The 126,039-nt window shown below is 39.0% G+C and overlaps 4 protein-coding genes, 1 long non-coding RNA gene and 4 other non-coding genes across 14 annotated transcripts; 7 read left to right on the forward strand and 2 right to left on the reverse strand.

The window, feature by feature from the left end:
- Positions 1-726: 726 nt before the first annotated feature.
- trnar-ccu (transfer RNA arginine (anticodon CCU)) lies at positions 727-799 on the forward strand. The gene has a single exon. It is a non-coding gene; the product is annotated as a tRNA-Arg (tRNA).
- Positions 800-2,355: 1,556 nt separating this feature from the next.
- On the forward strand, positions 2,356-2,427 carry trnam-cau (transfer RNA methionine (anticodon CAU)). The gene has a single exon. It is a non-coding gene; the product is annotated as a tRNA-Met (tRNA).
- Positions 2,428-26,011: 23,584 nt separating this feature from the next.
- On the forward strand, positions 26,012-49,101 carry ncf1 (neutrophil cytosolic factor 1). Its single transcript, XM_028030547.1, has 13 exons — positions 26,012-26,034; positions 26,343-26,361; positions 34,194-34,281; positions 34,424-34,504; positions 34,594-34,669; positions 39,398-39,563; positions 39,675-39,733; positions 40,063-40,185; positions 45,830-45,937; positions 46,021-46,138; positions 46,518-46,625; positions 48,048-48,208; positions 48,294-49,101. Exons 3-13 carry the CDS (start codon positions 34,210-34,212, stop codon positions 48,455-48,457), a joined length of 1,236 nt encoding a protein of 411 aa, XP_027886348.1. The 5' UTR covers positions 26,012-26,034; positions 26,343-26,361; positions 34,194-34,209; the 3' UTR covers positions 48,458-49,101.
- On the reverse strand, positions 39,275-48,041 carry LOC114152610 (uncharacterized). Its single transcript, XR_003597177.1, has 3 exons — positions 47,831-48,041; positions 41,606-41,610; positions 39,275-39,288 (listed from the first exon to the last, which is right to left on the reverse strand). It is a non-coding gene; the product is annotated as an uncharacterized LOC114152610 (long non-coding RNA).
- Positions 49,102-49,990: 889 nt separating the features above from the next.
- Positions 49,991-50,062, reverse strand: trnaw-cca (transfer RNA tryptophan (anticodon CCA)). The gene has a single exon. It is a non-coding gene; the product is annotated as a tRNA-Trp (tRNA).
- Positions 50,063-50,616: 554 nt separating this feature from the next.
- Positions 50,617-50,688, forward strand: trnae-cuc (transfer RNA glutamic acid (anticodon CUC)). Its single transcript has one exon. It is a non-coding gene; the product is annotated as a tRNA-Glu (tRNA).
- A 1,465-nt stretch (positions 50,689-52,153) lies between these two features.
- Positions 52,154-95,037, forward strand: st6gal1 (ST6 beta-galactosamide alpha-2,6-sialyltranferase 1). The gene is made up of 9 exons (XM_028030541.1): positions 52,154-52,442; positions 55,735-55,820; positions 81,084-81,290; positions 81,502-81,870; positions 81,953-82,220; positions 83,733-83,830; positions 85,910-86,011; positions 86,250-86,424; positions 87,713-95,037. Exons 2-9 carry the CDS (start codon positions 55,809-55,811, stop codon positions 87,976-87,978), a joined length of 1,497 nt encoding a protein of 498 aa, XP_027886342.1. The 5' UTR covers positions 52,154-52,442; positions 55,735-55,808; the 3' UTR covers positions 87,979-95,037.
- A 2,479-nt stretch (positions 95,038-97,516) lies between these two features.
- Positions 97,517-101,159, forward strand: LOC114152604 (gap junction beta-7 protein-like). 2 transcript variants are annotated; one of them, XM_028030546.1, is made up of 4 exons: positions 97,517-98,404; positions 98,509-98,717; positions 99,341-99,806; positions 100,345-101,159. In XM_028030546.1, the coding sequence occupies exon 4, from the start codon at positions 100,359-100,361 to the stop codon at positions 101,157-101,159; it is 801 nt and encodes a 266-aa protein (XP_027886347.1). In that variant the 5' UTR covers positions 97,517-98,404; positions 98,509-98,717; positions 99,341-99,806; positions 100,345-100,358. The 2 variants fall into 2 exon arrangements, with proteins under 2 accessions (XP_027886347.1, XP_027886346.1); XM_028030545.1 differs by lacking the exon at positions 99,341-99,806 and having other exon boundaries at positions 97,519-98,404.
- Positions 101,160-103,509: 2,350 nt separating this feature from the next.
- uimc1 (ubiquitin interaction motif containing 1) lies at positions 103,510-117,020 on the forward strand. 5 transcript variants are annotated; one of them, XM_028030531.1, is made up of 24 exons: positions 103,510-103,574; positions 103,878-103,964; positions 106,309-106,427; positions 106,553-106,637; positions 106,870-106,988; positions 107,795-107,933; positions 108,021-108,187; positions 108,295-108,425; positions 108,528-108,882; positions 109,577-109,634; positions 109,719-109,819; positions 109,933-110,057; positions 110,892-111,072; positions 111,262-111,366; positions 113,701-113,756; positions 113,972-114,138; positions 114,233-114,315; positions 114,423-114,522; positions 114,632-114,937; positions 115,064-115,145; positions 115,318-115,414; positions 115,509-115,557; positions 115,788-115,821; positions 116,577-117,020. In XM_028030531.1, the coding sequence occupies exons 2-24, from the start codon at positions 103,925-103,927 to the stop codon at positions 116,743-116,745; spliced, it is 2,868 nt and encodes a 955-aa protein (XP_027886332.1). In that variant the 5' UTR covers positions 103,510-103,574; positions 103,878-103,924; the 3' UTR covers positions 116,746-117,020. The 5 variants fall into 5 exon arrangements, with proteins under 5 accessions (XP_027886332.1, XP_027886329.1, XP_027886331.1 ...); XM_028030528.1 differs by having other exon boundaries at positions 108,295-108,882; XM_028030530.1 differs by having other exon boundaries at positions 108,295-108,882; positions 114,233-114,297.
- Positions 117,021-126,039: the final 9,019 nt, after the last annotated feature.

A 126,039-nucleotide genomic window follows, 5' to 3' on the forward strand; every position in this document is an offset into this window, starting at 1 on the left:
CACGTGATCTTCGATAGCAGAGTCGGTAGAGCAGTGGATTGTTGACTACAAAGTTGGAAATCCTTAGGTTGCTGATTCAACTCTGGCTCGAAGGACTCCTTTTCTCTTTTCTCCAAATATCCAGAGTAAAGGTTTGTTAAGAGTGGCTGACGAAAGAGACATTCAGTAAGAAGCAGTGATCGTATAGTGGTTAGTACTCTGTGTTGTGACAGCAGCAACCCACGTTTGAATCCGGGTCACTGTATACAGGAGAAAAGCAGAGTGGCGCAGAGGCAGCATGCTGGGCCCACAACCCAGAGGTCGATGGATCGAAAGCATCCTCTGCTACGCTCCCATTTTTACAATGTGTTTGATTTAGCTGTCCCTTTCATTGTTCCTCTTCTTGTGTAAGGGCTTGTGGCTGCTGATTACAGTTTTGGAGTATGAACTTCGATAGCTCAGTTGGTAGAACGGAGGACTGTAGAGACAAAATTTAGGCATCCTTAGGTTGCTTGTTCAACTCTGTCTCAAAGAACTACTTTTCTTTTCTCTCAAAATCTTCAGCAGAAAGCTTTGTTAGGAGTGGCTGATGAGAGAGCTGCACGAGTAAGAAGCCCTGTTTGTATGAAGGGTAGTACTCTGTATTGTGGTTGAATCAACCCTCGGTTTTTGAAAAGCGTCTTTCGGCAAATGCATTTTCAAGGTCTGCATAACATGTGTGTGACAACTATGTGTTGAAAACGTTCAGCCCCAGTGGCCTAATGGATAAGGCATTGGCCTCCTAAGCCAGGGATTGTGGGTTCGAGTCCCATCTGGGGTGCAAGCAGAGTGCCATAGAGGAAGCGTGCTGGGCCCATAACCCAGAGCTCGATGGATCAGAACTCTTCTATGCTGACATTTTGACAATGTGTTTGACTTAGCTTCAGATTACGAGACACATAAATGATGACTATTACTCCAACCTCTGCTCCTCCATTGTTTACTTGACCCTTGGGGAATAAAGAGGTCGCCTCAAACGGCCCTCCTCTCAAGGGTTTTGACGGAGATGAACCTGAGGGCTGCGTGTGTGGACAACAGAATAAAAGTTACTCGAGCTAGCCAGGAGTCGAGCTACCACTGTGCCACGTGACCTTCGATAGCTCAGTCGGTAGAGCAGTGGATTGTTGACTACAAAGTTGGAATCCTTAGGTTGCTGGTTCAACTCTGGCTCGAAGGTCTCCTTTTCTCTTTTCTCATAATCTTCAGAGAAAAGGTTTGTTAGGAGTGGCTGATGAAAGAGACATTCAAGAAGGAAGCCGTGATCGTATAGTGGTGAGTACTCTGCGTTGTGGCCGCAGCAACCCCAGTTCGAATACAGGTCACTGCATTGGGAATAAATGCAGAGTGGCGCAGCATAAGTGTGCAGGGCCATTACCCAGATGTTGATGGGTTGAAACCATCCACTGTTATGCTAACCTTTTGACAATACACTCAGTGGCTCTGACTGACCTGCCCATCTCATTCCTCCTCTTCTTCTCTCTGTGCTACTTTGTCAAGAAGCAAATGAGTCTTTTCCAAAATATTTGTTCTGAGCTGCTTCAGAACATGTTTTACAAATGAATCCATCTAACAACTTTCTGAGCTGTTCCAAACATCTGAGTCACATAAATGATGACTATTACTGAAACCTCTGCTCCTCCATTGTTTATTTGACCCTTGGGGAATAAAGAGGTCCCCTCAAGCGGCCCTCCTCTCAAGGGTTGAGATGGTCCCGAGGACACTGGATGGGCAAGCGGCGGGTGTGAACAACAGAATAAAAGTTACTCGAGCTAGCCAGGAGTTGAACCTAGACTCTTCTGATCCGTAATCAGACGCGTCATCCATTGCGCCACTAGCCCATCTAACGGCAAAAATCTCCTTTTCATCGTGTCGGACCACGACTGAGTGGTGGGAGCATGTGGAAATGTAATTGGATTGATCACAACACATGCCCCGTGTGGGGGTTGAATTCAACCTTCAGATTATGAGACTGAAGCGCTGCCTACTGCGCCAACAAGGCTCAGCAAACACTAGAACGTAGAGACGCATGTGCTTGCTAAGTTAGCTTTGTAGCGGCATGTGACCGTTTAGTACCACTGTTTTACATGACCTTCGATACCTCAGTTGGTAGAGCGGAGGACTGTAGAGTACAAAGGTGGACATCCTTAGGTCGCTGGTTCCTCTCTGGCTCGAAGGACTCTTTTTCTCTTTTTTCCAAATCTTCAGAGGAAAGGTTTGTTAGGAGTGACTGACGAAAGAGACATCCAAGTAAGAATCTGTGATTGTATAGAGGTTAGTACTTTTCGCTGTGGCCGCAGCAACCACGGTTCTAATCCGGGTCACGGCTTTGGCAATAAAAGCAGAGTGGCTCAGCGGAAGCGTGCTGGGCCCATAACCCAGAGCTCGATGGATCGAAACCATCCTCTGCTATGTTAACCTTTTGACAATACACTCAATGACTCTGACTGACCTGCCCATCTCATTCCTCCTCCTCTTGTCTCTGTGCTATTTTGTCAAGAAGCAAATATTTTCCAAAATATTTGTTCTGAGCTGCTTCAGAAGATGTTTTACAAATGAATCCTTCTAACACCTTTCTGAGCTGTTCCAAAGATCTGAGTCACATAAATGATGACTATTACTGAAACCTCTGCTCCTCCATTGTTTACTTGACCCTTAGGGAATAAAGAGGTCGCCTCAAGCGGCCCTCCTCTCAAGGGTTTGGGATGACCCCGAGGACTCTGCACGGGCCCGTGGCGGGTGTGGAAACAGAAAAAACGTTACTTGAGCAAGCCAGACCTAGACTCTTCTGATCTGTCATCAGACGCGTTATCCATTGGCCACTAACCCATCTCACTGCAAGAATCTCCTTTTCATCGTGTCGGACCACGACTGACTGGGCGAAAAGTGTGGAAAAGTAATTGGATTAATCAAAACCCATACCCCGTGTGAGGGTTGAATTCACGACCTTCAGATTATGAGACTGACGAGCTGCCTACTGCACCAACGAGGCTAAGCAAACCCTAAACTGAAAAGACGCACGCATTCGTATGTGTCTTTCCTCATGCAGACCTTTTTGTGTAAAACAGTGCAAATTAATAAATGCTCACATCCTACATAAAAATCTTATGAAAATATGTATTTACTATGTAAAAGTAAAGCACTTTTACTTTTCCTTGTAAAAGGATACTGCATGATTTTTTTTCTACTATGGATTTACATGTTCAAAAATTGCTAGGAAGTGAATAGTTATAAATCATTGGAAGGAATGTCTATGGCAACAATACCCATAAAACAGTACCAATAGCTAAATTATAAAAATTTAGAAAATAACATAGTTTATAATCTGCTACTTCTAGTCATCTACCATATAATTTTAAACAGTCTATATCTCACTTTAAGCCACTACTTACAGATAACAGAGAGCAGAACATTACAAGAGTGACTAGCCAAGATTAGACTGCAGAAAACAGACTCCAACTGCTTTCTGAGTCTGCAGCAGCCAGCGAAAACTCTATTCTTAATGAACTGACTGCTAGACAAAGTTTTAAGGTATACTTTCTCACATCCAAACATCTTAAAACTACTTTTTGTGACAAATTAATCATTATGAAGGACCAATACATTTCTCTACTCACCTTCTCTATTTACTGATATGGTGGGGCAATGCATTGTGGGATAGCTTGCTGCCTCAAGTTTGCAGAAGGATGCAATGGTGCATCTGTGAGAAATCTGACAGAGAAAGAACACATCTGAAAACTTTGTACTTGCCTTGAATGGAATTACTTGCAATTGATAAGTTCCCTATCAGCTGATGCAGCGGTGGCCTGTGGCGTCATCAGCTCTGACACAGAAAAACTCCCGACTAAACACCCGGACGTTGTTATTGTGTCTTGTCTCTTGTCTTGTCTTGTCTCTATGCTGTAACTGCGAAGTAATTTCCCTGCTGGGATGAATAAAGTACTTCTATTCTATTCTTGAGAATCAATGGCATTTGCTAGGCCTGTCACGATAACAAATTTTGCTGAATGATTAATTGTCTCCAAAATTATTGCAATAAACCATGATATTGTTTGAATACCTTTTTACACTGATTTAATGGAAATGACGTAATAATGCAGGCAATTTCTTGCCAAAGATAGATAGATACACTTTATTTTCAAAAGAAAACTTAACACTGGACCTGATAAACAAAATAAACAAAACAACCAAATACAAAAATAAAATGGATTCTCAGTCTCCACTAACAAAAAATGCACTTGAAAAAAAACCTAAACAACATAAAGCCGAAGTGGAAATAAATACCGCATTCAACCAAGAGTGCAGATTACGAAGTCTGTATACTATATTGCCCTTCAGTAATAATTAGATTTAAATAGAGAAGATGGGCACATCCGACTACCTGATGCAATAGTTCACACTACATGATTTTTTTGCCCCTATTTTTACCTTACGATTTCGTAACCGATCATCCTGTAGTGTTTGGTGTGTTACGGAAGATCAGGGTGCTCAATAGGGTGCGGGAAGGTTTTGAGTTGATCTCGGCAGTAGGTGACAAACTGAATGCCGCCAGGACGATGAGACCAGCACTTCCTCTTCTGACGCGCTTCTCAAAATATTTATTAAGATCCTAAACGTTTGTAGCTTCAATAAAGAATAATATATTTTTTTAAATCAACAAAACCTGTTAAAATTTATATTCTCAGTAATTATTGTTTCAACAAGGTGTTGCGCAATTCAGCGCGTTTCAGTTCTATTAACAAAAAAAAGGCGACTCAAAGACCGACTGACTAGCACAGCAGGAGTTTACATTAGTTACTCAACCAATAATCGAGAAATAAATATCAAGCCTGGAAACTTGACGTCGTAACGGACTGAATAGTAATCACTGCTCCGCTTGCGGGGCGCAGGCGGTTGCCACAGCAACGGGTGTGCTTAACAACAAAGAGAGAGAGAGTAAAACGGTAGGAGAATCTGAGGAAGAAATATACTGCATTAGGTTTTCTATCACTTTATTATTTCTGCTATAACTGATGTATATTTGCATATAAAATAAGTCAATAGAGTTTAATTTACAATTTTTATGACTTTGTGTCATGAGGTAGATCTCAGCCGGCTGGTGAGAGAAAAAGTATCTTGGTCTCAAAACGATTGAGCACCCCTCCGGTAGATCATCGTGGCCGCTCTGATCTAAATCAGGCTTTTTTCCCCCACTGGGAGCGTTAACGCAGCCTGTTGAATGTGATAGGTAGCCAATCAGAAAGCGCGGATTCTCCTCTGTGCTTTCTGAGGGGAAATTACGGAGGGGAATCCCAAACAGCTGATACAGCACCCAAAGTCCAGCAGACATTGGAGATGATATGTGGAAACAACATTAATGTTTATTCAACATTTTGTGCAAAGAATACAGAAATGACAAGGGGAGGAGTTGGAGCAAAATTGCTACCGCAGTTGTTAAACCCAGTAACCTTTCAGTTGTTCTTCATTAAAGCGACATTAGGTTCTAATGATTTTCATTCAGTCAGGACTTTACGCTGACACTAGCCACATGCAAAGCAGGTAGATTGTAGTAAAGCACTGATTAATGCCTGGTTTTAAAATTAGTTCACTGGACTTGTAGCCATTATTTTGTTCCCATTGTTGGACACCACATGGCAGGACCGAACCCGATCGAACCGTTATACCTATAGGATTTCTGCCGGGTAATGTGTGGTCTGTCAGGTTTTGAAAATGGGCCGACAATCGGCCGACAGCTCTAAGATCGTGTAGTGTGCGCTGGGCTTTACACTAAGGAAACGAGGAAGGGAGTGTCAGTGGAGAGCACCGGAGTTGAGCCTTTATTCATTCAGTGTCATTAACAGAAAGAGAAAAAGGCCGGAAGAGACGATAATGCCGATAATTAAAATTACGTCAATAGTTTTAATTTATCATAAGATTAATTGATTTATCGTTTATCGCGACAGGCCTAGTGCTTGCATAAATATGAGCACTAGGGGTTGCATCAACTAGTCAACTTTTAGATTTGTCAATCCTTTCCTCTGCAAAACCCTTTTACAATCAATATCGGCTAAACTGACTTTTGGAAGAACATGGAAGATGAGGAAGTAAGTCTGTTTGTCAGATAGTTTGATCTGTTTTAAAATATTAAGCAATTTACCAAAGGTGTATGAACTCTTGCAAAAGCTACTGGAATAATGTGTGGCAGGTTACATGTTGCTGCAACCCATTCTCACTCCCAACTCATCATATATTGAGGCATCGGACGGTCAGTCCTCGTCACATGTTGATGCGCAGGGTACCCCTTTCGCGTCAATATGTGACGCGAAAGGGTACCCTGTGAGGTGTGGGGCGGTTTTTACCCTATGCCTTACCGTAATTTTTGCCCTAAACCTAACCAAATTGTCGGGTTTTGAAGGTTCGGCAGCCATTGCGAGAGCCCTTCGCGTCAATAATCCACGTAAAACATGTGACCTACCCAAATCGTCAACATGTGACGCTCAAGGACCCTGCCCAAGTCGTCACATATTGACGCGAACGGGTACCCTTCGCGTCAATATGTGACGCATGGTCAGAAATCGTCCCAACTCGTCAATATATGACGAGTCGGGAGTGAGAATGTGTTGGTTGGACTCCTTTTATCATCCATCCAACTGATCAGTGTCACTATGTATGTTCTATTTTCTGAACTGGCAGCCTTATGCTTTTATAGAATGTTTTCTGACATCAGTTTTTTTTGTGCTGGAAAAAAAGCAGGCGTATAAAATTAAATAAAAAAAAAAAAATTAATGTATGGTTTCAAATTTGAAACAAATTCAGTTCAATTGAAAAATACATTAGTCATTAGTTTTTAGAATAGAATAGAATAGAAGTTTTGTTTTGAACAGATGATAGATATAATTTCACAGAATGCTATCTTCAACAAATCAGTCAGACCCACTTTGCACCCCTCCACCCCACAGAGCCAGATAAACAGTCAGCCGACAGTCAGCTTGGATTTACTGATTAGCCTTCAGCTAACCTCTGGAAGACAGGATGCACTGGCTCATGTCTGTGTGGATTAAGGTTGCCTTTTAATTTAGCCTGTTGCTCCTGGCAAAATACCAACTGTAGAAGACGGTCAGAAAAAATGAGACAGCAAATGGTGCATCTGTATGTAAAATGAATTCCAGTAATGCTCATATCTATTTATAGAAAAGTGTTATTTTTGTGTCTCTTTTATTCAACATCATCTTCTCTTTAGGTGTGTTTCAGGGAGGTTAACTCACATGCATACTCAGTCTGTCACAGAGTATTCACATAAAAATTAGTTATTGGTTGGATATTTTTAGTAAAACGTCCACTGCAGCATGAGGTCTAGAGATAGGGGAAGTCTTTTGAATCAACACATAGCTACATACAATGTTATATAAAAATTTTTACGTGCCCCTAGGCCTGTCGCTATAAACGATAAATCAATTAATCTTACGATAAATTAAAACTACCTACAACATTTTCGGCATTATCGTCTCTTCTGACCTTTTTCTCTTTCTGTTAATGACACTGAATGGAAAAAAAGGCTCAACTCCGGTGCTCTCCACTGACCCTCCCTTCCACATTTCCCTAGTGTAAAGCCCAGCGCACACTACACGATCCGTTTTCAAAACCTGACAGATCACACATTAGCCGACAGAAATCCTAGGTATAACGGTTCGATCGGGTTCGGTCCTGTCGTGTGGTGTCCAACAATGGGCACAAAATAATGGCTACAAGTTCAGTTAACTAATTTTAAAACCAGGCATTAATCAGTGCTTTACTACAATCTACCTGCAATGCATGTGGCTAGTGTCAGCGTAAAGTCCTGACTGAATGAAAATCATTATAACCTATTTACGTCACGTTAACGAAGAACAGCTGAAAAGTTACCGGGTTTATCAACTGCGGTAGCAATTTCGCTCCAACTCCTCCTCTTGTCATTTCTATATTCTTTTCATGTTGAATAAACATTAATATTGTTTCTGTAACCCTGCTGTATTTGTACTGTGTTATTTTGCTTTTCTGTATTCATTTACTTTATGGGTAGTGTCCCTTTAAGAGAACGGAACGACATTACTTTACGGCAGCATTCCGACTGCAGTTGCTAGGGGAATTCCCGGGCTTTAGAGTTCAGAGCTGCTGCAGAGCAGAGATATGCTAGTCTCAGCCTGGCTTCTACATATTGCCTAACTTTGATGCCCATATGATGTTTCCCTGCTAGGTGAGCATTATTGGAGATTTGTAATGTCGTATGTGTTCTAATTTTATTTACTAAGTTGTCGCTAATGCGGTAATGTTCTAGAAACCAAACTCCTGTTTTACCCTGGGTAATGTGAGTTAAAATGACTGTCAAGTTTGTTATGTTAAGTGAAATATTTAATTTTCATTGATGTTCATAAGGTGCATATTTTATTATTTTATTTTATTATTTTAAATGCTGTTTTAAATTGAAGCCCACTGCAGTTGCTAAGGGAATTCCCGGGCTTTAGAGTTCAGAGCTGCTGCAGAGCAGAGACATGCTAGTCTCAGCCTGGCTTCTACATATTGCCTAACTTTGATGCCCATATGATGTTTCCCTGCTAGGTGAGCATTACTGGAGATTTGCAATGTCTGTATTGTTGTGAGAGGAACATTGGGCCTTCGTGTGCCTGCAGAAGATGAAGGAGAGGCTGCTTAATATTTCGTGTTTGTGGACACCGGCTGCCATCATCATTTTGGGTCCCTATCCCAGTCAAGACAACCTTTTTCATTTGTATGCACCAGACACACACATACAAATATAGAGCTCTATATGAACTTATTTTTTTTTTGCTGGCCAGCTTCTTTTGTTTTTTTTCCTTTACCAAGGACTCTGTTATAGTGAATGTTGTTCACTCTAAGATTTGAGTTGAGATGAAGTTGGATGTATTTCAGTCCAGAAATTTATAATAAACAAAACTGGTTGATAGTAAACTGCTATCTGAACCCGACTAAATTCTATTCTTTGGTTACATTTCCACATTTTGTTTCAGCTGGACTTCGGATTGCGCCGTGTCAGCTGTTTGGGATTTCCCTCTGTAATTTCCCTCAGAAAGCGAGGAAGAGAATCCACGCTTTCTGATTGGCTACCTATCACATTCAACAGGTGTAGTTAAAGCTCCCAGTCCGGAAAACCCCTGGTTTAGATCGGCGGCAACGATGATCTACCGTAACACACCACACAATCTTAGAAAGATCAACGTTCTAAGATTATCGTAAGGGGGAAAAAAGGAGCAAAAAATCATGTAGTGTGAATTATTGCATCAGGTAGTTGATGTGCCCATTTTCTCTATTTAAATCTAATTATTACTGAAGGGCAACATAATATACAGACTTCATAATCTGCACTGGTTGAATGCGGTATTTATTTCCACTTCAGCTTTATGTTGTTTAGTTTTTTTTTCAAGTGCGTTTTTTGTTAATGGAGACTGAGAATCCATTTTATTTTTGTTTATTTTGTTTATCAGCTCCAGTGTTAAGTTTTCTTTTGAAAATAAAGTGTATCTATCTTTGGCAAGAAATCGCATGCATTATTACGTCATTTCCAATAAATCATTGTAAAAAGGTCTTCAAACAATATTATCGTTTATCGCAATAATTTTTGAGACAATTAATCGTTTGGCAAAATTTGTTATGGTGACAGGCCTACGTGCCCCTTTTCGGCAGTGTAGCACTCATCATTATTGTCTGAATGCCAAGGAGAATCCCAACAGATTTACTTTCACAAGTGGAGCATTATGGCTTTCACTATAATGTGTCACTTGATATAAAGATAAAAATAAATCTTTGTTAGAAATTGCTTTAAACCTGATTTGAACTTTAACACTGTGAAAGATGTAACAAGTGAATGCTGAAAATTTGATGTCAAACATGCAACTAAGGGGGTAAGAGTTTCCAGTACGTTTAACTAAATAGGACCATTTCATAACACAATCAAGTAACGATATTACCTTCAGTTATGAAAATGCTGTATATATAAAAAGTAACTTTAAAGACATCTGATTTAGCATCATAACTGTATCCGACCCTTACAAATTGACCTCTGTCTCCTAAAGAAGCTACTACCCTTTCTGACACTTTGCCTTCAGTGCCTCATCACAACAATGCTGCTTACAGTCATTCAAGCATCGGACTGAGAAGCTCAGAGCAGAGTCTGATGATAGGCTCAGCAGACTTAGTTCCAATTCTACCAGATGTTTGCTAACTGCTGCTACTGCTAGTCTGAAGAAGCCGTACAGCAGAGGCGGTGGGCAAAGGGAGCTCAGCTGGGCTGAAGATCCAAGGTGGAGCTTTGACTTCCCCAAATAGCTGCCATGGGATTCATTCAAAGATGCATGAATGAGTCAAAGCAACACTCTGGGTTTGCTTTGGATGAACACTATAGCATAATATAAAGCTAAAAAAATATTTTTGACATATTATTCTTCCTTTATTCATGGTACTTGTGAAACAGTGAAGATCTAAGAAAATGGCTATATTTGAAACCATCTTTCAACTACTTTCTATCTATTTACAAGGAAAGTTTTAATATTTTATGACTATTTTTTAATCATTAATATCTGCACAGCAGGCAGCTCCATATATTACCCTTAGAAACACAAGTAGCTCTGTTCCAAGTGCTTTCATAATGCAAGAAGAACATGTAGGCATGGAAGATTTGAGCCACAAAGTACAGTTAAAACCGAATACTGAAAATAATTTAGTTTTATATTCCAGCTGCATATGAATGATAAACAATGTCAAGAAAATCCGAGCTCATCCCGCTTCCCCATGCTGGAGATTTAAGTTTAACAGTAATAATAAATAAAGTTATCTTTAAAATGAATCACTCAAGTGACATCAAGGCCCAACAGTAGACTTAAGTGTCAATAAAATAAATCTGGTTGTGTGTGTTGTTTTTGTCTCATGCAAACTTTGCTTTAATTCTACTTTTTTCTATCTAATCATAAGAAATCATAGTCAGTCAGAAAGATTCATGAAACAGGAAAAGCGGGTTTCCTGGAAAAAGAGGAAGTAAGTTTCCAGCCTGCAGATTTATAAAAATAGCTGAGACTATTCCTAGTTTTAAAAAATGAAATCTAAACATTTTGAGTAATTTGATAAGATTCAAAGTAAAATACTTATATTAATATGATTTACTTGTGTTAAGGAAATATGATTATTTTTAATGCTTAATACAGTTAATCTTAAAAGGTATATGGAACACTCTTATTTTGAACAGGGTTGTGTTAAGCATTTAAAACTAAACCAGATGGGTAAGCATTCAGAGACACAGGAACCAAATGCAGATTAAGGGAGATCTCTCAATGGGACCCCCACTGTGAGGCCAGGCCACAGGCGAAGCCATAAAATTAGCATTTTCCTTGGGAGACAGACGTTAGATTTCTCAGGTATCTGTGAGGTCTTATCTCAGGATCGTTCTGTACTCAGAATGACCGTGGGAGCCACAGGGGGGGTCAGAGCGCGGTTTGCTTCTTTGTCTCGGTAGAAGGCAGATGGCCCTTTGATCTTTGCGTAGATCAGGGGGAGTTTCCAAGTCTCTCTGAGTGCTAAGGGAGTTTCCAGTTGGCCAACAAGGGGAACGCCTAGAATGCATAAATTAAATAGAGAAACACCTCTTTACTATAAGATTTCGTGTTAGGAGAGAAAATCCAGAGAGAGCGGCCACCATTTTGCCTTTTTTGCATTGGCTCTCTCTCCAAAGACGTCTTTGCTGTGTGTTTGTCTTTGTTTCGTGTTTGTTTCCCCTTGTGTGTCTTTATTTTTATGAGAAAATGCATATCTCTGTTCCTCTGCAGCTTTGTTGTTCACAGCTTTGTTGTCGATTGCTTTGTATGAGATTAAACTCTGTGATCTGTGACGTCAACACGCTTTGTTGTTGTTTCGTTTTAGCAGCACGCCGTCGCTGCACGTCGCCCACGGAGAACGTCACTCGCCGAGGATCCGGGAAAATTAAAGAGGAAAAGAGCCAAACGTTTTGTCCAAAGCTAGCATTAAAATAGACTCTTTTTTAATACTTGTAATAATACTTACACTTATATTTGTGGGAACACTTACAAGAAAAACAAGTAACTGTAACTTTGGTATCAAATAATTAGAATAATAGATTATTCTTGGTTTCTTTTCAGAAAATATCTGAAATAACTCACATTAAGATTATAATAAGAATAATTAATAAGTTATGGTTATAAAATTATAAATGAATGCTAAATCAGAGAAGCTAAAGAAAATAAATGTGATAAATGTGATTTTGACATTGAACTTGAAATGGTGTAAAAGGTGTAACTGTAATTAAACATCACTGATATGTTGGAGGTAGATGGTAGGTGAAAGGTGACAGGCTAAGGGAAAAAGGGGAACTAACAGGAGAGCAGAGATGATCAGCACCTTATATGGAAACAGGAGGTTGAGCAACCCTGAGACATTGGCACAGACATCATGACATGATGTCTCTTAAGACAGTGACGGATATGAGATCATCTGTCTAAGCAGACAGATAAACCCTATATAAGGTGGGTGCAAAAGAGGAACCTTTCGTTGGATCCTCCGGGCAGCTTCGAGCCAAGATCGAGATGGACAAAGAACTCTGCAGCTGAAGAAGAGCCGGAGCCACGGAGCCGACGACTGTCCTGCACATGGAGACCAATCCGTCAGCCCCACAATCTGTGGCTTCGAATCGCACTTCTCTCATCAGCTGGGTTCAGAGCCCAAAGACAAAGATGAAGACAAAGACAAGGAAGAAGAACTGGTGCCTTTTTTCCTGCCAGCACCACGTCCTGTGTGACCTCACCATCCATGCGGAGAAGAAGCTCATCGGACCTACAGAGATCCCTGCCTTCGTCGATCAACTTCTTCCTCCTGCTGCAGCACCTTCTTCATCATCAGGCCAGGTCTGGGGTTCGAAACGCCAAACTCCGTCCATCTCTCTCTAAGGTTCCTTTTTTAGTTCTCAGTGTCAGCAGTAGGGAAAGATAGACTAGATGATTGATTTTACTTATTTGATTATTTCTGCTACTGAATTAAGCTGTACTGACCCTTGCAAAAATGCCTTATTAATAAAATATTTAGCATAAAGAAAATCTAAAAGATGTTGTGGACATTCAGTTAATGAGTCACCTTAAAGTTCTTTGATGGTTGTAAAATAGCTGTGATGTTTGATTCTGGAGAGGAAAAAGTGGAAAATGTTTTTAGGTTGCTGGTAGCCCATATGTAAAACATCATCCTTGGGACTCGCCCGAGTCACTAAAACCTACCTGGTTCAGTAACAAATGCAAGTTGTAAAATAGAGAACGAGCGACCGTTAACAGGTGAGCTCTGTGAAACTAGTTGGCTGTAGGCTGCTCAGTCTGGCTAATTCACAGGGGGAAGAAGGGTGGGACACCTGGATGTAGGCCGTCAAAAATCAGGTGAATCGTTTCTCGAAACCAGCTTAAACAGAGTTTACTTCAGTTCTGGACAGGGTAAATCCCAGCAGATTTAGGAAACTCAACGGACCCGTTAGACGGAGAGCTGGTAGCACATCTCCCCTCTCAGAAGAGGAAGTACGAGAGTGAGAGAGTAGAGAAAGGAGGGGGGGGCGCAACAACAACAACAAAAGTATAACTATTGCAGAATCAGGTAAAAATAGTTAATAATTTCTCAGCAAATTCTAGTCTATTTAAGTTTGATTTGCTTTGAGTTAAATTGCTGAAAGTTAACCTGTAAAATGGTTGTAACTTGGAACAAAAGGATTGGTTTTTCCTTTATATTTATAACATCTAAGCTATTTTGCTCTTTCACTACTACAAACATCTGTAGTTTCAAAACAATAGGGGAAGTTTATAAACTCCAATTATTCCTGTGTAAAATCTTGGTGTATTTGTCACACATTTTTTCTATGCTCACAGAATTGCATGATACAGGTCCAGATCTTAACTTTACAGTACAGTCTCTAGTCTCAATGTAGCTTTGAAAAGGATGAAAAATCCTTCAACAATTTACCTGACAGTCTGTAAATTACAACCGATAAATTCAGGTAATTGTCATCACTTTATATTGAGCTTGTCACCTTCAACAATGTGGTGGTTAGCACACCGGAAGTGAAACAATTTCAGCAGATGTTCACACTTTAATGATTTTTTTTCTGGAACATAAAAGGAGAATTAACAGAACAAACCTAACTGAATGTAAGATTACCCTTCCATGTAACTACACTAAGACCTTTTTTTCTGTGCATGTTCATGACAAACAAATGCGTGTGTGTTGGCATGTAGCAGCCAGTTATCAAGTCTGTCCAGCTGCTTCATGCACACTAAGCTCTTTACCAGCCAACACAACAGACTTGGAATATCTCGTAAACACACACATCTGTTAGCCTAAAATCCACATAATAGCAGCTTTCTGTTTCAGCTTTTTTCCTCAGTTCAACAGTTGTTTTTTTAACATGAGTTCAATGTGTTAACAAGTACAATCTTATGCTTTAAAAAATAAAAGTCATTAACATTTTATCTTAGTAAGAGTTTGAATTAAAAAACAAGTGGAAAAAAAATAACCAGCTGGATTTTGATCTTAGATTCAAGGAGTCTTGTTTTTCTGTTTGAATTAGGAAGTGGCCAGTAAAAAAAGAGGTTAGGAGAAGATGCCATTTGTTGTCCTCTCCTAACCTCTGGTCATTGATGTCATTGGAAATGTTCCACAGTCACGTGTTTGTACTTCGGGAGGAAACCAGAGGATGTACATTTACACTTACATCCTTGACTGACCTCAGTTGTGAACTAATATCTGTCATCTATATTCACTTATACTTGCAGTGTTACAATTTAAAGAAACCAATTAACCCAATAGTCATGTTTTTGGACTGTGAGAAGAACTCTAAAGAACCCAAGCATGCACAGGCAGAAGAAAGACTGTTGGTTTTGTAATTTGAACCAAGTAAATGTGTAAGAAAACATTTATGAAATATTTTCTTAAATGTTGAAAATATTTAAGATACCAGGGTGGGCACTGGTAGTGGATCTTTTAAAATGAGGGGAAATAGAATGAGTAGAAGAAACCTAAAGATAATTAATGCAAAGCATTGTGGGATTAATAGTTCTTATACCAGCCTTCTGTAGTTCAGTCCCTCATGGCTGGGGGCCGAACATGTGTTATTTGATCATATTTAAATGAAAAAATAACACTTTTGGCCACTTTCTCTTTGGTTTTGTAGTTTATACTTCCTCATTACAAGCAATAATACAACTGTTGGGCAGCAGAAGCACCCATTGAAAAGGCAATCTATAACTGAATCTGATATGGACAACATAATCTCTATGATATGGCTATAAAACATCATCAATATTATTGGCCTTTTTTTCTTTACAAACATGTTTCTACTATTTGCATTGTGCTGAATATAAACAACTTCAGTAGGAGCTGGCAAGAGATGGTTTTGCAACCAAAATATAAAATACATCAAGAAAGGTTTAAAAAGAAGTAAATTGCAAAGTACTAAAGTGTTAGAGAAGTTTCTTCAGCCTCCATGTTGAAACACATCTCATCATTTCACAACTGTTTTATGTGAGCCCTTTTTCCTCAGGCAAAAAAATAAAAAATAAAAATGTATGTTTAGAAAATTCAATCAAGAAAATAAATAATACAATATTTTAATTGATTTTATATTTGAATCAACTATTTAGTTTTTTTTTTACAGTAATACAGTTTATGTGTGTGAGAGGGTTTGGTTGTGTTTTTGTAAGAGTATATGTAGGCATGTAAACTCTATTATAAATTTTGGCTTATGTTGCTTCTCATAGTAAACTGTAGAATAGACAAGGCATGAGTCCATTAGAAGAAAGAAATTATGAAAAAGGCAAAATTGTGAAAATTCAGAAACAAAAAAGCAAGTTACCACCTATCTACGGCATGTTTAACTTGTTCTATTTTATTCATCTTCAGTCAAAAAAAGATGTTTGACAAAAATAATGACTTTTGGGTTCCAATGTTGATGGGTGGGGGATCTAAAAGTTGAAGCTGTGGTGGCAGGAAAATAAGTCAAGGGATAGAAAAGTGTAGAAGGAGAGCAATGTGATAAATCCTCCTCAGATTTGAGTGACTATGAGGTGTGACATAATCCCAAGGGCTAATGGTTGAAATATTCCCATATGAAATAGGACTCTTTTGTGGACTCTTTCCCATAAAATCGAAACTTTATCAGTCATTCTTAACTCCTTATACTTAAGTTTTATGTTTTTGTTACAGAGAAAAAGAATAAATTACATTTACTGTTATATAGATATGACATCTTTTTCAGTGTAGGGTTAGGGTTAGAGTTGCAAACTTTTAAACAAAATGTTTCATTGGAGTTTAATGCCATAGAGTCAAAACAAACAAACAGCTGATATGATGAGGAGAAAATGAGCTCTTTCCTTTTTTTTAACTCAGGGTCATCTTCTGAACTCAAAGTCCATCTCATCTGGGTGTAAGACACAAAATCTCACTGGTTTGAGCATCCCACATCAAAGATCTTGTTTCTTTAGTTTTGTTTTGCCTGCAGTTCAGCTTCAATGATCGCAAAAAGGCCAATGAGCTAAGATCACAGCATGAAAAACATCATCCATCTACCCATAACCATAGTAACTAGTAGCCCAGGGACAGAGAAGAACATTTAATGAGCTGTACCTTCAGATGGAAAACATGTTTTTTTTGCATGTATTTTTTCCTCTGTGAAATCTTCTGATTGTCTGCTGATACTGACCTCCTGACAAGCCACTCACCACACTGTTGATCAATTAACTCCTGTCATATTATTGTAGATATCAGAGCTGCGGCCTCTGAGGCAATCTCATTTCAAAGTGCTTTACGTCATAAAAACACAGAAATACAAAGCCAGGGCCATGCTGTGGTGGCGTAGGGGATAGCTCAACCCATGTTTGGAGGCCTTGAGTCCTCGACGTGGCCGTCTCGGGTTCGATTCCCAGACCCGGCGATATTTGCCGCATGTCTTCCCCCCTCTCCTTTCCTGTCAGCCTACTTTCATATAAGGGACACTAGAGCCCACAAAAGACCCCCTGGAGGGGAAGAAAAAAATATAAAGCCATACAACACACAGTCAACAATGTTACATTTTTAAATCATTACATATCAAATTAATGTTTAATGTTTCATTGATTAAGTTTCAAAAGCAACTCGAAACAGCTGGGTTTTAGTATAGATTTAAAGAAACTCAGTGTTTTGACTATTTTGCAATTTTCTTGAAGTTTATTCCAGATTTGTGGTGCATAGAAGCAGAATGCTTCTTCATACATTACATAGAGCTGTTGTTCTGCTAAACAGAGCACATTAATTGTTTTTTATAATGTTTCCAAATACTGCACTGCAAAAAAATCTTACTAAACATTTTGTCTAGTTCATCCATCCATTGATTTTCAAACACCCTTGTCCCTAGTGGTGCCTATCTCCAGCTAACGTTCCGGGCGAGAGGCGGGGTCACCCTGGACAGGTCGCCAGTCTGTCTCACATTTTGTCTAGTTTCTAGTGCAAATATCTTAGTACTCTTCAAATAAGACAAAAATAACTTACAAGTAGTTTTTAAATGAGATATATTGTGAGAAACACCAAATTTATTAGTTTATTTGTTTATTTTACTGTTCATGTATATTATAGTTCACAGGTACCCCACCCAATTTGTTTTGCTTATTATAATAAGTTAATTCATTCTTAACTGTAGCTTGTTCATTCCTTCAGAACTTGGTTTTGTGTCCGTCTTGTGCCTTGATCTTTGGTACTGATTTTTCCTATATGTCATTGAATGCGACTGTTTTACGTGTGTTATTCGAACGTGCCGTTTACTAGGCAGTGCACAGTTTCTGTTCTGCTGAGGACCATTAGGCACCTGGTGTGACAAGCTGAGTTTTTGTATTAAAGTAAATAAAACCTTTTTTTATTCGGAAAGACAGCTCCGGATGTCATCTGTGCCTGAGCCCAACAACATATACCAGCTTGTTTAAAGTAAATAATTCTTTAATATTGATGGAAAAAGTTCTACAATTTAAATGATAACATGGGAAGATGTCTTGCTATAAGTGAAATTATCTGCTAGTGGAACTATTACTTTATTAATTTTAAGAAATTATTTATTTAAAACAAGCTTCTAGGAAATTTGTGAAAAAGGTTTTAAGATCACCAACAGGTTGGAATGAATTTGACTGGAAATTAAGAATAAGATTCTTCAAAACACATTTCAGTATTTCAAAATATGACAGAAATGCTATAAATTTGTGCTGGAGGAATTGTAATCAGATTGAGGATCACGTTCACATTTTCTGGGACTGCCCGGTACTGATTCCATTCTGGCAGGGGGTTCAGGCAGAAATTTGAAAAAATATTTAAGTTCATGTTACCACTCTACCCACTGCATTATATATTGGGTTTGACCTCAGGAGAAAATATTGGGAAAGGGAAGTCCAGTTACTACAGAATCTGCTACTGGTTGCAAGAAAAATGATAACTCTGTCCTGGCTCAAGCTTTTGTCTCCCACCCTTCAACAATGACGAGAAAGATTGAAGAATGTGTATATAATGGAAAAGATAACAGCAAAACTTCATGTAAAAATTGACGTTTTTCTGAGTGTATGAACCCCAGCTATTTCCCACTTTGGATGGCCACACAGATAAAGATGCTATGGGTTATAAAAAGCTGTGTTAGTCCCCTTTGTATGTGTCTCTCTTTTAATGGAAGACACCATGGACCCGGTGTCTGAACAACAAGAAACTGAGAGACATTATTACACTTAGGGCAGCAAGACTAGTTTATTTTGGTAAATTATTATATTTAGCTAAATATTATTGCTGAGGGGCACAAGCAGGCCTCCTGATCCACAGATTAAAAAAATAAAAATAAAATATTGAAAAAACATTTTTAAAAAACTCAAAAAGGGCACTAGAGACATCAAGGATAAAAGGGGCAGGGGCTCAAGCCCCTCTTGTTCCCCCCACCTGCATGTGCCTGGATGTAAAAGTTTGCTAAGCCCTTTTTTTCCCCTCTCTTTTCTGTTGTACTATGTAAGTGCATGTATAAATATACATATGCATATACTGTATGTTGGATTCATAATATTCTTAAATAAAGAATGTTAAAAAAAAAACCTAGCTTCTATATCTTGCTGAAATGTTACTTGTAAGTTAGTTTTGTCTTATTTCAGGTGTACTAAGATATTTGACCTAGAAACTAGACAAACATACTTGGTAAGATTTTTTATGTTATTGCAGTGTAACAGGTGTTGATGCTCTCATGACGTGAAAAAAATAGTACAAGTAATACTGTAATCCCCATCAAGCGCTTAATTTTTGCGGCTTGCAAACAGAGCATCAAAGTTTGTAATTGATAGGATAAATAAACAAATTTATTATGGTTTACCAAATAATGATTAGCATTATGATAACTGCTCACCCTTACTGACAAAATGTCCTGTACCACAATGTACTTATAGTGCAAATTGGAAAACTGTGCAGTGAGCTTAGCCAGAGGTAATAATGGGAGATTACATTCGTTTCACTAGAGAAAAACTGTTGTTAAAGCAAAAAAACTAAGGCTGACCAGAATAGCATTTCTTGTGCTTTTCTATAGCAGTCATCAAGTGAGAAGTACCCTGACCAGATCAAATCACAGGACAACTCAGAGAAACACAGGACAAAACCACTATGCATATCCTCAAATTAACACAGAAAAACATTTCAGAAAGACCAGTTAAAGTGACAATCATATTTTTGGACTGTGAGAGAAAGCTGGAGTACTCCTGTCGTAACCATGGAATCAGTCTTTCAATCTCAGGATGGCAGCTCAAAGCACTACAAAATCAAAATAGGCTGAAATTCTTCTGGTTAATGTGTCTAAAACTGAAATCTTCCTTTAATTCAATAAGTTGAGAATTTCATTGAATGCTTTCTACTACTTTTCTAACTTTTTTTTGTTTTTATCTTTCTAAATGCAGGGTTTTCTCATTTTTCCAAACAGTTTTTGTCGTGTTCTGTGTTTTCTGTGTGCTAATTTCGAGTTTTCTGTGTCCTTGAGTCTCTTCGTTGTCCTGTCCTCCCCTTGATTGTTCCCAGGTGTGTCTCGTTCTGTGATTACCCGCTGTGTATTTAAATCCACCTGTGTTCCTTGTTCCTCGTCGGGTCGTCGTCAATGTCTAGTCCGTTCGTTATCAGTGTGTCCATGTCCCTGCTGCTCGTTGTTTTAGACTGTGAGTTTCTTCATTAAATCATTATTCATCTTACCTGGGTCCGCTGCGTCTGCCTCACCACCCCTCACCACCGCATTTCATGACAGAAGGACCTGACCAGACCTAATGGTGAGGCTGCTCAAACATGGACCCAGCTGGAGTGAGGTTCCCTCCTAAAAAGCAGAGCGGACCGAGGCGGAGATCCGGCAGGGAGGAGAGGGAGCTAGCTGAAGCCCTCGCCGACTTGCAGCGGGAGCTATTCCGGGGGACAAGCCTGGTGTTGGCACCCCCCGGATACGGCCCCCGTCGATTCCTCCGTCTGGGAAGTCAGCGACGTGAGCCCCCGGTGGACCCGGCCCCTCGTCGCTTTCCGGAGCCGCCACCTCCGCTGTCTGCCCGGAGACAGCGACGTGAGCCGGTGGACCCGGCCCCTCGTCGCTTTCCGGAGCTACCACCTCCGCAGCCGGTCCGAGGCTTCGCTCCGGCTCGCCTCCGCAGCCGGCCCCGAGGCTTCGCTCCGGCTCGCCTCCGCAGCCGGCCCCGAGGCTCCGCCCCGGCTCTCCTCCGCAGCCGGCCCCGAAGCTGCGCTCTGGACTTCCTTCCGAGACTCCCTGTGTTCCTTCTGAGACTCCCTGTGTTCCTCCAGAGACTCCCTGCGTTCCTCCTGAGACCGAGACCCTCTGTGTTCCACCTGAGACCCCAACTCCCGAGACTCCCAGCGTTCCTCCCGAGACTCCCAGCGTTCCTCCCGAGACTCCCAGCGTTCCTCCCGAGACACCCAACGTTCCGACCAGAGACCCCCAACGTTCCTCCAGAGACCCGGACCCCCTGCGTTCCTCCAGAGACCCGGACCCCCTGCGTTCCTCCAGAGACCCGGACCCCCTGCGTTCCTCCAGAGACCCGGACCCCCTGCGTTCCTCCAGAGACTCCTCATCGCCACCTCCAGCGCCGCGGACGACCGCCGGACCGCCTCCGTGGTTCCCGCCTCCAGCGCCGCGGACGGCCGCCGGACCGCCTCCGTGGTTCCCGCCTCCAGCGCCGCGGACGGCCGCCGGACCGCCTCCGTGGTTCCCGCCTCCTTTGCCTCTGCCCACCCTGTGGGTAGTTTTTTGTTTTTGGACTCTTGGCCCTTCCTGTGTTTCCACCCACAATGGTGGGTTGTTTTTTGTTTTTTCTGGACTCTGGCCCCCCGTCCAGCGCCCCTCCGCCCACCCTTGTTGTGTTTTTGTTTTGTGGGCGTCTGGTAGCCACCCTTGAGGGGGGGTACTGTCGTGTTCTGTGTTTTCTGTGTGTTAATTTCGAGTTTTCTGTGTCCTTGAGACTCTTCGTTGTCCTGTCCTCCCCTTGATTGTTCCCAGGTGTGTCTCGTTCTGTGATTACCCGCTGTGTATTTAAATCCACCTGTGTTCCTTGTTCCTCGTCGGGTCGTCGTCAATGTCTAGTCCGTTCGTTATCAGTGTGTCCATGTCCCTGCTGCTCGTTGTTTTAGACTGTGAGTTTCTTCATTAAATCATTATTCATCTTACCTGGGTCCGCTGCGTCTGCCTCACCACCCCTCACCACCGCATTTCATGACAGTTTTATCATTGAGCTGATCTACATTTGAGAGTTGAACACCAGAACAGCCAAATAATTTTCAAGGAAAACACAAAAAAGCCTTAGAAAATCAACAGATCATTCAGTGTTTATGTGAAATTTAGTGCACATTTATCTAATTCTCTATCTAAAAAATATTTTTGTTTTGTTTTGAAAAGTGGTTAAAATGTTTCATGTGAGATTAAAAAAATGGATTAAAACATAGGTGCTTAATAATTAAATCAGTCATTAGTTATTCAAATATGCTGAAATCGCATGCTGTACTCTCACCTGCCTTAATGTCAGCAGATGGTATTTTGACACAATGAGAGTTCCTGTCAGAAAAACTTACCTGGATTTCAGAAACCAGGCCTGAAGCATTAATGACTAAAACAAACAACTTTATTGAAGAGATACATTTCATCTACATTCTTCATTGGAGCTGCACAATATGAAGAAAACATTTAATTGCCAAAGTAATACTGAATAACCCTATGACAATACAGTGAACCTGTCATGTTTTGGTTTACTCGATTAACCCACATGCGCAGAACACACTAGAGAGACCACAGTTAGTTCAATGATTTATTATAAACACGGTGCAAAAATGTGAAAGACATCCAGGATGGGACACTCGGGAGGGCGGAACCGGACCAATGGTCTTCCTGAAGAGGAACACAGAAGTGAGAACAGAGTGACGGGAGGGAAACGGAAGTTCAGCGGTTCGAGGCCTTACTTGCTGGTGGAAAAGGCGGAGCTGAGAGGGATAGGCAGCACGGTGGATCAGGGGTTGGAGCAGAGAGGACGGGCGACTGCGGCGTTGGAGGGCGGACAGGTGAGACAGGCTCTTCGGAAACCAAGGAGGATCAGGTCGTGTGGTCTCGATGATTCCTCCGGCTACTGGGAATCCAGATGGACAGAATGCCAGCAGTTCCGCGGCAACGAAACCTGAGGCAAGACCACAAGAGCAGAATATTAGAACGGAGCTGGTGGTCTGAAGGCCAGCAATAAACTGGATCTACCATTTACGAGCTAACACTCTGGCACTAGAGTGTTGACGATGTCCTCCTGAAATACTCCTCCCAACAAGGTAAGTGGCAGCAGGTGTGCCGGTAGGATCCGCCGACCACGCCCACTACGATGTTCCTGGTGGAGAAGGCCGCAGGAACCTCATCCAGTCCTCCGGAGATCCACAACAGAACCCTCGTTTTTCGCGGGGGTTGCGTTCCGAAAAGAACATGCGATAGGCGAAATCCGTGAAGTAGTTACCTTTTTTTTTTTTTTTTTTTACAATTATTATACAGCATAATTAAATACTCTACATTAAAACCAAAGAACAAAACCTGTTTTCAGGCCCAAGCATTTTCTTTTACAAATATAACGCTTGATAGGTTTATTTTTGTCCTAACCTGCAAAGAATCAGCCAGAGACAGAGGTTACTTTTCTGCAGAACAGGAGAATTGAAAACAGATGCGAAGAATCGCTGTCAAACACTGTCTGGAATCAATTCTGCCAGATCTTTCTTTGCATTACTCTTTATTGTATAGAAAAAGGAGGTTGGGCTTCTTCACACAGTCACACAGAGAATTGAACAACGATCTTTACGTTCTGGAACCTTCTGTGGACATGCCTTTACAAGGGCATGTGGCTGACCACAACTAATCAGTTACACATGGAGCTAACATGAATTAAAACATGAATTAAAACATGAATGTTTTAACGTTTTTAGCTTCCAGGCAAACATCCTAAACACAGTTAATAATGTACTACAAAAGATTAATAAAGTACTACAAAAGAGAGAAGTTAAGTAAACATAAAACAGAATAATAATATGAGAATAATAATATAAAAAGAATAATATGAAAACATAACTTGTAAAATAAACTCATAAGTAAATGAACAGGAGGATAATTTTTCTAACAACGCTTTCTTACAAATAACTACAGTAAAATAATCATTTTAATCAATACGAAGTACAGTAGGACAAATTGTGACTCGCGTATTTCACTGTTCCTCTGACTGTGACACTGCGACCTCACTCTGCTCTCAAGTGTCTTTTTCTTCTGAAGTCTGTGGTGCAGGTATTTTTTCGAGAGAAGAACATAGTTATTGGTAGTTGTCGCTCTTTTTTTCTTCTGGGCAAAAACATTTACCAAAATTTGCTGTATTACGTATATTTAAGTACCGTAACGTTATTGGCACACAGGTTTAGAAGAAGCGCGGAGACTGTTTAGCCAATCAGGACGCAGAATACAATGCACTGTAAAAAAAAAACTGCACAAAAAAATCCGCGAAGCAGCGAGGCCGTGAAAGGTGAGCCGCGTATAGAGAGGGTTCACTGTATTGATAATCTTTAACTTCACAGAGGTAGACAGCTTTTTTTGTTCTTATGCAAACAGATTTGCTGAATTTACTCCTATCTGAAGTAAGTAATTGGATTAGTTACTTCTTCTCCTATTGACAGAACATTTTAATAGAAATTGCAGGAGCAGGTATTGTTTGGCTTTATTGTTATGTGTTGTCAAAATTTAATCTAATAAACCACCCCTAGCAGAACATAACTGCATTTTACTCCGCATAAATTAGTAAAATAAAAAGCTACTGTTGTGTTGTACCTTCCAAGTCTCACATGTTTTTGTGTTTTTTCCAAAGGGACAAACAGGATTCAATGCCACACTGCTGCAACATGATTGTTTGAGCCATTGCAGTGATAAGCAGGTGAGTGTGTTCTCTAGTGGAAAAAACAGAGGTGTGATTGACCCAGATTTAACCTGCAGACATGACATGGCCTTACCTTCGTGACAACACACTGCTACATGTGTGTGAGTTACAGTACAAATTGCCACAGCCAAGAATCAGCTCCCTCGGCGGAGGCACACTTCATATGGACACACACACTCATCACCTCTCCAGCTGCTCTCCCACACACACACAAGCATACATATATACATAATTCCCACTGATTTTCCCCCTGAATCATAATCTGTTCAGAGACTCACAGCGGTGCTGTGACATAATCCGGTGGACCAATGTCTGTCACTGCAGCCCATTCATGTTGTTAAAAAGCCTGCAGGCTCCAAAGCATTGTTCTGCTCTATCTTTACCTGCATTTGAAACTCATGGGAATTCAGATTTCAGCCCTGAGATGTCAAATGAATTTGCAGACAAAATCCTGATGATTACTTCAATACATGAACTACAACCTCTGATCCCACTACTGTTTTAACTTTTTCCTTTACCTTTCCTGTAAAGATGGATGTTAGTGTAGCCGCTCTCATCCGACTCATCTGTTGTACATGTACTCTGCGTTGTGTGTATAGGCAAAGGGAACCAGCAGACGAGGACACCGGGGTGTATTGCAGCAGTAGGGCAGGTTTATTCTGTTTAAAACAAAAATGTATCAGCACTCCAGTTCTTGGGCTCTGGCTTTCCCACACACACCTCTCCCCAGCGCAGCTTGGCACGAACTGAAGGACTGTGGTAAAACCAACCAAAATTCTCTGACATTCACAAATAATAAAGTAAAATGTCAAGACAATTAAAATAAGACCCAAACAAAAATAATCTGCCCACTAGTTACAATATTTTATAATTCAAACTGAAAATTTACAAAATACATTAATCTAACATTCAGATAACATTTTGAAGCAACTCACATACCTGTTTAAAACAAAAATGTATCAGCACTCCAGTTCTTGGGCTCTGGCTTTCCCACACACACCTTAACAAATCAAAAGAACAAAAATGACCACATTGGCACGTTAAACTCAATAAATGTCCTTAACGTGGGAATCAAGTACCCAGTACAGTGCTGCGCTACACATAAAACAGTTGGGGAACAACATATAACAACTTGCGAGTTTGGCAAAAATACTTTTAAGGACATTTTGAATACTTTAACAGACAAACAGAAGACAGCTTTGTACGCTTACCTCTCCCCAGCGCAGCTTGGCGCGAACACACAGGATATGACGAGGAGACAGGAAACAAGAAAATAAAAGCTTCTCCGCCAAAATAAAATACAATTCAAAAACTAAGAAAAACAAATATACACAGGTAATGAGGATGGATTTGAGGTGGAATATAAACAGTTTTACACACTTGCTACATTAGTAATTCTTCAAGTAGTTCAATGTCTCATATCTATGCTTTTATTTTGAAGTGCTTTCTTTTATCTTGAAGGAGGTTTGTTCCGTTTACTTTCTTCTTCTTGACATTCGTCAGCTGATTTGTTTCCGTTTACTGTTGAGACCGGTTTTTTTTTTCTTTCGAAAAAATTTTATTATTACTGTAAACATTTAAAACACATTACATTGTTGCAATTATTCAGAAACTTTTAAAAACTTACAAAATCATCAGTTCAGACTAAAAGAAGCTAAGAACAAGAATATAAAGTACAAAATCTCTGTGTGTTAAAAGTTGAGCAGGACCGGGGTGACTCCCTCCCAAGTCCACAGCCGTCCCGACCTTCCAGACAGCGCTGGTGCTCAGAGGGGAAACCTGCCCTGAAGCTCCTTCCCTTCTGCCTCACCCGGAGAGCCAGGCCGCCGCTGCCTGGACCTCTGCCGCAGTCATTGATTATGTGAGTAGTAGTATTAGTCATGTGACTTGAATAGGTAGATGCTAATTATCACTACTGAGAAGAGTTGTTTAGCTGCTGGTATAGTTATATATTTTGTTAATGTCTGTTTTATTCTCAACGTGTTTGATTTTTATTAAAACTATCTAGCATTTAACCGTTAGTTTTGAGCTTTGACCAGTTAGAGCTAGATTGATTCTGAGTTTTGCATCATTTAAATTTCAACAGCCCTTATCACAGAGGGAATTAATGCTGATGTTTTTTTACTTGACCAGCGTGCTTTCTGACCGAAGCCCTGTAGTGGTCAGTTAAAATCTTCAACAATGGAGCTGTTTGTTTTCTCTTCATATTGAGCATCAGTCATCAAACAGGTGTTCCCTATTAAATATTTGACCAGCTTATCAAGCTCGAATGAAAAACAAAGAGGAGTACTAAGTTAAAAAGTAGCAGTTTCTATGGTACTTTGCTGGTAATGGCTTTGTACTTGTATAGCGCCTTATCAAGTCCAGAGAACCCCACAGGGCTTCACACTACAGTCATTCACCCATTCACTCACACACTCAAGCTACTAGATACGCTGATGGTGGCAAGCTACTAGATAGTAGCCACAGCTGCCCTGGAGCAGTCTGACAGAAGCTATGAATGTTTTCCTTCTGAGTACTTTCTAAGAATAATCATTATTGCTGTTAATCGATTAAAAATTCATCATATCAATCACACTCTAGTGTTGTGATTAATCACGATTAATTGCTATGCTTAACTTGTAAGCTTGGAATGTAAAAATCTATGCTTTCAAAAAATGTTTCAGAAAATGTTTTATTGTCTCAAACCAGACACCTCAGTTTTTCAGGTTTTCATATACAGGAATGTTGAAAAGGAGTCATTTTGTTTTAGATTTAATTTAGAAATGTTAACTATAGGCTGAGTCTGTGTTGATGGATTTGGAATAAGTCTAGCTTGGTTTTTATCCAAATGTAATGGAACCAAGGTTTGCAACAATAGTTGCATGTTATTTAGATGGAGTTGCATTCTAAATCATCAAATCAATATAAAGTTACTGACTTGACTTACAATATCAACAAGTTATTGTCTTTCCATTGGGGAGTATCCCAGACAACAATGGAAAAACAGATTTTCCTGCCTCCAAAGAAGAGCAATAAATGGATGGACTTGGACAACTGCTAAATGATAGAGTTAAAAAAATAGAACAATCCTGTATTATCCTACTGTGAGAAAATTCTGGTGTAACTACAACAAAGTGACATGTGCAGGTGTAAGTAGCATACAACAATCCAAAGGAATGTGCAATTGAGTGGCATCATTTTAAAAAATATAGTATGTTCTTTTTTACTGGCTTTTTTGCGGCTGAAAATCTTTTGTTATCACGAAAATTTCTCAAGTTCTAGTTTTACCAACTCTGCAAATCAAAATGTTTTTTAGGATACATCTTACAAAGAGAACACAAGATTAACCATAGAAAATCTTGCCATATCTAGCAAAATTTTAAGACATTTGGATCGTTGCTTAACGCTGTCTTGTCAATGGTGTAAAAGATGGGAATTTGGCGCCATCTAGTGGACACTCTGCATCTATTGATATTGACTAAAACAAATGTAATGAGGCTGCAACAGAGAACTGCTTTTAAATCATCCTAAAACTAATCCTTCAATCACTTAAACTTCAACCTGGATCATACAGGCTAATTTTGGTATATATAAATCTTAAATTTTGCCACTTATTGTCATTTTGGCAAATATTACAATGACAAGTGTAAATATGACAGTTAACCCTACGGGAACTGTCACTATAACATAAGGAGTTGTCACGAGAAAAAAAACATATCTGGTTGTCTATTTTCTGAAGGAAAAAGTACACACATATATATATATATATATATATATATGCTGTTCCATAGTTACGTATATATAATACTCTACAAATCTCGGATAAGCCATTACAGTTAAATAAAACTAGTATGTTTGAAGGCTTGACTGTAATCAATCAAACCAATTTGCTGAGGAATTAATTAAATACTTTAGTAAACTAAACATTTTACAACTAGATATTACCTGTCTGAATAATATAGGTGTTTAACCTCTACTCATTGGGGAAAGCTAGCAGGAGTTTTTAAAACAATGTGCCAGGAGTCAGGCGTTCTCCTCCGGTATATCGAACGTGAAGTGCCTTTGCAGCTGGCGGGGCCCCTGGCTGTTAACGCAGCAGGAGCAGACATGTCCGAAAATGTCAGAGCAGGTTATGTTGTGGTGAACCGAGCAGATATTTGAGACTTACACACTTACATTCTCGCTTAAAAAACATTGTACAAAATTACATTGTGTCATTTAAAGTATAATATAACAAAATAATTTGCTGCTCTTCACCGCTATTGTGGCTCTGCCTGAACACCCAGTTTGGACCCGCAATGAATTATGGGATATGGAGGGCCATGAAGGATAAACCAGATCCATCCTTCAAATCTGGGTAAAAGGAGAACGTATTTCGAGGCCGCATCTGAAGGAGTCTTCGAATTCGGACAGGCCTTGTTGCCACACTATGACATAATCAGCCTACAAATCTGTCCTTTGAAGGATGCAGACCCTGAATTCAGGCACAGCTTATGTCTGAGCGCAAGAAGTCTTGAGTACAAGTTTTGAGAAGACAAACATGAAGTCCTGCTTTAAAAATAAAAATGTATGCAAAGGCATTGAGAACATTGTTGGCAACCTCTCAGCCAATAGAATAAAAGTGTTGTACTGCATCTGTTTATTTCCTTCCAATGGGGGTGCCTGTGTATGGGTGTCAAGCACACAAATTTCCTTTCAAAATGTCAACCAAATGCCATTGCACTCTAGCATTCAAAGTTTTTCAAAATGTAAATAAAAATGTGGGGAAAAACTTACAGCCAAGAATACACTGGACACCAGAGTATTTGACTGACTGACTTCATCTTCACCAGTGAGTGGCAACCTAGACTCCACCAATAAGTGTAGGTTAATGACAAGTTGTCATGAAGAAGACATTTTGAATAATATCAACTTTGCATTAAAAGTGTCATTATTTACCGGATGACAGTTTATGACAACATTCATTGTTCTGGCAAACTGCCAGTAGCCACTCCCCTCTGCTTCACCTTTCTGCGGCTTCTCTGCTGGAGTGATGAGAACCAGGTGGACTCAATCTCCTAGCAATCAGAGTGCAGGTACGTTTGGTGTGGCTGACCTGTCACTCCTTTTTGAAGAAGTGCCACAGCATGAGAAGCAAACAGTGCTGGTAGCACATGTAAATTCAGTAGTGTGCAAAAGTTTTCTACAAACTGTAACGGACAGCCGGTTTTTCACCTATGTGGTTGGAAGGCTAAAAACTATGATGACCATCATATAAAAATAAAGATGGATCAGCTAAAGTGAAGGCTCTTTGAGTGAAATCCAGTTAAGATTCATAATAGAGACTATCCCTTTCATGTGGGGAATCGCACAGTAAACCAAACTTGACAAAACATGACAGTCATACAGTAAATATTCATGAAGACTTATTCATGTTCATGACAGGTGTTATGTTTATGACAGTGTTATGTCAGTTTCATGCACATCCCATGAAATAAAGTGTTTCCAAGAAAGGTCGATAACTTACATTTGAGTCGTCACCTTTCAGAAATGAAAATAAGGAATGCCCACCTCTATGGTGTGCCCGCAGATGTGGTACATTTTATTTAAAAACAAAATAAAGTCAACAGTGCAATGATTCATACACAGAGGTGGATTAGAGCAGTGGTCCCCAACCACCGGGCCGCGGACCGGTTACGTCTTGCGCGTCAAAATTGAGCCAACTTGCAGCAGAATGAGTAACAAAACAACATCGGAGTACTGCCCCCTCCCCCCCCGAAAAACAGCATCAGACTCGATACTTACGACGCACCCCCACGCCCCCTCTCCGGTCCGCAGCAAAATTGCGAAGGGCTGACCGGTCCACGCGACTAAAAAGGTTGGGGGCCGCTGGGTTAGAGGACCCAAAAATTGTATTCCAGTGTAACTTCAACATGTCAAGTAAAAGTACATTAAGTTTTAATTTAGCAAGTGTAAGAAGTATTTGTTAAAAGGTCTACTTAAGTACTGAGTAGCTTATCATAACATATGATTTAATATTTTAAATGTATGTCATCAGACAGCCAAAAGTAAGTTCTGTGAAAATTGTGTTGTTTTTTTTAAAGATTAATACCATAATACTTATACAAATAGTAGGTTCAGAGACTGGTTCTAGACCAAATTTACCATGGGAGCCAGTGGTGTAGTCAGTATTTTTTTCATGGGGGTAACTTAAAAAGAATGAAACAAAAACAGGCCAATATTTCATCATTTAATGTCTGAGTGAGCCAAAGAGCCACTTGAGTCAGCTCCTGTCTTAGGACAACCCATGGACTGCAAGTCTGTGTCTGGTGCTTAATACATTTTTCTTTTAAAGTCCAATGTTTTCCAATGTGTAAGAAAAAATATCAATGACACAATGTAATGGCCTCGTGACTGTCACAGTTACGACTAATAACAAATTAACCATAGGGTAATATAATAAAACACAAAGATTCATAACTAAGTTTGATAATTAAAGCTTGTAATAACCTATTTACGACAGATGATGATCCTTGGTTAATGACAAGCTATCATAACAAAGATATTTTAAACAATGTCAATTTTACATGAAAAGTGTCATTATTTACCGAATGATAACAGTCTTCTTCATGTTCATGACAGGTCCTATGTCATGTTTATGAGAGTTCCATGTAAGTCTTATGCACACCCCTTCAAATAAAGTATTACCAAACTTGTGGCTGTAACAAGAAAAAAGAATTAATGGATCTGTATAAATTTTAGGAAATCCAGTCCAGATTTTAATGTTTGCAGTCTACTGCATATTGTTCCTAAAAGTACAAATTTGTTGTGCAAATACAACAAGTAAGGAGCTTAATATGAGGTTATTCATACATTGGTAGATTAACATGATCCCAACTGGTTTTAATATATAAAATTCACTTTTTTTACTTGTGATGTTGTTGAACATTTGACCTCGCAACTGAGAAGTAAGAAATGTTAGTCAGAATAGAGTAGCAAAAATACCCCAAACTCTATTTCTAGCATTGTGGGACAAGAAAGAGATTGTTTCTAAAGATTGTCAGGTGACAATTTCCCCAAAACTGGAGTTTGCAGCATTGTAGTACTCATATTTGTGTTGTGTGAAAGAGACAATGAAACATGGACACAAAACATGTTCATTTGAACTAGAGTTTAAGAAAAAAGCTAATAAGGCCAAAATAACTTCATACAAATGATTCATATTTCCCCATTTTCAGTCAGTCTTTGATCAGATCATCAATGTTTGGTTTTCCTGATGTCTTGAGTCATATTTCTACTGTTTACCATCAAATATTTCTCCTGATGGTAATGTGATTACGGATGTGTCACAAACCTTGGAGGGAAACTGCAAGTGACGCTATCTATTTTTGATCTAGTAACGCCACTTAATTTTACAGTACCGGGCCTTTTTCACATACAGCTATCTAGAGTGCAATTCAGGGTGTAGCATTTATTTTCTATACATACAGTATATATATATATATATATATATCATAACTGATATGATATATCAGTTATGATATATACCTCTTTGAGGTCTTGATCTTAATAGAGATCCCAATACAGATCAAGACACCCATATATATATATATATATATACAGTATATGTATATATGTGGGTGTGTATATGATATATAATCTTACATGTGTATTATAGTGCAGAAAAACAAAATTGAAAGCAAGATTGAACGTGTGGGTTTGTTTTTGCTATGTTTTGTTCCTGTTTCTGTTGCAGAAATTGTGGAAAACACAAATGTAGTTCAAAGCCCACACAAGTGGCACACACAACCAGATGATGCTGTGAAAAATGTGTTAAAGGGTTCCTGACAAATGACAACTTTTGTTGGAAAATCCCCCACTTGCAGCATTCTTTGCATTATTGCTAAAAATAATAAAACCAGAAAGAAAAGCTACTCCAACACCAAATGGGTGTCCTTAATGTTTATTGAGGAAAAACATTTATGTTGTGAGGCATTTCTGATTGTTTTTGAGCTTTTTCTTTTTGTTTGAAGATCTTTAATCTGAAAGGAGTGGTGAGAAGTACCAGTTAGTGAAAATTTTACTTAATTTTGAAAAGATTACATTTGGTTCAGGAGTGGATTAATGATACAAATGTGGCAACTGTAGCCCATTTTCTGTAAAGATCCGTGTTTGCTGAACCTTGTAACATTACTTCAAACGCCAGTCGATGCCTTGCAAACCTCCCTTTAATTTTTGATAGGCTGTGGCTGTGGCCTTATTCTGACATATTTAGGTGATTCCTTAAGCACATAAATGGTCACTCATTGGGAAAAAGAAGAAAAAAGACACGAAGTCTAGACAGCAATGATTAGCCAGGCTCATAATCATCCAGGCCCGTAGGAGTTAACTTACTGAATAGACTTAATGTTAGTCATCATGCTAGGTTAAGTCATCATGATAAAGTTAGCATTTTCATCAGCCTTTTTTTTTTTTACTTGAGAAAGCAAAATGAACTTAGTTGGTAACATTGTTGCCTTACAACAAAAAGGTCCTACCTTTAAATCTCAGCCTGGAGTCTTTGTATTGGGTTTGGGTCTTCTGTCTGTGATCTGTATAGATTTTTTAGTTTTATTTTTTGGTACTTTCTCTGGCTGCCTTTTACAGTCCAAAACAACTATTAGTTTGAGATGTTATGCTTAATTTCCCCTAGGAATGTGTCTTGGCCATTTATGCTAAGGTTTTGTAGTTTATAATTTCCACCAATTTTGTTTTGTTCTTTGGGTAGTTGGAATATATTTAAGTTAATTTATAATCAAAATTTGTAATTAATTTTTATATTCGGAATTGTTTAATTTACGTTGTTAATTGTTAGACCCTCCTACCAATTTGAGTAATTAAGAACACACCGGTTGCTGGGTGGATTGTTTGGTAAATGTCTGGTGTGGACGGGAGGTTTTGGTAGAATGATTTTTTGACTTAAATGTCGCAGCCTTTCGTTCCAAAAAAGCGAAAAATAAAACTCCAGGAAACGCTGTGGGTGGTAACAGGTGGCTTGGGAGTTGTACGCACTTTGACTTGATTCATTTATTGCAAAAGTAGAAATAAAGGTCTTGTAACTTAGTTGAAATGAAAAATAATCTCAATTTAATGTTTGAAGGTGTAAACAAAACAAGTGTAAATAAGTGTAAATAAGTGTTCAAGTGTTCAAAAAATCATTCTACCAAAACTGGCTCTCCAAGTCTCTCTTGGTTTGGCAGAGTTTGTTTTGGAGTTCCTCCTTCTCCGTCTCTTGGTTCTTTTTCTCCAAAGCAGCAGCACCGACTTCAGACGACAACTCGGCTTTCTCATTTGTCAGGTTTTCTACCAGAGTCTGGAGCTGCACATTCTTCATCTTAAATTCAATGACTTCACTTTTTCCTGCAGCTCAGCATTTTTAGCGTCAAGAGACTTCCGAGCATTTTTGGTAGAATTACGTTCTAATATCAGATCGTCTCTTTCACTGGTGAATTTTGACTCAGTTTCCTTGAGGTCCTCCTCCATCCAGCTCGCTTTTTTGGAACGACAGGCTGTGACAGAATGAGTGTGTGCATGCATGGTTGCTCTCTAACTAACCAGTAGATGGATTTTTTTTTTTCTGAGGGATATTAAGTTATGCCACGCCCAAACACAGACAAAGAGGAAATGATTTCTTGTGGTGTGTTGACGACACAGATTATTTAAGCAAAGTTCCTGCAACTCTTTTGACTTCAGTTTTCAGCCCTTCAGCATGGAGGAGATCTACGTCAGGCATGTGGAGCTACTCGGCTTCGAGAAACGCTTCTTTCCAAGTCAGCACTACGTGAGTCAATCTAAAACACAAAATGTGCCAAAAAAGACTTTTCTAAATCTTGAAGTCAGGGTTTAAGGAAAAAATGTTTATTGGTCTTTAGCAAACATTTTTCTAAGGCATTCCTTGTTCATGTGATTAAAATGTCATGCAGGTATACAGACTGATGGTGAAATGGAGCGATGAGTCAGAGAAGCTGATCTACAGGACGTATCCTGAGATCCACACTTTTCATGTTAGTTCCCCTGAAGTGTGTTGCTAAAGCTCTGCCAAATTTAAAACATGCACAGCTTCTGAAATGTTCCCTTTGGTTTTCCCTTGCAGAAATCTCTGAAGGAAATGTTTCCCATTGAAGCTGGACAAATAGACAAGAGGGACAGAGTAATTCCATCACTGCCAGGTAAAAAACAAATAAAACATAGTTTAAGCATTTAAAGTTAATTATACCCTTATTATAAATTATATATGTCCTGGTGTAGCCACCATTAGAGAATATCAAAATAAGTTCACTGTATGTAAAACCCCCTTGTATTCTGCAATCCTCCTCCAGGAAGCACCTGTGATTAACAAACATGTGGCTGAATTCACTTCCCTTTTTCTTTCATGTACAACTGAGATGAACCAGATGAGCTGCAACTAATGTTTAAATTCACCCAGAGTTGAGAGAAAATAATGCAGAATTTAGCTCAAGGGAGTTTTAGTTCCTACGTAAGTTGTTCATGTATAAAGCTTAACTTTTCTGAGATCAGGGTGTTACGATACATTGAATTCTTCATATATCTTCAATATGTTCTGGACGGTTTGGTTTCAGTCTTGATTTTGTTTTAGGGGCCAGTAGATGTGGACTTTTTCTTCTGAAGGAATGTGAAATATTTTAGTTTCACCATCTGCAGCTGGCTATATCTAACAACTGAGCAAAGTCACCATACAAATAAAAAATAATATTTAGTATCATTTAAAGGGCCCGTTTATCTTAGAAATAAACAGCAGATAATTTTTATTTGTTTTATTCAGAGAACTGAAATTTTAGAGTTTTTCTTCCCTTTTTTTGCTACAATAACCATGTTTGTTAACCTCCTACAGATCAGTCCTTCATGAGTACCTCTGTCTCTCTAATCAACAGTCGTTCTATTTAAGATGACTTATAGAGACTCAGATAATCTTCTCAGAACAAGGCCATTTGTATTAAAAAATGTCTACTTTGATTAATGACTAATTTAGAATAGAATAGAATAAACCTTTATATCCTCTGAGGGAAAATTCTTACATACCAGCAACAAAGTGATGTAAGTGAGATGAAGCATGTAACTTACACAAAACTTACAATATAAAAATGAAAGCAGAACATAATCCATAAAGATGGCAAAAGGACAGCATATGAAAGAACTCTGTCAATATTTAAAAAATATCCGACAATATTGTTCATTTTGGGGTTCAAACGTGAATTGGAATTTACCATTGCTTGAGATACGACATTTTTCCCGATAATGATAAATGCCCATCCCTCTGTTTTGCTGTAGTTATTCTAATTAATAATCCTCACCTTTGATGGAAATGCTGAACTAAAAGAGTTTCAAATGTGTTGTTCAAAATTTATTCGGCATTAGAACTAAACTAGAATAGTGTCATGTGATGCGTTATGAGGTGGTGAGGCAGACTCAGAGGACCCAGGTTGGTGTGAGGAAAATGATGATTTAATGATGTCTGAAATATTCATCCATCCATTTTCTTACACCCTTGTAACTAGAGAGGTCAGGAAGGGTACAGGTGCCTATCTCCAGCTAACGTTCCAGGTGAGAGGAGGGGTACATTTTGGACAGGTCGCCAGTCTGTCGCAGGGCAATGTCCGAAATACAAAAATCCAAAATCCAGGCAGCATAGATTGAGCAAGAAGACTAAGGCTCAAAAACTGGTAGCAACTGGTCACACTAGACCAGGGGTGTCAAACTCCAGTCCTCAAGGGCCACTGTCCTGCAACTTTTAGATGTGCCTCTGCTGCACCACACCTGAATAGAATAATTAGGTCATTAGCAAGGCTCTGGAGAACTGATCTACACAAGGAGGAGGTAATTAAGCCATTTCACTCCAGTGTTTTGTAACTGTGGCACATCTAAAAACTGCAGGACAGCGGCCCTTGAGGACTGGAGTTTGACACCTGTGCACTAGACATCTGACGGCAGGCAAGACAACAGACTTGACTCAACAACTAGACAGCGAGACAGATTAGACAAGGGCCTGACAGAGAACAAGAAAGAGATAAGAGATAAATCTTTATTGTCATTGTCACAAGGACAACGAAATTTAAAAGGTGCCATCAGTCAGTGCATATGCTTAAAAACAAAAAATAACTGTCTCACAATTCACACACAATGTAAGAATTAACAAATAACTGGTAAAAAAAAACAAAAACAACAACTAATAAATAAGAACAGCCACATTCTTACATACATCATTTATGATGATTAATGGTTGTTTTTGATTGCATTTAGTTTTGTTATGGCTATCGGGTAGAAACTGTCTCTGAGACGGTTGGTTCTGGTTGCTCTGTATCTTCTGCCTGAAGGCAGCAGTGTGAACAGAGAATGTCTGGGGTGAGAAGTGTCCTTTGTGATGTGTTGTGCTTTTCTTAGACAGCGGTCGCTGTGCAGGTCCTCCAGTGAGGGGAGAGGGCAGCCAATGATTTTTTGGGCTGTATTCACAACCCTTTGGAGAGCTTTCCTTTGAGCCGTAGTGCTGCTGTTATACCATACGCAGATACAGTAGGTCAGTATGCTCTCTATGGAGCACTTGTAGAAGGACACCAGCAGCTTCTCCTTGATGTTGTTCCTCCTGAGAACCCTCAGTCAGTCTTTGCTGGGCCTTTTTTATCAGCTCGAAGGTGTTCATGTTCCATGTGAGGCCCTGCTCAATGTGGACCCCCAGGAAACGGAAATCAGCTACCCTCTCCACACATTTTCCCCCAATGGTTAGTGGTGTAATGTCCGTTTTATTCCTCCTGTAATCTATTATGAGTTCTTTTGTCTTTGAGTTGTTGAGGAGCAGATTGTTCTCCCTGGACCACTGCAACAGCCGTTCCACCTCACCCCTGTAGGCGGACTCGTCGCCTCTTGAGATGAGCCCCAACACTGTGGTGTCATCAGCAAACTTGATGATGGTGTTGCTGTGGTGGGCAGAGGTGCAGTCGTATGTGTACAGACAATCTTATGAAACCAGACCTCTTTCTTATGATTTCCAAAAAGGATACAAGTTAAATGAACATGTAGGTGTATTTTTAGTAATATTTATTATATTTGATTCAGACTGAACATTGATGCCTCTGATGTTTGGTGAATTGATCTATATCATACAGGAAGCTCTTTATGGCTGCAGGCAACTATAATGGCATAGCTCAGTACTTCTGCTTTCCATTTGCATCTGAACTGTCCTTAAAAATCATTTGGGACATAGTGAAAACAGATTTATGTAATTATTTACTCAGAAATGCATATCTCTGGTTCCTTTCTTCCTCCATCTTGTTGTGTTTCTTTCCAATAAAGAGAGTAAAGCTGTCATTTTCCTCAAAATATCAAATTTGCTGTTTATGTATTCCATAATTATCAAGAGCTCTGACCATATTTGCAGTTATGAGCAAAAATGCATGATTGCTGCATCTAATCTTCTTAAATGACAAGAAAAGCGAATAGGTTACTCAGTTATATAAGCTATTAAGATTTAGAGTAGGTCAAAATGTCTCGTCAACATGTTTTAATGCATTTTACTGAAGCAGTTTAACGTCATTCTGAGTCTATTGCAAAGGCTCAGAACCAAAGAGTCAGAATTAGATTGATAATGAATATTAAAGGCAACATTTGTATATATTAGAAAGAAAATTAGAATTGAAATGTTACATGTACAAAATATATTGCACTGTTAAAATAGGGTAAAAGCAAAGTATAGTGAGTCTTGACAAACATATGGAGAAAACTGCTCCTGTATTGCTGCTCTCGTTTGAAAACATATTTCTTCTTTGGATACATTTTAATTTAAAGACATAAAAGAAATGAGAAAGAATTAAATGCAGGGATGATGCTGGATTTGATAGAAAAGAGATATCATGCTGTCACAGTTAAATTGTAACCTTCCCCCCATCTCCTATCGTTTTTACTGCAGACAGAACAAAAAATAAATATATAAGAGAAGTGAAATTAACTGCTGCGCATAACCGAAAATATGCAGACTGTGTTATTTCTATAGTATTTGTGGGCATTTCCCATGTTTCAGGTGTTGCAGTTTCAGTGTTTGGCCACTCTAGGAACGTGCAGGTTATCACTGTTGTCTTGGTTTTGAGTTCCTGTTTAGACATTCAGGACGTTTTCTGGTTTAAAAAACAGAACTAAAGCTTTACACATTCCCTTTGTGAAATGTTACCAAACTGGTGGTTGCAGAATGGAAAAGAAGAAGCAGAAAGAAAATTCAGTCCTGGTGCAAACTGCAGCTTGCTGCTAACCTTTCATCACTCAGAGCCTAAAACAGCTGGAGAGCAATGTTTCAAATAACTCTTTGTTTCTTTTGTTGCAACAGCCCATTTTTTTTAGAATTAAATAGGATTTTTTTGCTAATAGAAAATGCTGTTCAGACTTTTGCAAGGTTCTGGTCATGAAAAGCATAGTTTCAGGTCTTATTTTATCTCATTTTTCCAGCAAATGTGTGTTCACTTATAGCAATCTCTGAAGTTTCCTCATTAAAGTGGCCATCACAGAAGTGGAAAGGTGCTATGTCACTGAAAAAGCTCCATACCCTCCTATCCCAACCCAAATCGCTTTGGGACTCTGCTTCAAATTTTTCAAGAAATATCTGCAACATTGATTCATCTGAACACATGCCACATTTTAACTGTGTAACGGTCTAACTCGGATGCCCCTGAACTTCTTGCAAAACTTATAATAAAGAGGCAAATATGACAAATTTTAATGCAGGTCTGTCTTATGAATCTAGCTTGCCCGAAATTCCCCCAGATTCCTTGTTTGGCTTAAAGTGCAACTCCATTCCAGTATTTCTTTGAGGAATATTGTTAATATGTTCAACTACAACATGGACAACTCTGATCATCTTTAAACCTCACCAGAGAGTGGTCTGTTTGTCTCCTCAGCCCCACGGTGGGTGGAAAGCCAGAAGTCCAGAGAAATCAGGAAGATCACCTTAGCCGAGTATTGTGAGTCTCTCATCAACTTGCCGGCTCACATCTCCCGCTGCAAACATTTGTCCTCCTTCTTCAAGGTCCGACCTGAGGACGAAAACCCACCTGCACCAAACACGTTAGTATACATCACTCACAGACACAAATCAGCACCATAGAATGTTTTTTTGTTGTTGTTGTTTTATAATTTTGGAAAAAAACACATAAAAACAGAGTACTCTTCCTACAGAATGAAAAGAAATGACACGTTTGTGGAGTCCAGGGAGCTCACCAGAGCCACTGCTTCAGGTAGGTTTTAATTCAACTGCTTTAACAGAAAATCTTTAGAAAGTTTCTGAACTACAACTTTTATTCACTTTTATTACTGACAGAGGAATCTCAGTTATTTTTAAAGGGTGAATTTGAGCATCTTTGCACGTATGAAGTCAAAACACATAAAAACAAACTGACTGATTTATGACCAATCTCTTGATGACAACAGTCTTTTGGTTTAATGATTATTTAATTTAGTTTGAAAGACAATAAAAAATACATGTGACTAGATGTTTTTTGGTCTCTCAAGTCAGTCAGATTTTGCAAGTGTTAGCTAACAGGAACCACAATCTTTCACCCTGCAGAAATTTCTGGACCCATCATCCTGGACACCTACAGAGTCATTGCAGACTTTGAAAAGACGTCGAAACATGAGCTCAACCTCTACACCGGAGACTTTGTGGAAATCGTGGAGAAAAATCAGAATGGTGAGAGAAGCATCAAAGTGTTGGAGTATGAACATGCCTAAAAGTTACAGAATATTAGCAATTGAGGACTGGAGTATGACATTCCTGACATAGAAAATGTGAAAAGGGGAATGGTCAAATATCCTCCTCTTTGTTTGCTCTAGCTCTATTTTGTGGTCAATGTTATTTCACTATTATTTTATTAATGTGGGTTGTCAGTTTGGATAACCTGACTTCCCATCAAGCTATAAGAATGGAGGAAAACATGCTAACAAAATGCCTCAGACCTGCAGCCCATAGGTGGTTCTAGAGGTTGGTGAAAGTGGCTCTTTGGCTCACTTATATATTAAATGATAAAATTTTGCCCTATTTTTTGTTTCATTCTTTTTTAATTGTTTTATAGGCTGCAATTTATTCACACATCAGGAAGGAATAATAACATTAGGGAGGCAACAAAAACCTAAATACCATGATGATTTTAATTTAATTACTGTATTTTATAAGTGCATGAATAAGGGAGAGTAGTATGGACATATTAAACCTGGAGGGTCGGGGGGTGAAGGTGGGGGGGCACCGATGACATGTTCGCATACACCTCAAAAAGTATGCAGTTGCGCCCCTGGTGCCGCGTAATTGTGGCACAGCTACTTATGTACATGTGATTATATACACACCTTGATCACCTTAAAATAATCAAACCTGTTTGGAGTTAATCTGCTTATCCAACCCTGTTTTCTTTATTTTTTATTGAGAATGAAATTACCCCACAGATACATTTCATGCGCTCCGATGAACAGACCAATGCGTTACATCTTTATGAGACAAAAACTGAAGAAAATAACTATTTATATTCGAGTGAAGTTTTCACGTCTTTTTACTTTTATTTTCTTTATTTTGTCTGCGTGTTATGTTATTGTCTGAGGATACATGCGGTTCAGTTTCATCGTTTATGTTTAAACAGTAAAACATTAAAATCATGAAAAAAACATCGGGTTTGATGCTTCTTGGTCTAATTAACTGAATGTCATCAGATTTCAGTATTTAGGTGAAGTGTATTTATGGGAATTTTGACGCTTTGTAGTTTGATATTGTCCACAGAAAACGTTTGCGTGGCTGTCGCACAATTTTCACGCCAGCGAAAAAGTGTGCGTAATATTTACACAAACTTTGACGCAAAGTTGATTTTTGTACATGCCGACTTGTGCAGTATGTCGCCGCACATTTGTTGTGCGCACACATGCTTTATGCATGAGGCCCCTGGTCTTTTCTTGTGTACTATAACAATACAAATATGTATTGTTATAAATACAATACATATTTTGTATTTATAAAATACAAAATATATTTGTATTTTATAAATACAAAACACTGTATTTATAAAAGATATCAACATTTTTCCTACACAGAAAGCCCTAACAAATTAATGTAGAAAAAAATAAACAGTTTCTCTTCACAATATTTATTTATTTACCAATAAATCAGTATTATTTGTTCTTTAAATTGCCATTTATATTTTTCGGTCTCAAGAGATGATTGAGGGATGAAGAGACGCTGATGCCTGGTTCTTCTAGGTTCTCACGGTCCGCAGTGTTCCTCTCCTGACCCATTCTGTCTGATATCACACAGACAGAATGGGTCTGTCGGTGTGTCGTCACTGAATATCGCCGACACATTTTCTGTTTAAATCGCTCTTATTTAACTTCACTGAAATTGTTCAGCCTGGAATGTGTGTCTTCCTACTTACGTCTGTATTTTTGACAGAGGTTTTGCTTCTAAGGACAGTGGAGAATCAGTGGACATTTTAAAAAGACGCGGGTTGATAGCAGCTCACCGCGGCAGCGTAGTGTCCGTTTCTAGGCAACCGTGACAACAGCGTCAGTTCGTGGAGGTTGGGGGGCGGGGGTCCTATTTAGCTCCCGCTACGACAATTTAGTTGACCTTAATATTTCCTGTGTTATGTTTTGGTAATTATTGTTGAGATCTGTGTGACAGGTGTGTCTATCAGACATGCATAGAAATACGGAACAAATTGCTCCCGGTATCGGTTCAATACGGGACACAACAATTAAGAGTCAAATACCAGACAAACCCGTAGTTTATGGGACGGGTGGCAACCCTAACAAAACAACAGCCACCTGTCATTTTATCCTAGCTTAAGCTAACCTGAATATTTACAGCCCTCCTGTTGATACACTAACATTACTTACCTATTGTCTTTCAACCACTTTGAAAAGCTTTTCTTCATCCCTCCACCATCTTTATCCCCCCTCCCCCCCTTCTTCCTTATTCTGTTTTCTGCCCCGGAGTTTTGTTTTGTTTTTTTCTGCCGCCCCATCTTTAGCTCTATGTTATCGAGTGCACTAGTACCATTCAAATTTAAAAGACAAAAAAAAAAAAAAAAGCGCCTCCGCGCGTTCTCGAAGGGGCGCCTATCCAAGCTACCTGAATGTGTGTATGGGGGCGACGAGAGGGGTAGTGAAAGAACAGGAGATAGGGGTTTCCTCTGATCATTTCATGCATGCTCAAACGGTTGTTAAATACAGAAAATGCCTACGAGAAAAAATTTCCCCACATCGTTATGGCGCCCCCTCTAGTGCAGCGCGTGTTGCGTGCATACCCACTTTTTGCGCCACTGCGAGGCACAACGTAATTGTGGCACAGCGCTTTGGCTCTGATGGAGAACATCGCCAATGCAGGATTCAGAGGGATCGATTGATCAGAGATCATATTGATCTGCTGGGAAATGTTGAAGATGGTTTATTAGCATTTAGATTTCCTGGACTAATCATCCTGGAGCTCCGAGCAGAATTTTTAGAAGGAGCAGTGTGGTACCGGTCCTGCAGTCATCCTTCAGCTGAGCCGCCCGCTTAGTGAATGCGCCTTTATGGACAGAAATCATCTATATTCTGTAAATGTACAATTTCTGCACATTATTCTATTTAGAATACACGTCCACATTCCCACTCAAAGGGCTCTCTGACACGCTGTCATTCTTTAAATCCCTGCTGGAAGCGCTACTGTTCTAACGGGCATTTGCACGATTTCTTTATTTATTTATTTAATTTGGATTTTTTTTCTTTAAAATATATTATTTTTGTTTTCGTGAAGTGACCTTGTGACCTGAAAGCACGTTATACATAACATATAGGATTATTATTATTATTATTATTATAAATACTTATACTTCTACAAACAAGGACGTTGTCAGGTGGCAGATTTCCGGGTATTTATACTAATTTACATATGTATTTAAGGGTGGCGACAGGGCGGACGAGCAGCTGCGCTCTATTTCCCGCTAATTATGATTTATAAAGGAAAGGTGCGCAGCCACGTGCGTACGCTCAGCTTTATGCATCCGGGTTTTTTTTGTGTGTGGCGCACTTTTCTAAATTTTTCCGTATGCCAAGTTTTAGTGTGAAAACTGCGCACTCTTTTATGCATGAGGCCCCGGGTGAGGTAATATTGGCAAGAGATAGTGATGGTGAGATGAAGCCTCATGAGGCATTGAACCACTTGAGCCAATTGGTTCGAGAAAGGGTTCATTTCTTGAGGCTTCATGTGCACACGAAACCACCTACTGGCCAGGTGTATAATCACAGCCAGCTGTATCTTAACACGTGTGATGCATTGAATTTTTGTCTATTATGGCTCTTGGGAAGGACTTCACAAAAGGTGTAGGACGAAATCATTTGTCTACATAAATTATGTATACACATATGTGTATAATAAAATATTGTTTGAATGCATTCTCTGTGTGTAATTAATCCCAAAATAGTAGTGTCATGTGATATGGCATGTTGTGTAATAATGTTTTTCTATAACTCTAGAAAAATGGCCTGGGCTTAATCAGGCAGAGGACAGTGAAAGTGCTTGTGGAACTAGGGAGGGGGTAGTGAATAGGCTAATGCTTGTGTAACTTGGATGATTTCATGCATTTTTATTAAGAAACAACAATTTCTCCACAGTTTTTGGTTTCAAACGATTTCTCTTTTTTGACACTACATGGATGAGGTGTTATTATTGTACCCCAACTCCTTGGAGCACAATAAACACCTCACCTTTACAGAAAATAAGAAACAGTGAAAAATACAGTTCCTCATAAGCAAACCTAATGCATCTGCAAATGTTCAGTTCACCTTACCTTGTTAGGGCTTATCAATTCGAAAGATGAGGGGAAATCCTTCTCTTTCTCGCCGGCTCCATCCTTCTCCTATCCTTCTCCTATCCTGTCCTCGCGCTCCTAAATATCTTTCTCTCTCTCTCTCTCTCTCTCTCTCTCAACACCAAACTAACTGTCTCAAACTAAATAACCACTATCCAAACTCTGCTATCCAAACTACCAAAACTCTATCCACTCTCTCAACTGACCGCAACTCGCCTACAACAACCCACATTTTGAATGGAGCCTGTGGGGTTTCTAAAGCTGTCAAACCCCGCGTCAAACTCTGAGCCACTTTCCGAAGCAGTCACGTGGTACAGCCGGGCAGCGAGGCTTCGGACGTCATCGTTTTCGGCTCCTCCCCTAAATGAAGCAAGCCTCGATACGCGCTTTACGGAAACGCCCCCTCCATTACTCGACACACGCCTCGAAGCCTCGGCACATCACGTAACATCACTAGCAAGAGACGGTTACACAAAGTATTAACAGCAAGTATACTGTATCAACTACTGCTTGCATTTTTGTGTTTACAGGATTTCATGGGGGACTTAAAAGTCGTGAAAAGTCTTAAATCTGAGGATTTTAATGTGGGGTTTTTTGTGATAAACCCGTGTATATTTATGAAGTTTTGCCATGAAAACAAAGTCAATTTGCTTTTTTCAGCCAAAACAAAAACACCAAGTTATTTTGTTAAATAAGTTATTTAACTTACTCAAATATTAAATAAGGTCATTATGGTAACTTAGTTTTTAATAGTTCCTGATCCGTAGATCTTAAATTTAAATTACAGTGGTCTTAAATGTGACTTACCTAATCCCCTTTTAAAATACATATTTCTTATCAGTGGATTCTTCCCCTAATGAAAATGCTCAAAACATTGGCTTAAAACATACATTGGACATACCTAACATACATACATTGGCTTTAAAAAAAAATCAGTATGAGATTATTCTGCTGAATTAATAGATTACTGATTATTAAATAATGCTCTTTCTAAATGTAAAAGGACAAAATATTTTCTTATAGACTGAAAAAGATGAGATTGCACATAAACTTTAAGGTCAGTTTCAAAGAAACAGTTTAAGTTGCTTCTCAGAACTTTATTTCAGTTCCACTTTTCTTGAGTCAGTCATCTGAATGCTGTTCTCCTACCAACTTATTTTATTTCATTTTAAAAGAGTAGTAAATTTTCTTTAGCTCTTCTGCCCTTATTTTCTTCTGTTACAATGTGACATTCACTGACACATTTTCATCTTCTTCAAAGAACAAAATGTTACAAAATATACTTTTTAACTCCTTAACCTCCACCATCATAATCTAATCCAAGGAATTTTTAATAATATTAACAGTAGTAAATGTGTTTAGTTTAACATGATGTTGTTGTTCTTTTACCACATTTACAGGTTGCAAAGAATATATTTGCAACTTTATTTCAATGGGGTGTTACTTGTAAGGTAGTTTCAATGTGTTTTTGGGTTGTTATGAAGTTGCTGCTGTTGGTTTCAGGTTGGTGGTTCTGTCAGTGTGAATCCAAACGAGGCTGGGTCCCTGCTTCCTACCTGGAACCACTCGATGGACCGGAGGAGGCAGAGGAACCTGAACCGGACTATGAAGGTAAGAGATGTGTTACTTACTGCCATGAACAGCATGGTGGACATTCAGAGTACCTGTTTTCTGACAGATGTTCGTCTCTGCAGGAGAACTGCATGTCATCATCCAAGCATACCAGGCAGAGCAGGAGGATGAGATTTCTCTGGAGGTGGGAGACACTGTGGAGGTCATTCACAGACTGCTGGATGGGTGGTGGGTCGTCAGGTAAAATCTGAGCAAACTGTTCTAGTTGTCTCTTTTAGTTTTTCCATTCAGCTTTTATCCAGACCTCACCATTTTCTCTATTGGTGTGCTAAGAAACCTTTTGATATAGTTCTGAAGTTTTCCTTTCAACATTAGGCATGTTTTCTACAATAAACCAGTCAGGATGTCGCTGATTTGTATATCAAACATCTTTTAGCTTCATGTAATCAGCTGCAGATGCAGAAAAACTTTTTTACAACTGATTAAATACCATACTTCTACTCCTTAGGAACAGACAGTTAATGTATACCAGCATTTGTGTGGAGAGAGATTCTTGCATAAAATGTTTTTAGTTTGTTTAACCATTTTAAAATGTTTTTTTTTGTTATTTATTTGCCAGAAAAGGAGAAGAGACTGGTCATTACCCTTCCATGTTCCTGCAGAAGTCTGACAGTAAAAATGAAACTGAGAGGACAAACCTGCGAGGACAGAGACCTCCACCTCGCAGGTATGCAGATGGTCATGTGTTTTTAAGCTGAACTTCATGGTGTAAGATTAGAATAATTTCTTTGAAATCCTTTCTGAGAAATAAATGAATGAAGCTGCAACTCATTAAAACAGGAAGAGGAAGGTTTGTTCATAATTCGTCTGTTGTCATCTGTGGCTTTTCTTGTGCCACTTCTGAATAAAGGGACGTGGCGTTCCTTTTTCACTTCTCCACACACAACTTTTTCATCATTTGATCTTATAAAGATATTAGACTGGGCTCAGATTTGTACCTATTTGAGGGTATTGCGGTGACCTGTACTATTTGCATATTTTACACTGTAGTTTAACCGGTATTTTTGGTGTAGTAACCCAAGTACATCACTACCCCCCTTTTAGACCTCTTTAAAAACTTCCTGGATTCACCCCTGCTCAGTAGGTTAAACCTTACTTAAAGATTAAACACAGCAGGTTTGACAAACCATAATAAATATCGTTATTAATTTAATCTCTCATAGGAGTTCGTTGCTTTCTGATTTTTCTCACTTTTGTTCTGTTTTTGTCCTGCAGTACAAAAATCACTAAATATCTCAAATCCAAGAATCTGCCACTCTGAGTATCACCGTGATGCACAGCATTGATTGTGTTCATGTGATCAGAATTTGCTTTTCCCCTCAACGGCACCAGAACCTGCTGCGCAAACTCGGATATGTTTGCTTCTATCTTATTACTTGTGCAACAGCAGCTTGCTTGCTTCACTCCCACCTTTGCGCCACAATTCTCTGAGCTTGGAAATGACGCACCGACGTGAAATAATGTAGAAGACAGAAATACAGAGACCTGTTGAGGAAAGTTGTTATAATCAAAACAGATTTTATTCCTAAATGATTCAAATCCATCTATCACCTAAAGCACAGGTGTCAAATTCCAGTACCACTGTCCTGCAACTTTTAGATGTGCCTCTACTGCACCACACCTGAATAGAATAATTAGGTCATTGGCAAGGATCTGGAGAACTTATCTACACAAGGAGGAGGTAATTTTAAGCCATTTCATTCCTAGTGTTTTGTAGCTCTGGCACATCTAAAAACTGCAGGACAGTGACCTATCAGGACTGGAGTTTGCCTAAAGTCTCTCCGCCTCTTGCAGGGCTAGCTTAAAATTTGACATCCTGCACAGCACGTTACACTGCTTTTGTCAGCACTTACACTCACTGAAGGCAGCAACATCTCTTTTTCGAGGTTTGAAACGCTGGCCTGTTAGCATAGGCTTCTGTTGCCTTTGATTACTCATTAAAGACACTTGAAATTCCTTTTTGGATCAAAAACAGCCCGTCGAAAAAGTGGTACAACTGGACTGGGTCGAAGAGCTGCTTGTGGCTCGAGAGTCACAAGTTCACCACCCCTGATCTAGACTTACCTTCTATCTTCTGTATCTATCTTAGGTCCACCATCAGAAATGCCAAAAGCATCCACAGCAAATCCAGGCAGAAACTAAGTCAGGACGCCTATCGCAGGAACAGTAGGCGTTACTTGCAGCAGAAAGGTGTCACCCCTCCAAAACAGAACTCTGGGAAGGTGCCACTGAAGGAGAGGAAGAATGAGGGTAATAAAGAACAAGCTTTGATATTTGCAGCTGGTACAATCTGAATGGCGCCACATAATCTCTGTCTTCTGTATTCATTCAACAGACAACATTCCCGAAGTGTCTGAATCCAGTTCAGAAAGTGAACTGAAGAAAGAAGCTCCAGTCATCCCACCGCGGCCCAGCCCGGAGCTCATCCTGGAGCGCTGCACCGACGGCACTCGCAAGAAAATGAGCATTCATAAGTCGCGCTCCAGCTCTTCCAGTTAGCACCAGGATTATCAGGGAGATGTTTCTTTTCAGCGCTTAAAGTCAATATGTGGTGATCTGTTTGCTTCTCATCACAGCATTTCTGATGTATTAGACTTTTAATTTTGTAGCTTCTAGCAAACACATTTTCAGAGGCAAACTTTTAGAGAAACTATAGCTTCACGCTGTCTGCGTTATTTTTTTTTCTCACCCAAAACTTGTATAGTATTTAGTTCTGCATCCCACAGACCTCATTCTAATTTTAAGTGGCCTAAATATATTTTTAGATTGCATGAGTTAATTCGGCCTGCTCTCATTTTGACACAGAAACAAACTCAGCTTTTAACTCCATTTTTCTTTATTTGCCTTTATTCAAGACTAAACAAATACGCTAAGAAAATACATGGGCCATTAAATGTTACTTCATCTTGTGTTTTTGTAAGCTCTGCTTTTATTTATTTGCTCAATAAATTTCTAAAGCAATGAAACAAATTAACACTGTAGAGTGTAAAACAGGGGGGATATTTTGTGTTCAGTTACTTCAGTTTTCTTTATTTTCCAAATGCCAAATGAATTTAGTCATTAAGAATGAGATAATTTATTGCAGAAACTTTATTATAAACAGAACAAAGGCATTTAAACTTTTGCTTAAAAACGTAAAAGAGCTTGTGGTTTTGGTTTCTTTTTTGTGGTTTATAACCTAAATTGGCAACAGGATAGGGAAAATAATTCTAGAATTGCTGCTGCTCAAAAAAACACATGTTGGAGTAGCTCTGTTATGTTAGTTATTTTTTCCTGTGTCTAGACTTTTGTTCATTTGTCAATTTTTTGTCTAGGGAATTTTATGCTTGGACCATTAGTCCCTCAGGTATTGAATGCTATCCAGCAGGAAGAATATTTGCTCTTACTGTTTTACTTTTGGATAGCTATGATAGTTAAACATGGCTGCAAGTGATTGTTTTTGGTACTAGGAGCAGCCGAGTTGCCATTCAAATTCTCAAATAATACCTGAACTACGACCAGAAAACCCAGATGAAGTGAAAATAAGTCATCATGGATGTGAGGCATCTAAACATAGAGCCAGACAAAGATTTAAAGAGGACCAGCAAAAGCAAATGAAGTCGATTGGAAGTGCTTTCCAACAACTCGTGGTGTCAACCAGAACATGTTATTGAAGAATGTTGTCTCTGCAGTTTGGAAAGTGAGCTGTTAGCATGTCTCAAGACTCAAGACTGGACCCTCTGTTAGAGCAGAAACTCAAGATTCATTGCATTTACTAGAGCTCCTACCTGCTCAGAACATTATCATCAAATCTTTAACATACTTGAATGATATAAGTAACGGCAACATTTAATTTCCCTTGGAGATAAGGTATTTTTTAATTTAATGGAATTGCTAAGAAAGTTATAAGGTGTCTTATTCCTAATCTGTTGTGCTTGGTTTTCCAACATTTATCATAAAGTATACTAATGTAATATTTATCATTGTATTATTAATTTCTTAGTGTTTTTCAAAATATTAAAGGGACAAAAAAAAAAAAAAAAAAAAAAACAATGACCCCGACGTGATTTGAACACGCAACCTTCTGATCTGGAGTCAGACGCGCTACCGTTGCGCCACGAGGTCCTGTCCAAATGGTCTTCGTAAATCTATATATGAAGAAAAGGAGATCTTGTGATTCTCTGAGATGTTATTTTGGTTGTAAACATTGCTCTGTGTCTATTTGAAATGCTGGAAGATAACATTCGACTTCACCGTGCGCTGGTTTTTGGCAGCTTAAAACTATCGGCATTGGCAAGTCAAAGAAACTAGTTATTTTAAAAAAAAAAGCTGAATTCTGTCTGACTATTATTGAATAAAGGTTTACAGACAAGTGACAACAAATGTCTACTAGCGTTACTTTATCTTAAACGGAAAAAATACCAGGTACTTTCTGTCGTGAATACATGCACAGCCAATGAATGGTTAGCTTAACACGTAACCGTCCTACAGTGTACATTTTAGGACATCCTCGGATCTCAGAAAAACATCCTTACTCAGCAGAACAGACGGCCTCAGATAGCAGATCAATCGACAGAAACCCTTCAGATCTATACATCCAAAAGAACGTATTCTCAGATAACAGGAAAGGCGACAGACACCCTTCACATCTATACATCCAGACGGTGAACGTCGTGAAGTCCCTGGTGGTCTAGTGGTTAGGATTCGGCGCTCTCACCGCCGCGGCCCGGGTTCGATTCCCGGTCAGGGAATTTCTTTTCACAACTCGATTGACCTGAAAAATGTTGACTAGAATGTAATCTACAGATATAACGTTTCGAACTCCATATCTGTATATTTGCATCAATTACTTTTTTGTATAACCGCATTATATGCTTAATTTCACTGACCGTCAAACAAAAGCTATGTAACTGCTGATGAATGGTCCACAGCTACATCAGAATCTGCTATGTAAATCTCGTTTTACGAATCCCAAAATATTAAAAGTTTTGAGGGAATTTATTCAAGTACCGATAACAGACATGCCGATGTTTCTCCATCCTCACCCCTGTTCTGCAGATTGCTTGTCTTGATTTACAGCAATGGAAGACTGACAAGCCTAGGGATTTAGAATAAGCCGGACGTAAAGCTGGATGCCTTCAAAATAAAATAAAATAAAGTATATTGGTAAAAATGTATTTATGGTATAAATTTGCAAGACTGTCACCTCTAATTTCAGTCCAGTTTTTCCATTCATGTGCAGAAGCATAAATATTTTGTAACTTAACTCGAGTCGAGCAAATCTCAATCTCGTTGTAATCTGTTGATGACAATGACAATAAATCTTATCTTATCTTAAATTTAATTGCCTGAAACTAAGCTAAGCTACAAAAACATAGCCGATACATGACTTGAATTTATCCTTAATTAAACGCATTTCCCCTCACAGTGTGGTGTTCAGAATCAGAATCCTTAGTATTTCAAAGAAAATGTAGATGTGGATAGTGGGAGAGACAAACTTCACAAAGACTCCAGCAGATGTTCAAAACCAGGTGCTTCCTGCTGCAAACATCTGCATCACTCCACTGCCAAGGAAAAGATTAAGTTAGCTGAGTTTGATTTATAGAGTTGCTGGACTCAATCTTAAAAATCCTTTAATCTGGATGTCACCACTTATTGGAAGTCTACTGGGGACTTCTGTCATGTTGTCATGGATCTTCCTGATCCACATACAGAATCAGTGCAGGACACAGAAATAAAGATTTAAAGGAGCTTATTTACAATAAAATAAGAAAACATGCACAGTGAAGGAAGGCTTCACAGTACATTCAGATATTCACCCATTCATGCAAACATTTATACGCTGTTCATGGCAAGCTACTGGAAAGATACTGGACAGCGAGGCACAGCTGCCTTGGGGTGGTCTGACGGAATCAATGCCATGCACCGGCAGCACTTGGCCCTCTGGCCACCACCAGCAAGAGAGGTGAGTGAAGTTTCTTGCCCAAAGACACAACGATGGAGGCAGATGGAGCAGGCGCTCTGTGATAACTGTCCCTGCTGTTACACAAAGATGTTGAATGGTAACTGTTTTTCTGTTCATCCTTAAAATTAATGAATAGTTTAGATTTTCATTTTTTATTAAAATTATTTTCATTAGCCTGACTCTTTAGGGGTGACGACTGAGAGTAATTCCGCAAAAATAATTTTATTCTGAAAATCCTCTGGGAAACACATTTACTCCTTGCTCCTGCTTGCCACTGTGTCCTGCAGTAGCAGCAGGCAGTGCGGTAATACAGAAAGCTTGGAGGATAAGGACCCGAAGTTCCCTCGGCCTCGTTCCTCCAAATGCCAACACCGGACTCCGAGGGAGAACTCGGATAGCACACCAGGACAGCGGGGCGGCAGGTCGGGACACTCAGCGAGAACATGGCGGCGGCGACAACAACAACGACCTGCTCTGTCCCGTGGCGTCAATAAATCAAAGAGACCGCGCGACATAACGGACGAGCATCTCTTAACCCGGGTCAGCGAAAAATAACACAACCTCTAATAGAATGATAGATTTAGTACTCATTATTTGTTTGTCTCCCTGTGCATTAGATTTAATATCTAAAGCTTATTTTACTGTATGGAAAAATGGTCCTAATTATTACCGTCTTACTGTTACTGTCTAGAAATATATAATTTCTTATCCATCCTTCTACCTCAGTAAATCCTTTACTGTGTGTGTCCTCATCCGCAATTTAATTCACATCCTTGTGGATGAAATTGCGCGCAAGAACTCTTCAACCTTGAAGTATGTCGTATTTTGCATAGAAAAAAATAGATGAAAGGAAAGGACCTACTCCGTATTATTATTATGGGATTATGAATCCCAATAATAATCTGTCTTTTCCTTTACCTCCAGGTTTGTGAAACATAAACTGAACAGTGAGCAGTTATCTGATTTGCTCACTTTTCTAATTTAATCTGAATGTTGGTGAACCTTCCTTTTTTATGCATTAGCTGCATCATCAGTATTGTTGACAACTTATAATTATACATTGATGCCCAGTTTTCACTGGAGAAAATGGGCATTAAGACTTCACATGCATTCTTGTAGATACGTCAGCAATCATTCACATATTAAACTGAAATATTTTAGAGTAATCTTTATTACATCATAGACGAGTTCTGGGTGTCAGGAATTTACTGTATGTCTCCTACAGTATTTTGCATAAGTATTTATTATTGTTGTTTTGAACCTTTTCTCCTTTTGTTTCAACCACAGACCTGAATATTTTTCATTCAGGCTTCTTCAGGACGCCACTTAAGAAGTGAGATTCATATCAGTAAACTGCACACAGTAACATTTAAATATGATTTGGGATTTACTGAAATTTATTGACACTCTTGCGGAAAAAAATAGCAGAGAAAAGAATAAATATAACATTTCTGAAAATGCTGTCAGTTTTATTTTGTATTTAACATCAGTAAATGTTGTTGTCTCAAAATTCATCTAGACAACAATAAAGCAAAATTCTCATCATAGTAAGACATTTTTCACAATAAATGATGAACCATACGATAAACTCTACTTTATAAACTTTCAAGTTTAGCTACAGACTCTCAATTAGACTTAGATTTAAACTAAGTCCTGGACTTTCTAAAAATGAATAGTCTTTCATCTAAATCCTTCCATTGCAGTTCTGGCTGGATGTTTAAAAGTAAAGGTAATTTTATTTATATATCACATTTTCAGCAACATGGCAATACAACTTGCTTTACATGAATTAAAAGGAAATACAAACAACAAATAACAAACCAAAGGAAAGAGCAAAAGAAGAAAAATAATATAACGTTGATCTAAACTAGGTGTACCTGTTCAGGGTTGCTAAGTATCCTCTGGTGTAATTCCATTTCTGGGTTGGAAGAACAGTAGTCTAAAAAGTAGTCTAATAATGTTGATCCAAAGTATATTAACTAGATTCTCCTATTCAGGATTGGTAGACAGGTATAAGTAAGTATCCTCTGGTCTAATTCCTTTTTTGGGTTGGAGGAATAAGAGTCTAACAAGTAGTTGCTAAGGTAGTTTTTCTGGGTTCTAAGTTTGTTCTAATCCTTGTTCTGGGTTGCTAAATAAGTGTAAGTAAGTATCCTCTGGACTTGTGAGTTGCTAGATAAAAGTATAAGTAAGTATTCTCTGGACTTTCTAGGTATGCTCTTAATTTGTAAAAGTAAGGAGTACTCTAAGTAATAATAAAAACTAAATGTTTCTGTTCTGGAAGATGTTTTTTGGGGTATAAGTTCTAATTATGTTCTTTGTTCTAATTATTTTTCTGGGTTGCAGTAATAGGAGTCTCTGCATAATAATCTAAAAATTATTCTAAGAAGTATAATATAGGTCTAAATAGTGAGTACTCTACATTTTCTAAAAAAATAAATAAATAAGCTAGAGTGACTAATCAAATTCCTATTCTGGGTTAAAAGTGAATACTCCACAGATTTTAAATATTAAAAGGGGAATGAAATAAAAAGAGGAAAAGACACATTAGGGCACATGGCAACATTCAGACAAAACAAATACATGAGTGAAGGCGGTGACATCACAGGGCCATGAAACCACTTTGCTCAGCCTCCTGGCAGAAGTCCGATAAAGATGTTATCAAGGCATAGCTTTGGGAGTGCTCAGCTCCACAGTTGAATGGATAACAAAAGGGGGTGAGGTGGGAAGGAGCGTTATGTTTAGATATCTTCAAGTTCTTACAAAAACCCCTCTCAAAAAAACATGCAGTCTGTTTTTCCCAATAAATTTATATTTTTTGGTGTCTGGATAATGAGTAGTTTCAAAAGCCGCCCGAATGTAACGTCACAAATCAATAGGCAATGCCCCTCACCTAGCAACCCCAGCAAACTTCAGTTCATCACCTAGCAACTCGGAGCTCCAGCACATTTGGGCTGGTTTAACCACTACATCTGCTATACAATGGCTGCATGAAAAGACGAGAATTTTATTGTTGACTTGCCATCCAGAAACTATTTGCTGCATTTTTGTTGGTTGTGCATGAGGTTCTAATGCTGCTTTTTGAAGATGTATGGTTGTGTAATTGCACATCTGTTTGCAGCCATTTCATGTGCAAGTGTAAACGTTGAGTGGGGGTGAGGGTGTCCAACAGCAGCTTATTTGGATTTAAAGTGACAAGAGCCCTAAAACAGGTCTTTCTGAAAGGAGATCAAAATAGGCAAAACTGAGCAGACTAAAATTACATTATATGAGAACGATTTTGTGAAAAAAAAAATGTAATGTGCATGTTTTGTACAAACCACAGACCCATCCTAACATGTTCAATTGAGCGTAATAGGTCATCTTTAAAAGCTGTAAAATAGACTACAAATTTATCACCATCACAATACCAGAGTGTGCAACATTTGTATCTCAGATGACTGTTTTGTTGTGCAGTAATTGTTGGCTAATATTGTTGGCTAATATGTATTTTATGTGCTAGTGTACTATTTAGCCGGACAGAGTCTCACAACAGCAAATGCTCACACTGGACACAAATGTCTTTGCCCAAAATGATAAAGGTCACAGAGTGACAGACACATGGAAGAGAAGAAAAACGTAAATAGGGATTTATTGCACCTGATATCATCATCACAAGATTTTCTTTAAATATCCTGCAATCTTAAGTAAAACTTTAATTTACCTTTTGGAGGTTTTGAGATAGAGATTCACCAATCCCATTTTCTCTGCATAAATAGCCTTGTTATTTACAAAACTCCCCCAAAACATTCGTATAACAAAACTGATGTTTTGTGCTTTTCTCCATCTGCAGAGAAGATGAGGCGAGACCTGAAGGCTGCAGTGTGTTTCTAAGCAACAACAATACAGCGTTTGCTCAAACACACCATGGGCTACAAGGTAAAAGGTTTGCCGCTTTGAACATTTAAAATAATCACACTAGCGTTTAAGATGAAGACGGTTTTCAGTTTTCATTCATGGATTGTGTGAAAGCTTAGCTGGCTCAATGTGGATGAAGATCTGGCTGATTCACTGCAATAGCAGATGCTACAGATGCCACGCTTGTTTTTTTGTTCTGCATACTTGTGGTTGTATGAATCATTCAAGTTTAAATGGAAGAGTGCAGAACATCCATCCATCCATCCATTTTCTGTCCACCCTTGTCCCTAATGGGGTCGGGAGGGTTGCTGGTGCCCATCTCCAGCTACGTTCCGGGCGAGAGGCGGGGTACACCCTGGACAGGTCGCCAGTCTGTCGCAGGAGTGCAGAACATAGAGGAATTATTTCATTTTGTGTACAGTATATTACAGAAGTCAAGAGGTGCTAAAGAATAGACCCTTTATTTTGTTTGTTTACTTTATTATCATGTCTAGGTCTGGATCAACAAGGCTTTTTATGTTTCTCTCTAAGGGAAAAGGTTTCAGGCTTTTGTTCCTGAGTAAAGTAAAGTTTAAATTTCTTTTGGAAATCTAAGTTCCAGAGTCTGGAGGAAGAGTGGAGAGACACAGAATCTATTTTAGTAGAACTCTATTGGGAACTTTCCTCACACATTGATAATTTTTGCATCTCATTCCTCTGGGTTTTATCAGCTCGGGAACAAGGCAGCATCCAAACACTTGATGCTTCCGCCTGTTGATAAGTTTATGGAAATTAAAGTGATATTTTCCAGCGGGACTTGGTACCTGGCCATACTGTCGTGACAATAGTGTCAATGTGACTGAATGACCAGCAAATAGGTCTGACTTAAATCTAATAAAGACTCTATGGAGTATTGTTAATAGGAACATGAGCAATACTAGAGCCAACAATTCTGCAATGATCCAGCCATTTCATACATTTTATTGGTCTTAAGCAACATTGTCATTTTCTAAGAAACTGATTTCTAACTTTTTCTTGCTGTAAGTCACAATCAACATTTTAAGTGGGGTTACACTGATAAATCAGCCTCAGTTTCCTTGACTTTGAGAACGCGATCTTATCCACCAATCTAATCTACTTCTGCAAAGGTCTGAAAGTCAGCCGCAGTCTCCTTCTGCTCTGTTGTGAGGGAAGACTGACAGACCCACCTACCAGGTCATATCTGCACATATATGGTTAACAGTCACCCCACTGTTGCTAGCTTAACAAATAAATATCATATTGATTTAGTGGAAGACTGATTCTACTAAAATGTACCACAGAAAGCAATTTCTATCTGTGGCAGTTGAGTTGTACAGCTTCTCCCTTACTGTTTGGCAGCACTCATATGTTTTAAAATTTTCTCCATAAGTCACATATTTGAATTATTATGTTTTTACTTGTATGTATATCTTTATAATTTATGTCATGGTTGTCTTCTTATTATTTTTATATTCTATTCTTTTCACGATTTTATTATGGCTGCAGCTGTATTCTGAATGTGATATTTAGTGACTTTTCAGACAAAATAATTGGTATTGTTAAAACTCAGAATTGATTTTTAACAAATTAATCAGGCTTTTAAAAATTGGCCAAAAAACTCTTAGTTATATGAAAAAAGACAATTGAAACATATCATTGTTTGTAGCTAACCTATAGACATGAATATGTGTCTTACTACTTTATTTGCTGAAGCAAAAATCACACTTTCTGAATATTATAGTTTACTGTTGGAGTAATCAGCACATCCAGCAGAATAAGGTTAAATTTGCAGAGCAATTTTGTGTAGATAATAGTTAAACACAGCATTTAACTAGCATTTCAAGTAACAGTTGAAATATTTAACTTCATGAAAAACTGTGTTGGAAATGTTCACATATTATTAACCAGGCTCATTTAAATCATCTTCCTGTATTCTGCTGAACTCCAGTTGCACATCTTATATTAATGTGGTTTGAATCATTGCTTTTAAGTTTCTCCCCTGCAGCTGGATTGAGTTCATCATCAGGATTAGGTAGACATGTCATGTTGCTGGCGACCAATCAGGTTCTGTGTGATTTGATGCTTCGTTGATACCTCCAGACACAACAGTCTGACGCTGTGTCAGTCTGCTTGTCACGATTAAATTGCACGCTGCTGTAACAAACACTCAGACTGTTGCAATTCATAGCTTTTACTGTACTTCATACGATCATACACAGACATCTGCAGGATTTTTTTAGGCCTTATGTTTCAGACGTGTTAAAAAAGGCTACATAAATGTAAGGCTGAAATGATTAATCATATTAATAATATTAATCATAATCAGTCATGATCAATCGATTATTGAAATAATCCTCAAGTAGTTGATTAATTGCTAATTGGAGTATACAGACTCAAAAGAATACAATTTGTGGAAAAACCCTTGACTCGGAGCAGTAATTAAGTTTTGCATTTAAGATAAAGACACCTTTGTCTGTAAATATAGTTGAGCCAAAACTCCTCAAGTGGCATAGTTTTAGCTTCAGATTTACTACTTATTTGGTTAAATGAGAATGTGCTATTTTAAATATCCAATTCATCAATTGTCAGAATAATCAATAAATTAATTGGTTGATAAAGTAATCATTAGTTGCAGCCCTACATAAATGTGTGCTTTAGTGATGTCCTTTGAGGGGACGTTCTGCATTTTCCCTCAGAATAAAAACAGATAATTCTTTCAGTCACTGCAAAGACTCAAAATCCAGAATAACCTCTGGGAGATTAATGTGAATGTCCTCTGCAGAGAGAAAAATACAAATGTTAGTGAAGTCAGGGACTTGAAGTGAGATCTGTTGACAGATACCAGTTAAAATCACCATCTGTCTCTGACATTGTTCCAAATCTTACACGCAGTCTTTTGTTTCACAACAGCTGTGTTTGATGGTGATTTACACCTATAGTGAGTCCAATATGAAAAGTAGACTGAAAGCTGTGACAAAATAAAGTCAGTTTCCTCTCTTCAGTGCTACTTAGGAAGTTACTTAAATTACAATTTAATTTCCTAGTTTAGATGTATTATAACCAAATAAAGAATGTATTACTTACAATTTCCCTGAGAGAAAATCCCAAAAGGATTAATAAAGAGCCTGTTTTGGGTCTCAGTGAGTAAATTGCTATTATTTCAAGAATAAAACAAACATCAGCACAACAACAATAGCATTTTACCTTGGGAGAGGGGATCTAGTATAATTGACCAACCAGTCAAATATAATTTTAGTTTACCAAGATGCATTAATGAACAGCTAAAACTCAAAGATTAAACTGAGAGCATCAGATTGTAGCTATGGTAACAAAACAATCTAACTATGAAGAATGTTCATTGAACTTTTACAAAGTAAACTTACCAGATCCTTAAAATCTTAAATTTAAATGTTAAACAATTTATAATCTTTTAATTAAGCTGTGCTGAAACCATTAAATCAAATTAAACAGCATTGATATTCTCTTAGTTAATTTATGGCTTGGGCCGGTTCTAAATGTGATCAGCATTACATCATGTTTTTAGATCCACTGACTGATGACGATTTGGATTTAGCAGAAATTCAAATAATTGATATTTATTTTGTGGGGTTTTTTTTATTTGTTCTTTTAAAACTATAATTGTGGGTGTAAATATTGTTGGTTATGTCTTCCAGTGACATAATTACTCAGTAGTATTTTACATTTCCTGTCAACTTAACATTGTTTAATACAAAAACATGGTGCTCCAACCACTGGGCTTAGCAAGTTTTCTGGGGGAAACCCTGCATTGTCCAACACTGTGGAGTGCCTTTCTGTCATAGCTGTTGGGCTCAGAGCAAAACTTCATAATTCTTTTCTTTCCTGAGTTGTATGGTAGGGCTGACTGCAGTTCACTGCCCTATTTTGTCTGTTTACATTTTGAACTCAGCCCATGCAACCGACCGCACCATTCCTTGACCCCGTTCAGTTCTATGCAATGGAATGGTATAGTTAGGGAGGAGCTACTGGCATCATACAACACAGTCCATTGATTGGACAATAGAAGAACGTCACTGCTTGCCACAAGCACAAGACATAAACACCAGAGGGCTTTTCTTTCACCTCATCTCCTTAGACGTGAAAGAAAAAAAAGATACAAGCAAGTAGTAGTAAGGTTTGGTAGACTGTAGAACTTCAAACATTCCTCACTATTGTTGACAAAAGCGCTATTCAGAGTGAGCTCAATGGATCTGTGATAAATTAAAAGGTTTTGTGTTAGTGAGTCAATACCGATTTGCCGGGAGCCCAAATGTAACAGTGTTTAGGTTTAAGTTGTAGAATCCCACTTGCTTTATATGTATCAGTGCAATGGGGAAATAGCGCCCCCCCTCTCTGTGTGGTTGGTTATATGTTGCTGGCTCCTGTACTCAGTGCCAGTCTGTGAAAGCTGCACGAGAGGTCAGTTGCATTCTTCAGCACACAGTATAAAAGTGTTAGCAACATAATAAAACATAATTTTTACTAACTTAGACAAATAGTATGTAATGACTATTTACTACATGTGTGCCTGTCACCAATTTTTTGTACTTTTAGCTTTAATATTGTAAAACACTTCATGTGCTACGTTAAAAGCTAACATCTCTGTTGTAGTGTCCTGAGTGAAGCTGAGCCGTTGCACTGATTTGAACCCCGATGTGTTTTCATTCAGGTACATAATTTATTATTGTATTCGTCATTGTACATTGAAAATATGAATGTTTTACTGTAATAACGGCCAGTCTGTGAAAGCTGCACGAGAGTGTGCTGAGTGAAGCTGAGCCATTGCACTGATTCAAACCCCGATATGTTCTCATTCAGGAAATAAACTGCCTGATCACCCAGAAACTCCTTGTCTTCATTAAAAAATCTACACAACGCAGAGTCGAGGGGTTACTTGGGCTGGCCTAGTACAGTGAAGTGAAGCAGAACCCGGTTACACAAGTTCCATGCATCCTGGCATTGACACTCTAGTAAGATTCAACCTGGTTTACATTTTCCCAAAATTTGGTTTTGTGTTTTCCAGTCTCAAATGGTAATCTGAAGACACCAACATGGATCATGGAAAATCACTGTTACGTTGTACAAGCTGCTACACCACTAAAGCTTAGTTACAGACAATGTTTCCAAATAAAGGTGGGGTTTGGGGGGGATGTGGTGGATTCTTGGTTTTGTAATTTTTACCATGTTTTGCATAGTTTTTGTAGAAGAATCCATTTGATTTCATATGTCCTAGCTGATGCCTGATGATCTGAAATCTGTATCCAAACTAATCCACAGCAACACAATAAACAAATTTTCATAAATGTTTGATTAATTGTGAAGGATTTTATATATTTGTTTCTATCCTCATTTTCCTCAGTACCTCTCATGGGATATTAGGGTGTTTTCAGGTGAGATGACTTAGCGTTTCTCAACGGGGGTGGTACCGTTCCCCGGGGGTGTTCAGAGGACGGCAGGGGGCGCTGGCGGAAATTTTTACAAAAGGGCTGAAGACGGTGTAGCATCGTGTAGCACCGAAATCAGCTGGTGATTCACTTGTCTGGTGTCTGATTTTAAAATATTTTATGTTTTATTGAGGGTTTTTGTACCTATGTTTTGGCAGTGCAGCAGTCATGTCAAAGCAGCAGCTTATAGATCTTCTGGATGCTGCACACTTCCATGGAAGGACAACAGAATATCGCTCTTATAAACATGTAATGACTAAAATCACGTTACCCTCATTGTATATCCCTTAGAAAAATGAAGCAATTTAAATAAAGAAATCCCGCCGTAGAGAGCATTCATTTTATATAGTTAACATTGGTGCTGAAAGTGATCCGGTATGAAACAGTAGCACCACAACACTTTTGAATTTTAATCATCAGAATACTGGAATTTCTTTCCGTTTTAAAAGGGGTACGTCAGTCTGCTTTTCTCCATCGATACGCTCTGCACCGAAGGGGGTAAAACAGAAAGAAAGGAAAGAAAGAAACAAAGATTTGATTTTAACAACACATTTATTTTTCAATAAAAATACACTTTAACATTGTTTTCTTTGACATTCACGATAACATTGAATTGAAAACTAACTTTCTATTAACCACAGCGCACACAACATTATTAAAACACCACAAAGATAAAAATTCAGTTAAGTTATTCATCATTGAAAAAAACATAAATTCTGCTTTTACTCTATTTTTTACCATCGGAATAAACATCCTGTCGACTTTTTCCCTCAAGACTCCATTTAATTTATATTTTTCTATAAATATAAATGGAAAATTGTGCCTGTCCAATGAGGAAATTTAACAAATTCCATCTATTTGATTTTTTTTTGTATAACCTGCAAAAATATAAAAACTACTTCAGACCAATAAACACCACATTTTTTAAAAACCTCTTCCAACAAAAAAAAAACAAAGGTGAAAGTCATTTACATTCAAGAAACATGTGAAAAGTAGTTTCTATTTCTTCACAAAAAGGACATAATTCATTTGTATCTTTTCTAAATTTAGACACAAAACTATTAACACTCACAGCACCGTGCAAAATTCTCCACTGAAGATTGCCTGCTCTCTTGCTCAAGGGGGGTTTATAAAACACCCTCCACATAGGTTTCTGATTTTCTCCGACTTTAAACCTGTCTCTCCAAACAGTATCAGTTCTTCCACTTAATTCTTATTCAACCCTTGGACAACCAATTTATACAAACATTTTCCATCCATCCATCCATCCATCCATTTTCTGTTCACCCTTGTCCCTAATGGGGTCGGGAGGGTTGCTGGTGCCCATCTCCAGCTACGTTCCGGGCGAGAGGCGGGGTACACCCTGGACAGGTCGCCAGTCTGTCGCAGACATTTTCCATTCAACATACAAAAATGTAATATTTTTTGAGTGCTCAAAAGAAGACCCGTCAATTCTGAGAAATCAATATTCAGTCCCATTTCTGGAAACGGATCTGTAGAATCAGAGAGTTCTTCTCCATTAAAAAAGTCCACCAGCATCTGCTTTTCATCCAAAGTCAATTTTCCAAGCCACAAGTCTAAAATAGTCCTCATGACTCAATCGATTTTAACCCAAGCAAAGAAGCTGGCCCCTCTGTGTTTTGAAGTCCTGGTCCAGCCGTCTCCGCAATATGTCTTAATTTTAGAACTTTTCTCTGACGCAGTCATCTTGACAATCCAACTCCATCCTGAACAGCCAAATGTGCCTCAAAAATTAAAGGTTCTTCTAGAAGCCAAAACAAAGATACAGTTGGTTCCAGTCTATTCCACTCAAAAATTGTCCATGTTCTAAACAAACTTTTACACTCAACAAAAATATAAATGCAACACTTTTGTTTTTGCTCCCATTTTTCATGAGATGGACTCAAAGATCTAAAATTCATTCCAGATAAACAATATTACCATTTCTTTCAATGTTGTCCACAAATCTGTCTAAATGTTTAATAGTGAGCACTTCTGCTTTGCTGAGATAATCCATCCCACCTTGCAGGTGTGCCACATCAAGATGCGGATCTGACATTATGATTAGTGCACAGGTGTACCTTATACTGCCCACAATAAAAGGCCACTCTGAAATGTGCATTTTCTTTTTTTTTTTGCTTTATTGGGGGTCTGGGGACTCAGAACCAGTCAGTAGCTGGTGTGACCACCATTTGCCTCATGCAGTGCAACACATCTTCTTCGCATAGAGTTTATCAGATTGTCAGTTGATTTCAAACCATGCATAAACTTGCACTGTCCTTGCTTTGTTGCGGCCCAAGGCCTTTCCTCTGGGTCTTTAACATCCCTATTCTAGAGTTTCTAATTGGTGCTGATTGGAAGTGAAGGCAGCTGGCCAGTGTCTCCAGAATGACATCACATCCAGCTTAAGATGCACCGTGTTTTCTCACTCACGAGCCCTATTATTTTCTGTCTCTCTGCTACCCTCTCCCTCTTATCCCTCTCTTCTCCAACCAGTTATGATTTTTTGTTAAATAAATCCCATTTTAAGTTATCCCATGCGTTGCTTCCCTTTGATTTGTTATGGTTCCAGAGCCAGACCATAACAAATGGACCTTACCAAGCTCTGCCCATAACTAACCCACGTGACCGCAAGTCTCACAAGCAAAGCCTCGTGGTGTGTTGTTTCTATGTAAACATGACTGATTAGCAGTGTTGTATAAAGTACTGAAATCTCAGAGTCAAGTAAAAGTATAAGTACCTCTCCAAAATATGACTTTGGTAAAAGTCCAAGTCACTGACTGAAATGTTACTTGAGTTAAAGTCTTAAAGTATCTGAAACGTCTTGTACTTAAGTATGGAAATTACTGTAAAAATGGATGTACTCAAGTAATGTAATGAAAAGTACAAGTAAAAAGTAAAACAAAGCAAATGCAGTTTGAATGACATTTTTTATATTTTGGTAAACTTGTCAAATACACTTAAAATAATGTAGCCAACCAAGTGCAGGCAAAATTAAACCTGCTAATAGATATACCTGCAGGCATCATTTAGTTAAGAAAATTAGGTGCTTTACCTATAGCACAAGGTTAACTTAACCTGCTTTACAACTGAACCAGCTTCTTAGTAAACCCTCCAGGACAGAAAATACAAAGTTTTTGTAAGCCTTAAGTTTTCCCTTCAAGTAAGGTCAGTGCTGAAAATGAGAAAAATAAATAGTACAGAAAATGCGGCCAACATGAAGAAAAAGAGCTGTTACGATTACTCTACTTCACAAATCAGTGAATCAGTCAATGCTACAGTCAGTAGGTGGTGCACACAACTGGTCATTATGCAAAAGAAAAAAAGAATTAGGAGGGAAATGCAGCTTATTGGCATCTGTAAACCTGGTTTTGAACTTGCATGCCTTTCCTATATTCGTTAAATTTAGTCTAAATTGCTATCGCTATGGCTTCTGTCCCCCCTTGAACAGAGGAGTCTAGGTAGCCTGCTACAGTCAACATTAAGCCTAAGCTAAATACATCACGTGTGGAACTGAAACAATGCCAAACAAAGTTCATTTATGGTCAACGTTTCACAATACAGTAGTGCCTAGTGACCAAGCTATAGTTACTGAAACAGGAGGATTATAGCCATTTCATAAGACGTTACCTCGATGTGTTTCTTCAAGTTGGACGGGGAGTTTTTGTAAGATAGAATTTCCACATCTTCGGGCAGGAATAACATAAACTGCATGCGGTACGACGAATCTTTAACACCCACGAAAGAGTATATTGTGTTTAAATAAGGCCATGGGCTCTCATCACCAGCTGGTGGTTCCCCTGGAGCCGTGTCCGACGTAGTTGCAGTCGTTGTGGTCTCCGTCTCCTCCTCCATGTGGCTGCTGCTGATTGCGAGACTTGCTTTGTGTTTAATGGGAGAAGCGAAACAGGTGTTTCCTATTGGAGGTGACGAACAAGCCCAGGCAAGTAGGCTACCGACTTTGTTCGGTAGCCTACTTGCTACTTGCTAATCAGTAGGTGGGATCAAAACACTTGCGTTTCTCTCTCTTGCTTTTTTGTAACGAGTAATATTAAGGAAGAATGTATTAAAACTTTGAACAAAACGTTTGGCTCGTCTCTTCCTTAACACAGCCTGGTTCTTCTCGGCGAGCAGCGGCCAGCTGTAAAACGAAACTAACAAGGCGTGTTGACGTCACAGATCACAGAGTTTAATTCATCAACAAAGCAATGAACAACAAAGCTGCAGAGATACAGAGATATGCATTTCTCATAAAAATAAAATAAAGACACACCAGGGGAAGACAAACGAACACAAAGACAGACAAAGGCGCCCAGCGTGGAGAGAAAAAAGATGGAAAAAAACTCTCTCTTTCTTTTTACACTTCGTTTTAAACAAAAGGGGTGTTTCCGTATTTTAATCTATGCAACGAAGGCGTTCCGTTGTTCAACCAATCAGAGACCTGTTTTCGGCCCCAGAGAAACCCCGGAAACTCCCCTATACAGCTCAGAGGTCTGGTTTTTATCTCAGTAAGAGGGCCACTTCGTGCTCATCTCTGTCTGGCACGGGGAGAGGCGCCAAGAAGTCTCTTGCCCCCTATCGGAATGTAAATTTATTACTCTGTCTTCAGCGGGGGAGGAAAAGGCCTGCCCGTTTAAATGTCTGCTATTGTCAGCTCCCCCATGCTCAACAGAAAACTGTTCCAAATAAAAGTGTTGGCTATACCTTTACACATGTTGTAAGTATTTTAGCACTTAAATAATCATTTTCCTTTACAGTAACTAAACCACACATTGAAAATGTATCGGAGTAAAAGTACGCAATTAAGTTCGGAAATATAGTGAAGTAAAAGTGAAAGTCATCAAAAATTTTCATACTCGAGGAAAGTATGAAGTACTCCAAAATATACTTAAGTAAAGTAGTGAAGTATTTTTACTTCGTTACTATACAACACTGCTGATTAGTGCATCTTTTCTAATGGATTTTTCACAATATATCAGCTACTACAATGGACAGAGGAACTAACAAGTTCATGTCATCATCTGGGAGGAGGTTACTGGTTTCTCAGTCACAAGCTGGTTGCAAACCTGAGGCCAACAGGTATCAGTCAGTTATGGTAGATCTGAAATTTGGCTTGATGACCTCAATTTGAGAAGCTACAGGCTGATAGGAGGAACCAAAGAGCTCTGTAAAGGTAAAGGCAAATCTTCTAAAGTTGGGATATAATTCATTTAATTTCACATAATTATTGCGGTAGAAGCCATTTGTTGTGTATGAAATATATTTGTTCTATTTGATGTTTGTTGTGAATGACGTGTACTCACAAATGAAGGAGGTAATTAGTCCAACGTTTAGAAACTACAGCGGCTGTAATGCGCCACAGCAAAGGTAAACAAAGGTAAAATAACCTGAACAGGTGATCAACTCAAAACCACTCGTACCTTTTTACTCTCTCTCTTTGTAGTTTAAGCACACCTGTTACCGTGACAACCGCCTGCGCCCCGCAAGCCTTGCAAAGATTACGATAAAAACATAACATTCAGTCCGTTACGATATCAAGTTTCCAGGCTTGATTTTTTTTTTTTATTTAATCAGGTAAACCCCGTTGAGATCTAGATCTCATTTTCAAGGGGGACCTGAAACAAACTACACTCCCCGTCGGGGAATCGAACCCTGGTCTCCCGTGTGACAGGCAGGGATACGATATATATATATATATATATATATATATATATATATATATATATATATATTTCTCGATTATTAATCAGCGCTTCCCTGAACACAGCGACGGTTGATTGACTAGCTGTACTTGGTGCTAACGTGGCTAACACGAGTAACAGTTTAGTCCAAAGCCTTTTCTGCTAAAATAAAATCTTTAGTGTATGTCAGGTACAGTACACATTGCATATTGATCTGTTTAGCTAACGTAACACTGTGTAGCAGACAGGCTTCAAGGTGTAGAAGTTGTATCAGTTCTGCCATTATGCTGTACTTAGCTAACGGGAAGCGTGTGTTTGTGAGACGGCCGCGCACGTGACCAAATAGAATGGGCATCAGCCAATGAAAAGCGGCCCCTCTGGTAAGGTCCATTGGGGGCTCGTTCAAATTTATGTTATAGTTTTCGGCGAGTTTTTGTTTGTGGGTTAGTAAGTATTGTTAATGTAACTGGGAAGCTAGTTTGGGAATCTTAAGTTTGGTTTTGTTTTTTTTTCTCTTTCTTCTCTTTTTCTCTGGTTTGGGGTAAGTTGTTTGCTTTCATTTCATCTGATGAGTCCTGTGGTAAGTGTTGATTGTTGACTGGTTTGTGCAATTAAGTATGGCTGATCTGAACTCCTTCAGTGTGTTTTGGTTGGTCGTGCTCAAGAAGCTTTCTCCATGTTGAGCTTAAATGATGGCCAGGATTATGCTAAGGTTAAAGCTGCAATATTGAAAGCATATGAATTAGTCCCTGAAGCATACAGACAGAGGTTTAGAAACTGGATGAGAGGTGACAAAACTTATGTAGAGTTTGCAAGGAATTTGGAGATTCATTTTAATCGATGGTGCACCTCTGAGGTTAAAACACTTGGTGACCCCTGTAATTTAATGGTTCTGGAACAATTTAAGAACTCTGTTTCTGAACGCATTGCAGTGTACATTAATGAACAAAAGGTAAAAACTGTATCAGAAGCTGCAGTGTTGGCTGATGATTTTGTTTTGACACATAGAGATACTGGTGGAGAGCAGACAGTTTGGATGAGTGCTCCAAACTGGCGTTCAACATGTTCTGGTTCTTTTTCATACCGCAGTAACCGTGACCTGGACAAAATTTGTAATTATTGTCACAGAAAAGGTCATTGGAAGAAAGACTGTGCTTTGCTGAAATCCAGAAATAAAAATGGAACTCAGGTTAAACCAGCAGCACTTGCTGCATCAGTTTCTTTAAATGTTCCTAACAAAATGATTGAAGTGTCATTTGCTGGAAAACCTGATTTGAGTTCTTATAAACCATTGCTTATGAAAGGACAAGTTTCTTTAGTTGGGAGTGACGTCAGGGTGCCAGTTACCATTTTAAGAGATACTAGTGCATACGATTCATTCATTCTGTCATCAGTTTTGTCTTTTTCAGATGAGTCTGACACTGGATTATCTATACCTGTGTTGGGTATGGGCATGTCTGTGTTTTGCGTTCCAGTACATAAGATCATGCTTTATTCAGAGTTGTTTGACGGAGAAATAAGGATGGGTGTTCGACCTGCGCTGCCTGTGGTTGGTGTCACAGTTATACTGGGGAACAATATAGCTGGAGGGAAAGTCTGGCCTGTTCAACCAGAGTCTCCAGTGGTGGTTTCAGTACCTTTGATCAGCAGTGGTCCTGATGAAAATGAAAAATCACACCCTGAAGTTTTTCAAGCATGTGCTGTGACACGGGCAATGAGAGCATCCAGTGATGTACATCAGGATGAAGACTTTGGAGAAAATAAACAGATGTCCTCTTTTTGTTTGTCTAATATTCCTTTGTCTATTCCACAGAATGAGCTGGGGCAGGAGCAAAGATCTGACCCTACAATACAGCATTTGTTTCAGTCTGCATTACCTGGTGAGGAGATGTAGAGTCGTGCTCATGGATACTTTGTTGAAAACAAGGTATTGTTGAGGAAGTGGATGCCATGTGGTGACAATGCTATTGGGGAGCCAGTTTATCAGGTTGTGGTGCCTTTGAAATGGCGTGACTTGGTTTTGCAGGTATCTCATGATGAGTCCGGACACATGGGAGTTAGGAAAACCTACAATCGCATTTTGAGAATTTTTTTTTTTGGCCACAGCTAAAGAAATATGTTTCTGCTTATATTAAAACCTGTCATACCTGTCAGCTGACTGGTAAACCCTATCAAATTATAAACCGGGCACCACTATATCCTATTCCGACGGTTGGTAAACCGTTTGAGCACTTAATAATTGATTGTGTAGGTCCTCTTCCCCCTTCACGTTCGGGTGCTAAATATCTTTTGACTGTCATGTGCCAAAGTACCAGATATCCAGCAGCATATCCGTTGCACACACTTACTGCAAAGTCTGTGGTGCGAGCTCTTATGCAGCTTATTGGTATTTTTGGAATACCTAAAGTCATTCAGAGTGACCAAGGATCTAATTTCTCCTGTGCAAACCTTGTTTGCACAGGTTTTGAAGCAGCTACACATTAAGCACAATCAATCTACAGCATACCATGCACAGAGCCCAGGAGCACTGGAGCGATTTCATCAAACGTTAAAATCTTTACTCCGTGCTTACTGTGTTCAGATGAATGCTGATTGGGAGGATGGTCTGCCTTGGTTATTACTTGCAGCAAGAGAAGTAACGCAAGAGAGTACGGGCTTTAGCCCTAATGAATTAGTATTTGGTCATACTGTGCGTGGTCCGTTAACAGTTTTACGAGATGAGTGGAAGTATTCCCTCATCGCCCCCTAGTGGCCCGTGTGTCCCTTCGTTGTTCCCCAGTGCTCCTCCCGAGTTCCCTAGTGCTCCCAGTGTTTCCTCGTCGCCCCCTAGTGGTCCCTCTGAGTCTCCTCCCCTTAGTGTTCCTCCCGAGTTCCCCAGAGACTCCTCGTCGCTGCCCCCAGGAGGCACCAGAGCTCCACCGTCGCCTCCCGGAGTCCAGCCCCCCCGTGCCGACGTCGCCCGACGGACTCGCCTCCCACGGCCCGGACCCTGACCGACATCGCCCGCAGGTCCCGCATCCCGCGGCCTGGCCCCTGCGCTGACGTCGCCTGCCGGACCTCCCCCGTGGTTCCCACCTTCAGCGTCACGGACGGCCGCCGGACCTCCCCCGTGGTTCCCACCTTCAGCGCCACGGATGGCCGCCGGACCTCCCCCGTGGTTCCCGCCTTCTGTGCCGCTGGACCTCCTTTGTGGGTTCCGTCATCGGCACCGTGGACGCCCGCCAGACATTCCCTGTGGGTTCTGCCCCCTGCGTTTCTGCCCACCCTGGTTGGGCTGGTTTCTTTTTGTTTTTGGCCTCTTGGCCCTTTTGGACTCTTGGCCCCTTCCTTTGCCTCCGCCCACCTTGTTGGGCTGTTTTTTGTTGATTTCGGACTCTGGCCCCCTGTCCAACACCCCTCCGCCCACCCTTGTTGTGTTTTTTTTGTTTTGTTTTTTTTTGGACATTTTTTGCGTCTGGTAGCTGCCCTTGAGGGGGGTAGGGGAGGTACTGTGAGGATTTGTGTTTTGCTGTGTTTATTTGAGTTCTATGTGTGTTTATTTTGAGTTCCTGTGTCTTCTGAGTCTCCGTGTTGTCCTGTCTTCCCTTTGATTATTCACAGGTGTGTCTTGTTTCAATGATTACCCTCAGTGTATTTAACCCCACCTGTGTTTGTTGTTTCTCATCGGGTCCTTGTCTCTTTTTGGCGTCTGTCGTATGTGCGCTTCAGCCCGTCATCTACGTACCAGTTGCTACCTGTGTTGAGCCCTGGCTTCTGTTCAGCAGTGCTGCCTGGCATTTTGGACTGTTTGGATTTTCATCATTAAATCGTCATCATTTTACTACAACCTGGTTCCATTGTGTCTGCCTCACCATCCATCACCACACTTCATGACATTTTTGGTTTGTGCACTCTCCAGAATGAAATAAATGTCTCCTTAAAATTGTTATCCAATAACAGAGCAGTATTAAAATGCCAATAAGCAGACTTATGTTTAATATTGGCAATAAAAGCACTACAAAAAACCAAAGGATGATCCGAAAAAAATACAGGATGGATATTGCAGTTTTGAAAAATTCCAAAATTCTGTCTAAATCTACTAAATCTGTCTATATATATCCTATCTAACCTAGCTGCACAAAAATAATTATCTGTTTTTCTAGTCCATGTATACTGTATTTTTTGAGCGTGCATTTCTCTCCAAACACCAACCAAAGAAAAAAAGTTAATCAAATGCTTTGAGAACTTTGCTGAAGCTGGATGAGGTTCAAAATGATTCCTATCGATCTGATCATTTTCTGTACAGCTAAAATCTCCGCCCAAAAAAAGAAAATCATCTGTGTCACACTTACATAAAACATCTTTAAGTTTATGTAAAAAAAGAACTCTCTCTCATCTTACATTTGGATCATATACATTTACAAAAACAATATTAAAACACTCATATTTTGCTTTCACTACCATTAATCTACCCTATTCACTTCTTCAAACTGATACACCAGTAGAAAGTTTTTTGAAAACAGAATTGCAATCCCACTGGCCTGATTTAAATGACTCAAAATAATTTCTCCTCCCCATTCTCTCCTCCAGTTCATCTCATTTAAACAATCACTGTGTGTTTCTTGTACCATCAACACATTTATATGTTTTAAAAACATTAAATCAAACACACTAATTCTCTTCTTCGGGTCTCTGGCTCCATTCAGATTTAACTTAGAAACTCTGAACTGGCTCATTACCAAAGATGGGAGAAAAACCATTAAAAAAAAATACAGAAATTTAACAAACTTCAAACTCATCGTCATTGTTGACTTCTTGCTTAAGTTTTCCAATCATCTTTTTAACCGATAAACTTCTTTGTCTTTATATCTTCCTTTTCTTTTATTGTTCAACTGAGATCTCACATGCACAAGGAAAAGTTTCTTGTCTGGAAAAAAACCTTCTACTTTTATATTTTTCATGTTTTTTGTAACTTTCAAAAAGCGTTTAACATTTTGCACACCATAACCTTTCCTGTGTTGACTCTGACCAAGGAATTTGCAAGATGAACTGGCTAGACTATTTTCAGTCCAACCTTTGTCTTCACCTTCCTCATCTTCCTCATCTATATTACTTTCTGACTCTAGAACTTTTAACATTTTGCACATTTCATTTTGCAAATGATGAAAGAGACATTTCCAAGTTTCTTTCATCATTTTCAGTTTCAGAACCAATAATACCTTCAGAAATTTTTTCTTTTTTTAGAAAATGCAAAACCATCTTCCTCTGGTGTTTGACTGCATCCCTCCTCCTCTATTTCTTCAGAATCTGTTTTTCTCTGGTGAGTTTTTAGTAAACTCTGACGCTGTCCTTCCACACTGTCATCTTCCTGCCTTTCCTGTGAATCGTTCACTGTTTGATTTTTCAAGATTTGCTCTCCGTCCTCTAGCACACATATTTCAAGCACTTCTTTATCACTGTGAGCATTTTTCTCAGACGTTTGCCATTCTGTTTCTTTTAACACTGCGCTCCCTGAGACTGGGGCCTCAGCTTGATTCGGCAATTTTTCGCTTTCCTTATCTGGAATTTGCGCCGAAATATCAGGAACAAGATTTTTTCCAGGACACGCTCGAACCAAGTGACCAACTTCCCCGCAACCAAAACACACCAAAGTGCCCGAGTTTACATAAATAGCATAATCAAACTCGTCCACTTTCACATTGAGCACCAAGTTAAGGTCTTCATTCTTTTTATTCAGAATCACAAGGACCTGTCTTCTGTGTGAAACAACGTGCCTTAATTGCGGTGACTTGCAACCCGAAGGCATTTTCCTTATTGTGAAAATAATTTTCCCATGCCACGACAGCTCTCTCACCAACAATTCATCACTGATGAACGGAGGTATATTCGCAATCGTGACTTTTTTAGATGGAGTACTCAAAGGGGAAACGGACAAAAAAACATCATTCACAACAATGCCTTTTTCAATCAATTTGTTTGCCTTCTCCACTCTGTCAACAAAAATGACCACAGCGCTGTTCATCCGAGCAGCAGATTTAATGCTGCTACAACCTACAACTTCTCCCACCGCCAAACTACATTCCTACACCGTCATACTGGGATTATTGGGTATGATTTTCAAACCATGTTGTCTCGTAAGTTTGGTCAAATCCATTTCCGGTATTTTGCGCCAAAAGGCAAAATGTCGGTATTGCACACAAATATGTAACCAATAACACTTAATCCAACTTCACAACCACAATATTTAAAGAACAATACCCAGAAAAAAATCCAATAAAGATAGAGAAAACAAAGTTAGAAATTCTCAATCCCTCAGTCCACTCACCACATGCTCCTCCACCAAGCCCCAGCATGCAGTGCCAAAGAAAGAAAGGAAGAAAGAAACAGAGCAACGAACTAGATGTGACTCAGGATCAGAGAATCCGGCATTGAATAGTAAAAAATCAATATGAGCGGCAAATCAGGTGAAACACATGATGATTAAGCGGCGCAGCAGGTGATTGACGTGATGAGTGAAGATTACTGGTGGTGAGCGTCAATACAAACGATCAAATAAAACTAGCAACTAGCAACAACTGAAGAGGACATAACAATAAACCAAGAGAGGATAATACTAATCACAGAAAACTAAATGGAAATTAATGAAGAACAAAATGCAAGAAACTAAATTAAATACAGAGGAATAAACTTGTATGGCAAGACCCATCCATCCATCCATCTTCTTCCGCTTATCCGGGGTCGGATCGCGGGGGTAGCAGCTTCAGACTTCCCTCTCCCTGGCCACTTCTTCTAGCTCTTCTGGGGGAATCCCGAGGCGTTCCCAGGCCAGCCGAGAGACATAGTCCCTCCAGCGTGTCCTGGGTCTTCCCCGGGGCCTCCTCCCGGTGGGACGTGCCCGGAACACCTCACCAGGGAGGCGTACAGGAGGCATCCTGACCAGATGCCCGAGCCACCTCAACTGGCTCCTCTCGATGTGAAGGAGCAGCGGCTCTACTCTGAGTCCCTCCCGGATGACTGAGCTTCTCACCCTATCTCTAAGGGAGAGCGCAGCCACCCTACGGAGAAAACCCATTTCGGCCGCTTGTATCCGCGATCTCGTTCTTTTGGTCATGACCCAAAGCTCATGACCATAGATGAGGGTGGGAACGTAGATCGACCAGTAAATCGAGAGCTTTGCTTTATGGCTCAGCTCTCTCTTCACCACGATGGACCGGTACAGAGCCCTCTTGACGGCAGACGCTGCGCCAATCCGCCTGTCGATCTCCCGCTCCCTTCTTCCCCCATTCGTGAACAAGATCCCGAGATACTTGAACTCCTCCACCTGGGGCAGGACACCCCCCCTGACCCGGAGAAGGCACTCTACCCTTTTCCGGCTCAAGACCATGGCCTCGGATTTGGAGGCACTGATCCCCATCCCGGCCGCTTCACACTCTGCTGCGAACCGCTCCAGCGAGAGCTGCAGATCATGACCTGATAAAGCCAGTAGGACCACATCATCTGCAAAAAGCAGAGATGAGATCCTAAGGCCACCAAATCGGATCCCCTCAACACCTTGGCTGCACCTAGAAATTCTGTCCATGAAAGTGATGAACAGAATCGGTGACAAAGGGCAGCCCTGGCGGAGTCCAACTCTCACCGAAAAAGAGCCCGACTTACTGCCGGCAATGCGGACCAGACTCTGACACCGGTCATACAGGGACCTGACAGCCCGTATCAAAGGGCCCGGTACCCCATACTCCCGGAGAACCCCCCACAGGGCTCCCAGAGGGACACGGTCGAACGCCTTCTCCAAGTCCACAAAACACATGTAGACTGGTTGGGCGAACTCCCATGCACCCTCCAGGACCCTGCCGAGGGTGTAGAGCTGGTCCAGTGTTCCATGACCAGGACGAAAACCACACTGCTCTTCCTGAATCCGAGGTTCGACTATCCGACGGACCCTCCTCTCCAGGACCCCTGAATAGACCTTGCCAGGGAGGCTTAAGAGTGTGACCCCTCTATGATTAGAGCACACCCTCCGGTCCCCCTTTTTGAACAGGGGGACCACCACCCCAGTCTGCCAATCCAGGGGAACTGCCCCCGATGTCCATGCAATATTGCAGAGTCGCGTCAGCCAACACAACCCTACAACATCCAGAGCCTTAAGGAACTCCGGGCGGATCTCATCCACCCCCGGAGCCTTCCCACCGAGGAGCTTCTTAACCACCTCGGCGACCTCGTCCCCAGAGATTGGAGAGCCCAACCCAGAGTCCCCAGGCTCAGCTTCCTCAATGGAAGGCATGTTGGTGGGATTGAGGAGGTCTTCGAAGTACTCTGCCCACCGGCCCACAACGTCCCGAGTAGAGGTCAGCAGCACACCATCTCCACTATAAACAGTGTTGGTGCCGTACTGCTTCCTTTGATATATTTATTTCTTCAATATTATTTTTTATGACAGTGTCAATGGCATGAGGCTCGTCAGTGACTCCATAACACTTTCAATCTGACTCATTAGGATTTGATTAAGAGCCAGCTTTGGTCTTTGTAATTTCTGTTCAGTAAAACTATTAATCTATAAATCAATAGTCAGGTCTATATAAAGATATATTCTATGTTTATGTCCCATATTTGTATGGCATTGAAAGGATCTAGAACTTTTGTTTTTCCAATGAAAGCACTGGTTTGCACAGTAAATGCAGTGTGGGTGAAATTTTATGAATGATACTCTGATGTCCTATTCTCCTGAAGGCAGCACAGAGCTGCACCACCAGAAACTTACAGAAACACTAAAGCGAAGAATAGTTATGATTATATAGTTGCAGTTCTACCCATGTTTTAATGTTGCAGAGCACTGTCTTTTTGCAAATAGTTTAAACTTTAAACTGGCATTGTTGTACATCTTTTATCTGGTCATTTTGTGAAAGATTTAACAACTAAAATGGCACAGATCAAGAATATTTTTTTCCACTTGGCTGCTGTTAGGCCTACCGATTTTAAGTGGAATGTCCATTGAATTTTTCGTAGATGCCTGTAAAAATAATTTCTATTCACATGGCTTTTTTGCTCTCTGGGAAATAATTTTTTATGATAAACACAGAAACAACCATAAAAATCATAACATCAACAATACTGATAGTAATATTTATAATACAATACTATTCAGTCCAAAGTAGCCTACAAATTCTTTAATGGGGGCGATGAGGAACCTGGATAATGGATAGGGGGGCGCTGGCCCAAAAAAGGTTGAGAAACACACCTTCAGCATGTTGCTCCTGTGTCCCATGGTTCCCTCTCTAATGGGCATTACTGGAGAGTCTCTATGGGGAGGTGTTGCTATAATAGTAGCCTGATTGTGTTTTCAGTGAATAGTGTTCTGAATAGAAAACAATTAATCACGAGGCAGCTCACTCAAAGACGAGACTAAGAGTGGCTAACCAAATCTATGTAGTATAGCCAAGAACCAACAGTGTAACCACGGAAATAGAGAATAGAGTTGAACAGCCAAGAGTAACAAGTCGAGTCTTTCTTGTTTTTAAATGCTGTCCACAACCCAGCAAGATTCCCTGTGAGACTTTAGAGACTGCACAGCATATAAACCGTATTTTCCACATTCAAACAGACTGGAACAACATGCAAAAGAAACTTCTGAATAGGTTGGCATGGTGGTCTGTTAAAAAACTCTTTAAATCAGGTAGCTATAAGCAGACCAATAATGAGAGTTTTTACATGTTTATATGTATATAATATATACTATATATTATGAATATATTTATGGAGAATATATCAACATTGACATAATTTTAATCATAATTTTTTAATAGAGATCTACCAATCCGATATTAATATCTGTATTGGTCCTGATATTGAAACATTTTTTACATCAGGTACCAGTGAATAGACATGCCATATTGGCAGAGCACTGTCTTTTTGCAAATAGTTTAAACACATGCCAGTGAAAATTCTGTTTCGTGCTCTGAGTGACGTCATGCTTTATTATTTATTTTACATTTTATTTCGAATTCTTAATTGCACTTTCTGAACTATTTAAAAAAAAATGTTACAGTTTATTTTTTACATATTTGACCAAGATAGTCGTCCAATTGCTTTTGCCAGTTTCAGTTTAATTATTATTTAGATAGCATTTATTGTCATTGAACAGAATTCAACGAAATTTCCATTGCAGCTCCCGTGCAAAAGGTCAAATATATACTGTAAAAATAAGCAAACACACAATAATAATAATAATAACAATATATACAACTAAATTAACTAAAGGCACTCAACCACACCAAAGAAGTAGCAGCAGGTCCAATTATGGCAAAGTACAGATGATGTGACAGTGCAAAGTGCAGAACAATATGACTGTGTGGGGGTGGGGGATTATTTTTGCATTGGCTATTATACTCCTGTTTGCACTGACTGAACAAATTAAAGTTGTTTTTACATGTTTGACCAAGCCTGTGAAGCTATTGGTGCATAAGTGTGCTGTACTGGTGCAGAGTTATCAAATACATTTGTAATTCACTACATTTTTATATGTGTTTAAATAAGAAAACATTTTCAGTCAGTTCAGCACTGTTTTACCTATCAAATTGGTATCAGCCAATACTGAACCTCAGATATCGGCGTTGAAAGTGAGAAAAAGCGGATCGGTGAATCCCTATGTTTTCGGCCTTGAAATGAAACTGGTCCGATATTATTATTCAGGTTTATTTGAATGTTGTGCTGCCTGTGCTGGTGTTTTTTGGGGGAGACAGGGTTGGTTTTGTCGTATTTGTTTGGGCATGTGATAGTTAGGCCTGTCGCAATAAACAATAAATCAATTAATCAATTAATCGCATGATAAATAAAAATTATCGACCTCATTTTAATTTATCATTTCTTCTTGCCTTTTTCTCTTTTTATTGATGACACTGGATGATAAAAGGCTTTTCATGACAGTCTGAACAACATTGGTCAGATTTTTTTCAAATGTTACCCAGGCCCCGTCGATATCTGATACGTATCCGATTCAAATGTGACTTAACGTCCAGGTTGCATTCATCAGACCTGAACATCATTGATAGTCAACAAATTTCTTTATTCTGCACCCTGATACACGCAAGTGGGAAGAAAAACAACAACCATGGCGGACTATATTAAGGATTAAGTTGTTAATATGCTGGCTTCAGTCGGACAACAACTTCAAAATTGTAATATATGCTCCACCGTTAGCATCCAAGTTTACTTCCGCAAACACTGACCACTACTTCTTTTTTATGGCGGTTGGCAAAAGACTAAGCATTTTCTATATGACGTTATTGTGCCCTCTACTGTGCATGCAGGGCACTTTCAGGTCATTTGCAGTTTACACTGGAGAACACATACGCATATATTTGGAAGTGTGAACAGCCATGGCAAAAACATCGGAATTGGGTCACTTCAAGCTGCAGTGTGAATAGAGTCAGAATTCGGTCTGATTAATCATCATTCTGATGACTCACACATGACAGTTTTCAAATGAATTACCTAGCAATGGAACACTGAGGAGGGCAGAAATGTAGAGAATTACAGAGATGGAGGAACACTCGGTTACAGAGGAGGGCTGAGTTGGTAGTTAGGACGGAACACTTTGTGTTGTCGGCTCTAAAATCTCTCTAGTGTGGTACATCACTTCCTGGTTCTACTCCAATTTATCCTTCCACATAAAATAGTTCCATTATGTTTCACCATATGCTGTAATCTGTTTAAAATAATTTGGTGATCCACTTTACCAAAGGTGGCACTCAGACCCAATAGCACAAGGACTGAGAGCTTGTGTGAATCCAGATTACACGTAAAGTCATTTACAATTTTGAAAAGGGCAGTCTCTGTACTGTGGGTCGTCCTAAAACCAGATTGATACTTTTCTAAAATGCCAGTGTCATTTAAAACATCCATCCATCCATGTATCCAACCATTTTCTAACACCCTTCTCCCTAGTGTGGTCGGGAGGGGTGCTGGTGTCTATCTCCAGCTAACGTTCTGGGCGAGAGGCGGGGTCACCCTGGACAGGTCGCCAGTATGTCGCATGGCAACTGAATAAAAACAAGCTTTTCTAAAATTTTACTTAAAAATGCTAAGTTGGATACAGGTTTGTAATTATTAAAAACACTACGATCCAGATTACTCTTCTTCAGAAGGGGCTTTATCACTGACATTTTAAAGGGTGTGGGGAAGAAACCCATCTGAAAAGAGCAATTTATAATACTTAAAAATTTCATACTGAAAACATCTATAAAATGAATGACAAAGTAATGAAGAAATTGGGTCCAAGATGCAGGAAGTTGGTTTGATTTGAGAGAAAACTTTGCTGCGTATCTCTTGCATCAACAACAAAATTGTCCAGTGTTTCCAGAGGTAAAAAACAAGCATTCAGTAGATTTAAAACCAGTATTTTGCTCAGATTAAATGCTAGCTCTAATTGACTCGATCTTTCCTCAGAAGTGATTTGCAAACTGTTCACAAAGTGAGTCAGTTGGAGTCTGAATAGTCAGTAAAGTTAGGATTAATCAGATTACCAATGGTGGAAAACAAAACTTTATTATTTTTGTTACTGTTAATTATTTTGGCAAAATATTCATTTCTTGAATTTCGGACAGCAGAGTTGTATATGTTAAGCTGTTCACGCTGTTTGTCAGTAAGTTGCTGAGTGCATTGTTTCTGTTTGCTTTGTACCTCGGAGCATTGAAATTTCATAATTCATAATAGATGATATCTAAAATGCCATTGCTGTTAATTTGTTTTCACGAGACTGCCAGGTGGGAAGCAGAATTAAGCAGACTGTTGTTGTGGTCAGCCATGTTGAAACTGTTGGTTAGCGTTCTGTCACTACAATACAACAGCAGCTGAAGGTTACTCAAATGTGAATAAACCACAAAGATCACATCAGGCGGGCCACTGAATTGAAACTGAGCAGAAAGAAGGCAGTTTATCAGTGTCTGTATTTACTGTCCGATGATCATTCTACCAGTGATGGCTGTGTCTTGAGAGCAAGGTGGGTAAAATTAGCTTCTAGTGATAGTTAAATGTGCTGTTGGACATTCCTGCAGTGTTAAGGGTTTTCTCATTGAACAATAAATCATCAAGCAAAACAAATTGAAAAATTAATTGGAACTGCCAGGACTCTGTTTTTGTGTTTGGTTTTGCATCTTTTTCAGCACTATGTTTTAGTTCACTTTAGATGAGCCCTTCATGGTCATTTTAGTTTTATTATTTGAGGTTATTTATTGTGGTTAGAATTGTCTTGTCTTGTTATTGCTTTCCTCATTTCCAGTCCTTCATAGTGTTTCGAGTTAGGTTTATTTTTTAGTTACTCTAGGTTCTGTTACTCTTATATGTCTCAGTCTATGTGGACCTTCCTTTAGTGGTTCCAGTTAAGTTATTTCTTAGTCAGACCTTCTAGCTTCCCCCATAGTGGTTCTAGTATTTCTTATCTGGTTACTTTAGGTTTAGTTCTGTTATGTCTGTTTCCATGCCCATCTTCCTTCAGCATCCCAGTTGGGTTATTTCTTAAGTCCTTCTAGCTCCCCAGATAGTGTTTCTAGTTTTCTTATTTTGTCACTTTAGGTTTAGTTAGTCATTTGACTGAATCTATGTCCATCTTTCTTTAGTGATTCTAGTTAGGTTATTTCTTTTGTATAGTCATTCTAGTTACTCTAGCTCTATGTTCCTTAGTTCTTATTGTTAGATCAGCCTTGTTTGGGATTGTTTATTTTTTCCCTCAGGTCTTTTTCTCTTGCAGTTTATCAGGTTTTCTTTAGTCTTAGTGCTTATTTAGTATTAGAAGTATTTTCAGCTCCCAGGTGTTTCCTCCCCCTTGGTTTCCCCAGGATATTTTCTTAGCTTCCCTGTTCCGCCTTCTCCCCGCAGCCTCAGCTAGCTCCTGTGCCACAATTTTACATTTTTAATGGCTATTCAAAACGGCAAGATTCATTTTATTTATGTAATGGTTCAATTTTGGTTTTTTAAGTCAATTGGAATTGGAAAAAAAATACCTGAAACAAGAGATGTTGTCAGTTGGTGATGATGTTATTCAAATGTGATGTAAAAGAGATTTCTTTGTTGTTTTTATGGGCATATCTTTTATGAAAAATTCTCTTACAAAAAAAATGTAGTTTCTCTTTATGCAATTTACTTTCTGTTAAGTGATATTTGTTGTTTAGATTCCCGGAGCAGCAATGGACAGGGTCAGCTTGCTGTGGCGTCTGAGGCGTCGCGCTCGCCGTGGAGCCATCTGCATGACCTTCTTCTGCATCTCCATGGCTCTTCTTTATGCCCTGTGTGCTGAAAATAGTGTGCCTGTCACAGATGCCATCTTTGGTGTGAGAGCACGTACCAGGGCTCAGCCTCGTACACACTCAGTTGTCAAGGTTTGTTGCCATTCTTCATTCTCGCTGATATTAAAGCTCCATGTCTCCATGTCAGTACAGCATGAATGCTGTACTGATTCAGGACAATCTAATAAAAACTCTGAGAAAAAACTTACAAATAATGGGATATTTTTGGATAAACTACCTTTATTTCCTCTGAACAATAAAGAAACATGCTTGAAGTATGTCCTCATCACTGTGACCTGCTCAGGTGCTGCGAGGCGGAGCAAAATCAATCTACGCAGACCCTCAGAAGCACCCGGGTATAATTGCAGGTGACCCTCACCGCCCAATCCCCGTCTTGTCTTCACCCAACCACACCAACGAGGACTGGGCGTCTCCACCAAAACGAGCAGCAAAAATGAAAGAGTCCTCAGGTTTTTTTTCTCACCTGCTGCCAGGCCCTTTCACACGAGCACTGGAGACTCTATTCGTAGGCCGCCGTAAAGGAGAGCTAAGCGGCAAATCGGGCGACTCTGAATTCTTCGGGTCTAAAGGGATTTTAGGAGATGTGTGGAATGATGAGATGTCCAGCAGCATGCTGGGAAACAGGTTGAAGAAGGTGGTGCAGAACTATCAGGTGAGTTAATGCTGCCTCTACACTCATCAGATGAACTTATTTCTTTGCGATTGCTTGCAATAATTCGTGGACGTTCTACCAGGCGATGAATAAATACGGCGTAAAGGTGTCTGGACCTGGTGGCAGCTCCAACCGGCCGAAACTGAGTGGCAGGGAGCTGCTCTGCCAGCTCAAGGAGAAGGTAGCGGTCACCACTTTGACTTCTGATCATGAGCCTTTCTCTGCGTTGGCCTGGGCTCCCCTGTTGCTACCCCCACAACAGCTGACCTCTGACTTAGGGCCATACAAAAGCTGTGCAGTGGTGTCGTCTGCAGGGTCGCTCCGCAACTCCGGACTAGGCAAGGAGATTGGTGAGCTGTCTCATTGTAACAACAAAATAAAAATTCTAACCTGAAATCAGGATTATCAACATGTCTTCCAGGCAGCAGCTGAACCGGGTGCTCCACTGGTGAAAGAAGAAAGAACCCAGTTCATTTAAAACAATTGAATCAAAAAATTACACAGAGTAGAGTTCTGGTCCATTTCCTAAGGCTTGAATATTCAGCCCTATAAGGCCTACTGAGAAAAATGTCTACATTATGTCCAGTATATACTGTACATTGACATGGTCTCCAGTTGGTCTCTGTTTTGGTTTTTGAAGCATGTTTTGAGTTTTTGTCTTGTTTGATGAACCGTTGTGTCAACGGTAAAACCACCCTGCCAAACAGTTCCGCTCGGATGAACAAAGTTTGTGTTGCCAAACAACTCAGAAACCACCAAGGGTCGATTCTGAAATAGAAACTATATGATCACCATTGTTGCAGTTTTCATTAAAGTGAATTTAGAACGGGACTGTTATGCTAAACCTACTTTAAGGTTTATATTATGTTATATTATTCTCTCATCAAAACATACCCAGAGTGTTGCCTTGATTCTTTCATGCATGTTTTAAGAATCCTTGAATTTCATCTGCAATAACTCTGAAGAATCTTTAATGAGTTACAACAACATTTAAATTCTATTAATTAAGTATTATTGAATTGAAAGGGTCTGAAAGGGTAAGAGACAGAGGAAAATTTCAAGGCGCCAGATACACCTTTGATGCAAAGTCAAATGTCTTTTAAGTTGTTTTTGATATATACAGCATTTTCATAACTGCGGGTAACAGTTGATTGTGCTATAAAACATCACTTTGTTTGGAAAATACCGCCCATTAAAATCAACTTCCCCAGAGAAAAAAATCCCTGTTCTAGAGCAGATATGTTCAAGATCGACTGAAATTAGTTGATTCACATGATTCTGAAAACTTTATTAATCCATATGAGCAACTTGCTTAAATATATAAATTGTATAATATACATTTGGCTGCATTTTAAAATTTGGACATTGTTTTAAGATCAAATCCACAATAGGTTATGTTGTGTACCCAACCAAAAGCCGCTATACAGTAATTTCAACGTTGAAAAACAATTCAATTTTATCATTACTACCCCAAATTTAATGACCTTCACTCCAGTAAATATGGATGGGAAAACTTTTTGGTCCAAGCTAAAAGCTGCCTTTATAATTCTGTTAAAATATTAACAGAATTATAAATGTTATCTGCCTCCAAAATTAACAGGCTGCATGTATTTAATTTAAAAATTGCTTGTGTATGAAATCATGAACCTGCAGCTGTGAAATCCAAACCAGCTGCATAAATATGTTTGCTCAGACAAAATGGCTACATGTTGACTCTTTCTGAAGAATCACATGACATTGTGTGACATGAAACCACATTGTGGTTTCTGTTTTTGCTATTTCTGAACACAAAATGAATGTGTTGCATCAGTAACTGCTGAAGTTTGCTTCCTCTGAAACTGTCTGTTTTGATTAAACCCCAGACACTCATGATGCGGTGCTACGGTTCAACTCTGCTCCCACCAGCGGCTTTGAGAAAGATGTTGGCTCCAAAACAACCATCCGTCTCATTAACTCACAGGTAAGCCTCCAAATGGTGGCTGGTACTTGGAAGATGTGCCCATGTTTACCACTTCATTACTTTCAATTAATGAAGTGGTAAACATCTGCGGCTGAACGTATTCACACTCAGTGCAAAAACTGGTCATAGCCAAAATATTTATCCAGACATGTTTCAACCTTGTGATAAATTTCTTAAAAGAATTTAGAGTTGTCGTTGTCATTGTCACGATAAATTCTAATTGATGTTTAAAACACCCCAAAACTGTCTGGATTGTTAATTTTACTATTTTATTGACTTCTTGTTTGATGAGTATCAATACATTTGAAAATATGTGCGCAATTTAGTTACACAGATCACATTTCTTTATATGCCCTAAAGAAGCAGAAATTGTATTACAAATGGTTGTTTTTCCAAGAGCAGTACTTGTTTGTGGAGATATTAATGCTCTGGCATAAAGTCACAGCCATACAATTACCTGAAAAAAGTCGTAATAAAATCCCTATTTTCCTAAAATTTTATCTGCAAAAACAAAAATATTGCCCCTTTGTTCCTCTTTCTGTATGTTGGTCACAGAAGACCTGAAATAATATCACAACTCACAAATCTGACTGCTTCCTAAAGGAGCCTTCAGATATTTTCTATGCATAAAGATTAAACATTTTGTACATAAGAGCACAAAATGTGAACCTAATACAGCAGAAATGAGCTGCTGTTGTTTTTATCAAATGTTTGGACTTTTGGGTTTGAAGAGACTCATGTAGGTGTTTGCGTTGTGGGCGTTAAACTGCAGAGATGATCTCGCCTTGAGTATTTTTAGCTGACACAAGAAAAACCTTTGGCGCATGAATCCTCTCAAACAGTAAAAGTTTATGGATACAGTGAAACAGCTGCAAGTTTTACTTTACATATAATCACATATGGGTTATGGGCTTGTGCATGCATGTAAATATTTGCATCTCCTGTTTTGTTCACTAGAGCACAAAAACATTTTGTTTTCTCCAAGTCTTTAATATTTATTTTTTCATCACAGAAAATAACATTTTTTCATAAAAAGAGATTATAGTAAACCAAAACAGATTTCTTTTGCATCTGATGATTTAAATAAACAGGAACTCGAAATGAAATTCAAATTTATTTTGGTCGCACAGCTTAAACATTTTGTCAAGTTACAACCAAACTTAAATGTGTTTTATGAGGAATTTATATGGCACAATGTTTGACAATCATGACCCACAATTTGTGCTGAGTGTTTGTTTTTTGCCAACTTTTTATTTGTGAAAGGACAGAAATGGTAATTGCACAACAAAAATAACCACAAGAACATTGTGATAATTACGCAAATAACTTTTCTTTAAAAACTGAGTAATCATAAAACAAACTTGCATAAAGCAAAAAAAAAGTTATTTGAGAGAGATTACAAGTTATATAAAAGAAAAGTGCATGTTGTACTCCTTACTGGGTAAAAAAGGAACAAAGAAAAAACATATATAAACAGCACAGACAAGACATTGTCTAATCATCCAGTTCCTTTTTATAAGAATCAGTATTTAGAGGTAAAGAAGAAACTAATTTAGCTCTAAAAGGAGTCGGAAGAAGACTTACTGATTAGTATTTCTTTAAATCTGACATCGTCGCCCTTCAACATCAAAAATATTAATTGCTTTCTGTTGGTCTATGAAATATATCCCAATGAAATAATTTACCAATGCAGTTGCAACAAGAATCAATGTCAGCATTAAAGTTAACAATGTTAGGAAATCTTAAAAAAACAAAATAAGCCAGTTTAATAAAAATATTTAATTCCTGCTTCATCCCTCACTTTTTAATGTCTATTTGATTTCACAATTGTTTTCAGTGTAGCATGTGGACATCTTTATAATTTTATTTCATTTTTTTAACTGGAAAGAGGTGAATGTTTTCTTACTCTATTGGAGGTCTCCGTGTAGTTAGTAGTATCATATTGTAACATGCTGATATTACTCATTTAGATGAAGTTTGTTCTGCAAAGTGCAATCAAGTTGACTTATTTTGTGGTAGAAAAAGCATCTGCCCTCAGCAGGAAGAGAAGAGGATTTTAACAAAGTTTTTGTCTTCCAGGTGATGGCATCTGATGACCATCGCTTCCTGTCCAGTTCTCTGTACAGCTCAGGTGTTCTGGTTGCCTGGGACCCCGCCCCCTTTTCCTCCAACCTCAGTCAGGTGATTTTTCTTTTGTCAGTTTCCTTTTCATTCTCTTTTTCATTTAACCCTTATTGACAACCTGCCTGTGGTTGTTTCCTCTGACAGTTTTTCATTTTTTGTTATTTGTTTATTTCATGATTAACAGTTTAAATTAAACATGTCACATGCTGGCATAAACAAAGGAGTGGTTTGAATAAGAAAATCTGGCATAATCTATCTGAAACCTTTCTCCATGTGCTGTTCCTCCCTCCTGCAGTGGTACAACCACACAGATTATCCCATCTTCAATCAGTATCAGAGATATAGGAGGCTTCACCCGCAGCAGCCGTTCTACATCCTGCATCCTCGCTTCGAGTGGCAGCTGTGGCAGCGGATTCAGGACAACATGGCTGAACCCATACAGAAAAACCCGCCCTCTTCTGGTCTGCTGGGTATAGGAACCACCAGCTGTCTCACCACTTCCTGCTTATATTCTGTCCACTTTGATTCTGACACGTTAGATAAAAATAACTTCCTCACCCCAAATAAATGTGGTATGAAACCTCAACATGGGAACAGAATCTCCAGCTCTAAAAGTGACCATTTTTGATGGTCTAAGTCTGGGCTTATGACCTTTTTGATATTTGTATCACTATTAAATTGGTTACTACAGAGCAAAGAATACTGGAGTCTAATTAGTTTCATTTCTTGCGGTTTGTGTAAGGGCAAAAACAAGGTCAGGAATCATAATAGTAACAATACAACCTTTTCAGTTCTAGTTCAGTTGTGATGGGTCAGTGGTTATGCTCATTGCCTCAGTCTTTTTTTTTTGCTGTAAGTGACTTTTTTGGATCTTTTTTTTTTCTACTTTTTTTCAAAATCATTTTTGGCAAAAAAAATTACTTGGGCCATTGTTTTAGGGAGGTGATGTTATTGTTCTTTGTTAAAACACTGTAATAAGCTATGACCAAATTATTAGCTAAAAGTAATTTTTGCTGGTAGACACCTTAGGCTATTTTCACACAGCATGTCTTGATGCCCAAATCTGTGATATTTTGTGTGTTTGTATGGTTATATTTATAGTTTATTTCCAATGGGAGCCAACAGAATTGATGAGGGAAGCTAATAAATAGAGCACAACTAATGGACTTGGTGTTTTGAGGAGCATTGCGTCCAACTTCTGTAAAGAGGTCTGTTGGGATGTGTAGTCAGAACTAAGAGTGGTGGCATTGTCATGTAATGCACCTCAGTTGAACAGACCTCATTAATAATTTTACAACCACCATTGTTTACATCTGGTCAGGCTACTTCTGGTGCAGAACTATGATCCATGTCTCATGGGGTGAAAAGATCGGAATTGAGTCTGAGTTGCATTTGAGCAAAAATGAAAAATCTGATTTCGGTCACATTTGCTTGCATTATAAACATTTACCAATCAAGCATCACGTTAAGCTGTTATGGACTCCACTGGACCCCTGAAGCTGTGCTGTGTCTGGTACCGACATGATGGCAAGAGATTCTTTATGCCTGGAGATGTGAGGTGCATCTACTATGGATCAAATTTGTTGAAGCTCTATTGGCTTGAGATCTTGGAAAGTTGGAAGTCAAATTAGCATCACAGTGACCAGCATTTCATCCCTCACAAACACCGTGGTCAACTAAGCCCCTGTGACCCTTCCTTAGGCCACTTTTGATGTACATTTTCTCAAGTTCAAGAGAAATCTCCTTTTGTCTGTGCAGGTACCATCCTGATGATGTCAATGTGTGAGATGGTGCACGTCTACGAGTTTCTGCCGTCTCGCCGGAAGACACCACTCTGCCACTACTATCAGCGATTCTATGACGCCGCCTGCACATTTGGGGCTTACCACCCGCTGCTGTACGAGAAGAACCTGGTCAAGCGCATGAACCAGGGTTCCGATCGGGACATCTACAACCACGGGCGCGTCACACTGCCTGGGTTCAGTGCCATGAATTGCACAGCAGAAGCGGTGCAGGAGCACTGAGTGAAACATGCATGACAAGTGAGGATGGACTCATGTAAACCTCATATTTGCTGCTTTTCTTTAAAGAGTACCCTATGTTGATATTTAATGACGATCACACAGAAAACACTGGCGTGAAATGACAAAAACTGGCACTAGCACTTATATGTAGGTAAGCTGTTCCAAACTAAGAATTATATACAATCAAAACCTAAACCTCTGCACATTCCTTACTGATGTTTTAGAAAATTTGAGAATCCTTTACAGTACTAAGAAACATTAGCTAAACATATAGAGATATCAAATGATTTTAAAAAGTAACTGCAAATTCTTTCACTCTAAAAGCAGGATTTTTGTTTGTAAAAAATTTTTTACCCTGTATCCTAAAAACTAAAATGATATACAGTGGGGCAAAAAAGTATTTAGTCAGCCACCAATTGTGCAAGTTCTCCCACTTAAAAAGATGAGAGAGGCCTGTAATTTTCATCATAGATATACCTCAACTATGAGAGACAAAAGGAGAAAAAAAAATCCAGAAAATCAAATTGTCTGATTTTTAAAGAATTTATTTGCAAAATATGGTGGAAAATAAATATTTGGTCAGCTACAAACAAGCAAGATTTCTGGCTCTCACAGACCTGTAACTTCTTCTGTAAGAGGCTCCTCTGTCCTCCACTCGTTACCTGTATTAATGGCACCTGTTTGAACCCGTTATCAGTATAAAAGACACCTGTCCACAACCTCAAACTAAACTCCACCATGGCCAAAACTAGAGAGCTGTCAAAGGACACCCGAAACAAAATTATAGACCTGCACCAGGCTGGGAAGACTGAATCTGCAATAGGTAAACAGCTTGGTGTGAAGAAATCAACTGTGGGATCAATTATTAGAAAATGGAACACATACAAGACCACTTATAATCTCCCTCGATCTGGGGCTCCACGCAAGATCTCACCCCGTGGGGTCAAAATGATCACAAGAACGGTGAGCAAAAATCCCAGAACCACACGGGGGAACCTAGTGAATGACCTGCAGAGAGCTGGGACCAAAGTAACAAAGGCTACCATCAGTAACACACTACGCCGCCAGGGACTCAAATCCTGCAGTGCCGGACGTGTCCCCCTGCTTAAGCCAGTACATGTCAAGGCCCGTCTCAAGTTTGCTAGAGAGCATATGGATGATCCAGAAGATGACTGGGAGAATATCATATGGTCAGATGAAACCAAAATAGAAATTTTTGGTACAAACTCTACTCGTTGTGTTTGGAGGAGAATGCTGAGTTGCATCCAAAGAACACCATACCTACTGTGAAGCATGGGGGTGGAAACATCATGCTTTGGGGCTGTTTTTCTGCTAAGGGACCAGGACGACTGATCCGTGCAAAGGAAAGACTGAATGGGGCCATGTATCGTCAAATTTTGAGTGAAAATCTCCTTCCATCAGCAAGGGCATTGAAGATAAAACATGGCTGGGTCTTTCAGCATGACAATGATCCCAAACACACCGCCCGGGTAACGAAGGAGTGGCTTCGTAAGAAGCATTTCAAGGTCCTGGAGTGGCCTAACCAGTCTCCAGATCTCAACCCCATAGAAAATCTTTGGAGGGAGTTGTGTTGCCCAGCGACAGCCCCAGAACATCACTGCTCTAGAGGAGATCTGCATGGAGGAATGGGCCAAAATACCAGCAACAGTGTGTGAAAACCTTGTGAAGACTTACAGAAAATGTTTGATCTCTGTCATTGCCAACAAAGTGTATATAACAAAGTATTGAGATGAACTTTGGTTATTGACCAAATATTTATTTTCCACCATATTTTGCAAATAAAGTCTTTAAAAATCAGACAATGTGATTTTCTGGATTTTTTTCTCCTTTTGTCTCTCATAGTTGAGGTACGTATATCTATGATGGAAATTACAGGCCTCTCTCATCTTTTTAAGTGGGAGAACTTGCACAATTGGTGGCTGACTAAATACGTTTTTGCCCCACTGTACCATGTAATGAGTCCATTTTTATGGAGAACATTAAACCTAACTCCAAAGCAAAGGGATGTGTATAACAAAAATCAAACTTGATCCTCTAAGCTCAACCTGGTTTAGTTTCTCCTTTTTAAATGAAAACTATATTTGGTCCAGTTTTTGACTAACCTAGGTTAAAACATTCTCAGAAATTAGCAGGATAGTCTTCACTCGACTATTTGTCGTTTTAAGCCAGATGTTCATTTGAAAGCCATCACCATAGCCATCATTGAATCCTCTTTTCTTTGAAGTTGCTTATTTTCCACCAAACATGAACCTTAATGGAAAATAGATCAATTTAGGATAAAATTGAAATATGACTTGTCTCCTAAACAAAATGCTATATATATATATAAACTCCCAGGTTCTGTTCATACTTATAAAATTAATATTAGTTTTATCTGGCCTTTCAGATTGCTTCTGTTTCAGCGGCTTTTGTTTAAAATAAAAGGACTAATTTTTGTTTTCCGGTTAATTTGATCATTTCTGAAGTTAAAAAAGGCAAAGTTCTTCACTGCCAACATCTGACTGGGTGCCATCACTCGGCTCAGTTTACAGCTAATTTTACACATGTACATGTAACTTTCTTGAGCTTTATTATTGTTTCATTGCTCATTTATCTCTTGGGCATTATTGTTTGGGGAGTTTAGCTGCCCCTCTTGCCAAGGCTCAGGGAGCCCCACTGTCGAAGTGACAGAACATGTAGAATGTGGCCTGTTAACTGACTGCAAATACGAGTACATTATCTCTGAAGTTCTGACACTGAAAAATTCTGTTGCCCTCAGAATAGAGGTTAGTGTTGCTTTGATTTATTAATTTTTTTCCATGCATGTTTGAGAAATCCTTGAATCTCCCTTGGCAACTATTCAGTTGTGCAAAATGCTTGGGTGGGCTGAGGAAGAGGTTCCTCTTCGGAGCTGCAGTTTTCCAGTTCCTGCCTCAGAGCAGCCCTCCCCTGCGACACCTACATTATGCTCCTTCAGACCAGCCAGCAGCAACTTTAAAGCACCTGGTGGAACTGCGCATCAGCTGAACTCATTATACAAACTACTACTTAGTGCAATACCTGTAAAAATGCTGTTAAAGGCTTGATAGAGGAGCAGGGTTCCTTCTTCCTGAAGACGGCTTGTCAGAACAGGAGTTTGGAGAGACAGAGGCCTAATTTCAAGGCGTTAAATTACAAAGTCAAATTAATTTTAAATCATATTTGATATATACAACATTGTTATAATGACTGAACTAAAGTCAACAATTACTCAAATGTGCTACAAAATAATCATGTGTGGCTAGGAAACACAATCCTGCCCCTTTAAGAGCATGTAGAAATCTTGCCACATGCCGTTTTGCAGATATATTCAGTAACATAAATCCGAATAGCCAATGTAAAGCAGAATAACCTATGTAAATTATACATTTTTAGGGGATGTGGTGAATCATTGTTCAATTGGAAAAGGTACAAATAACTAAGTATTAAAAATACTTAATTAAAAAAAAATCGGTAAACAATTGAAACTAATTTAACAAAAGCTAAGTTTGAGTCTAGTTGGATTCTTAATGGTTTTGGTCTTAAAGCTGTTTTAACACCTAAGTGATGTTGGCATACAGTCTCCAAAAAATCTATTTGGAAAATACCTGTGGAACTTGGCAAGATGCTTCTGTTCTTCAAATCCCAGACTGTCAATGGTACGATCTGCATTATACCCCCTCCACTGTCGTATGAGTTAATATGATGCCATAGCATTTATATTGGACAGTGAGACAATTATGTTTTGCATTAAAACAAATGCATAAAAACTAACTTCAGACTTTCAATCAGCATAATCGACTTGGTGCACAACTCAGACGTGTGTGTTCCTGCCCAGCTAAGAGGACTAATTCAGGGGGAAGTGCAGAGCATACAGATCTCTGCTTTCTGCAGTAAATGCACAGTATTCACACTGCGCTATCCAGTGCAACCATCTAATGATTGATAAAAGACCAAACTTAAGTTATACTAAAATAGCATCTTTATCTGCATCATGGTAGCATCCAGAACATATAGTAGCTGCACCCAAAAATATCTTAATATTTAAAACCTGTGGCATCCATCTCTTTGTTTCTTGGGATACATTTGTTGTCTAAACATGGAGTATGAGATTGTGACACTGGTCAGGAAGGAAGACTTCAGCACCATGCATGTTTATATACATTTAAAACGTACCAGTTCTACAGTCCTGTAACAAACTGCTTGCCCTTATTCTTTTTAAGTAATCTTGCAGCTTATGGAGTTAGAACACCAGGGAGGAAAGTGTCTAGTTCTTGGCTATGCAAAGAAAAAGGGAGTTTAAGTTTCAGAAAGGGTTGTTTTACAGAAAATTCCTGAATTTCATTTATGCATGATTCTTTTAGGCCTTAGTGTGTACAAAGTGTATTACATTGATGGTATAAAACAATTAAGTTAAAAGCCAAACAATGGTTCTAAATAACACAAGATTTTGTTTAATGCTGAATAGACTTTTGGATGTCTGCAGATGTACAGGCTTCCTGCGTACTTTCTTTAAGCTTACTACAACCATAGTAAGTTTAGCTTTTCATAAAAATTTAATTAGTATCTTATACATTCTTTAAGATCATTTTAGCCAGTAAGCCAGCACTGATTGGTGCAACAAATTGTGTGTTTAAGGTCACAGTTTCCTAATTTGTACGCTTATTAGACTACCTAGAGATGAAGCTGCAGTAAAGATAATGTGTGTAAATGTGAAGGTTTCCACTCCTGTAGTGAAAAGAACAGTGAAGTGTCACATTTACAGCACAGGAACTAAGGTCTAAAAACGTCTGTCCCTTAACTTCAGACCAGTTTAAACTGGTCGGATTATATTCTTACCTTTCTGTCTCTGAGATGCAGTCCTAAGTATTTAGCAAATCTGCTGTTTATATTTTTTTTGTGCACGTGTGAGCATTCACAGCATACCTCTGCTTTTGTTTGTAGAAATCACAATAACTGTTGCAGCTTTTCACTGGGAACTAAAACTTCTGACTATTTTTTACTGTGAAGAGCCACCCAGTTGTACTTTCACCTACTGTGTATGCATGTGGAATATGTAAAACCTTTCTCAAAGGTTGCTTTTTTTACAAGAGAAAGAAAAAAACCCTTTATGTAACAGCATGGCAGCTAATGCAGCTCATTGTTTTCTTGTTGCCATGCAAACTGACAGTAAGAACCTGAGCAGAGCTCCTTAAACTTTAAACAGCATGTCTACTTAACCGCAAAGTGAGGCTCAAGGCAAGCACACAATTGTTCTGAGAAAGTAGCCATTTTCTTGTGTAACTGCCATATTAGCCTAAAAATACATCTTTACATATCTCTGGTACAGATTCGTTTTACACTGAAATACAAAATGACTGAGTTTTTCACTAGAGTCATTGAAACCCACCCCTGAAAACTTTCACCAGTATCTGACTGGTAAATTTTTGAAGCATCTCATAGTGTGCACCACTGACGATTCTTTTGTTACTTAGTAGAAACAAGATGGTGGGTCGACCACCATTTTGTGAATGGAAACCAATAAAAGTACGGCTGGAAATGGTCTTCCTTTAATAAAGAATTCATTATTATTGGACTAAGGAGATTAAAAGTAGTAGTGGTAAAGATCTATTAAGTCTGGCTGATATTTCATTTCTTTCTTTCCTGTATGATATTAAACAGACTAACTTTGTGCTGCTAATTCACAGTATCATAGTAGACCACGCAGCTGGTCCTAACCTCCTTATTTAGAACTTTTCATTCTGTTGTGCAAACATGAACGTAGGACCCCCATTGCTGATGTGCCATCTTTTACAGTATATTCAGACCTTGTAGCATAGTGGTTCCTAAGAGGTTAGGTTAAGAATCTGCATTTCATTTAATGCTACATCTGTTAAAGTGAAAATATAAATTAAATTAGACAGAAATTCTATTTATCATTGATCACATTTGCATTGTGGTTCCTTTGTTTATTCTATCTACTACGTGTTGATTGAATCAACAGTCTGGGTCTCTCCCATAAAATTGGGTATCAGCAGTGTAGCATGTATAAGTTTAATAAATGACATTACTTAAATGTTTGGTCTATAAATAGTTTCCCAAATGCAAAAGAACAGCATGCAAATAGAGAGCATACCGTTAACGTCAGAAGTTTATAATTGGACCTGGGAATTATAACTTACCTTCAGTTACAATGAAAGACCTGGGAAATTTTGCTAACTATTATACAATATATTTTCTTGTATTTTTCCCATTTAACCTATGTAGAAACATGTTTACCTGCAGATCATCAAAAGTGTAAATACTACTATGTTGAATATAAGCTGTCAACTGTGCTGGTGATTAACCTCCAACTGTCCAAGACAGTAGTTGACTTTAGAGAGCACTCCTGTTGATCCTTTTACTGTATTTATAACTTGGAACTTGGAAATACCAACCTTTGAGTCGAACTGGAATGCACTATTAATCGTAGCAAAGGGTGCCTCCCCAGTGAACTCTGCCTAGCCATGTAGCTGCTATTGCAGTTTGATTGACATGCTGCATTGGTGTTGGTTTACAAAACTACTGATTTCTGCAGCAAAATGTTACGTTTAAAAAATCTATGTCGTTTTTTTTTTATGGACCATCAGAGCATGTGTAAGCTAAGAGAATGCTGGCTTATCTTTTTGTTTTATTTTTGTTTTTACCCAATACATCGATCATTTTTGTTGTTTAAAATTAAAAACATTTCCTATGCATTGCACTAATGTCTTTAATTAATGTGAAGATTTTGTTGTCTCAACTAACCGATGTACATTCAACTCTACTCTGACTTCATACTTTGCTTGGTTGGACATATTTAAGTATTTTTTATGTGTTTTTCATCCTCTGTGTCCTCTTGCTACCCAGTTGCAAGGTAAAATGTAAAATATGATTGATTTGTGGTTAGCATTGAAGAAAATTGTCAAACATTTTTTAACCTCATTTTGCTGTTTTTGATGACAGATCTGCAAAAAGTAGTTTCCTGCACCTGATTCTGTTCTTTTTTCTCTGAAGTGTAAATATAGACTGCTTGAAATCAAAGCCTGAGTTCAGTTGTACATTTTTACTAGCTTGTTATTATTACCTCATTTATCATTAAACCAGTCGAGGAAAAAATTCAACTCACCTGCAGACGGATATAGATCAAACATTTCTGTGAGAATCTTGCTGCTTCAAGCTTTGTGTGCAAACAAGAAGCCAAATGCTGACCACTGTTCAATTCTTTAGGCTCTGAGGCATGACAGATGGACATGAATGTGGTCAAATGGATGAGAATCCAGCATCTTTCAACAAAACTGAAGCTGGAAGGGAAAGAGGCAACAAGGTCATCAATGACTATTGATGGTGTTAGCAGTGTCTTCTGCAAAGTCAAGTTTCACTTCTGTGATGGTCCAGCAGACATTTTTGAGCAAGATATGCAGTCTGAATATCTTAATGACAACCTAAAAATAATTTTTTGGATGTTTTTTAATTAGATTTTCATATTTACCATTTTATGCACTCATGCCACAAGAGGGAGTAAGTGATTCCATCACTGGTTCACATTGAGACCAAATGGGGCTGTTTCTTGGAGCTGGGTTTTTTATTATTTTTTTTTAGCATGAAGCTATTTTTTGTATAAACAGTGTTGGTAACAGAACTTACACCTGCCTGAAAAGGTTTGCTTTTAAACTCAAGAACACTCTCAACTGCTTTCAAGTCTAAATATGGGTTTTCCCAGGGGCGCAACTCCATATTTTTGAGGTGGATGCGAACATTTCTTCGGCGCCCCCCCATATATCGAATGATGACTGAGGCCTGCTCTTGCTTTGAAATATCAGGTGTGCAGTCCAGTTCCACTGCAAAGTACTTAGAGGACTTGATCTTGGCAGATATTTTACTCAAAACACACTCTGATATTGAATCTAAAAATTCATTCTGAGTGCACCATGTCAGATATCCAGTGGTTTGTTTGGAGGCAGCCTTTCTAAGAGGCTCTGCCAGTGTTACATCATATTGTGCTATGAGCTCAAGGATTCCCAGAAAATTTCCATTTTTAGGATTTCCTAACTGAGAATTTTTCCCCCTTAGTGGCAAGTTTCTCTCTGCAAGGAACAGTATGCAGTCGATAACTCTAGTCAACACACTTCTCCAGTGTGCTTTTTCAGCTGCCATGGTTTTCTGCAGTTCACTATCAATAGTTTTACCTAGGCGTAAGTGAGATGCCATTTCTTTCCATGTCAGATAAGCATTTATGTGAGAACTACTGGTTTCATGGTGCTTCCGTGTTTTTGAAAGACATCGCCAGTTATTATACCCCTCCACAAGGCATGTGTCAAGAACTTTAGCTTCACCAAAAAGCTTACATGCAAAACAATAGACTCTGTTAGTATTTTTAGAATACAGTAACCAATCTCGTTCAACTTTCTCTCCATTAGACAGTAAACGAAAACAGTATGCTTTGGAAAAACACCTCTTATTCTTCTCTGATCTTGGATATGGACCATCAGAAACTTTCTGTGGGCCATTTACAACCATGCACTGCCTAAATGTGTCCCCCATTTTGTGTGGTAAAGGCCACTCCTTGTTGGATAACAGTTACTGATTGGACATTACATCTGATCTGACTTATCAGATACATCACAACACCACTGTAGTGGTATTGAATAAGACATTTAAAATCAAGTGTCCCCCTGCCAAAAAGGTTGGTAAAATAGGTCACCAACCTTTTTGAGTTTAAGGGCTTTAGTGACTCTGATGACTAATTTGAATCCATAATATATATGAGTGAAAAAATGCACCCAGGAGGGCTAAGTGTTGGACATTAGCTGGGCACTGCCGCCACAGCAGCTTTAGCTTTCCTGTGTTAATATTTCCTGAGTTTTATTTCGGTCATTCTTACTTAGTGCGCGGTTATGTGTCTGTGACAGGTTTATGTATCAGATATTCATAGAAATACAAAACAAATCGCGTCCCTTAATGGTTTAATAGGGGAGGCAACTTTTAACAGCAAATATGGGACGATTCCGTATTAGGCTAGCTGCTAGCTTTAGCTAACTTGATTATTTACAGCCCTCCTGTCCTGCTAATACACTGACGGTACTTACCTACTATCTTTCAACCACATTGAAAGGCTTTTTTTCATCCCGCCAACATCTTTATCCTTCTCCCTTTTACTTTTTCTGTTTTGCGCCCCGGACAGCTTTTTTTTCTGCCGCTCCATTTTGTCAAGTGCACTACGAGTGGTAGTCTAAAATAAAAAAAAAATAAAAAAACGCGCCTGCGTACTCTTAGGGGCGCGTGCACAGCCACCTGTATGGGAAGGGAGAGCGACAGGAAGGGAGGTGAAGGAGCAGAGGGGCGACTAATCAGTGCTGTCCCCTGTTATTGATCATTTCATTCTGTTAATTATAGAAAATGCCAACAAGAAAAAAACATTTTTCGAGACGGGGTTTTGGCGCCCCCTCTAGTGCAGCGCCCCTATGCGTTGCATACCCTGCATACCCACTTTTTGCGCCACTGGGTTTTCCCCCCCAACACCTGGAGGATTTAGTATACTTCTGCCAACAAAAGCCAAACTAAAGGTGCTGCAAAGAGAGGGAAGCAAGCAAAAGATAAATGTAGCTGAAATAGAAAAGTGTGCTAAACATTCATGAAGCACACAACCAGAATTTAGAAAAGAGGGGAGTGAAAATACAGGTGTACAGAGAAAGGGGCTAAATCAGATTTAGTTTTAATGTTGAAAAACTGACCATTTAACAGGAAAAAATATTTCACATTTTCTTTTTTTCAGGACAGGGAGCAATAACTGTTGCCAAATAAAAGACTTGAATAGCAAAATAAAGCAAGGGTAATTCAGTTGCAACAATAGGGTCATTACGTATTTTCTAGGAATGTAGTGCCATTTTAGAGCACAATCAAGTAACTGTTTCCACCAATTGTTATAAAAAATATGTATCAGAAATGACTTTTAAAAAATTTGACTTTGTAAATTAATGCTTTGAAATTGGACTTCTATCTGTTTAAAATCTCCTGCTCTTTCTGGAACTCTCCCCTAATGAGTCATTACAGCATCACTGCTCTATTAACCCTTTAACAAAGTTTTTACCAACATTGCACTGAGAAGCATATATAATGACCACAAAAGTAAGCACAAAAAACAACACCTCACTATACAATTCACAGGACAGAACACAGAACATTTCCGTTAAAAGAAGCAAAAACACAAAAAAAACAGGTGTGCAGGCCCATAGAGGACTCATGGACAGTGCATTATTACCTCAGATATGATGTCCGTATTTTTTTATTGGCTTTCAGCCAAACTTCTACAGATGAGCAACAGGACGACTCTGACCCGAGGAGGTGACATGTATTATTTACTCATCAGCAGAGTAACACAATCCCTGTGTCATCAACCAGCAGCAGGCAGGTGAAGAAAGAATGAAAGCACAACCCACCTGGACTGGTGTGGCCATGAATGAATTTTATTTGCATTACTGATGTTGTCTTTGTTCACACCCACTGAGTTTCCAGCAGGTGAAGTGCTCAGGTGATGTGCTCCGAGGCGACTGCTGGCCACATTTTACAGGAAATGCTGTAAAGAAAACAGAACAGAAAGCAAACTGATGTGAGTCTGTTATAAAGCTGCTGCATGCAGGACTCTGCTTGGATCAGGTGTGACTCACAGAAGAAACCCAAACTATCTGGGTTCAAGGATAAACCTCTCTCTTTGAACATAGCTGGTAAGTTCTAGTCTCTGTCTGCTTTATAACATGGCTTTAGACTTTTAGATTGATGCAGAAGAAGCAACAAGAAATCTAGTTTGAATTATGTTTTTAATTTTGTAGAACATTCTGAAATTCCAACACACCAGAAAATCATGTGACATAAAAAAAATTACTTCCCAAAAATGTTAATTTCTGTAACTTTATAGTTTTGTCTCACTGGGCATCTCTTATCGGAATAAAGCGGGTTTTCTGTCTGTATCTGTGTGACCTCTAGCCTAGAAATCTGGCCTCAGGCTGAATAACCAGATCAGCAAGTCAAACCATTTGATTATTTGCAAATTTGATTCCACAGAGATCAGTTCCCCCAAACTCACATAACTTATGTATGATGTAGTCACTAAGTTGGAGTAAAAAACAAATAATATAAACACATAGATTTTACTCTGTTCAATGAGATGAGGAAGTTTTCAATGGAGTTAAGGGAGGGCCCCAATTTATTTATATTTATGTTCAAAACTAGCACGTTGAGACTGGAAGCAAAGTTCTAAACAGTATACTGTGTTTTGCTCCTTCTAATGTCAGGTTGCTTTCATTTGCCTTTTTTTTTATTTTAAAATTCTTTTACTTGTGTTTTTCAGCCTGATGGGAAGAGCACAAAGTTACCTTTTACCCTTTGAAAAGGCAACAGCAAAATAAAGAGACTGAAAGAGCTGCTTTCATTGGACGGTGTTTGGGAGTTAAAATAAATGGTTGATTGTTCTTTGAAATGCTCTGGTTCCCGGAAGCCTACATAATTTCCTTTAAAACAGTGCTGCACACATGACAAGAACAGCGGATTCTACTGCTCAGCTTACCTATAATTTTGAAAGCCACCAGTTTGGTTGTCAATTCCTGATTATTTTTTTCAAGACTCAGACTTTGGATGTTTCAGGACTCAACGTCTCAGCAGGTGGTCCACACCAAACTGTTAGTTAAAAGATACGTTGATAATTTTCTGTGTGGTACAGAAGACCAAGAGTCCAGCAAGAGGGATGTCTAGGCGTGGAGATTTTAATCACCTGGAGCTTACGGTTGATATGCTTCTTTTTACCTCTTTTTGATGAGGTAAAAACAATGTATACCCTCATCCAGCAAGGTAAAACTAAATTGATCTCTCTAATCTGCTTCAATTTCTAAAGATTTGCATTTATAAAAATCTACATACATTTGCACCCAGAAAGACAAGCTCCTCCTCTTCTTCTGGCCATTTGTGAATCACAATCAGCTGTTTCCAGTTTTAAAAGCACCTTATTGTCATGGTTGTGCATAATAACAACTGTGCAAAAGTAACAAAGTGAGGCAAAAAAATATTTTTGACTGGACAGCATCCAAAACAGATGAAATATCCAAAAAATGTTATTGCAAGCTACCCCAAGTTGCTGCCACTATTCTGGAATATGTAATTAATTGATCATTGAATGTGACCAGCAGTACAGATTTATTTTTAGGTTATTCTTTTTTTAAAAAGTCCTGATTCATGAAACCCCAAAATTGAAAAGGGTGTACTCATTTTATCATAATTGCATTTGTGGTTCAACAATAATAATACTTTATGGCTGCTTTGTGTTATTTAGACTCTAACTGGTTGTTTATGTCCTGACAGGAGACAAGTGAACAATGAACTGGGGATTTTTGGAGAAGATCCTGAGTGGAGTGAACAAGTACTCCACTTCAATTGGCCGGATCTGGCTCTCTGTGGTCTTCCTGTTCAGGATCCTGGTATATGTGGCTGCGGCTGAGCAGGTCTGGAAGGACGAGCAAAATGACTTTGTGTGCAACACACTGCAGCCTGGCTGCAAGAATGCCTGCTTCGACCATTTCTTCCCCATATCTCAGATTCGTCTTTGGGCTCTACAGCTCATCATGGTGTCCACACCATCCCTAATGGTGGCCCTTCATGTGGGCTACAGGGAGCACCGGGAGGCCAAGCACAAGAGAAAGTTCTACAAGGACAAAAGGAGCATTGATGGTGGTCTTTTCTGTACCTATGTCATCAGCTTGCTCTTTAAGATGGGCTTTGAAGTGGGGTTCTTGCTGGCTTTTTACTACTTGTACAGTGGTTTTGGGGTGCCCATCCTGATGCAGTGCACACAGGAACCCTGCCCCAACACTGTGGACTGCTACATAGCCCGAGCCACGGAGAAGAAGATCTTCCTCTACATCATGGGCTGCACCTCCATTTTGTGTATAGCTCTCAACTTCTCAGAGCTCCTTTACATTGTGTGGAAGCAACTGTGGAGACACTTCAGCAGGCGATATGTTCCTGTGGAGCAGCAGATTTTGAAAAACAGCCAGCTTCATGTTTCAGCTGACAAAAGATTCACATCGTCTGAGCAGCTTGAAAACACAAAGGTCTGCACACCAGAACCCGCAGCTGATGCAGTTGAAAAACCTGCCAGTCCAGTTCAGCAGAGCTGAGAGCATCCGATCCCCCTGGTCACAAAGACAAATGCAGCTTCTTTTTGGCCTGAAACATAACTGACAATAAACTTTTTTTAAACATATCATTGGATATATATAAATTTATAAAAATTCTCTTCTGAGAATCATTGAAACTTGTTAAAGTACCTGTTGAATTGTTGACGTGTTGAATGGAAGTATGTTACACAGCAACATAACTGCCTCTTACAGATAACATTTTTTTTTTGTTTCAGCTTGCTTGTATGATAGTACACTGCTCAGTAACTTTGTGCTTTTGTACTTTCAGATTTCTTTCTCTCTATTTCAGTAATATGTTTTGTGTCTAGTGAATTTGTTTTAAAACTCTTGGTTCTTCCAGCACCATTAAACAAACAGCCCAGAAACAGGTAACTTTAGAGCTTAATGTTTTCATTGCTTAAGGCCTCAGGGCAGCTTTTTGTTTATTTCTTTTTCAGTGTTTTAGTATTATTTAGATTTAAAAGTAAGGCCAACTGTGTGTCTATTAACTGTGTGTCTTCATGTCTATGAAGTAGAACCCAAAGAATGTGATTGGAAATGTTATGTAATTTCCAATCACATAAAATCTCTCTCTCTCCTTATATATACTGTATATATATGTATAGTTAACATGTCACTCTCACTCTCTCTCCATATATATATATATATATATATATATATATATACACACCGCCTCCGGCATTCCATCTAACTTACATTTGTTGTTTGATCTGGAAAGTGTTACATAGAGTTGATTTCTAAGATTGCATCATGTATCATAATTTTAGGTGTGATGGAATTAGGATTATAACGTTGAGATTGAGTTATTTAAACAGCTTTACTGTATGCATAAATTGCACTGTTATATTTTGTCATTGTATTACTGTAGAGCTATTCAAACCTCATGTTAAATTGTTGTCTGGCAAAGAGGAAGCAGAACATGAGAGCTGATATGTCTTAGTGCATGAAAAAAAAAATAAATTACAGAAGCTGATTTTTTTTCTCTCTGAGTTTCTGCTACATTTAGAGGCCAAAGGGTCAGCAGCATGTTCCAATAAGAGTGTGTCTCTAACATTGAGACTTAAAGCTGTGAGATTCTATAAACAGAAAAACAATGACTTTAAAGAGGATAATAAATGATTTGAGAAATATTCGTTTAAGTGGAGTCTACGGTGTCACGTCATACACTGCCACCTACTGCCCAACCAATGTATGTACAGAAAAATGTGCTGAAATTGGCATGACCAACAGCCATAAATGCAGAGCCCTTGGAAATAAGGAAATATTGGCAACATCAAATAAAAACTAAGGACTATTATAACTTTGAACCATTGATTTGATGCTTGGAGGATTTCGTAATTAACCATCTGCTTATTAAAGTCGGCATCATGCTTCACTTTTAAGAGACAGTTTCAGCCATACTGATACAATGCTTGAACAGTATGTAGCTTTTTTTGTTTGAAAAGTTGAACACACCAGACATAAGGTAGACAAAGATGGAAGCATAGCTATTATCCAAGCCAAATGGCTATAAAACTAGTGATAAAAAAGAAGGATTGGATTCAAGATGTAGTACGAGTGGCGCAGAAATAGCTGAAGATGGAATAGAATAGAACAGAATAAAATAGAATATGTATAATTAATCTATCAGGGGAAATTATTTATCTGCTGTCAAGCTACTCCAGCTAAAATGCTGAGCAAGCAGAGAATTTGCCATCAGACAAAGTTACCGTCATTGGTGGTTCTTGAGGGCGAGCCTCTTATTTTGAATTGGATCCATTTTTTTGTTCTCAAAATAATTCCCAAACATTTTGAGAATCTGTGTTCAGAATGATAATCTTCAGCCCTGGTCAATCTAAGTGTTAACACGTTACCAAAATAAAACTCAAAAGGGGCACAACGTGCATCCATATTTTTATTTTTTCCAAATTTGTTCCGCCCTTGATAAAATTGTGCTCTGGGCATTGAGCCACATAGTCTGAATCAAAAACCACCACTGGCCTAGGAAGAAAATTAACAAAAAACAACAACTCCCTCCCCTACCCCCCTGGAATATCTGAAGCTTTATTTATAAATCTTATTACTTTACTGCAAAAAGGAATTCCCTTTTAGGGTAAAGTCATAAACGCTCTTTTAGGAAAGGATTTTTAAAATACTCTTTTGGCCAACGATGAGTCAAAAGATGACTAAAAACATAAAAGGAAAAAGTCGTCAGAAAGGTATTCATACATAAAATTCTTTAATGCAATTCTAAAGAAGTGCGTCAAAGAACTGTGCTGTCTTTCGCTACGTATAGTAGTGACTTGACTAAGTGGGACTTTGGATTGGAGCGTGACATACGTCTTACGTAGACATCACGTGGTAGCGTGAACAGAAACAAACATGGCGCCGCGAAAGTGAGAAAAAAACCCTGCGGTGAGTGTTTTAAAACTGAAATTGCCGTACTTTGCTGTTGTCTTTGGCAGATTTTAGATTAAAATAAAAACACAAACATAAACAAATTAAAAGTTAATTCGTGCTGTAACTTGACAGTTATCTGATCAGGAAACTGAACGAACGAACTTTATTTGAGGCTTTTTTGGTGTGTCGTGTGTTCAGTTTGTTTCCATACCAACCGCCGTCCTCGCGCGCTGTCATTTAACATTCAGCTGCCTTATTCTGCTTAACGGGACTGTGCTTTTTAAACATTAGTTTATTAAGTTTGTTTGGTTACTTTAGGCCTTTCCTGCCAGTCAGCGCTCAGGGTTGGATGATCCCACACGCAGATGAGAGGAAGAGGAAGACACTCTTCATCACCGTCGTCAGGTAACAGCTGCTGTAACTTCCTTGACAATATAACATAAAAAATCGAGAGAAAGAAGCGGTTGGTCTGGAGTCACCTACTGTTTCAACATACCTGTGCACTGCAACAAATCTAAACATTAGGGAAAAGGTAAATCCAGTAATTCAGTTGAAAATATGAAAACCAATATGTAGATTCGTTGTACAGAAAGTGATTCAATTTAATTCAAAATACTTTAGAAAGGGAAATAAAATGCAACTAGTATCATCCGAGTACCTTCAAAGATGGTGTGAGAAAGAAAGTTATCCAGTAGCAGTCAGTCTTGTAGGAAATCTAAATAGGCTGCTGACTGAAGACTGCGTGACAATCTTATGACTTTCATGACATGCTAACACAGGGGTGGGCAACTCCAGGCCTCGAGGGCTGGACTCCTGCAACTTTTAGATGCATCTCCACTTCAACACACCTGAGTCAAATAATGAGGTCATTAGCAGGACTCTGGAGAACCTGACTGCACTTGGGAGGTGATTCAGCTGCTGGATTCAAGTGTGTTGGACCAGAGAGACTTGCAAGAGTTGCAGGACACCGGCCCTCGAGGACCAGGATTGCCCACCCCTGTGCTAACAGCTCACTTTCTGGACAATAAGAGATGAAACTTCACAGGAACATGTCCTGGATGATGCAAGCACTGCTAATCCGCCTCATTTGCTTTTGCTTTTCTGAAGTCTGTCATCTTCCTTTTGACCAGTGTTTTCAATCCTGGTCCGAACCAAGCACAACTGATTTAAATGACCATTTCAGCACTGGCTGTATTTCAAGTGTTGCAGATGCTTTTTAAATCAGCCACTCATTTAAATCAGGTGTTTTGGCAGCATGGGGACACCTGAACAAGTTTTTCCCCTTCTTATGAGTCAATAATGAAAATATTTCTGAATTACAATGATTTTTATTTGTCTTATTTAGTACTGAGAAACAAAATTAATTGAAAAAAAAAAACTAATTTAATTGGCTGAAAGCCTTAATTATAAAAATTAATGACAAAACATTTAAAAGATATCACGGTATGTGTGAGTGTGATGAATCTATACAAAATGAGTTGCAGTTGTTGAAGCAAATTGCTTGAGTTAATTAATTTTCAATGATTTTCCAAGTATGAAAATAAAATAAATCTAACATCACCCTGCTTTAGTACAAGCATCTCCTGAACTCATTTGATTGCAGTTTAACTGATCTATCTATCCTTACACATAGTTATGGATTACGACCCAAATACAGAGATACTGGATACATAAAGCTTTTTTGTGATCAAGTAGTTTTTAGTACCTTTGACAAAAAATGAGCAAAGATTCTATATATTAAGTCAGTAGGAAATATTTTTTTAGCATCTCTAAACATTTGCTTAGAAGTTCAACAACAAAGCATCACTGATGGTACATAATAGATGTTTGCTTTTTAGTACTTTGATGTCATTAAACTGCTACAATATGTGATTTGTCACCTTGTCTAAATATAGAAGAACCTCAGTTGGCCTATTTCTACTGAGAGACTTGTACTTTTAAACTTGTAAAGACTTGATGTGTTTTCTTTGTCCTGAATCCTAAGAAATAAAATAAATCTAGTTATTTTCAAAACAATGCAGATGAACAATATACTAAAAACATCTTTAATTTCAGGCAAAAACAAAAGGGCTTTCTGAATTGAAGAGGTTGCTGCTCTAGATTGTGTTTGTCTCTTGCCTGAAAGAAAATTAGGAGCAGTTATCCAGTAGAGATGTTGCTCCTTTAGATTGAGTCAGCCAGCATGCTACATCTGCCTCTTTTTAGAGGTTTTATAGGCACTCTAAAATATTATTCATCAGAATGGAAATTATTGAGTTAATTTTAATTAATCATCTGATTAATAGCTTATTTCAACAGGCTTAAACGAAAGACTTGTTTTCTTAATTTTGACTAGAAAAGGAGTTGCACTTTTTATTTTTTTTTAATGATCACTTGTTTTATGTAATTTATTTTTTAAAGTTTTTATTAGCTCCAGTGGCCTTTATTTGAGAGTGGTTAAACAGGAAAGTGGGTAATGAGAGGGGGGCAGGCAGCAAAGGTCATCAGGCTGGAGATTAAAGCCTCCATTTGTGGGTTGTGCCTTCCCCCTGTGCAGCACCCATGTTAAATATATTTAATAGTCATTATTTAGTTGAAAACAATTTTCATATTTAAGAGTTGTTTTTGTCTATTTTCTTTGTCAAAAGGCCACATTTTTGGTTCTGATTGATTTGTAAAAGCAAGAATAGGGTAAAACTTCCAAGATGGTGAATACTTTTTATATTCAGTTTGTAGAAACTCTCAAGTGTCATTTTTCTTCCTGTCATAGCGACACAGCAGCAGAGCAGGATGGCTCTGAGGAAGAAGCTGGCTCAGAACGTTTCCTCTGATAGCCAACAGGATGAAAACACCCAGGAGGACATAGCTTCTACCGACACAGAAAGCAGGGTAAAGATGTTTAAAATCAAAACTTATAGTTTTAATGTATGTATTAAAAACTGAACCTAAAACATATTCACTGATTAAGCTATAGAAGAGTAAATTCCATCTGTGGTTTGGAATCTGTTTTTCAGGATGAGTTCTCGTCTTTGCTTCGGTCAACATCATTAGCACGAGAGAAACGCCGAAGGGAGAGGAAGAACCACTCCAGACGAAAAGGTGGATAAACGAATAGTCACCGTTTCCTGTCACAGGCTGTTATTCACTGGAGAAAGTTTCAAAACGTTGGAACTTATTCTTTCAAAAACTTGCTCTTTCAGTGCATTCTTGCTTCTGTATTTTCTAGCCCATAGGAAACGTTTTTATGTACTCTTGGTACTCAAACACTCTTGGCCCAGTGCTTTGGATTTGTTTAGGTAAATTCTGTTGGTTTTGTCTGTTTGCTGCTCAGAGATGACTGAGGATGAGGAGATGGACCTGGCGCTACAACTCAGCAAACAGGAAGCCAGCAACACAGCACTGAGACAGCAGCAGGAGGATGAGAATGTGATGAAGGCCATTCAGGAGAGCGTGAGTTCAGATTTGACATTACTTTCTGCAGAAATCCTGTTGAAACAGGGATATGGGTTTTCTGGGCTGTAATTCAGGTAAGATAAGAGAAGAATAAAGTTAGCACATCCAGGGTATCCACACTTTCTTAAAAAGCCTTAAATTAATTTAGCTAAAATAATGTTTTGAAATGTCTTAACTTCATTTAAAAAAAGTAAGTTGGCCTTTAATTTAGTCTTGACAGGACTATTTCATCTTGTATATTCAATGTATTTTTTTTTCTCGCGGGATTTTTCTATCAAAGGAAAGTGAATTGCACTCAGACATCTTCATTGTGGTCTGTGAGGCAGGTGGGTTAGTATACTGTTGCTTGCTAGCTAACGTTTTTGCATATATCATGGGTAAGTGCAAATTTATCATCAGTTAGCTGGGCAAAGTTCATAAATTGCTGTGACCATTCATAGTGGTCTTTAAAAGTCTTAAATTTGAGTTGGTGAAACCAGCAGAAACTCTGATACCTGAACAAATAGTGGAAATAATCCATGATTTTTACTAACCCACATTTTCTCTGTTTAAATCTCAGTGTTTTCATATTTAAATACAGGGAGAAATCTGTTCTCTCTTGTTGAAATAGTTTCATCACATTAGATTTCACATGTTCCAGCTCACATTTAGATATCTTCCTGTTCAGAGGTGAAGCTGGAAAAGTCATGAACTTAGACCAAAACCTGCACAGAAAACCAAAAATGATCCCAATGAGAGGAATCATCGGGAGAGTAGACCTTAACATTTGCAGTTTTAATCAAAGAAGCTTTTCTCCCTCATAGATGGTCAACCAGACACAACCTGGTCTGAAGTCTCCAAATAAACATCTGCTTGATGGCGTCCCCCAGAGCACCGGCTCTCGACGAAAACTCTCATACTCTAACGGGGAGAGGATGCCAGAGGAGGGTGGCATGAACTCAGGTGAGTCTGAGGATTTCTTCCTCCTGTAGTTATTCCTTCTGTATGAAGAAAGCTGCTGATTGGTCGATTGTGTTGTTTTTTTTCCAGGAGCTGTTGGACCAGGAGATGAAATTATTACCAGGAGAAAGAAGCGGAGAAAACAAGCTGGCAGTCCTCTAATGGGAATACCAGAATTGTCACAGACTCAGAAAGTTTCCTCTGAGAATTCTCCCAGTATCACAGAACCGGTCTCCGCTCATCTGGACTCTCCGCAGGTCCATTACAGTTTCACCTTTTTTTTCCTTTCCATTCATACTTTACAATCAGTAAAGAATCCAAAGAAAAGTGATCATTTACATGCTTTCTCCTGTTCGGGAAGCAGAGCTCCGACTCAACGGATATTGAAGACTCCCAGCTCCAGATGTCTCCAGTCTTCCCGCTGACCGGCTGCAGAGCGGATGTTCATGTCAGTCGCCTCAACCTGGATGTAGTGGAAGCCTGCAAGAGCTCTGGGTTTGTCTTGTATTCTCAGGACAGTTTGATTTCCACTCAAAAATCTGCTCAGCCCAGAAGCCCCGTGTTCCCCCAGAGTAACCCCATATTCTGTCCCAAAAGTCCTGTGTTCCCAGGAGATGACATGGGCCGTGAAAGACACCTGGAGCAGAGCCCCACATTTGTTAAGAGTCCAGTTTTTGGCAGGACTGCTGACTGCTCTAATCATCCTGCCTGTGAAAATACAGAGCTCAGCTTCTCCTCTCAGGAGAGTTCAAATCCCACTGTGAGGTCTGGCTCCCCCCAGAGCCCTGTGTTCCATAAAAGCCCCTCAGGACAGTCTTCATTCTGTAAAGATCCCCGCCGAGGGCAGGTGGAGCGGAGAGATGAGCGGTCAACAAGCCCCGCTGAACTGCAAAGGACCGACCAGCAGCTCCGAGCTTCTGACCGTGACCAGAGTCCTTCTGGCTGCAGGAAGGTCAGCTGGTTTTACAATGATTCCAGGTTAAAGAAAAACTGCTAAAAGTTGCATGATGTATGTAGCTTTTACAAAAATGTGTTTTTTACATGTTTATTTAAACTACCATCATGCAGTGACATTGTAACATAAGAGATGTTCATCTTTTCCCTGTTAAGTCTTCAGTCAGAGGCCTCTTCAGAGTCTTTGCTAATTGACTGCTACTGGAAATCCTTCTCTTTGAAGATATTTGAGTTACAGCAACATTTTATTTCCCTTTGGGATCAATAAAGTATTTTTGAATTGAATTTGAATCCTAATCTTCCTGTGTGGGGTGAACCTTTTCTTGAAGGGCCAGAGGTCAGATTCCTGATCGTCTGATTACTCTCTCCCTCTCCTTTTTTAAAGAAATTGTGATTATTACTATGATCTCCATAGAAAATTTAACATGTTTGTCAATGGAACAGCTGCAGGAGTTAAATCAGATGAATTTGATGTGTGGTGTAAAGAGACCAACACAATGCCCCATGTGATAGTTTCTGTAAGTGTAGAGCAGCTGCTTTGGGATGCTTCACAATATTTAGGCAAATATTGTGAAACTCTTTTCAACTAGACTGCAAGAACCAGCTGCTTATTGTTTTTTGTTATTACTCCACATCAGTCACAACCTAACCCACTTAAACTGCTTCTGGTTTCCTTCCATTTTTATCTAAAGGACATAAAGTCTGGCGGCTGTCCAACTGCCGAGTGCAACAGACATTCGCCGAAGTCAGGTATGACGTAAGATTACACATTTCATTTTTTAAATGTGCGATCAGCAATTGACTTTCTGTGTTTCCGTAACTATTAACCATTAGAAGAGGTGAATGAAAACTGCGAAGGCTGGACTTCTGCAGAGACGGAGCTGACAAGCGACATGACGCTGATCTGGTCAGAACAGGAGGAAGATGATATTACGGTGCGGAAACATTCAGATTAAAGCTGTTTTTGATGATTATGTTGTGTTTTCAGTGTTGAACCTTTGTCCTCATCCTTGTGTGTGTGTATGTGGACGTGTGTGTTCTGCTGCAGCCTGTTGGTTCTCTCAGCCCAGTCTTCCCTGAGGAGAAAGCTGCTGTTCCAGCAGACAATCAGTTGGGATCATCCCCGAATCATGTATTGACGGCTTCCCAAGAACCGTCCGGGCCAGACTGCAGGTACATCAACCTTACATATAAATTTAAGTTTTCTTATAACTGTAAGAAACACTTTTATTTTTAATTTTTTTGCTTTCAGGTGATCAGAAAATAAATGAAAATGTTCTCCATATTTTTAATAGTAAACATTAAATAATTTTGCATAAATAATTTATGACTAATAAACTTGAAACATAATCTGTGACAGTAGACTGTATTAAAATATGCAAAGTACAGATTGTGATTCAGTTTTAAACCCACAGTAATCCTGGATTACTCCCCTGCTGTCCAGCAGAGGGCGTCTTGACCTAGTGCTGACTCAGAAACGATTATGCAACTTCACTTTTTTACAAAATCTATTCCAAATTTAAGATTGCCAAGAACCCCCCCCGTCCCCCACAGAATAATTCACATTCAGCGTTCACTGTTGAAAATATTTAAACTAAATTAGTGTCTTTATGGCGTTTCCTCAATCTTCTAAAGTAATGTAGCTTTTTGCTATGTAATTTTTAATCATCTTCTCAAGTTTTTTTTCTGATAATCTAGAGAAAATTGTTTACAATGTAAACAATGTTCTAGAGATGGTTCACAGCATGGAGTTAGTATAGATGAGGGCTTATACTGACATGCTAATGCTTGAGCATTCAAGTCACTTGAAAGAAAATAAACAAGCAGCTTCATTTAAATATCCCTATAAATAAACCAGCAGCTTTTAGGTTTAGGATTAATGCCCATTTTAGATCATATTTTCCTTTGTAACTTCATAACTAATTGATTCTCCCTGTAAACCTCCAAAATCTGGAGCCGTTTGGCTTATAATTGAAACACAAGCATCTTTGGTCTTTCTGTTTCCAGCCTGAAACCCCAGAAATGTTCGTCACAGCCACCCACCTCGGCCTTGCATCCTGTGAGCAGACAGGAGGAGGTCCGCAGGGCGTCGCCCCAGCGTGGGGAGCCTTCAGACAGACAGACCATCCACTACTACTGGGGGGTTCCCTTCTGTCCAAGAGGCCTGGACCCAGACACGTACACCAAGGTGAATCTGATTGTCAGTTGGACAAACACAGTATTTAAATTTTAGACAAACTTGAATTACTTGATTATTCCTTATTTTTTATATCCAGATAATAAGCTCATTAATTATCAAAATGAATAATATTTAAAGTTCTAATATTAGCATAAGTGTTAAATGTCAAAGATGCTGAACGGCTCATGTTTTCCTAAGGTGATCATGGCTCAGATGGAGGTTTATGAGAAGAGTCTGAAAGAGGCTCAAAGGGGTCTGCTGAGGAAGGCTGAGTGGGGGGAGGCCATCCAGTCGGAGCCACAGGTCAGCCAACTTTGATTTAATTATTATTATTTTTGTTTATTTAAACATGTACAAAATCATTACTAAAAGATGTTGCACGGGATTTAGCTTAAGCTCGTTCTCGTCTGTAGTCCCTGAGCAGGTGAGTTAAAATAGCCTAACATCATAAAATATACATTAAACATCCCTGTATGCCCTCTTCCTCCAAACAGTGTCTAAGTTGGTTATTTATTTTCATATACACTGTACAAAATAACTCAATCGTTTTTTTAGAAATTAGAAACACCGCAGCTCTATTCCTTTTTTTTTTTTTTTTAAGATTTTATTGGCTCTAGTGACCTTTATTTGACAGTGAATTGACAGGAAAGAGGGTAATGAGAGCAGGGGGAAGACATGCGGCAAAGGTCGCCAGGCCGGGAATCAAACCCGCGACAGCCACGTCGAGGACCAAGGCCTCCACATGTGGGCTGTGCTCAACCCCTGCGCCACCACAGCACACCCGCAGCTCTATTCCAAATCAAAAGTTGATTAAAGTTGTTTTCACTCCACAGGGATTGAGGAACATTAATTATTCGGCTACATCTGGGAATTGTTGAACCGTTTATTTCCTGTCGACCAACTTCTGATGCCTGTAAACAGCCATTCCAGCTCAAAACTATATTCACACATCCTCTGAGTCTCTTAGTGTTGCCACAGAAACAGCATTTTTTCTCTTTGACCATGTTGTTGCTCTGATGATACCGCTCACTTCGTGGTGTGTTCAGTGTCGTCGTCTCGTTGGAAATAAAACATTTTAAGGGTATTTCATCTTCAGCATATGGCAACTACAACCTTCAAATTATTCCAATCATTCTGAGCCATGATTCCTTGAATATGAAACAAATTCCCGACATCATCATAAGAATTTAACTGAAACTTTTATTTTTCTGAACCTTATCTGTTTTGACATAGTGACAGTAACAAATATATATAAAAAATATTTTTTAGAAAAGTTCCATACTGCAGGTCATCAAATAAATGATGCTGACTAAACTCCTTAGTACTGCTGTTTAGATCATTTCCCTTGACTCAGTTAAACAGAATTGGTCATCTGCACGTTATGACTGTTTTCTGTTACTCTGCTACATCTACAATGAATGATTTGCCATGTAGAAACAAAAGTCAAAACAGTTATTAATGTACCGTATTTTCCGCACTAAAGGCGCACCTAAAAACCTTCAATTTTCTCCAAAGCAGACAGTGCGCCATATAATCCGGTGCGCCTTATACATGGACCAATATTGAGCCACAACTGGTCTCGCAACTACAGTAAGCAGCCGCTGACTTCATTTTCCCCGTAGAAGAAGAAACGGGGAAAGCAGACGCCGACTTCATTTTCCCCGTAGAAGAAGAAACGGCGAAAGCAGACGCCGACTTCATTTTCCCCGTAGAAGAAGAAACGGGGGAAAGCAGACGCCGATGTAGCCAGTGGTGCACGCTGGGTTTTGTGTAAAGACCCCAAAATGACTCCTATTAAGAGACACTATTAAGCTATGGGCTTGTTGTTCCTCAGGTTTCAGAAGCAAAAAGCCTGAACCGTAAAATCCCCGTTACTTGGTCTCTGACACTAACGACAATAAACGCACGTAATATACTTGAACATAAGGTAAAAACATTGTCCGTTAGAATATATGAAAAATGTTTAGATACTTAAATAGCACATTTTTACAAGAAAAATGTCTAGCATAAGCTAAAGCTAATGTTAACCACAAAGTTTAAAGAAAGTAAAACTCACCTTCGTATCTGTGTATAACGAGGCGAACATCTTAAAACCTTTCTCCAGCTCCTTGTCGGGGCTTTGGATCGATGTAGATCATTAATTGTTACCTTGGACAAGCCCTGCAAACACCCAGTGGAAAGAGCCTTTTTCAATAGATCGGAAAAGATTGAGCCACTTTTCCCCGAACGCGGAAGCTGAGGTGCAAAGAGCCCATAGAGCAGCAGCGAGAGAATTTAACATGAACGAATCAATGGTGCGGAAGTGGAGGAAGCATTTGTTCATTTTGGGAATGAATGGAGTTTTCAGAACGCTGGTTTGTAATCTGTTAATAAAGTTTGACTGACCTATCTGACTATTTTGTCGACATTCCCTTTATCGCAGTTCCATCTAATGGATGCATAACGTAACCCCAGCCTCTACTGTAGCGTCTATTCTATGCGCCTTATAATGTGGTGCGCCTTATATATGAAAAAAGTTTTAAAATAGGCCATTCATTGAAGGTGCGCCTTATAATGTGGTGCGCCTTATAGTGCGGAAAATACGGTAGTTGGGGATGTTGGTCTGCTCTTATTTTGATGTTGTTTTTTTCTCTCCAGAATTCCATATCCCCTGAAGCATCAGCTGGATCACCTCAGCCTTGTGTTTCTCGAAGGTAAAACTAAATCTCGAAACTCTTAAAGAAAAAATGTGGTTGGACTCCTAGCGACGAAATATATTCAACCCAAGCCCATGTGAATTTCACACTCCAAAATTCTTACCTGACAAAAAACACAAAACTTCAAAAAATATTTTTTATTTTTTCATTGTTCACTGTCATCTGAGAATATGGATCTTTGTCACTCTGATTTGTTGTTTCCTATTTATCAGGAGAGGTCTAAGACTGAGAGGCAGCAAAAGGAGCGAAGTTGCTGATTTTCTTCCAGAAGAGGAAGAGGAGAGAAAAGATGAAGGAGAAGAGGAGCAGCAAGAGGAAGAGGGGAACAAGGAGAGTGATGAAGTGCAGATGGACACTGATGACTGTGAGGTTTGTCCAGGTGAAGTAGTTTACTGTTATGACTTTAGCTCTCAGGTTTCCACTCATATCTGAGCTGCTGACTTGAACAAATTTCTCCTGTTTGAAACAAACAGAAACTCAACTGAGTGACAACAACAGCACAAAAGACCTGAGCTTGGGTGCTGATGCGGAAACACAGGTCAGCCCCCTGCTAGAAGTAAATAATATTACTCTATTTCAAAATTCTGTTCAGGAATCCTTTTATGGCTTAGTGCATAATGATGAAAAGAAATCCTGCGATGTATTTATTTTATCTCTTCACAGCCTTCACAGAAAGATCCTGAGCTGCCTGAGATCAAGATGATCCTCAGAGATGATTCTCCGATCAGAGACGAGTCTCAGGAGCCAGAACCAAATATGAAAAGTAAAAAAGAACAGAAAAGCAAACATACTAAACCTTCTGAGTTTCATTGTCATTCGGTAAATTAACTGCCATAGGTGAGTTTATGTGTGATGCGTTTTATCCACAACAGACTCAAAAATAGAGGGAAACGTCTCAGGTCCCGGCGAAGATGCCGGAGGACAGACTGCACGAAGGGTAAAGAAAGTCAAGAGCAGAAAGAATCCAGAGGTGGAGAAGATGGAGGACCGAAGTCTTCAGAGATCAGAATGTCTTGAACTGGAAGCATCCATCATCCCTCACAGCCCTGAAGCCTCTGTCGACTGTCCCATCTGTCAGGGATCGTTTCCCGTGAATGAGATTGAGATGCATGCGGCGTACTGTGATGGAGAGGTGGCCATGGTCGACCAGAGGAGGCCTGAAAGTCAAGGTTTTCTAGGTAATGCAGAGATTAGTCCTTGGTAACATTAACTAATTTTTCAATTAGTTTGCTTGATTAAAAGTCAATTGGAAATTATCACTGTTTTCCTGGTTTGTTGTGCTGATGTTTTTTCCTTGTTGACAGATTTACTGAAACCTCGTAGGAAGAGAATGAAGAGAACAGAGGTGGTATCGGAGGAAACCACCCAACCCTCTGATATTTGCAGGTCTGTAGAAACCACAATCAGATTAGCAGAGTTTTTTCCAAACTACATTATCTGACACCTTGTCATTTTTTTCTCCATGTTGTGATTGTATGATCCAAGCCTTATGAAATGGGTCTCATTAGTATCACTTTGCCTTTTAAAATCTCAGTAAATCTTGTTCTTTGCTCCACAGGAACCAGGAGAAATGCTACATCTGTCAGAAATCTGTTCCTCTAAGAGATTACAGCCGACATACAGAGCTCTGCCTTCAGCGTGGGACAGTGAGCAGGGTAGGAGTAACCGGAAAAAATCTGCTTTATTTACATATTTAAATACTGTGATGAAAACAACTGTTTAATTTGCTCCTTTGTCTGTACACATCAGAGGGGAAGTCTGTTGTCGGCTCTGGAGAAAACAGAAAGCAGAGACTCAGGTCAGTGGTCAACAAAACTACATTTGAATCCTGTTTGGTAACACCTTGCTCTGGTTTTGGTCTTAAGTAAGCTGCAGGGAAACCAAAAATCAATATTCAGAACTCCCTGTCAGACGAGTTGAAGTATCTCTGATTATCTCTGATTTTGGGTCTTCTTGCAATCTGCACCGTTATGATGGATGTTTTTCCTCAGAAACAAACTCAGGTTTGATGTTTAACTGTTTTCTCAGGTGCTGGAACATCAGGAGCCAAACCCCAACCTGAGTAAGATTTATTTCACAGAACTACTAAACTTTCTTCTGCATATTACATGTGTTTGGGTTCTTAATTTCTCAAGTTTTGATGGGGTTTTTTTTCATTAACTTTTTTGTCTCATGCTTTTTAGCTGAGCTCAGAGAAGTTTTTTTTGTTTGTTTGTTTTAACACAAGGCCTCTGTAGGGTCTTGAAGTTCTTGCAGAGCACATACAGATTTTCTATTTTATAATATTTTTACACTTAGACCTGTGTCAGTATTGTAGGGTTGAAACGATTAATCTGATTAACCGTGATGAAAAAGTTGTTGATCAACTAATCAACTAATTTAGTAACCGATTAATCTTTTCTTTTTCTCTAAACATGTTCTACCCAGACCTCAGCAAGTGGCAGATTTAGTTTCTCCTGGTTCAAATGATGTAAAATAAAGCCTACTAAACTCCTTTTATTCCAATTATTCCAATTGGAATCCAATTATTAATTGTATAATATTGTATACAAAAGATTGAAGTAGTGAAATGAAAAATCTGCAGAATGCAGCAATTTTTAAAATCTGATTAATAGTCAGAATAATCCATTACTAAAATAATCATTAGTTTCAGCCCTGCAATATTGTACATTAATTCATTCATGTTGACATATTTAATTGTCTGTCATATCTTGACATAACTGCTGGTCATCCCTGGTTTTGAATCTGTCTTTCTGCCTGAATGATCTGGAGTCCAACAGCTCTGTGTGTGCGTCTGTGTGTGTGCCTGACTTTCAGAGCAGTTATCGATCTGCGGGACGATGATGAGGAGGATGAGGAGGTTTCAGCGTACAGAATCAGTAACTCTCCCATCAGATCCTTCACTCCCATCTCTGAGGCCACAGGATGCCTTATTGACTTCAGGAAACAGCAGCGACCCAAGAAGCCGAGTCAAAAACGAAGATGACGTCATGAAGAAAGAGCCAGAACCCTTAACCGTCACCAGGCTGCCAGGATTGTGATGGAGCCTTCTTCAAGATGTTTAATTTAAAAAACAAACTGAGCACTCGAGAGGAAGCTGTCTTTGACTCTGTTGAAACCACTATTGTCAAACTACCTCCTCCTTTGTATAAACATTCCCGTTATGTTACTGTAGTTCTGCTTTTTATTTACATGTAATGTCTTTTAATCAAGCAAACTCATCTGCTTCAAAATAAAGATTTTCTCCGAATAACAGTTGAACTGAACTGTAGTGCCTTCTACTGTCAGAATAAAATATTACGCACCTGAATTCAACAGATCTGACTCCAACAATTTAAACTACATAAAGTAAAAACTGAGGGATCACTTTGAAAAATGTAAATGTTTGTTTAGGTCAACAAATGTCCATCAGGGTAGATTTGTATTTTATTTCAATAATCATAAGTTGGAGAACATAAACTCACCCAAGTAGGTGGGGCCAAAAAGAGCAGTCAAGTTTCTAGACCAAATTTATGAGAGGAGCAAACATTCTGTTGAAATAATTATGTGTGACATCTTAATTTTTCTGTTACCTCCCACTCACTAATGGATCAACTACAATGAAGTAACAAAACCTGTCTTCACTTTGTCAAAAAAAACAAATACCACCTCCTCATCCAGTTATGGGAATTGAAGCACCATCAACTGTATCCATGGGTGCTTCCCAACACAGGGGAAATAAATTCTGACAGGTGTTCAGAAGAAAAATTAAAACAAAATACATAGCAATATTTCATCGTTTAATGTATTTGGTGACCTACAGAGAAAAGGAACCTCTTGCAGCTCCAGAGCTGATGAAAACTGTGATCCCATTTCAATATGGATGAAGCTAAAAGTACATGACTGTAATTTTTAATTCATTGTTAAAGTAAAACATAAAATTGGTTGAAGGGACCAATTAGTTATGGCTTTTGTGCCACAGCATATAATCACAAGATATGACTTAGTATTATCTCTTCAGTAGGCTAAAGGGGCACTGGCTCCCACTGGCCCTGACTAGAATCATCTATGTCAAACCACATCTTGTGAGTTCAGAATATTTCCCTTCAGTTACAGAAGCAGGAGCGGTCCTAGCCTGTTTGGGGCCCTGGGCAAACAACATTCAGAAACACATTTTATTTTATTTTTTTAAAATAGACTATAAATCCGTTGCTGAGAAGCCTAATAAAAAGAACAACAGATATAGCCATTAGAACAGGGGTCCCCAAGGTCGGTCCTTGAGGGCCGGCATCCTGCATGTTTTAGTTCTCTCCTTGGTGGCACCAACAACCTTTTCAGAATGTCAGTGTTCTTCTTAGGCCTTCTAACGAGCCATCATTAGAACTAAAACATGCAGGAGGCCGGCCCTTGAGGACCGACTTTGGGGACCCCTGCATTAGAAGAATTGTCTACACGTCCGCCTGTGGCCAGTGGAATATATGAAATTAGTTTTAGACTTCAAATTAATGAGATTAACTACTGTACAAGCCCTGACAACAGATATGCATGTCTGCTGATATTGTTTTAATATTAAAATACATAATCACATCATATCAAACTTTTTACACACAAAAATAGAAATCTCCACTGTGCAGAAATGTCAGTTTGTACTACATGCTGCACTGGATTATTATGTCATTGTAGTTTGTCAGACTTATCACTTCAATTTCAACAGCAGAGCTGTCCAGGTTGAATATGGTTGGTATTTCAGAGACAGTCTCCTCACCATGGGCGCCTGTGGACAGTAACTCAGCAGCAGCTGCGCAAACTGTTCAAAGCATTAACAGCTCCTGCACGACTTCTATTTAAAATTGCTTTGTAAAATGTAAATGGCAAGAGACATGCGCTTAGTCTTCTATCTTGACAGAACTGACAGAAACCAAACTGTTTATAGATTTATATCCAGATAGAATACATATTTTACATATCCAAACATCTTCTCAGCTTTAACTTAAGCTGAGAAGATGTTGGACCATTTAAATGATGAAACTGACAGGACACCAAGTCTGCCTTGAGGATTGGAGCTGGACAGTTCTAGAAACCTTTAGAAACTGTCAACTATCACATACTAACACCTAAATTCTCATTTAAATGAACGTTTTATTAAAAAAATTATCCATCCATCCATTTTCTAACACCCTTGTTCCTAGGGGGGTGAGGAGGGGTGCTGGTGCCTATCTCCAGCTATCAAAGGGTGAGAGGCGGGGTCACCCTGGACAGGTTGGGAGTTTATTCAAAAATCCTGCCAATGATTCTGAATGGAGGTCAGGAGGTTGTCCAGAAATATGACAATTTTTTCTGCTTTGTCACTCACAGTCTTTATGCTGTAGCTGACATAGTGGTGCTGAACTGAACTCTCAAAAATGTATGATTTGAATCCTAAATATTATTCTGATTTTTTTTAGTTATTTTTTTGACAGATGAGACAAAACTGAAGCTTTTTGGCATCCACTCTATGTTCACAGTCAAAGAAGTAAAAACGACCCAACTGTCCCAACTAACATGTTCTGGAGAGAAATGTGCTGCCTAGTGTCAGAATGTTTAGTCTCAGTTGCAGGCCATGTGTCTTCTAACTGGATAGTGACCCAAAACAAACAGCTAAAAACATCAAAAAATGGCTAAGAGCATGTACAGTATATTTAACTGTTCTATACATTAACCATCATATTACTTTACTTGTTGCATTAAAAACACAGAATGATCCTCAAAGCAAACTGCCCTGCTTGTACAAGCTTGTTTTCCTTGAGAACCATTTCTGTGGTGTTTATTTTATATATATATATTTTGTTGCACTACCTTTTGAGGCGATCATTGGAATCTAACCATTTCCTGTACCTGTATTTCCTGTACCTGTAAATGAGACTTCTGCAGCTTTTCACATGTATTTTGTCCCGCTCCTTGTGGGCAGACTGCTCCAGTTGTCTTAGGTATGAAGGGTGTGTTCTTCAGATCAAACATTTCAGACACTTCCACAGATGTTTAATGACATTTAAAATAAGCCAGTTCAGAATAGTCCAAAGGTCTTTTCAAAGCTATTACCGTGTGTTTATCAGTCTATTTTGGGTCACTGTTCTCCTTGAAGACCAATGGTCATAAGTGAGACTAAGCGTTCTGACACTAGGCAGCATATTTCTATATAGAATGTGTTAATATTCTTGAGATTTCATCCTGCCAGATTAAGCAAGGTAAGTCCAGAACATAACTGAACATCCTCTATGTTTCATAGTAGGGACAGTGTCGGTATTCTTCCGTTTTATGTTTGTGAACTGTTGTGACTTGTCAAAAAACTCCAGTTTTGTCCTTCAAAAGGCAAACTAACTGATTACAAGCTTGAAAACACTTGTAATGCTTATTAAAGGACAGACCTTGGTTCATTATTGTCATGTTGCGTATTTTGAAAGTGGATCCGAATGCAGAGATGATGAGACAGCAGGTGATTTTGGAGATCTAATGAAAAGCTGATGGAAAAAAGCAAACTTACAAAAATGCGAAAAGCCAGAGTCAAACAAGAGTAATCCATAATCAAAGCCAGCAAGGAGACAAACTATGATATTTTTTTGTCTTTCACATTTACAGGCCAGCAATTATACCTCTTCGAATTCTGACACAAACTGTATTCTTGAGTCACACTTTTAGCAAATCTTACACTTACAGAGTGGCACCAGATGATCCAAGATCCAAGGTGAAAACAAATCAACACCAATGTGAGAAAAAAAACAAGTTGAATATTTTTTATCATTCACAGACACATAACTCCTGTTACACTCCACAGATTCTGCAGCACTGTGTACAAGCCCTACTTTCATATTTGTGATTCATTCAGTCCAGTGCTATTGTATATTGTATAAACTTGTATGAACTTCTTCACACAGATTCATTTTTAATAAAAATATTCTTTCTTTAACACAGAGACGTCAGTGAATGCAAGAACAAGAAACTACTAATGTGATTCACAAATCCTGTTTTACAAGCCACACTGTGCGCTTGACATTTGCACCATTTGCCACAACACCCGCTTTGGGAATTTAGTGTGACATGTACCGTGAAGCTGGTGCTGTACTGGTCTGTCATAACAAACAGAGAGCTGGGTCAAAAGCCAAAGCTTTTGAGATAACTCATGAGATTTGGGTCGTGAACTAAAGAACGAGATATTTATTTTTAAATCATTGTGATAAAGTGAAAGACAGGTTTTGTCACCTTTACATTCAGTAAGTGAGTGATTGCTAACAGAAATGATGTTCTCAACTTTCTATCACGCATGATTATTTCAAGAATGTTTGAACCTCTGGTGTGTCGACATTCTCTAACTGAAGATAATCGAAACAAAGATCTGTACTTTGTTTTGATGGATATCTGCTGGCCTTCCTAAGGCTTACAACCAGCTCCTACTGCCTTGACTTTGTTGTTTTCAGGTGTTTAATACTTTACACAGAAAGCGTAAGATGAGTCCTTTATTATTAAAGGAAATAATCTTATAATCTAAGTAACTATAATCTTAAATCCCAATTTCAATATTATAGTGGACAGAACAGCAAAAACTTTTACTGAATTTCAGAAAGTCTGTTATTATGTCATACATTCAGAATAATTTTTTCCCCTTTACTTTACTGCGCAAGTACTGGGAGGTTGAATGTTGGAACAAAGGAATTGGGCTGATTGCCAATGGGTTCCAAGTGTGAATGAAGGGAGCAGGAGGCAGACTGAGGAGAGGGAAAGGGAAGTGGAACAGGCCGGCAAGGGAGAATACACGGGACTAGGAAATAAATCAAACATAAAAAACCAACTAAACTACAGAAACATAAGCAAACTACAGAGACAAAGAATAATTAGAAACAAGAAATACAGTAAACTAGACTCACTAAGGAAGAACTGAAGTGGAAATGGAAATATGCATGACTAATAGAAAAAACTAAGGAACACAAAAAGATGACAAAACCCCAAACCAAACTGAAACAACCTAAGATCCTAACAGAAGCAAGTTAAATTTCCATACAACAGACACATTATTAAAGATCAATACTTGTCATAAACAACTGTATGTTGCTTGTGTTGTTTATGACAACTGTTAAGGAAGAATAATTTATAAATTAACTTTGGAACAAAGTTTGGCTCTCTCTTCCTCTGATCCCAGGTCCTCTCAGCGGGCGACGTGCAGCCACAAAGAAACAACACTGCGTGTTGACGTCACAGAGTTACAGAGTTTAATCCCATACAAAGCAACGTATGAATCAACAACAAAGCTGCAGAGGAACAGAGATATACATTCTTTACCTGAGACAGACAAAGACAGACAAGACAGACCAACAAAGACAAAAACAAAGACAAAGACAAACAAAAAACAAAGACGCGTCTTTGGAGAGAGCGATGCAAAAAAAGCAAAATAGTGGCAGCTCTCTGAATTTTTACTCCTGTACACAAAGTCTTATACTGAAGGTGTGTCTTTCCTTTTTAATATATTCAATTAAGGCGTACCTCCGGCGGACCAACTGGAAGCTACCTTGGACACTCAGAGAAACTTAGAAACTCCCCCTAATTTACGCCAAAGATCAAAGGCCATTTGTTCTCTGGTAAAACAAAAGAGCCAACAGCTGCGTCCTGGCCTCCTGGGTTCTACGGTCATTTGAGCAAAGAAAAAATATGAGATAAGATTTCACAGATACCTGTGAAATCCGAAGTCTCTCCAGTTATCTCTTCCAGGCTCAAGTGATAGTGCCCTGCAGTAGATGCTAATTTTATGGGCTCCTGCCCTCTGACAACACAGCAGGAGGCCCATTGAGAGATACTTTGAATACTTGCCCATCTGGTTTAGTTTTAAATCCTTAACACAAACCTGTTCAAAATTAAGAAATTTGTTCAAAATAAGAATGTTCAATATACCTTTTACACATGCCGTAAGATTAGCTGTATTAAGCACTAAAAATAATCATTTTTCCTCAACACAACACACAGTTAACAATGCCCTTTTAAGGACAAGAAATGAGATAAGATTTTCATACAAGTAGTAAGAAGATGCACACACAAATTATGTTTGAAGTCTTCCTTGCAGAAGACTTTTGGTGAAGACCAGAGACATGAAGAAACACTGTAAACAGAAAACGATCTGGGGCCACAGATAGTTTGAAAACTCTGCCTTTCAAATAGTATCAATCAGCATGCCTTAAACATTGGGGCTCCTGATTGGGCATCTCTCATCAGCTGCTGTTTGAACCCCAAAGACAATAAAGAACTTGGTCAGTGAAGTTCGATCAACCTACTCAAAGAAGGAGATTGTGGATTGCAGTTTGCCCTTTAGCCAAGAAATCTACAAGTCTGTGTTAGACAATTCAATCAGAGGGATATGAATGTCATTCCGTCTGACATACCCTCCACTTAAAATCCTTCAGTATCAGCATTAGGGAAAGCTAGGTTAGGTTCAATTGACTGTTTTTATTTTCTGAATATTTTGTGCTGCTGAATAAGTCTGTTACTGACTCTTGCAAAACATTGCTAACTAAAGAAGTTCATACAATTGTGGGAAGTTGTGGGCATTCAATTATTTGAGTCATTTTTGGTATTCAGTTCTTCAATTAAGTTTTTGAAAGTTGCTTTTTTAGTTTCTGGTCCAAAAAAACTAACTTATAAGTAACTTTTTTCAGCAAAATATATGAGCTTTTTTAAGTCAATAATTCTTAACATTGATTAAAAAAAAGGATGAGTTCTACTGGCAGGTTATTGTACTTAAAACATGGGAAAGATGTCTTGTTATAAGTGAAATAATCTGCCAGTGGAGCTAGTATAATTTAATCAATATTAAGAAATTATTGATTTAAAATAAACTCCTATATCTTGATGAAAAGTTACTTCTAAGTTAGTTGTAGGTTAGTTTTGTGTTATTTCAAATGAAGTAAGACTAGCACTAGAAACTAAACCAAACTAAGACTTTGCATTTTTACACTGTGGTAAAATATCACCCTGGGGTTCCATACGAGTCACCATACAATCCTCTCAGTGGATTGTATGGTAAACGAATGTTCTAAGGAATGTTCCTTCCTTTAACATTTGTACCTCCCTTAGAGGAAGAAACAAATGTTAACAGGTGTGGTAATTGACTTTCTAGGAGGCCTTGCTGCTCTCCATGAATCTGCCAAGAGCTAAAGATGTTCTGTCTGAATCTTTAGTGTTTTATTCAGTCAGATCTTAACACACTGAAGTGAACATCAATAGCTGCACCTGCTTCCTAACAGATTACTTTTCAAAATGTTGGAACTTATTTTCTCTGAGGCTTGTAGAAAAACCTGGTGAACTCTTTATTCTATTTTTGATCTAGTGCTTCCGTGTTTGTTTGTTTTTTCTGTAGAAAGTACCCCCCTTTCAGTTCTTTAGTTTTTCTTTCTCATAGAAAGTACTCCTGGTAATGTACTTCTGTGTCCCCCCCCCGATTTAAACTACTCTTGGTGATTATTTGTTTCCATCCCATTAAAAAAAATAGCTTGGCTTCTTGTTTCAGTATAATGGAGTACTTCTCCTAGGAAGCATTCTCACTATCTTCAGCTTTAACATCAGTATATTTCTTTTTTTCTTTTGCATACAAAGAAATTCTGATCCAGTTCTGCTGTGTTTTTGTTTAGGACCAGTGGTTCTTTTTTATTCTACCCAACACTGGTGATTCAGTGGATGTTGGTCTCCTGTAGTTAGTCCTTTTGTATGAACAAACATATGAACTGGATAAACACAGGCTGCTGATTGGTTGATTGTGTTGTTAATGGAGATAAAACTATTACTTTGGGTCTAAAGCAGGAAAAAGTAAATAAATAAATAAATAAAACGATACGTGCTCATATAATCCTGAGGTTAGACAACACTGCCACCGTGAGGCCAAATGAAATTGTGGCAGTTACAACATAAAACGTTCTGACCAGTAGAGCATAATTTAAAGGATTTAGAGATTTACTGTTTCCAGGCATGTTGTGCTGTTACTTTTCTTTTTGCTGTTACGGTTTCTATCCCCAGCTGTCAAAACGTGATGAAGATTCATTATTGTTCGTTTTCCCTCAACAGGTGGTGGTTGAAAAAACGGGTGCAGTTCCTTAATTGGATCACTAGAGGGCTGAAGCCGAGCAGTTTCCTCTTCCTCTTCAACACCTAAATAATTGGGGTCAAACATCAAGTAAAACATTTTCTTGTAAGTCATTCGTATATAAGTGGCACAAACAAATTACTTATTTTGAATATCCTTAAAAAAAAGGGAAATATTTCTAATTTATAAAGAAATAAAGCAAAAGGAAGAGCACAATTTTATTTTCCCTGAGATCCTCTGAACATTTAGGACAAATATGACTCATTAGTTTTATTAACATTTGTGAGATTTTCATGTTTCTACTTTAACTCCATTCTTAGAAACAAGCAAACAAACTTGCTGTGGCAGAAGTTAGCCTGGAAAACAAGTAAAGCATTTAAACTGGTCCTGTACTGTCTTCAGGCTGGTTGTTGCGTCTCCTTCATGGAATCTGTTATAGAGACCGCAGAGCAGGTACGACCTCGCCTTCAAAACAGAAATCTGCTCATTTCCAGGAAAACATCCAGAACGTTCTGCAGGTTAAACTTATCTGAGAAACTAAGACCCAAACATGTTGCTGATGTTGTCGCTGTTTATCTGTCTGATCTCTAAAGCACAACCCGGGTGCTTGATAAAAAAAAAGAGAAGCTAAAAACCATTTGATACTTGTCCCACTGACACATATTAAAGCACAAAACATCTGATTTGGTATCTTCTGACACAGGTGTTGACACTTTTCTGGAACTTGGAAATTAAATATGACTAAGATATTTGCAGGGAAACCAAGGAACAAAATTCATAACTTCCTCTAGAAGATGAGTTGAAACATCTCTGATTAGTTTCAACTCAATCAATTCTCTTTGATTTGGGGTCTTCTCACAACTTTAAGATGGATTTTCTCCTCAGAAGCAAACACAGGTTTGATATTTTCCTGCTTTCTTATGTGCTGGGCCACCAGGATCCAAAACCCTACCAGAGTAAGATTTACGTATTTCACAGAACTACTCGACCTTTTTCTGACCTCCTCTGAACTGACCTTTGAATTGTCCGTCTTGCATCTTTTTCTGCCAGAAAAATTTCAAGTCATGTGTGTCTGTGTCTGACTTTCAGATCTGTTATGGTTCAGCGGGAAGATGATAATGATGAGGAGGATGATGACGACGACGATGATGATGGCGATGTTTCAGCGTACAAGATCAGTAACCTTCCCATCAGATACTTAACTCC

This window comes from Xiphophorus couchianus, chromosome 11, assembly GCF_001444195.1.
Source record: "Xiphophorus couchianus chromosome 11, X_couchianus-1.0, whole genome shotgun sequence".
NCBI classification, from domain to species: domain Eukaryota; kingdom Metazoa; phylum Chordata; class Actinopteri; order Cyprinodontiformes; family Poeciliidae; genus Xiphophorus; species Xiphophorus couchianus.

What these genes read in the sequence shown, in the direction of transcription:
- uimc1 (XM_028030528.1), top strand. Translation starts at nt 103,925, where the DNA reads ATGAGAGGAAGAGGAAGACACTCTTCATCACCGTCGTCAG. An exon ending in CTCTTCATCACCGTCGTCAG is followed by an intron (nt 103,965 to 106,308) that starts GTAACAGCTGCT and finishes TTCCTGTCATAG; the next exon opens with CGACACAGCAGCAGAGCAGG. An exon ending in CCATCCAGTCGGAGCCACAG is followed by an intron (nt 111,367 to 113,700) that starts GTCAGCCAACTT and finishes TTTTCTCTCCAG; the next exon opens with AATTCCATATCCCCTGAAGC.
- LOC114152604 (XM_028030546.1), top strand. Translation starts at nt 100,359, where the DNA reads ATGAACTGGGGATTTTTGGAGAAGATCCTGAGTGGAGTGAACAAGTAC.
- ncf1 (XM_028030547.1), top strand. Translation starts at nt 34,210, where the DNA reads ATGGAGGAGATCTACGTCAGGCATGTGGAGCTACTCGGCTTCGAGAAA. An exon ending in TCTTTCCAAGTCAGCACTAC is followed by an intron (nt 34,282 to 34,423) that starts GTGAGTCAATCT and finishes AATGTCATGCAG; the next exon opens with GTATACAGACTGATGGTGAA. An exon ending in ACCTGAACCGGACTATGAAG is followed by an intron (nt 45,938 to 46,020) that starts GTAAGAGATGTG and finishes TCGTCTCTGCAG; the next exon opens with GAGAACTGCATGTCATCATC.
- st6gal1 (XM_028030541.1), top strand. An exon ending in TCCGTCTCATTAACTCACAG is followed by an intron (nt 83,831 to 85,909) that starts GTAAGCCTCCAA and finishes TTTGTCTTCCAG; the next exon opens with GTGATGGCATCTGATGACCA. An exon ending in GCCCTCTTCTGGTCTGCTGG is followed by an intron (nt 86,425 to 87,712) that starts GTATAGGAACCA and finishes TTGTCTGTGCAG; the next exon opens with GTACCATCCTGATGATGTCA.